We start from the raw sequence: 130,943 nt of genomic DNA, 5'->3' as shown, positions 1-130,943 counted from the left end.
ACCATTCCAGTTCTGTGAAACTCTGATTTCCCATATCTTCCAAATCGAATAAGTTTTCTTGTGGCACCTCGATGGATAGTAACTTCCTCCTTGCGTTTCATCATTTATACTCGTTCCACCTTTCTGCTCATTCCTCCACATTCAGCAGTGCAATTATTATTGCTTAGGACCCGATAAACCAACAAAACCTATTCAGTGGCGTCTTTGTACTGTTATGTAACCAAAATTATTATGTATAAGAAGGGGCTGAATGATGCTGCGCTAGTATGTCAGTTATCTACCTCACACTGGAAACGAGGCTTGTTGAGATGTCGCAGTTTCGATGTTGTTGTAGGACGTCGCAGTAAATTGCCAATATGCAAGATTCCTCTGATGTGTGTAATGAAAAATTAAGATTTTTATGAGTGTGTGTGTGTGTGTGTGTGTGTGTGTGTGTGTGAGAGAGAGAGAGAGAGAGAGAGAGAGAGGGAGAGAGAGAGAGAAAGAGAGAGAGAGAGAGAAACATTTTCTGGATACGGGAGTGTATTTCTCTGCCTCGTGATGACTGGATGTTGTGTGCTGTCCTTAGGTTAGTTAGGTTTAAGTATTTCTAAGTTCTAGGGGACTGATGACCATAGATGATAAGTCCCATAGTGCTCAGAGCCATTTGAACCATTTGAACAGGAGTGTAGTACAATTAAATTCTGCAGAGACCCAACGACCTGCGAAAATTTCTTCAAAAATATTGATGTTCCGATAATTTTTCGCTGTTTTCATACTCATTAGTGTGCTTTGACGGTGTTAGCATTTCTTTTTGCTTCAAAATACAGTGCCAAGATCGATAATAAGGGAAAAGAAAAGTTTTTGAAGATTCGTGGACGTAACATTAATGCAGAAGGTAGTGAGAGACATCGGTACAGTTGTAATCAACATCCTGCTAGATAATAGAATCTTGTGAGAAATATATTGGAGCTTAGGATTGAATGTAAGCTCTTTCTGTTGGGAAAATCCTATTTCACTAATATCTTCACAGTAATTATTACAATATATGTTTGATCATAGTAATTTTATGTAATATAATTCATATATTTAATAACATTGAGTTATTCTGTTGTTCTGAAATGAAACGTATATTTTTGTCTTCCTCCACATATCGAAGAATACTTGCCGTCGGATCTGTGAACCGCCACTGACGTAATGTAAATGACATTCGTTGTAGGTGGATAATAATAGGGTGTGGATCATTTACAAAATGCTTCTACACGCATTTTATGTCCAGGTACTCCATCAGGACTTCTCCTCCAGATGAGAAAATAAAAGGAATTTTTATACTACTAAGAATGATACAACGAAAGAATCTGACGAGTGTCAGATCTTTCCATGAATTACGAACATTTATTGTTGTTTAGTAGGGTTCAAAACTAGTATTATCAGTATTGCCTCTTATACGCATTCTTATCATACACCCAACGTAACACTAGTTTCTGATGAACATTTCCTCTTCACAATTACGTACTGGGTTCTGCATGTAAAGGAATTCTTACGACGAGCTAATGTGAAAGAAGACACTCCTGGCCTTTTTTAGTGACTTAGAAACTTTTCACTTACCTTTTGAAGACGAATAACTTCGACATATGTTCTTCAGTGACGGGGAAAGCCTTTTTTTGGGCACTAAAAGGTCTGTAGCTTGGGGAAAAGCATAGACAATTTGTGAGATAAGACAGAATAACTATCATGGGTATCTGTTTGCTTTCTGACTTCTTTTATTACTCCATAACAGAAAACTACTACAAATATTACACAATAAAAGTTTTTTCCTTCCATTTAATTAGCTTAAATATATATTATATACAATACATGACATACATTAATTGTCGGTAATAGACGCATAGAAGTACGAGCTTTTTTTGGTAGTTAAAGTAAGTATGTTTTGTCCAGTTAACACTGTTTACTTAATGCCTGCCGTATGCTACTAACCTGTTGAGAAATATGCTGTATGTTATTTAGAACTCTACTGAAAACTGTTTGCTCTGACAAATCTGTAGATGGGATAAAAAGGCTTGGTGTCTCTCACGTACACGGAAAAGAATGCACAAGAATGTATTGCCATCTGATCAACCTGATTTAGGTACAATGTACATTAAATTAAGCGCACTCCGTATGCTAACACGAATGCTTAAAGGACAATGCATTGCTCCACTGAAAAGTTCGCTAGGCAGCTGAAATATGTTGTAAGTTAATAGTGAAGTGTCTGGGCAGTGAGGAGTAGTGATGGATGAACTTACATATTGGACACAAATAAAAGAGAACAGCTAGACAAGAACATGCGTGAAGTACAGCAAGGTAGGTGCCGTCATCACAAGACAGGTGATTCTTAACAGTAATATGTTTTACAGCGTACGAAATAAAACAGCAAGTTCCAAGTCCTTCTGTCACATAAAACGAACTAAACGTTGCAAACACTGTGGCACTTATATTACAGTGGCTCCATTTACACGAACATTTAAGATATGGGACAGAAAATGGACACTCAACATTACGTTCTCACGAACACTAAGTCAACAAATATTCCTTACTCTAGGGACGAAACGCTTAATTACGTATTATAGGACTTTTAAGCATTAGAATGAAAATATTAACATCTTAGAAGTAATTTATTGTTTATATTTGTTGTTCTTCTTCCTTTGTGTTAGTCCTACGTTCAGGAGACCAGTAACCATAGGAATTTTGGGAGGAGAACTCCTCTTGCTTTCGCCACCCGGCACATGGCGAAGCATCTCTTGCACAGTCAGTAACAGTCCAAGTCTGTAGTATAAATCGTCTGTATCAGTGTAGTAACAACACAACAAGACTTGTTGTACGGAAAGCGTTTTCCGTGCAGTTTCCACATTTTTAGGTACTGGGAAACTACATAGTTTCGCTTACGTGTGTTCCCATGCCTCACTGTCTTGTCTGATCTTCTGTATTACAATCGATTTTCGCAAGTTGGGGATCGAGAGTCGATAGCAGAGCACAGGATGATTGTTGTATATGTTTCTATATATTTGATATCAGTAATGTCACTGCGAACCGATAATCTTCCATCTCACGGGACAAATCACAGAATTTCCATCTAGCCCTTCACACAAAATTGTCCACGATCGGTGTTCCATATTTTTCACATTTGTTCCACCCTAATAAAAGAGTTTCTTAGCAATATGCATCAATGGGCTTATTATACCTTCCATATCTTGCAGTAACTGAGGAATTATGTTAGTATAATAAACATATAAATGAAGGTATTACCTAATTTTGGTGACCTAAATTGTGTATGGGACAATTAGCGAGGACGTAATTGCTTTTTTGGCTACAGATGCTTAGCATGTTTCAACCTGTCATTACAGATGATGTTAAGATACGAAAGCAGTGCAAGTACAGGGTGTGCAAGAAGTTGGTGCTAAGACATTTTTAAAAGTACAACTGTGGGAGTTGAGTGAGACTGATATATGATCAACCATAGCATTTTTTTCGGAAGAAGTTGTTCAGGTGCAGTGGAGACTTCATGCTATACAATTTCACAAATAATTGTTCTTGTTGATGTACAAATGGAATATTGTTCTTACACTTAGTCTGACGAGCTGACTATTAGTGTACGTTTCCGTAAAAAGATTCTGAGTTAATGCCTTTCTCTGGCCATATTCTTATTCATTACTATGTTTTACTTGCGAATCCCGTCTCATTTAATAAATGAGATTAAATAAGCGATGAATGTATCACAAAATACAATTCAAAGAGATTTTCCTGTTCCTACTGCTTATTCCCATACTGCATTTGTCATTCTCTGCTATGTTTATAGTATAGGAATACCTATGGAGTGAGTGTAGCGTACGTACTACGTATTTGGCCTACATTAGACTCCGATGGCTGACTTTACAATAACGCTGTTTGTTTCGTTTAAATTGTCTGCTAACACACGGTCCTGAAGTATTCACGCTCTTCGATTTTCTTCATTCTTTTGCACTGATAGACTTTCTTCATTCTTCCAATATTCAGTGCTCAGCGCCTGAACATCAGTTTCCTAAAGCAGTAAGACACAGTACTCAGAAAAACTCGAAAAAATGGGTAGCTTTGATCAGATGATTATGTTTATTTTTAATTACTGGTCGCAAGAAAATAATTTAGAATTCGATATAGACGTGGGAAATACACCAATTTTAGGGGGTCTAGAAATGAAGAAGAATTTTATTTTTTACTTGACGTCCAACCATTTTTGTAACAAATTTTAATTTCTTGTGAACAGTCGCATTTTCGCGCAATTACTTATTAAAAATAAAAAGATGTAATTTTTATTAAAAACATGTGATTCAGTATTTGTTACTGAATGATTCCACTTGATGTTAAATACAGAACTTCGTCACACTAAAAAAAAAAAAAAGTTCCTACTAGCGACATTCGAAGCAGTAACTGTATGAATAAAAGACAAAACGGCCACATCTTTTTTTCAGGCACCGGTGGTTATGTAAATAAACTCGAAACGTTTGAAGCTTCACACTGCTCGAAAGTCTTTTAATCTTCAAAGGCGTTTTTTCGAGCTTTTGTGAGAACTGCGTGCACTGAAGAATGAAGAAAACCGTGGTCACCATAAAGTTTAATACGACACTTACATGCCCTGTTTTTGCATACTTATCAGTAACAGCAAAGGAGAATAATTTTTGCTGCTGCAGATACAAATGGATATTCTCCAAGGAAGGAAAAGTTTCTTTTCTTATGTAGGTACAACAAAGGTTAATTATAACTGTCATGCTAGTGAGAGCCAGCTTATGTGTTGATAAATATGGAGACGCAATGTAATAAAGAGATAATATTGTATGCCAAATTTATGTGTATTGCGTTGTAGGTATGAGACAAGTGCTAAACAAATTTTCAGTGTCGAAGTTTGCTGCCACTCGATCCATATCCACAGTTCGAGCAGTTTTCATCTACAGATAAGATTTATGCAACACACTCTTGATTATACAGATGTTCAAACCATTGCACTTATTTTCAGTGATCAGGAAAGGAACCAATTGTAGGGGAGAGTGTTGTACTCAGATGATAGTGTATCTACGAACACTTGATGTTTCCTTATCGAGTGTTTCAAGCTAGTGACTGAATTTAGAATCACGAAAAGGAAGGCGCACTAGAGACCGCCCTAATCAGTTTCCGGCGCTCTTCTGTCGTCGTAAAAGTAAAATTCTGTGTTTTTTAAAACTAGTTACGTAACTTTTTTAACAGGGTCATCTTGCTTTCAGCCACTAGAATTTTATTTTACAATTGCAGTTTCGGCATTAAACAATTTTTAATGATGATATTTTGGCTTATGGGTTTACACAGTGCTCGTGACCGGTACCTCTGACGGAAAAAGAAAACAGAACCGTAGGTTTTGAGATATGGTACGAACATAGGCAGTGTCGGGCAATCGGAGATGGCTGTGGCCAGTTCGTCTCGTAGAGTTGTGTATTTGACACAAGAACTTGACCCAGAGACATTAAAGACAATACTTTTGGGGAAAAAGTCGTCGAGTAACTTGCACTTCGTTTTCAGCTCAACAAACGAGATACGACTAAAGTATTTCGTGAATATGTTTTTGACAGTTGTGAGAACTTTGGTGGAAATCCTGAAAACAAACGAAAGTATCTCACAAATTTGCTTCCGTTGTTAGATGCGATCAAGACAATTCCAGTGTCATCTAGTGAATATCTAAGAGTGTGTTCCCAAACGGATCTGATTATCACTAACGGGAATGAAAAACAGTTCCTTCACTACAGTTTCTGAAGTTTATTAGCCCACCACTTAGCTGTTAATAGCTTCTATTTCAGAATGCTTTTAACTTGTAACTGGTTTTTTGCTAATACTCCTTCTTGATTTCATTTTACTTACTAACTGTTGGGCTGTAGTAGAGTAATTATATAACACACAGACTATTAAATAAAGTACTGAAAAGCGTTTCTCTCCTGCAACACTTTTAAGTTTGAATAGAAAGTTTGTACGTGGGAACATGACCATGGAGCAGTTTTTCTAATTTCAGGAAAGGATTAGTGTGCTCGTGAAGTTTAAAAAGGAGAATAAGAAAATAGGTTAGACTTCTGTAAAGTGTTTCAGCGTACAACACTTTCGTCTACTAGTTGTTATATCATGCAGAATGAGTACGTATGATAAATAATTTAACTCGCGAAAAATGAACGAAGTTTAAGCTTATGGCACCAGGAAGGAAAAAAGGAAAAACTTAATTCCTAAAAATATTTCATTGTGGGTTAAGAGCCCGTTTCGGAATGAAGCTGCACCATAATTTATTAAAATATGGAACTGACAATGCGACTATCTGCAGTACAAACTTAAAAATATCGGCGGCTATCACTTACTTTTCGGTATAAAAATAAATAAATATTGCGACAACTGAATTATCACAGTTGTCACGTAAACAAGCGAAACGTTCTGGCGTTTCTCCTTAAACAGTTAAACCGAGGTCATTATGGATATCGAATGAAATTCTTAAGGGGCCCATGAAAAGCGTGTATAAAATCTATGACACTTTAGAACAAGCCCTGACCTTGCTAACTATATAGCAACATAAAATCTTACGGGCATCTCCTATATCGACTATAGTCACAATAACATTTGGAGGCAATGCGCAATAGCGACAAAAATTCTATTATGTGGACTCACTCCCTAGACATTCCTAGTCTATGTTTACACATAAATGGTGTGTAACACATGGAGCCGTCTTCTCTGAACTTTGCATTTTGAAACCACATCCTTTTTTTATCGTGCGAAAAATGTTTGTAATCGTTGCAAAAATTGCATTAAGAAGAACACAAATAAAATTAAAGTTTAAAATTTCCGATGTGTCAAAAAAGTAACCTATTTACGCCACCCTTCACTCCGACTTTTCAACGCAAGCCATATAGCTGTCAGAGTGCTTGATGCGACAGTTTTGAAATTTCACGTCGACTGCGAGTTAAGGTATTTGGTACACTGCGTCCCAACGCAGCTGTCAGTTTTCACTTAATTTCGTTATAATCTGACAGGTAAATGCTTGAAGGGCATAAAATTTATCGCGCGAGACAATATATTGAATTATTTTTCTGACAGAGAGAATCGTTTCTTTTTTTTAAGTAGTTGACAATCCCGGAGGTAAAAATAACTTGAGAGGAGTGCGGTGATAGGACTCTGACGATATCGTAGTTAACAGAATAATTTATTTTACGACAGTAATATATTACGTGACTCAAATGAAATGGAATTTGATTGTGAAAGGTAATAAATTTTGCTTCTGTCACGGTACAGTTCGAAGGTTTAACTCTTATCGTCAGGTGAAAATTTAAACTTTCACTACTTTCATTGTTGGTGGTGGGCTGGTGTGTACGCTACGAGCAGAACTCCTGTATTCTGTCTCTACAAGAATTGCCATTGGTTAGGAAGAAATAAATTATAACTTTCAGCAATAAGATGTAGATTTCAGTGGCGTTGTCTCACGATCAAATATTACGGAAAATGCCTTAGTTTAAAATATTTAACGGTCATAACATTTCCAGAGAGAGGGCTGGCATATCGGGAATAACTACATATTTAGCATGGGTTCAACAGTCCCTACATCTCATGAATACAGTCGGAGCAGAATATTCGAAATAGCAGTATTTTGGTATAGTTTTCAAGATTCTGGTAAATCATTCCATACATACAAAATCTTTTCTCCTTCCTGGTTTTAAGCTAATATGAAATAGCTGCTATTTCAAATGAAGTAAGGAAGCTAAGGAATAAGTAGAAAATATCTCTGAAACTGCGAAAAGTATTAGTGGCAATAATACATAAAATAATTTCGAAACGTCCATAAATCTTATCTATGCTGTAAAGGTATGAAACGTACTCCTGGATTTAGGAGTTAGTCCTACGTGTGTGACCGAAAAAATAAAAAAAATGCGAGATTGAAATGGTGCTCATGGCCTCGTAAGGGAAATCAATCCATTTGATTTCTCAAATAATTTTTTTAGTCGTTTCCTTCCAGAGATTACATTTAACAAATTAATGTGAGATGTGTCATCTGTATGAACTTGAATGGAATGGCAGAAGCAAGCGTGGGGTATATTTGCGGACAGCTGTGTTAGAGTTTGCAAAAATTTTGAAATCGGTGCGACTATTTTCAATGATGTAAAGGCCAGGGAAATGTGACTCTAAACGTGAATCCACCCGGTTTTATTGTTAGTTCTAAAGAGAGACGCTAAACAGTAAAGGAAGACGAATTGACTCTCTTCAGTGTTCGAGTTATTCTGTACTCTTCGGTGCATGCCAATACGTTTTGCAAGTAACAGCAAGCTGAACTATCTAGTTGAGCGTTAATCCATTAAAACTGTAATCTCGGAAGATACATAGTAAAACGCACTAGATTTGTCTCTTTTCAAAACCTGCAGAAGTCTCCTTCACTGCTAAAGGTGTGAGGTGTATTTACTAAACACGAAAACATTTCACTGTAGGATTGTCTGTAACATGCGAGACAGAAAAATAGAAAAGAAGATCAGTTTGACGAAAGAATTGATTAATGTTTCGGGGAATGTGGGATGCCTGGAAGGGAACTATGGTTGATATAATACTCCGTATGGAAGAAGCTAGCAGAGGAATCTTTACCTGTAATGAAGTTTTAGTGTGGAACACATTAGTAGCTTTTGTAATACCCCACTTGCACTGCACTAGTTCTATGGCAATGTCACTGTGAAAGTAACTGTAGTGGTAAGAAGAGGCGGTCACAAAGTTGATTATTATTACTATTATTCAGGTTCCTCTCTGCTAAAACAGTGTAGGTTCACAGTTTCGCCCACAGTGGGGTGTTTGATATTTCCACACATCATAATATGAGGCTGCCCAGAGTGCCTGTGGAAAGAGGGTGCAATCCAGCATAGTGATGCGCAGTCAGAGACCGACCAGTTCCTTTCTTTGAGCTCCATTCAGTGCAACATGGAACGGGCTTCTGAAAAGCGTATCTTCGCAGGGTCACTTTGCTGTCAGAGAAAGTCCAATAGGCAGAGGAGACGTGCGTCGAACCCCAACACCACACACTGGCCGCAGCTGATACTGGACTGGGGAGGTCGGTGGCAGTTATCAACTTTTGCGAGGCCGTCGCCGTTGGAGCCCAAACAGGTGAGATCCCCAGCAGCAGAACAGTCGCCCCTGGACTCGTCCAAAGTGCCAGCTGGCACAGTCCCGACACCGGGCCCAAAAGAGCGGACCTCCGCCACCGTCGGTCACTCCTACGGACCTACCGGGGCGCAGTGGTCGAAGCACCACCTCGAAGCACGAGCTTCTGAAACGGAGTCCAACCACCAGTGGTGGCCCCTCAGGAGAAGAGCGGTGGCAGCTGCCTCAGAAGAGACGGCCTCCGCTCCCACTGCCGGCGTACTGGTGCTGGGGTAGGGTGGCGAGGTGCTGGTGGAGCTGCTGGTCGGCGTCGGCGTCGGCGTCAGCGTCGGCTTGGAGGTGGTGGAGGGGCGAGATGGCCTGCCGTCATTACGTCTGGTACTGCAGCATCGGCGCCGCCAGGTTGGGGTGGTGCGTCGAGTTCATGCGCAGTGCGGAGAGGCTCTTGTTGTACCACTCGTCCTCGGCAGTCATGCCTGTGAACAAAACGGCAGCACAGTTCGATCAGCTGCATATGTACACACTAGGGCCGGCGGTGCAAATATTTTCTCCAAAATACCGGGTGATCAAGAAGTCAGTCTAAATTTGAAAACTTAATAAACCATGTAATAATGTACATAGAGAGGTAAAAATTGACACACATGCTTGGAATGACATGGGGTTTTATTCGAACAAAAAAAAAAGCAAAGTTCACAAAATGTCCGACAGATGGCGCTGGGCAGCAAAACTGCTACCGTGACGGGTGAGAGGTACGCCGATATGTTACAGAATCGCATCATCCCCAGCCTGGCTGATAAACACCAGCTGGAACGTACGATGTTTATGCAGGATGGTGCTCCACCCCATATTGCTAGACGCGTGAAAGATCTCTTGCGCGCGTCGTTTGGTGATGATCGTATTCTCAGCCACCACTTTCCTCACGCTTGGCCAGACCTCAGTCCGTGCGATGATTGGCTTTGGGGTTACCTGAAATCTCAAGTGTATCGTGATCGACCGACATCTCTAGGGATGATGAAAGACAACATCCGATGCCAATACTCCACCATAACTCCGGACATGCTTTACAGTGCTGTTCACAACATTATTCCTCGACTACAGCTATTGTTGAGCAATGATGGTGGACATATTGAGCATTTCCTGTAAAGAACATCATCTTTGCTTTGTCTGACTTTGTTATGCTAATTATTGCTATTTTGATCAGATGAAGCGCCATCTGCCGGACATTTTTTGAACGTTTATATTTTTTTGGTTGTAATAAAACCCTATGTCATTCCAAACATGTGTGTCAATTTGTACCCCTCTATCTACATTATTCCGTGATTTATTCAGTTTTCAAATCTATACTGACTTTTTGGTCACCCGGTATATCCACGGCGGTGAGTCAAATGAAAACCTTGAAGATTTTTCTAAATATTATTTATTGGGCAGAAGTGGTACAAAAGCTGTATCACTTTTCAACATAATCTCCCACACGCTCAATACAAGTCGTCCAGCGCTTACAAAGCGCATAAATTCCTTTAGAAAAAGAATTTTTTTGGTAGTCCGCGCGACCACTCACGCACCGCGTGGCGTACCTCTTCATCAGAACGGAACTTCTTTCCTCCCATTGCGTCTTTGAGTGGTTCAAAGATATGGAAATCACTTGGGGCAAGTTGTCAACAAATTGCGTCGAACATATGTGGGACATAATCGAGAGATCGGTTCGTGCATAAAATCCTGCACCGGCAACACTTTCGACGGATGGCTGTACATCTACATCTACATTTATACTCCGAAAGCCACCCAACGGTGTGTGGCGGAGGGCATTTTACGTGCCACTGTCATTACCTCCCTTTTGTGTTCCAGTCGCGTATGGTTCGCGTTAGAACTAGAGCGCGATCCTCCAGCTCTGGCGGCAGCCAGGCGAAGCTCGTTCAAGGTCACCCGCCTTTCGTAGCTGCAGCGGCTAAGTGAAGACAGCCATGCGTGAATACCCGCCCACCTCCCCAGGGGTCGTAACCCCTGCAACCCATAGAAGATGCTTCAGTAGCTGATTAGTGTTTTAAGCTTTTTTTAAAAAAAAAATCTCACGAGATAGAACGAACTGATCTCATCTAAAGACAGTACACAGAACAAAACTAGAGAATGATAGAGATAAGAAAATAAAGAGAAAAATTTAGAGAATGGACAGATATAGTACCCAGAGAACCCCACAGTACCCAGAGAATACCAGAGTACGCAGAGAATCCCAGAGAACCCCAGAGAGCATCCCAGAGTGCCCCAGGGAACTACAACACTAAGAAGAATCGCTACTCGGCTTTTGGCAAGATCAATGTGTAGTTGTGTTGTAATCTAGATTTATAATCTCAATTTATATTAAACAATGTTGTAATCTAGATTTATAATCTCAATTTATATTAAACAATTCACATATTGTGTAAAGCAATGGTCCCATAATACTCCGCTGCGGCACGCCAGAGGTTACTTTAACGTCTGTAGACGTCCCTCCATTGAGAACAACATGCTGTGTTCTGATTGCTAAAAACTCTTCAATTCAGCCACACAGCTGGTCTGATATTCCGTAGGCTCTTACTTTGTTTATCAGGCGACAGTGCGGAACTGTATCGAACGCCTTCCGGAAGTCAAGGAAAATAGCATCTACCTGGGAGCCTGTATCTAATATTTTCTGGGGCTCATGAACAAATAAAGCGACTTGGGTCTCATACGATCGCCGTTTCCGGAATCCATGTTGATTCCTACAGATTGCTCTACATTATTGTTTGCTGGTGCAGTTTCTCTGCCGTCAGTGTGTATTAGTCTAGAAATGCTCTGGGCACTGGGCTGTGTGACGCAGGCTGGCGGATTCCAAGTAATCTCTGAGCGACGGCTTGGCCGTACCCGGGGCTATGCGATGTCACGCGATGCTACGTGATGCTACGTGATGCGATGTGATGTGATGCGGCGTGATGGCTGGAGACGGGGCGGGGTCATCTCGCCGGACCATTACTTACGGCGAGCAGCTCGCCAAACGAGGTTCCGCCGGCAATTTTCCCCGGGCTCGCTACGGAGCCACTCTACCGAAGGCAATCAGGCTAGCCCCGAGGACCATCTCACGATTTCGGGGCGTAATGTTTCCTTAAAATGGCCGCAAGCTCTGCGGAACGCGTCCGCTGCGAGCTGTGTGTGTGTGTGTGTGTGTGTGTGTGTGTTTCTCAGACCAACTGAAGTCTCCAGTCTCCTGCAATGAGTGACCAGACACGCCGTAGGATTACATCGGGATTATCATTAAGGGGACACAACATGGTGAGGGTCGATAAAACTCGAATTTTTTTATTACGAAATTAGAATGTACATACATTCAAGCATTTTCTCCAAAATATTACAAACGAGCACCAAAAAGTAACGATTCTGTGAACATTGGAAGCCGAACGTGCATGGCACTCCTCGGCGTTAGAGAACAGGTTCCGCGCTCACACTCCCTATTTATACCGATGTGAATAACTCTGAGCCGGCCGATGTGGCCGAGCGGCTCTAGGCGCATCAGTCTGGAACCGCGCGACCGCTACGGTCGCAGGTTCGAATCCCTCCTCGGGCATGGATGTGTGTGATGTCCTTAGGTTAGTTAGGTTTAAGTAGTTCTAAGTTCTAGGGGAGTGATGACCTCAGATGTTAAGTGCGATAGTGCTCAGAGCCATTTGAAACATTTGAATAAATCTGATTTGCTGGAGCGTTGTTTGGGTGGTTTTAATCAAAATTTGAACGAAAGTTTCAATAGTCTCATTTCGAGATACGCTCCAAAAATGGCATTCAGCCGAAGCGAAATTGTGAACATTGCTTCAAATTTGGCCTTATGTCTATTCAATGTAGGCGTCACCGCATTAATGCGCGTGGAAAATACCGTTCAAATCAAAATCGACGATGAAATGCACCGATTCTGTGAAGATATGCACTCAGTGACGGAAAGGGCTTTGAAGACGCAAATGAGGGCTTATCGGGTCAAAGTAGGAGAAAGCGGCCATCCACTAGCCGGGGCGACACTTATTATGGACCAGGCATCGATGATATCCCGCTAATTTCAAGCTTAATCTTTTTTTTATATTATAAATACTTGTCAAACTTTAAACGAATTTTTCCCAAAACCATGTTTTTCGGCATAGTTGTCGTCACCCAAGCTAAAATTTTCATCCGATTTTAATTATTTTTGGTCTCCCTGAAGCAAACTGAATTCTCTTGAGTTCATCGTAGCCTATTTTTTCATGTCGATATCTAATATTTTTTTCAACCAAAAAAGAGGGATCCAAAAAATGGTCGTTTTTTCCAAATATCTATAATTTCGCCAAAACATTGTTTTTACAAATCCCTACGGCAAACTCAAATTACATCTGTAAGGACCAGACTGATACGTTAATTTCATGTTTAGATAACCACAACAGGAGTTACGGCGACAACCTTTGCTCCACCTCCTTGTGGAGCTGCCTCGGAAAAATCTCAATTAAACTGTGAAGATATTAATATTTTTCAATAAAAATGACAATACAATCTTCAATGTATGCTTTATTCGTTGCAGCAAAACCTATTTGTCTATTACATTCCAGTACGGAGAAAAATAATCCTGAATTTGAGCAATTTTTTGACCCCTCATCCTGTCCTTAATGCAAGGTTGTTCGTAGGTACTTCCGGGATTTCAATAGGCGACGGTGCGAAAACTACAAGGCACACAGAAATATTTAGAGGAATGCTGGTCAGCAGGGGTCGGCGGGACGTAAAGGCCACTTGGTGTTTCTCGGGTTTGAAGTTAGAAAGCAAACGCGGTACGGGCTGGACATTGTGGTAACAGTAAAGCTGGGAATGGCACTGGAACACAGCGTACGGTAGTCTCTCGCACGCATCTGACGGGAAAGCGAATCAGCACTGTTGTGTCATCCAGTTCTGAGTTATGTTGAAAGTTTCCCTTGCTCTAGCTCAGTGGGAAACGACAGTGTGGAACAAAGTACACTCCGCCACACACCAGACAAGATACCAGCTTGATATTGCAGTCACTTCCAGTCATCAGCTATGTTTAGAGTTTCAGGTCTGTAGGTCATCCAGAAGTTAGTTTAAAGTCAACTGCAAAAATACTTAAAGAACAGACAAACCGACTGACAACAATGTACACTCCGCCCCACACCAGACAAGAAAGCGAATTAATATCGAATTTTCATCAGTTCGGAGCTACGATTAAAACCTCACGTCTCTAACTCATCAGGAGGTTGGCTTAAAGTCAACTGCCAAATCTGCAGCGAACAGACATAGAGACAAAAAGCCACCTAATAAAAAAATGTGGTAATAGCACTAGCTGAAGAACTGAAAGCTACAAAACTCCTTCGGGATGCTCAGTTTTTTATCATTGAACATCACCAGCTTTTACTCAAATAAACCTACACAAGAAGCTGTAGCAGTAATACAAAAGAACGATTTGAAACATAGGAAGCTTGCATACAACAAGTCTGTTGAATTCAAGAAACTCTTTTAGCTAACACTGAGTTACAACAATTTTACATTTAATGAAAAAATTTAGAAGCAGCGAGTTGGCCTAGCAATAGGATCATATACATTGCACCATAAAGGAAAAATACAATGACACCACAATCTCTCCAACTTCATGTCACCAGAACATTCGTAAACAAATGGGATTTATGTCAGAGCTGCACAAGGCAAGGAAAATACCTTTGAAACAACCATGCAACAGGAAATAGCCATAATGAAACATAGCGCACTTGCGAATGATTACACTGATCCCATGGTTGACTTAGAACTAGTTAAAGCAAAGGAGGGCTCATATACAAACTGCACCAAGCAAGAAAAAGATAAAAACAAATGTGTATAAAGCCCTTACTTACACAACAGACACAGAACATCAGCACCAGCGACGCACATACACAATGCTGGACACCCATTTACAAACGTAGAGCAAAATGTCAAAGTACTCCAACAACTACGTTAAGGTCATAAAATATGCCTGCTAGAGTTATATTCACATCACAAAAAATATAAAGACTAAATATTAAATCAAAAACAGGAAAGTTAACCTGTGGTGTCTTTAGATGCTCCAGAAGTGGGCCTATTGCTGGATGGGAAAAAGTTGTTACGCAGGAAGAACTACCTTTGTAAATATACATCGCCAAATAATGATCCAGATAATTACGAAACATGGCCCCTGTACGAAAGTCTATAATAACATACTCTGTGGAGGGCTGATATTGTTAGCATACGAGGGCTGTTTGGAAGATAAGGAACGATAGGTCGCGAAATGGGAACCACAGTGAAAAACAAAACTGTTTTATTTGCAAGTTTTAGCTACACCTTCCAGCTATTTCTCTACACAGTCGCCGCTCAGACTTAAGACATCTGTAGTAGCGTTGTACCAACTTTTCAATTCCCTCGTTATAGAAGACAGCCGCCAGTGCTTTTCACAATTTTCTACTCTGGATTGCAGCTCGTTGTCTGTGTCAAAACATTGTCTTCATAGCCAGCGATTCATTTGAGCCGAGATGAACCTCAGGGGTAGCTAATTACAGGCTGTATTGTGGGTGATCAAACACTTCCCATCAAAACACTGCAGGAGCATCTTCATTGCCCCTGCAGAGTGCGGCCGAGAATTGTCGAGTAGAACGCATGACAGTTATGTTATGTGGATTGAATAGCTTCAGGCGAAATCTTTCGCCAGGCCCTCATACTTAGCGGGATGCGCTAATTTCTAGCCATCTTTACGTTCTCACTGTGAGTTGAGAACTGAAAAGAGCGACACGATACGATCGACGGGTGTACTAGACACAGTGCCCAATGCATCTGTGCAAAGCTTCATCAGATTTTGACTGTATTTTCCATTTCGCGACCGTTCGTTCCTTACTTTCCGAATAACCCTCGTATGAAAATATTTTTCTTTTGTGTTTGTAGGTTTGCTGTTTTCCATGTGCTGTGTGCACAGTACATTGAGTATGCTGTTTAATATGTGAGAGTTTCTGGATAAGTGGACTACAAGAATACCATAAGAAGTAGTTTTTTCCCCTATTCTTCATTAACTCTCTATAAAGATCGATAATTAATTACGGACTGCACGTTTTTATACATTACAGTAAATGCAACATAATGATGCAGCACGTCACATGTGGAAAACATCACGAGTAAATGGCACAAAACGTACCTGGAACTGAGAATCGTTTCCAGAAGCGCACACTGTAAAAAATGAGCAAAAATAAAATCGTGGCTTGTAGTAGAAAAAGATATTTTACAAACAAAGCCGATTTATTTTTACAGCCACAGGCTATAACTAGTCATCTGATGCATAAAATCGAAAGATGCCTACCAGTGGAATGAGTTTCTCTCCTAGATTATTTAAACCACACTAGAGGTTCCGAGTATAGGCGCCATTTGTGGCACGGCAAACACCAAAACGGTTGTGCTGTTAAATGAAGTCGCCAACGATTAATGCTGGTTGTGGATGGCGCTGGAGACGTCGTCCGATTATGTCCCGTATGTGGTCGATTGGAGACAGATGTTGGATTACACCAGCGGTATGTGGGCGAGCGTAATCCTGTTAGAAAACATCATCTGGAGTACGCTTAATGAACGGCAGAACGAAAGGTTGAACAACCAGATTGAAGTACGAATTTGAGTTCAGAGTGCGTGAGAAAACCACAAGAGAGCTTCCGCTGTCACATTACATCGCACCCCAATCCGTAACTCCAGGTGTAAGTGCAGTGTGTCTAGCACCTAGGCAGGCTGGCTGCAGGCTCTCAACTAGCGCCCTTCTAACCAACACACGGCCACCACTGGCACCGAGACAGAGCCAGATTTCATCGGAGAACACAACAGGCATCTACCCTGCGATGAGCTCTCGCTTGACACCACTGAAGTCGCAAATGGCGGTGGTTTGGGGTTCAGTGGAACGTACGCTACAGAGCATCTGACTCGGAGCTGTCCTTGAAGTAACCGATTTGTAACAGTTCGCCGTGTCATGGTGGTGCCACCTGCTGCTCAGGTTCCATACACCAAACACGATGGTCACCCCTCTCGATAGTGCCACATGGCCGGCCGGAGCCCGGATTTCTTGCGACCATAAATTTCCTTGACTACCGCTTCCAGCAATCATGTACAGTGGCTACGTTCCTGTCACTTCTTTCTGCGGTGTCGTGGAAGAAACACCCAGCTTTTCGTAGAGCTGCTGCACGTTCTCGTTGAAGTATTGATAATGGCGTGTTTGTCGCCTTAAAGGCAGACTAGCTTCAACTCACCACGTACACCTCAAAAGAAACTAACGCTCACGAGCGAGCGAGGTGGCGCAGTGGTTAGCACAATGGACTCGCATTCGGGCGGACGACGGTTGAATCCCGCGTCCGGCCATCCTGATTTAGGTTTTCCGTTATTCCCCTAAATCTCTGCAGACAAATTCCGGGATGGTTCCTTTGAAAGGGTACGGCCGACTTCCTTCATCATACTTCCCTAATCCGATGAAACCTCGCTGTCTGGTCTCCTTCCCCAAACAACCCAACCCAACCCCTAACGCTCACCACCGTTACAGCGTCTATTTAAGCCAAACCTGTTTCCATCCTCATTATGGCGCTACTAGTGCCGCTCTTACGCCGCTGGCTTGGAATTAGGACATCATCTTTCGGATCTGGAAACACAATTACCGACTTTCGTTTACGTCACACGACGCCTTCTCGGCGGTGCAATTTTTTTCTATCAGTGTGTTAGCCACATGAGCATTGGGCAGACTTTCACGATGCTTTGTGATGTTTAAAGGCAATCAAAACCGTCAACGATTTCCTTGCAACTGTTGAACGGCTATGAGTGTGGATAGGCAACACATTATAAGAAGACAAGATAAAAATTCGATTCACGGAGCGAGCATTATAAAATAGCGCGCGATAACAGACTAATTAACAAACTGCAACAGAAGCGGACCTAGCACCGCAATTCAGTTGTTATCTGATAGATCGCCTTCCAGATCTTACACGAGATCCAATAGAAGTATGCAACCCTATCATCAAATCCTACCTTTCCGAAGCTACAAAACGCCCCAGTCTGCAACCGCGCTGCTGCTACGGTCGCAGGTTCGAATCCTGCCTCGGGAATGGATGTGTGTGATGTCCTTAGGTTAGTTAGGTTTAAGTAGTTCTAAGTTATGGAGGACTGATGACCTCAGATGTTACGTCCCATAGTGCTCAGAGCCATTTGAATTTGAACGCCTTGATCGAAATGCAAAACGTACACAATTCTTTTCCGGGAAAAGTCATCGTTGGTGACGAGAATTGGTGTTAGCAGTATGAACCTGTCACAAAACGAGAAAGTGCAGAACTACACTTGAAGGCCCACGGCTTCAAGACATAACCAACATCAAGGCCAGAGTGACACATCAGTTGAAGAACATACAAGAAGAGGACTTTTATGACAGTTTCACATTCTTGTATGAAGTCTCTGTGCGTCGTACTCAGGTGGAGGGAGAAGTACTGAAACCACCATCTTAAAGTTTCCCTGTTTCTTGATGAATTTGTAGAAAGATTTTGAACTGAGAGCGGACATTACATAGACCTGACGAAACTCGTGGGGTACCTTCTAATATCGTGTCGCATCTTTTTTTGTCCGCAGCAACTCGACGTGGTATCAACTGAACAAGTTGTTGGAAGTCCCCTGCAGAAACACTGAGCTATGATGCCTCTATGACCGTCCATAACTTGGAAAGTGCTGCCGGTGCTGAACTTGGTGCACGAACTGACATCTCTATTGTGGCGCGTAAATGATCGATGGGATTACAGAGGAATAAGTTTACTGGACTCACCATATAAGGTGTATGCTAAGATTATAAATACAAGACTTAAAACATAGCAGAAGCAGTACTGCATGAGGAACAAATGGGTTTTAGGAAATAGAAGGAGTTTTTATTCTACAACAAGTAATAGAAAAACGGAGAGAGTATAATAAAGAAACACGTTTTGTTTTTATTGACTTTAAAACAGCTTTTGACAATGTCAGTAGACAGAAACCTTGAGAAATAATGACAAATTGCGGATACCCAAAGCATTTAGTAAATGCGATAAAAAGTTTATATCAAAGCACAAATATCACTCTAGATCTCAATGGTAAAGCAGCTAATGAGGTACCAACTAACAACGGGGTACGATACAGCTGCTGTATCTCTCCAAGTTTGTTCGACATCTACATTAATGAAATAATACATGTATGGAAATCAGAATTTCAGGAAGGCATCTGCCTAGACAGGAACATTCTGTTAAATAATTTACTGTAAGCCTATGATACAGTCATCCTAACAGATAAGGAAGACGACCTTCAGAAAGGAATCTACTTGCTAAAACAAATAAGTGCAAAATTTAACTTGGAAATTTCAAAAGAAAAAAACTAATACAATGGCCTTCATGGAGAAAGAACGAATCAGAACCAAAATTGTGATAGATCAGAAGATTTTAGAGCAAGTAAACCCTTTCCATTACCTCGGATGTGAAAAGACATATCGCTACAGCAGAGATTGAGAGGTGGCATGAGCCTCCTCTCATATTACTATCTTACTCTGAGTAATTCGATTTTCCTCTCTAATTGCATGCGGTGAAAAGTTGCTATTCCTTCACAAGCGGACTTCCCACGCAGCGTCTCTCGTCACCCGGGTGGTCCGGTGACAGGTGAGATCTGCTGATCTTGAAAGGGTTAAGCCGACGGGTGTGAGGGAGTCGAGTGGATGCTTTCCAGACGCCGATATTGTCATAAGAGCGGGGGCGACATGCCCACAGGAGCCTGACGGAGCGGCTGGGCTAGAGATTTCGTTACTTCGCAGAAACGTAGTGAAAACACTTTCTGGCAGGCTACCAGCAAGGTGTGGGAATGGCTTGTGTTCCCAGGCAGTCTTGGTGGGCAAATTCCTGCGTTTTCTGCGAAATCATAACTGTGATTGGCTTGCTCAGGAGATAGCTCCATGACGTAGCAAAATCGGCGCAGAAATTGGCGCCACGTATCTCCAATGGTGGAATAGTAGTGCGTCGGCAATAGAGTGGAATTTTCCGCTGGTTTTCGAGTTGCGGATTGGAACGTTTAACCCGGCCACTGTCATGGGGGTGGGAATGTTCTGTGTTCGGCTTGTACGGGTGCTCTTGAGAGAGTCAGCTCTCGCCTTTTGGTCGGAGTAGGTTACAAGACTGAGGTGTCGCTGCTCTGGACAGCCTGCCTTCTGTTGGCTGTCTAATATACTTTCATTTAATTGTAACTGATGAAGTTGCTGAAGTTTCGACTTCAACGTAACTTTCCGAATACAGTTGGCAATTGAGTGTTCTGCATACAAGCAGCCTATGTTGTCCGTCTTGAGCAGTTTTAGCTAAAGTTGACTGTATTGGGGTTACTGTGTGACTTCGCTTGTTAAAATCAATCACTGTACCGTCAGTGATTGTGTGGCGAGCCTTCCTCTTCTCCCTCAGAGCGCATTTGTATTGATGGGAAGTCTTTAGTCTGGAACAACCAGACCAGGATAATTTGTTTTGGGCTATACTCGTGACATTATCATCACCACAACTGGATGTCGAAGCAACCAGCCATCGCTTCTGGTACGACAGATCGTGTCCTTGCAGTTAAGAAGGCAGCTTGGTAATGTATGTCTGCAGCACTGGCAGATTAGGGAATTTTGCTCTGTGATGATCAGAGCTCAGCAGAGCGCGCCTGTTCCCGTCTTTTCTTACGTGGTTCTGTCTTGGGTGTTCATTGTCTGAGTTCTTACTGCTTCAACAGCAATTAATGTTGGGTTGGCTGCGTGTTTCTCTTAAGATTTGAGTTGCAAGGAATTGGCTCCACATACCACTTGGTCATAAACGTCACAAGCTAGTTTACGGACAGCTTCACTTTCACAGCATTTATTTGAGTATTCAGTTTGACGTATTGTAAATGTTTCATGTCTTGTGTTTATTATTTTGAGTTTAGTCATAATAAATGAAATTGTTATTTTGGACAGAACTTTCATTCTGTAGATCGGTAGAGCAACCCTTTCATTTCTCATCACGTTAATGTAACTTATTTATCATATTAATTTCTATCAAATTAAATTATTGCACGTGCCAAACTCTTTTGTACTCCACTTGGAGGGTCGATTAGAGCCAGTTCGCGTTTCTTCAAAATCCATGTGCAACAGAAAAAGTCTGAGCTAGAAAAGGGGGGGCTTAGAGCATCATTTCCATATGAAGATTCTAGAAGAATTTAGTGTTAAATACACTGCTAGCCCCGGCACCTCGCAAAATGGTTCAAATGGCTCTGAGCACTATGGGACTTAACATCTGAGGTCATCAGTCCCCTAGAACTTAGAAGTACTTAAACCTAACTAACCTAAGGACATCACACACATCCATGCCCGTGGCAGGATTCGAACCTGCTACCGTAGCGGTCACGCGGTTCCAGACTGAAGCGCCTAGAACCGCACGCACCTCGCAAGATATTGAAATTAAGCTTAGTAAATCCAGCCAGGTATGCGGAAGAATTAACAGAAACCTAAAAAACAAAAGACACTCAAATTAAATTTTACAAAACTGTTGCAGTTCCCACACTGTTCTATGGGAGTAAGACCTGAGTGGTTACCCAGGAGCAAGGAAGCCGGATTCAGGCAAAAAAAAAAAAAAAAAAAAAAAAAAAAAATGAATGTCCTTAGAAGTATTAAAGGTTGCACAAGAGAAGACAGGCTAGGAAATCAAGATATTAGAGAAGAACTGCTAATCTTCAGCCCCAATGATAAAATTCGAGATTACAGAAGAAAATGGAACGAACATCTACAAAGAATGAAGAGTGAGAAACTTCCCCTAAACGCAAGAAATTATAAGTGCCATTGGAGAAGAGACAGAGGAAGACCCCGACAGAGATGGGTACCATAACAGGCAATTCCTGCGTAATACCTGAAGAGAATAAGAAGAGGAAGATGGTGATCGATATCGGTCGACCAGGGCGGTCAGACCGTTCGCTCGAAACATCGTTGTTTGGGTACATGAAGTCCATGAATGGTTGCAGATGATCAATCATCGGTTCAGTTGGACCAGAGGACGCAGTCCATTCCATGTAAACATAGCCGACACCAGTATGGAACCAGCTTGCACAGTGCCTTGTTGACAGTTTGTGTCCATGGCTTCGTCGGGTCTGGGCCACACTCGAATCCTACCATCAGCTCTCACCATCTGAAAGCGGGGCTGATGCTGTCAGTCCAAGGTTTCCCAGTCGTCTATGGTCCATCTGATATGGTTACCAGCCCAAGAGAGGCGCTACAGGCGATGTCGTGCCGTTAGCGAAGGCACTCGCGTCGGTCGTCTGCTGCTGCAGCCCATTAACACCAAATTCAGCAGAACTGCCCAACGGATACGTTTGTCGTTCGTCCCACTTTGAGTTCTCTGGTTATTTGACACAGCTTCGCTTGTCTGTTAGCAATGACGACGCCAGGCAAACGCCGCAGCTCTCGGTCGTTAAGTACCGCAAGTCTCTAGAACAACGGAAGGTTCCAAATGATTGGAAAAGAGCACAGGTAGTCCCAGTCTTCAAGAAGGGTCGTCGAGCAGATGCGCAAAACTATAGACCTATGTCTCTGACGTCGATTTGTTGTAGAATTTTAGAACATCTTTTTTGCTCGCGTATCATGTCGTTTCTGGAAACCCAGAATCTACTCTGTGGGAATCAACATGGATTCCGGAAACGGCGATCGTATGATACCCAACTCGCTTTATTTGTTCATGAGACCCAGAAAATATTAGCTACAGGCTCCCAGGTAAATGCCATTTTCCTTGACTTCCGGAAGGCGTTCGATACAGTTCCGCACTGTCGCCTGATACACAAAGTAAGAGCCTACGGAATATCAGACCAGCTGTGTGGTTGGATTGTAGAGTTTTTAGCAAACAGAACACTGCATGTTGTTCTCAATGGAGAGACGTCTACAGACGTTAAAGTGACTTCTGGCGGGAAACAGGGGAGTGTTATGGGACCATTGCTTTTCACAATATATATAAATGACCTAGTAGATAGTGTCGGAAGTTCCGTGCGGCTTTTCGCGGATGATGCTGTAGTATACAGAGAAGTTGCAGCATTAGAAAATTGTAGCGAAATGCAGGAGCATCTGCAGCGGATAGGCACTTGGTGCAGGGAGTGGCAAATGACCCTTAACATAGACAAATGTAATGTATTGCGAATACATAGAAAGAAGGATCCTGTATTGTATGATTATATGATAGCGGAAGAAACACTGGTAGCAGTTACTTCTGTAAAATATCTGGGAGTATGCGTGCGGAACGATTTGAAGTGGAATGATCATATAAAATAAATTGTTGGTAAGGCGGGTACCAGGTTGAGATTCATTGGGAGAGTCCTTAGAAAATGTAGTCCATCAACAAAGGAGGTGGCTTACAAAACACTCGTTCGACCTATACTTGAGTATTGCTCATCAGTGTGGGATCCGTAACAGATCGGGTTTACAGAGGAGATAGAGAAGATCCAAAGAAGAGCGCCGCGTTTCGTCACAGGACTATTTGGTAAGTGTGATAGCGTTACGGAGATGTTTAGCAAACTCAAGTGTGCAGACTCTGCAAGAGAGGCGCACTGCATCGCGGTGTAGCTTGCTGTCCAGGTTTCGAGAGTGTGCGTTTCTGGATGAGGTATCGAATATATTGCTTCCTCCTACTTATACCTCCCGAGGAGATCACGAATGTAAAATTAGAGAGATTCGAGCGCGCACGCAGGCTTTCCGGCAGTCGTTGTTCCTGCGAACCACACGCGACTGGAACAGGAAAGGGAGGCAATGACAGTGGCACGTAAAGTGCCCTCCGCCACACACCGTTGGGTGGCTTGCGGACTATTAATGTAGATGTAGATGTAGATGAAGGGCGTCGGCCCTTGCGTTGTCCGTGATGAGAGATAATCCCTCAATTCTCGGCATACTCTTGATGATGATGACTGGTTCGTGGGGCGCTCAACAACTCGGTAATCAGCGCCCGTACAAATCTCCAACCTTTGCTTAGTCCAAACGCGCCACATTCATGAATGATGATGAAATGGTGAGGACAACACAAACACCCAGTCATTTCGGGGTAGGTGAAAATCCCCCACCCCGCCGGAAATCGAACCCGGGACCCCGTGCTCGGGAAGCGAGAACGCGACAGCGACACCACAAGCTGCGGATTCACACTCGTGACACTGTGAATCGCAGAATACTGAATTCCCAAACGGTTTCCGAAATGGAATGTCCCATGCGTCTAGCTCCAACTACTATTCCGGGTTCAAAGTCTGTTAATACTCGTTGTGCCGCCGTAATCACGTCGGGAACCTTGTAACACGAATCGTCTGAGTACAAATGACAGCGTCACCAATGCACTGCCCTTTTTTACCTCGTGTAGGTGATACTATCACTCTCTATACACCGGGTGTTCAAAAAGTCTCTCCGCAGTGCCGTATGATTGTTCGCTTGCCTGGGTTACTTCCCTTCTAGTGGACTCTCCTAACATTCCACTGTTTCGTTTATCTCCGCCAGCGTCAGTAGTATCTTTGGTGAGTGTCGTTACGTGTTGAGGTGAACGTTTAAGTTTAGTCCCTTTGTTCATTTGTTTCGTTTTTGTCAGTGTTAAAATGCTAACCACTGAAGAACATGTGTTTTTAGTCGAACAAATGTTCAAAGCTGGCGGTAAATACACAGATTCAGTTCATCAAACATTTAATTCAGTTTTCACGGAGACAACACTCCCACATCGCGATACTGTGCGAGATTTGATTAACAAATTTCTAAGTACGGGTTCAGTGACAGATGTACCGAGAAGTGGTTGTCCTTGCGTTTTGTCTGAGGATAAATTACTCGATATTTCCGATAAGATGTCCATGAGTCCGAACAAGTCAGTAAGAAAACTCGCCCAGGAAATCGATGTTAGTGTCGGAACGGCCCACACAGCTGTAAGGAAAAGTTAGAACTTTTCCCATACAAAGTGACAGTCGAGCAAGAACTGAAAAATACTGATCATGGCAAGAGACTGCATTAATGTCAATGGTTCAAAAACTTCGTTCAACAAAATGGGATGTTCTTAATGAAACGTTTTTCACTGATGAGGCGTGGTTTCATTTATCCGGGTACATGAACTCGCAAAATTCTCGTATGTGGAGTACTACAAATCCATAGTGTATTCATAAAGATCGGATTCATTCTGTGAAAATAGGAGTTTGAATTGCAATTTCTAGACGTCGGATTGTGGGTCCCATATTTTTCAACGGAACAATAAACGCACAACGATACTGCAGTGATATTCTGTACCCATTCATGGGAGAGCTTGTGTTAAGTGAAATACTGAACGGTTATTTTCAACAAGATGGTGCAACCGCGCATACAGCTCGCGTTTCAATGTCATTGCTTGCTGATGTTTTCGGTGATCGCATAATTTCACACGGACTTTGGCCTCCACGATCGCCTGACTGACTTTTTCTTCTGGTGTGCAGGGAAAGCACCTGTTTATAAAAAGCGTGTAATCGAGAAACTGAAAACTGCAATATCCACTTTCATTGCTTGTGTTACAGAAGAAATGTCACAGCTTGTGTCTGGAAACATGATTAGACGAATTGAATTGCGTATTCAACAACATGAGAGACACTTTCAACATTTAATGTTTAAGTTTGTAAGTAGAAATGAATATTCAATAAATAACTCGTATTTCATTGAGTTTCATTTCGGTATATTCTCTGCGGCATACGGCACGCGCGGCTAACAATCATACGGCACTGCGGAGAGACGTTTTGAACACCCCGTATGTGCACATCGCCATCTCGTCACTTCTGTCGCCTTAGTGAATAAGCTGATTACTGTGGTAAAGTTTTTGTCTCGCCGTGCTATTTTTACTCCACCATACTTCCCAACAATAGCAACTTGACCATTCCTTGATGTCTTCCTATCAACTGACTCCTATACAGAGTGGCGCACGAAATGTGTTACCAATTGTTTCTTTCACAATTTACGACGCACATTAGATATCCCGCTGGGATCTCTACAGCAGTACCAGCACAGCTTGGAAAAACAAATGAGTTACTAAATGACGTGTAATTCACGATACTGCCGCTAGGAGACTAGTAAGCAGCAATGGCTGACAATGGAAGACTGACGACACAGCAACGATGGGCAATTGTGTTACTTTTTCATGAAACGAAAAGCCTTGTTGTGACTCAGAGGCGTTTTCAACTACAGTTCAACACACGATGGGTACCTTGCAAGAAGACCATCCACAGGTTGTACGATAAATTTGTACAGGGAGGAACAGTATTGGAAGCGAAGCGACCTCGGCCTAAGCCTGTTTGTTCGCCGGAGAATATTGAAGCGGTACGAGTTGCTGTACAGAGAAGTCCCGGGAAATCGTGTAGAAAGGCAGCAGTGCAACTAGGAATATCCAGGCACTCCGTTCAACGCATTCTTAAAAGTGACCTCCATATATATCCAGACAAGATGAGCTGTGCTCAGAAGCTCACTGAAGAACACAAGCAGCAGAGACTACTGTTTGCTCAGTGGGCGGAGGATAGGGAAGAAACTCTTAACAACGTTTGGTTTTCAGACGAGGCGCATTTTCATTTAGACGGTGTGGTTAACAAACAAAATGTACGCTATTGGGCCACTGAAAACCCACAAGTGCTTCATGAACGACAACATTATGCTCCGAGGATTACAGCGTGGGCAGCAATTTCCAGTCACGGACTTATTGGACCCTTTTTAAGAAACTGTGAACATCGAGCGTTATTTGAGCATGCTTCGCAATAGCTTCATTCCACAGCTCCTTGCTACTGCCTTGCCCTTCAACACGCAGTGGTTCATGCAAGATGGAGCAAGGCCACATACTGCAAACACTGTGTTGGAGTTTTTACACGAGCATTTCGACATGCGGATCATTTCACTCAGGTTTCCAGGTCGCTTCAATGACAGACAAAACTGGCCCCCAAATATTCCAGACCTCAATCAATGTAACTGTTTTCTTCGGGGGTACCTAAAGGAAAAAAATTTCCCGAAACGTCCACGCGATTTAATGGAGCTCAGAAGACTTATTCTTCAAGCTTGCAGTGAAATTGCGGAAGACATGTGCCTTAGGGAAATCACTAACTTCAGTGTTCGTTTGAAGGAAGTTAGGAAAGGAAATGGTGGACATATTGAGCATGTGCTGAGTTAGAACAAATCTCCATGGGCGGCTCTTCATTGTAGTATATTTTCCTTTCAGATTGTATTGACAATAAAGTTTATATTCAAAACATGTAAGTAGGCTGTTTAGGTTTTTATGTTGGTAACGCCACGTAGCGCTCCATTTGAAAATCACTGACTGTGCTGTGTGCAGTCTGTGGCTGGTTTGCATTGTTGGAATTTGCTATTGTAGTGTTGGGCAGTTGACTGTTAACAGCGCGTAGCGTTGCGCAGTTGGAGGTGAGCCGCCAGCAGTGGTGGATGTGGGGAGAGAGATGGCGGAGTTTTGAGACTGGATGATCTGGACGTGTGTCCATCATAGACAGTAAATTTGTAAGACTGAATGTCATGAACTGATATATATATAATGACTTTTGAACACTATTAAGGTAAATACATTGTTTGTGCTCTATCAAAATCTTTCACTTGCTAAGTATGCCTATCAGTAGTTAGTACCTTCGGTAGGTAGGATCTTTTATTTAGCTGCCAGTATTTGCGCTTGCTGTATTGCAGTAGTTCTAATAACGAAGATTTTTGTGAGGTAAGTGATTGATGAAAGGTATAGGTTATTGTTAGTCAGGGCCATTCTTTTGTAGGGATTATTGAAAGTTAGATTGCGTTGCGCTACAAAATATTGTGTGTGAGTTTAAGCACAGTCATTTATAATTTTTCTAAGGGGACGTTTGAAACAAAATGGTAACACATTTCGTGCCACCCTGTATTTAGTAAAGATGTCACATAATTTTTTATCTTCCGAATTCGATTCCGTACCTACTCATTAGTTGCCCCATCAGTAGTTATTTTAACAGTTTCGAAATTAAAAATGACGCTAGTGGAAAGAAAAAAAATGGTAGAGCTCGAAGACCCTTGTGACACCTCACTGGAAATGGAACAAAATCGAAAAATTTTCCGCGATAACTTCTTTCGCCCCCGCCTCAGACTTTTTTTTTCTAATTCGGGAATTTTTTAAGCGGACGCCAGCTACCCCCGCGGCTGGTGTAACGAGGCATCGAATGGATAGCGGCTGCGGCGGGGTGTGGCAGGATCGCGCGATTTAACAGGCTCGCCGCCGGGGTCCGCCGCCCCCGGGCCTGGAGGCGGCGCCGCGCAGAGGCCCTTCTTCCTTTCTTCCTGGGGGCGGCGGCGGCGGCACATTTCCTGGCAGCCCACGGCGCGCCGGAGATGAGGGTTTATTTTTTGCCACGCCACGCTACGTCGCCTTTCCCAGAAATTGAGGGCTGCGCCCGCCGCTGGCAGAAACCGCACCGCGCAGACAAGTTTCCCCGGCCGCGCCGCCACCCTGGGCCTCCCCTCGTCTCGGCCCGCCTCTTTCTTTTTCCCGTCGCTCCCCTTTCCTCCTTGTCTCGGGGCGGGCCCCTGCGCTGCCGCCGGTCCATCAACTTGGTCTCTCGCCCCGGGCGCCAGACAGACCTTGACGTGAGCGAAATCTTCCCCCGTCTACACTCGCCCCATCTCTCGACTCCCTTCGTCCACTTTTTTCACCGTCCTTTCTCCAGTGTAGGCACGGTGGCATCTCTCAGCTCACAAACTGTTTGTTGTATACAGGTCGCATCGTAATTAACAACGAAACCTGGCATTGATGAAAGTATACGATAATATCACACACGGTGTTCCAAAATTCCCGTTACACACTTCCAGAAATTGTAAAGGGGAGTGAGTAGATAATATCTTTAAGTGGAACCCATGTTCGTAAACGTACTGTTTTCATGCTACAGCCATTTGAAAACTTTTTTTTTTTTTTTTAGATTAGATTGCATTTACTTTTCATTCTAATTTCTTCACAGTGCAGAGACCCTCTGGGATGTGTCATATGCCAGAAAACAGTAATACACACTAAATATTTTAAAAATAACAACACATATGTTATTGTACCTTCAGTAGATCCCAAATCAAATTCCTCTTGTGGATATGGAATCGAAAAAAAATGTTAACCATATTACCGTTTCAAACGATATAAAACTTGACACCTAATGTTGTTGTTGTTTTTGTGGCCTTCAGTCCAGAGACTGGTTTGATGCAGTTCTCCATGCTACTCTATTCTGTACAAGCTTCTTCATCTCCCAGTACCTAATGCAACCTACATCCTTCTGAATCTGCTTAGTGTATTCATCTCTTGGTCTCCCTCTAAGATTTTTACCCTCCACGCTGCCCTCCAATACTAAATTGGTAATCCCTTGACGCCTCAGAATATGTCCTACCAACCGATCCCGTCTTCTGGTCAAGTTGTGTCACAAATTTCTCTTCTCCCCAATTCTACTCAATACCTCCTCATTAGTTATGTGATCTACCTTTTAATCTTCAGCATTTTTCTGTAGCACCACATTTCAAAAGCTTCTATTCTCTTCTTGTCCAAACTATTTACCGTCCATGTTTCACTTCCATACATGGCTACACTCCATACAAATACTTTCAAAAACGACTTCCTGACACTTAAATGTATACTCGATGTTAACAAATTTCTCTTCTTCGAAACGCTTTCCTTGCCATTGCCAGTCTACATTTCGTATCCTCTCAACGTCGACCATCATCAGTTCTTTTGCTCCCCAAATAGCAAAACTTCTTCACTACTTTAAGCGTCTCGCAGCATCACCTGATTTAATTCGACTACATTCCATTATCCTCGTTTTGCTTTTGTTGATGTTCATCTTATATCCTCCTTTCAAGACACTGTCCATTTCGTTCAGCTGCTCTTCCAGGTCCTTTCCTGTCTCTGACAGAATTACAATGTCATCGCCGAACCTCAAAGTTTTTATTTCTTCTCCATGGATTTTAGTTCCTACTCCGAATTTTTCATTTGTTTCCTTTACTGCTTGCTCAATATACAGATTGAATAGCAATGGGGAGAGGCCACAACCCTGTCTCACTCGCTTCCCAACCACTGCTTCCCTTTCATGTCCCTCGACTCTTATAACTGCCATCTGGTTTCTGTACACATTGTAAATAGCCTTTCGCTCCCTGTATTTTACCCGTGCAACCTTCAGAATTTGAAAAAGAGTATTCCAGTCAACGTTGTCAAAAGCTTTCTCTAAGTCTACAAATGTTAGAAACGTAGGTTTGCCTTTCCTTAATGTATTTTCTAAGATAAGTCTTAGGGTCAGTAGTTCCTCATGTGTTCCAACATTTCTACGGAATCCATACTGATCTTCCCCGAGGTGGGCTTCTACCAGTTTTTCCATCCGTCTGCAAAGAATTCGTGTTAGTATTTTGCAGCCGTGGCTTATTAAACTGATAGTTTGGTAATTTTCACGCCTGTCAACACCTGCTTTCTTCCGGATTGGAATTATTATATTCTTCTTGAAGTCTGAGGGTATTTCGCCTGTATCATACATCTTGCTCACCAGATGGTAGAGTTTTAGAGTTTTGTCAGGACTGGCTCTCCCAAGGCTGTCAGTAGTTCTAATGGAATGTTGTCTACTCCCGATTCCTTGTCACCCAATATTAAGTGTTTAATAGCTGCGTGTGATAATTCTTAGGCTATTGTAGCCACGTATCATCAAATAAACAATAGAATGAAAAACGTTTTACAGCACTTATTTACAATGTTCGCATTACTGCAAAAAATTTGTAAAGAAGTCAGATTGTACACAATATTCGCAATATTTGATATTATTAATAACATACACCCATCAATTGGCTCTGCTGAGAAATTCATAAGTGGAGTAGAAGGCGCTGGCCACAAATAAATCTTTTAGACTCTTCTCAAACTGAACTTTATAATTTGTTAAATTTTTTATGGCTGATGGTATTGAAAATAGGTATTGTCGAACAGTGGACACCTTTCTAAACCAAAGTAAGTGACTTTCAATCTTTGTGAAAGTTATTTCTAATATTGATTCCATGAACTCAAGTGTTAGTTTGAAAAACTATATATATTTCTAAGGACAAATTGCACTAAGGAATAAATATATTGGGAAGCAGCAGATGGTTCAAATGGCTCTGAGCACTATGGGACTTAACTTCTGAGGTGATCAGTCCCCTAGAACTTAGAACTACTTAAACCTAACTAACCTAAGGACATCACACGCATGCACGCCCGAGGCAGGATTCGAACCTGCGACCGTAGCGGTCGCGCGGTTCCAGACTCAAGCGCCCAGAACCGCTCGGCCACACCGGCCGGCAGCAGATGGTATAACAAGTTTTTTAAACAGCCCTCTCAGGTCGTTCTTGAGTTCACATTCGTATTGCAATTTTTTTGGACTTGGAAAGCTTTGTGTGGCTTGATAAGTTTGAGATGTTGGTAACAGATCAGTTTTACAAGTAACTGATTTGGTGTGACCCAGTACATCAATTGTTTTACAATTCCACTAATTAATAGCCAAATTCTTCATGTACCCGTTGATGTGTTCTCTTCAACGTGATGCAGTACTTCCTTTTCCAGTTCCGGGGTGTTGCGTCTCCTTGGAGCACCACAGTTACCCCTGCTGACGGTGAAGGTACCTTTCCTCGAAGCCGTTGCCTAAATGTAGCGAAAAGGCTATGCGATGGAGATGGAGTCGGACGTTATGGAGAACGATCGTGACAAAGGCGACGAGCAGTTCTCCGATTACCGTCAGCTTCGCCATTCAGAAGGATTCTCTCTCTCTCTCTCTCTCTCTCTCTCTCTCTCTCTCTCTCTCTCTATTCGTTTAGTCGGTTCCGACTCCTCGTAACCCCATGAACCAAATCACGCCACTTTTTCCTGACTTGAACTTTCTCCCGTAGAACTTCCAGGTTGGAACACATTGTTTCTGTGATGCCATCGATCCATCTCATCCTCTGTCCTCTTCTTCTAGTTCCTTCAATCTTCGCCAGCATTAATGTTTTTTTCCAGTGAGGCATGCCTTCGCATTGGGTGTCCAAAGTAGGTCAGCTTTTGCTTCAACATTAGACCTTCCAGGGAGAAATCTAGTTTTATTTGCTCCAATACTGATCTGTTGGTTCTCTCTGCAGTCCATGGAACTCTGAGAAGTATCATCCAACACCACAATTCGAAGGAATAAAATGGCTCTGAGCACTATGCGACTCAACTTCTGAGGTCATCAGTCCCCTAGTACTTAGAACTAATTAAACGTAACTAACCTAAGGACATCACACACATCCATGCCCGAGGCAGGACTCGAACCCGCGACCGCACCGGTCGCTCGGCTCCAGACTGTAGCGCCTAGAACCGCACGGCCACTCCGGCCCGGCTCGAAGGAATATTTCGGAGTTTTCGGCAAACGTCTTGGTCTATGGTTACGTCGGGCCATTGTTAGTAGTGTTCTGTGCACTGTGTGTTCAGAAACACTCTTACTCTGCCCAGCATTAAAGTCTAATGTTAGTTGTGCCACAGTTCGCCGCCTGTCCTCTTTTACGAGTCTGCCCAGCCTACAACGTCCGACATCTGTAATGACGGGTGCGACCCAAACCCACGACGTCTGGATGTCGTTTCACATTGGTTTCGCCACGTGCTGACGACACTCTCCACAGCGCTACTGGAACACCCAAGAAGTCGTGCAGTTTCCGAAATGGTCGTGCAAAGCCTGTGGGCCATCACGATCCGCCCGCTGTCAGACGTAGATACATCGCGCGCCTTCCCCATTCTAAACACGGAGAGCAGTCATTCCTCGCCAGGTGACGCTGCTATCTCCTGAACGAGTAATATCGACAGTGCGTCCGTGGCCATAATTTTCTGGCTGATCAGTGTACCTAACTAGCAAACATTGTTTTAAAAGGCCGTAGAACTCCGTTCTAATTTTTTTAGAAGTTTATAACAGGAATTTCCTAACACCTAACCGACAGGAAGAAGATGTTGTGATATGCAAATGATCAGCTTTTCACAGCATTCACTCAAGGCTGGCACCGGTGGCGACACCTACAACGTGCTGACATGAGGAAAGTTTCCAACCGATTTCTCATACACTAAGAGCGGTTGACCGGCGTTGCCTGGTGAAACGTTGTTGTGATGCCTCATGTAAGGAGGAGAAATGGCTACGATCACGTTTCCGACTTTGATAAAGGTCGGATTGTCGCCTATCGCGATTCCGATTTATCGTATCGCCACATTGCTGCTCTCGTTGGTCGAGATCCAGTGACTGTTAGCAGAATATGGAATCGGTGGGTTCAGGAGGGTAATACGGAACGCCGTGCTGGATCCCAACTGCCTCGTATAACTAGCAGTCGAGATGACAGGCATCATATCCGCATGGCTGTAACGGATCGTGCAGCCACGTCTTGATCCCTCAGTCAACAGATGGGGACGTTTGCAAGACGACAACCATCTGCACGAACAGTTCGACGACGTTTACAGCAGCATGGACTATCAGCTCGGAGACCATGGCTGCGGTTACCCCTGACGCTGCATCACAGACAGGTGCGCCTGCGATGGTGTACTCAACGACGAAGCTGGGTGCACGAATCGCAAAACGTCATTTTTTCTGATGAATCCAGGTTCTGTTTACAGCATCATGATGGTCGCATCCGTGTTTGGTGACATCGCGGTGAACGCACATTGAAAGCGTGTATTCATCATTGCCATACACCCGGCGTGAGGGTGTCTCGGTCACCTCTTGTTCGCATTCACGGCGCTTTGAACGGTGGACATTACGTTTCCGATGTGTTATGACCCGTGGCCCTACCCTTCATTCGATCCCTGCGAAACCTTACATTTCAGCAGGATAATGCACGACCACATGTTTCAGGTCCTGTACGGGCCTTTCTGGATACAGAAAATGTTCGACTGCTGCCCTGGTCAGCACATTCTCCAGATCTCTCACCAATTAAAAAAGTGTTGTCAATGGTGGTTGAGAAACTGGCTCGTCACCATACGCCAGTCACTAGTTTTGATGAACTGTGGTATCGTGTTTTAGCTGCATGGGCACCTGTACCTGTACACGCCATCCATGCTCTGTTTGACTCAATGCCCAGGCGTATCAAGGTCGTTATTACGGCCAAAGGTGGTTGTTATGGGTACTGATTTCTCAGTATATATGCACCCAAATTGCGCGAAAATGTAATCACATGTCAGTTCTAGTATAATATATTTGTCCAATGAATACCCGTTTATCATCTGCATTCCTTCTTGGTGTTGCAATTTCAATGGCCAGTACTGTATGTCGTTCATCGACTTATTACGTGCTCTGGGCCCATCGGAAAGAAAAGTTCCGGATTTAACACCAAGAGAAAGCACGGGGAACAACTTGCAATACTTACTGGTTAAAATCAAAATGGTAAAACGTTTGAAGAGCTTAAGATAGAACAACATGAGTCTCACAAGGAAAATAATACTTCACTGTTGCTATTTGCGTCTACATGTTGTCATTTTATCATTTGGAGATAGTGAATGGAGCTGTAGGCGCTAGAGAATGGAGTGCAAAGTGGAGAAATCGTAACATCTCCGAACTATTCTTGTGAGTTCAATAGAGGGGTGACATCAGCGCAGGAAGCCAGAAACATTTGCACCGTGTGCGGCGATTTATTTTATTTTTTTAATTGTATGGTGATTTTATACAATATGCAGTTGGTATAAGACAAGTGATTTTATACAATATACATATGATATAAGACAAGATTAAACCTTAAAGTCCGTGTTTTACAGCCAATTAATTAAGCTGGGTGTGAGGGTGAACAAGTCGTCGGGAATTCCAGGGTATGAATGAAGTAGACAGCGTTGGACTAGGTGTTCAATTGTCTGCTCTGCTTGATTGCATTCATATATTGGTGAACTGATCCAGCCCCATTTGTACCTGAAGAAGCTACAACAACCATGTCCAGTGTTTAACCTGTTTAGGTGGCACCAGAAGTTCCTCGGTAGGTCAAAACCTTTTGGCTTCTTTGTGGGATGAGGGTCATGGGCCCTCGTTCCCAATGTTTTTGTTGACCAGTCATGCTTCCAGCTTTCATTTAGACCAAAACCATCCGCGATGAGTTGTCCTGCAGTAACACTTGCTGGTCTTCTTAGTCACAATCGTTGCTGTGGCGGATGACAGAATTCCTGGTGCAGTGGTAGAGAGGGTGATGCAAAGATTTTCTTTGCCCTCCCTCAGTAGAGCTTATCTCCGTCTTAAGTGAGGTGGAGGGATGTGGCTCAATACAGGTAACCAGTGGCACGGCGTTGATTTGATGGAACCAGTAATGCAGCGCATTGTGTCGTTCAGTTTTGTGTCTACCTTATTCACATGGACACTTTCCAACCAGACAGGTGCACAGTACTCGGCAGCAGAGTACACAAGACTGACGCCAGTTAAACGCAGACAGTCAGCAGAGGTTCCCCAGGTGGTACCACTGAGCTTATGTACTATGTTGTTCCTTGCTGCAACTTAATGAGAATGCTTGGTGGTGTGCTCTCTGTAGCTCAGGGTTAAAAAAATGGCTCTGAGCGCTATGGGACTGAACTTCTGAGGTAATCAGTCCCCGCCGGCCTGTGTGGCCGTGCGGTGCTAGGCGCTACAGTCTGGAACCGCGTGACCACTACGGTCGCAGGTTCGAATCCTGCCTCAGGCATGGATGTGTGTGATGTCCTTAAGTTAGTTAGGTTTAAGTAGTTCTAAGTTCTAGGGGACTGATGACCTCAGATGTTAAGTCCCATAGTGCTCAGAGCCATTTGAACCAACCTCATCAGTCCCCTAGAACTTAGAACTACTTAAACCTAACTAACCTAAGGACATCACACACATCCATGCCCGAGGCAGGATTCGAACCTGCGACCGTAGCGGTCGCGCGGTTCCGGGCTGTAGCGCCTAGAACCTCACGGCCATTCCGGCCGGCAGCTCAGGGTTCTAGAGTGCTTGGGATCAATTTCCAGGGTTTAAAGAAAGTACGGTGTTAATGTCATTGGACAGAACATGGCAAGAAAATGGTTTTCTCGTTTTAAGCAGGATCATTTTGACGTTAGTGACTCTCCAAGCTGAGAAAGACCTTCGGTGTTTGACGAAGATCGTTTAAGAGCATTATTTCACAACGCTTTACGTCAGTGTACTACAGAACAGGCAAATGAACTGTGATAATTCCAGCATTGTGCGACACTTGACCGCAGCTCGTGGTCGTGCGGTAGCGTTCCCGCTTCCCATGCCCGGGTTCCCGGGTTCGATTCCCGGCGGGGTCAGGGAATTTCTCTGCCTCGTGATGACTGGGTGTTGTGTGATGTCCTTAGGTTAGTTAGGTTTAAGTCGTTCTAAGTTCAAGGGGACTGATGACCATAGATGTTAAGTCCCATAGTGCTCAGAGTCATTTGAACCATTTTTTTGCGACATTTGCGTGCAATGAGGAAGGGTCGAAAGGGGGATATATGGGTACCGCAGGCTCCAAGGTAAAATCACAAGAATCAGCGGGTGGTCGTATTTGCATCTTTTTATGGACACACAAAATAACACATTAAAAATGATTTAGTTTGTAATGGGAAACAAACAGTAGCTTTCTATAGACGCTGAGCGTTACATGAAGAGGTGATGGGCAGTATTTGTTTGAGCTGACTCCAACTGCACATTGCAAAAACAAAATTCTAAATATGTGCTGAAATACCAGAGATAATTCTGCTGTCGACTCTTAGGAGATACACCCTGTATATACAGGGTGGTCCATCTGAAGTTTCGTATGAGATTATCTCGAAAACGATACAGCGGGTAAAAATAGTGGGTAAGACAAGTTCGTAAGCTCAAAGGGGGACATCAAATGATACTACACGTGACCCCCAGCCCCCGCCCCCTTGGGTGGGGCGGGTGGAAACTTTTAAATCTTAAATGGAAACCACAATTTTTTATTGCGGATTCGGATTCTCCATAAAAAAGTAATCAAGTTTTGTCCAACACATTTTTTTAAACTATTGACAGAGGGCGCTGAAATCGAGAAAAATTAAAATTGGGGAAGAACTCTGATTTATTTACAATTATCCGAGAAAGACGCATCCAATCGATAAAAAATGTGCACCAATTCTTTCGTTACGCCAAATTAAGCTATTTTTGTACAAAATGTACTGTATTCTACTTTTAGCGTTACCCAGGAACATCGACATCGACGTAGTAGAATGATGTTCCCATGGGGTGCTTCATTAGTTTGAGTCCCCTTGCCTCTCACATGTTTGGGTTGTAATCGTACTTGAATTACGTAACTATTACGGCACCTCTCCTCAACCTCTCGATACCAGCAATATTCTACTGTGTTTCTGTAGAATAGTTAACATATTTCTGAGTCAACATTCAGATTTGATTTCATTAATGTAGAGGTACTTTGATACATCGATTTGTTTATATTGCAATGATATTATTCTTTCTTTTGTCACTACGATCTTTGACGTACTTGTAACTCTGTTTTTTGGGCGCGTAAGCGGTTATTAGAGAGTCAAGTCTTGGTCGTCATGTTGAAAAGACGCAAATTGTAGTCAGTTTATAAAATGTGAACTTTAACAGTGAGGAAGATATTTTCAATTTAATGTTCAAGAATGGTTTATGAAAAACATCTATAAAACTTTTGAATATCGCAGAATAACACCTAGGCCTCTTTGCATCAGAACTTGGAATCATCACCACCCAGATTTTCGACGATTGAGCCAAGAGTTCACAACGAAACCAGCGTGGGAAATACGAAAAGATGAGTGCCTAGTTAATCCATTATTTCATGAAATGACTTTATTAACTGTGCTCTAATGACACCTGCCACATAATATAACTTTGTTGTTGCCCGAAAATGCAATATTTAGCAGCGTGAGCAACACTACAATCATAATTAAATTTTACCTTTGTTGTGGTAGGGTTGTTAGAGGGTGCTTCATTACTGTGAGACCCCTTGCCTCTCACAATTTGTTTTGTTTAATTAATGAAATTAGCCACAAAGAAGTTGTTCAAAATTATCCCCATTTGCATCAATGCATAAAGTCAATCGTCTGCGGAAGTTGTCCACGGTTTTGAGCAGCACATCCCGTGGTATGGCTGCACACGCTGTTCGAATGCACTGCTCCATATCGTTTCTGGGTGTGGGCTGTCTGTCATAAACAATGTTTTTTAAATAATCCCACAAGAAAAAATCAGGAGATCTTAAGTCTGGTGAACGTGGAGGCCACTGAATTTATCCGCCGCGTCCTATCTACCGATCAGGGTGCCGTAAATTTAAAACCTTCCGCTCATTTTTAGCGCAATGGGGAGCTGCTCCGTCCTGTTACGACCATATTCGTTGCCTAGTTTCTAAATCAACATCTTCAATTAGCACCAACAAATCATTGCGAAGAAGTTTTAAATAAGATTCCCCAGTAACATTTCGGCCAAAAAAATACGCCCCTATCAAATAACCTTTTAAAATCCACACCAGACCATTAACGACCATTTGTGTTGATTGTCAAAGGGGCTGTGCCAGTGTGGATTCACGTTGTTGGTGTTGTGGTCTTCAGTCCTGAGACTGGTTTGATGCAGCTCTCCATGCTAATATATCCTGTGCAAGCTTCTTCATCTCCCAGTACTTACTGCAACCCACATCCTTCTGAACCTGCTTAGTGTATTCATCTCTTGGTCTCCCTCTACGATTTTTACGCTCCACGCTACCCTCCAATGCTAAATTTGTGATCCCTTGATGCCTCAGAACATGTTCTACCAACCGATCCCTTCTTTTTGTCAAGTAGTGCCACATACTCCTCTTCTCCCCAGTTCTATTCAATACTTCATCATTAGTTATGTGATCTACCCATCTAATCTTCAGCATTCTTCTGTAGCATCACATTTCGAAAGCTTCTACTCTCTTCTTGTCCAAACTATTTATCGTCCACGTTTCACTTCCATACATGGCTACACTCCATACAAATACTTTCAGAAAGGACTTCCTGACACTTAAATCTATACTCGATGTTAACAAATTCCTCTTCTTCAGAAATGCTTTCCTTGCCATTGCGTCTACATTTTATATCTTCTCTACTTCGACCATCATCAGTTATTTTGCTCCCCAAATAGCAAAACTCCTTTACTACTTTAAGTGTCTCATTTCCTAATCTAATTCCCTCAGCATCACCCGACTTAATTCGGCTACATTCCATTATCCTCGTTTTGCTTTTGTTGATGTTCATCTTATATCCTCCTTTCAAGACACTGTGCATTGCGTTCAACTGCTCTTCCAAGTCCTTTGCTGTCTCTGATAGAATATTTAGATTCACAGGGCACCATCGGCGTTAACGCCTGTGTCGGTGAGGTATGATACGCATGATAATTATGTGCCTTCAAAATCCTCAAAACAGTTTATTTCGGTATTCCAGTTTGTCTCTGAATCGCACGACTACTCATTTCGGAATCCAGTTGAACACAGGCGTAACGGTAAGGGTACGAGCGTCATTTTCATTGTATTCGCGATGAAGAGGTGGATGGTGCATGTATCCATTTCGAGCTCGTTGAGTTCAAATGGTTCAAATGGTTCTGAGCACTATGGGACTCAACATCTGAGGTCATCATTCCCCCAGAACTTAGAACTACTCAAACCTAACTAACATAAGGACGTCACACATATCCATGCCAGAGGCAGGATTCGAATCTGCGACCGTAGCAGTCTCACGGTTCCGGACTGAAGCGCCTAGAACCGCTCGGACACCACGGCCGGCTCGTTGAGTTCAATTTCGAATAATGTTTTCGCTTGGATGTCGTCTGTATGGGAAACGATCCGCATACAATTGCGCAACTGCAGCGTATTTGCTATGGCATTCACCTAAAATGAACATAATATCAACAATCTCTGTAGGAGGACAGTCAGCCATGTTTCGCTAAAGCATAATTTACTTTCGTCAGTTGATGTTTAAGGTTCACAATCTGATCGCATTGCACCGACCTTTATACTGAGCCATAGTGCGCAGTTTGGCCACAGTAGCGCCACAGTGGAGCGAGTAATGCAATCGTGAAGAGTTTCCTAACGAGATTATAATACCATTCCGCCTCCCTCCATGAAAAACTGTGGCGGGTAGGATACAGTGTGTAAAAGAATAGCTTAATTTGGCGTAATGAAAGAATTGGTGCACATATTGTATCCATTTGATGCGTGCTTCTCGGATCATTCTAAATAAATCGGAGTTCTTCCCCAATTTTAATTTTCAGCGCCATCTTTCAATGGTTTAAACAATGTTTCAGACAAAAGTTTTTATGGAGAATCCGAATCTGAAATAAAAAAATAGCGGTTTCCATTTAAAATTTAAAAGTTGCCCCCCGCTCCACCCAAGGGGGCGGGGGCTGGGGGTCACGTGTAGTATTATTTGATGTCCCCCTTTGAGCTTACGAACTTGTCTTACCCACTATTTTTACCCAATGTATAGTTTTCGAGATAATCTCATACGAAACTTCAGATGGACCACTCTGTATATCACCCTGGTGGTAGCCCAGAAACTAACTCTACACCTACGACCTTCGTATTGGCAAGTATGAAGTGTTGCTGTAAAGCAAGTGGGACACCCCGGTAACGTCTTGGCAGCAGCCGACGCCTCCCACACCTGAAGTGCTGCGACTCTGAGAAGAGGCGCCGAGCCGACGTCATTTCCGCGTCGAGATGGGCTGCTGATGGGACGTCTTGGCGCCGCCTTGCCCTCCACCCCCGCTCCCCGCCATCCTGCCGCCCCCACACCGTCGGCACTCCTGAGGAGTCTGCCGGAAATAACGGAGCCTGGAGGACGGGCCGCTCGCTAATGCGCTCCGCGATTGGGCCGCTGCTTGTGGCCGCGGACAGGAAAACAGCTATCGCTGCAGTTATTTCTAGCGCAGTATACGTAGCCGTGTTGCACCACCGAGACTGACCAGTAGTGTGTGTGACGGCGACATTTAGCCTACAGTTAACGAGGGAGCTTACATCTACGTCTACATTTATATTCCGCAAGCCACCCAACGGTGTGTGGCGGAGGACACTTTTCGTCCCACTGTCATTACCTCCCTTTCCTGTTCCACTCGCGTATGGTTCGCGGGAAGAACGACTGCCGGAAAGCCTCCGTGTGCGCTCGAATCTCTCTAATTTTACATTCGTGATCTCCTCGGGAGCTATAAGTAGGGGGAAGCAATATATTCGATACAAGATCCAGAAACGCACCCTCTCGAAACCTGGACAGCAAGCTACACTGCTATGCAGAGCGCCTCTCTTGCAGAGTCCCCCACTTGAATTTGCTAAACATCTCCATAACGCTATCACGCTTAACAGATAACCATGTGACGAAACGCTCCGCTCTTCTTTGGATCTTCTCTATCTCTTCTGTCAACCCGACCTGGTACGGATCCTACACTGATGAGCAATACTCAAGTATAGGTCGAACGAGTGTTTTGTAAGCCAGCTCCTTTGTTGATGGACTACATTTTCTAAGGACTCTCCCAATAAATCTCAACCTGGTACCCGCCTTACCAACAATTAATTTTATGTGATCATTCCACTTCAAATCGTTCCGCACGCATACTCCCAGATATTTTATAGAAGTAACTGCTACCAGCGTTCGTTCTGCTATCATATAATCATACAATAAAGGATCCTTCTTTCTCAATACATTACATTGGTCTATCTTAAGGGTCAGTTGCCACTCACTGCACCAAGTGCGTATCCGCTGCAGATCTTCCTGCATTTCGCTACAATTTTTTAACGCTGCAACTTCTCTGTATACTACAGCATCATCCGCGAAAACCCGCATGGGACTTCCGACACTATCTGCTAGGTCATTTATATATATTGTGAAAAGCAATGGTCCCATAACACTCCCCTGTGGCACGCCAGCGGTTACTTTAACGTCTGTAGACGTCTCTCCATTGAGAACAACATGGTGTTCTGTTTGCTAAAAACTCTTCAATCCAGCCAAACAGCTGGTCTGATATTCCGTAGGCTCTTACTTTGTTTATCAGGCGACAGTGCGAACGCATTCCGGAAGTCAGGGAAAATGGCATCTACCTGGGATCCTGTATCTAATATTTTCTGGGTCTCATGAACAAATAAAGCGAGTTGGGTCTCACACGACCGCTGTTTCCGGAATCAATGTTGATTCCTACAGAGTAGATTTGGGTTTCCAGAAATGACATGATACGCGAGCAAAAAACATGTTCTAAAATTCTACAACAGATCGATGTGTGAGATGTAGGCCTATAGTTTTGCGCATCTGCTCGACGACCCTTCTTGAAAACTGGGACTACCTGTGCTCTTTTCCAGTCATTTGGAACCTTCCGTTCCTCTAGAGACTTGCGGTACACGGCTGTCGCTAGGAAGTGTAGTCTGTCAAACCAGGCATGTGTACCTTATCCGTTCAAAAGTATCCGTACATTCCCATGCAATGCGGAACTGCACACTATATGTTGCGAGAGGCGCATGCACCATTATTACACTGAGGTGACAAAAGTTATGGGATACGTCCCAATATCGGGTCAGATTTCTTTTCCCCGGCGTAGTGCAGCAAAGTGACGTGGCATGCATTCAACAAGTTGTTGGTAGCCCCCTGCAGAGATTTTGAGCCACACTGCCTCTACAGCCGTGTTGCGGTGCAGAATTTTGCGCGTGAACTGGCCTCTCGGTTATGTTCCATAAATGTTCGATGGGATTCAAGCAAGCGATCTCGTTGGCCAAATCATTAGCTCGAATTGTTCAGAAAATTCCATTGTTGTTCGGTAACATAAAGTCCATGAATGGTTATTTATGGTCTCCATGTAGCCCATACCATTATGGGGCCCGTACCAACATGTACAATGACTTGCTGACATCTTGGGTCCATGGCTTCGTGAGGTTTGCGCCATACTCGAACCTTATCATCAACTCTTACCATCTGATATCTACATCTACATCTACATCCATACTCCGCAAGCCACCTGACGGTGTGTGGCGGAGGGTACCTTGAGTACCTCTATCGGTTCTCCCCTCTATTCCAGTCTCGTATTGTTCGTGGAAAGAAGGATTGTCGGTATGCCTCTGTGTGGGCTCTAATCTCTCTGATTTTATCCTCATGGTCTCTTCGCGAGATATACGTAGGAGGGACAATATACTGCTTGACTCCTCGGTGAAAGTATGTTCTCGAAACTTCAACAAAAGCCCGTACCGAGCTACTGAGCGTCTCTCCTGCAGAGTCTTCCTCTGAAGTTTATCTATCTCCGTAACGCTTTCGCGATTACTAAATGATCCTATAACGAAGCGCGCTGCTCTCCGTTGGATCTTCTCTATCTCTTCTATCAACCCTATCTGGTACGGATCCCACACTCGTGAGCAGTATTCAAGCAGTGGGCGAACAAGTGTACTGTAACCTACTTCCTTTATTTTCGGATTGCATTTCCTTAGGATTCGTCCAATGAATCTCAGTCTGGCATCTGCTTTACCGACGGTCGACTTTATATGATCATTCCATTTTAAATCACTCCTAATGCCTACTCCCAGATAATTTATGGAATTAACTGCTTCCAGTTGCTGACCTGCTGTATTGTAGCTAAATGATAAGGGATCTTTCTTTCTATGTATTCGCAGCACATTACACTTGTCTACATTGAGATTCAATTGCCATTCCCTGCATCATGCGTCAATTCGCTGCAGATCCTACTACATTTCAGTACAATTTTCCATTGTTACAACCTCTCGATATACCACAGCATCATCCGCAAAAAGCCTCAGTGAACTTCCGATGTTATCCACCAGGTGATTTATGCAACGGTCCTACGACACTGCCCTGCGGCACACCTGAAATCACTCTTACTCCGGAAGACTTCTCTCCATTGAGGATGACATGCTGCGTTCTGTTATCTAGGAACTCTTCAATCCAATCACACAATTGGTCTGATAGTCCATATGCTCTTACTTTGTTCATTAAACGACTGTGGGGAACTGTATCGAACGCCTTGCGGAAGTCAAGAAACACGGCATCTACCTGGGAACCCGTGTCTATGGCCCTCTGAGTCTCGTGGACAAATAGCGCGATCTCGGTTTCACACGATCGTCTTTTTCGAAACCCATGGTGATTCCTACAGAGTAGATTTCTAGTCTTCAGAGAAGTCATTATACTTGAACATAGTACATGTTCCAAAATTCTACAACTGATCGACGTTAGAGGTATAGGTCTATAGTTCTGCACATCTGTTCGATGTCCCTTCTTGAAAACGGGGATGACCTGTGCCCTTTTCCAATCTTTGGGAACGCTACGCTCTTCTAGAGACCTACGGTACACCGCTGCAAGAAGGGGGGCAAGTTCCCTCTCGTATTCTGTGTAAAATCGAACTGGTATCCCAACAGGTCCAGCGGCCTTTCCTCTTTTGAGCGATTTTAATTGTTTCTCTATCCCTCTGTCGGGTTTCATCCGACCAGGGCACGGTTTTTCAGTAGTCTAGGGTCCAACCGATATACTCATTAGCACAGGAGAGGCGCAGTGGGCGATGTCGTGCTTTTGGCAAAGACACTCGCGTCGGTCGTCTGCTGAGAAAGCCGCCTATTAACGCCAAATTTCACTACCCTGTCATAACAGATACGTTCTCCGTACATCCCACATTGATTTCTGTGGTTATTTCACGCAGTGTTGCTTGTCTGTTAGCACCGGCACTCAAACGCCGCTGCACTCGGTCGTTTAGTGGATGTCGTCAGCCGCCGCGCTGTCTGTGGTGAGAAGTAAATGCCTGAAATTTTGTGTTCTCGCGCGCACTCTTAAGAGCGTGGTATTCCCTAACGATTTCCGAAATGGAATGTCCCGTGCACCTAACTCCAACTATGATTTCGTGCTCAAAGTGTGTTAATTGTCGTCGTGAAGCCATAACCACATCGGAAACCTTTTCACATGAATCAACGAAAGCTTCGCCAATGCACTGCCCTTTTACACATTGTGTACACAATACTACCGCCATCTGTAGATTTGCACGTCACTATCCCAAGACTTTTGTGACCACAGTGTACGATGGCCAGGGCAGCACAGTAAATTGAAACGTGGACTAGTCTTTGGATCTCAAATGGGTAACGAGTCCACCATGGACGTTTAAATTCTTCTAAAGCTACGCAAGTCGGCTGTTGGTGATGTGATTGTGACGTGGAAACGCGAACGAACGACCATAGGTAAGCCAAGATCTGGCAGGCCTCATTTACTGATGGGTCGGGATCGTCGAGTGCCTCGGAGTGGGGTCGTAAAAAATCGCATGAAATCAGCGGAAGGAACCACGCGGGATTTCGAAAGTACTATCAGGACTGCACACACGAATTCTTTACAGACGAATGGAAAAACTAGTAGATGCCGACCTCGGGGAAGATCAGTTTGGATTCCGTAGAAATGTTGTTACACGTGAGGCAATACTGACCTTACGACTTATCTTAGAAGAAAGATTAAGGAAAGGCAAACCCACGTTTCTAGCATTTGTAGACTTAGAGAAAGCTTCTGACGATGTTGACTGGAATACTTTCTTTCAAATTTTGAAGGTGGCAGGGGTAAAATACAGGGAGCGAAAGGCTATTTACAATTTGTACAGAAAGCAGATGGCAATTATAAGAGTCGAGGGACATGAAAGGGAAGCAGTGGTTGGGAAGGGAGTGAGCCAGGGTTCTAGCCTCTCCCTGATGTTAGTCAATCTGTATCTTGAGCAAGCAGTAAAGGAAACAAAAGAAAAGTTCGGAGTAGGTATTAAAATCCATGGAGAAGAAATAAAAACTTTGAGGTTCGCCGATGACATTGTAATTCTGTCAGAGACAGCAAAGGAATTGGAAGAGCAGTTGAACGGAATGGACAGTGTCTTGAAAGGAGGATATAAGATGAACATCAACAAAAGCAAAACGAGCACAATGGAATGTAGTTAAATTAAGTCAGGTGATGCCGAGGGAATTAGATTAGGAAATGAGACATTTAAAGTACGAAAGGAGTTTTGCTATTTGGGGAGCAAAATAACTGATGATGGTCGAAGTAGAGAGGATATTAAATGTAGACTGTCAATGGCAAGGAAAGCGTTTCTGAAGAAGAGAAATTTTTTAACATCGAGTACAGATTTAAGTGTCAGGAAGTCGTTTCTGAAAGTATTTGTATGACGTGTAGCCATGTATGGAAGTGAAACATGGGCGATAGATAGTTTTTACAAGAAGATGATATAAGCTTTCGAAATGTGGTGCTACAGAAGAATGCAGAAGATTTGATGGGTAGATCACATAACTAATGAGGAGGTGTTGAATAGGATTGGGGAGAAGAGAAGTTTGTGGCACAACTTGACTATAAGAAGGGATCGGTTGGTAGGACATGTTCTGAGGCATCAAGGGATCACAAATTTAGCATTGGAGGGCAGCGCGGAGGGTAAAAATCGTAGAGGGAGACCAAGAGAGGAATACACTAAACAGATTCTGAAGGATGTAGGTTGCAGTAAGTACTGGGAGATGAAGAAGCTTGCACAGGGCGGAGTAGCATGGAGAGCTGCATCAAACCAGTCTCAGGACTGAAGACCACAACAACAACAACAACAACAACAACAACAACAACATCAGGAGTGCAGCTAGCCCAACCACTGTGGCTAGGGATTTAAAAAGAATGAGATACGAGCAGATGCACATAAGTGACACATTTCCTCAGACAACGCTAAATTTTACTGGAAGTGGCGTAAAGAGCGACACCTCTAAATGACTGAAAACGAGTGAGTTGCAGTGATAAACCACGCAGTATCCCGTGGCTCTCCGATGGAAGGGCTTGGGTTTGTCAGATGCCTGGATGATGTTACCTGCCATCATATGTAGTCCTCACACTAAAGTACGGAGGAGCTGGTATTAAGGTTGGGGATGTTTTTACCGGTTGGGACGTGTGGTCTCCTTATTGTGCTTAGCTAAATACGGAAGGACATTTTACAGCAATGTGTACTGTGCACAGTGGAGAAGTGTTTGGAGACCATGATCGTTTTTATGAACATGACAATGCATTCTGACTTAAAGCAGCATCTGTGAGGTAGCGGTTTGCGGATAATGACATTGCAGAAATGGACTGACCTAGCCAGAAGCTCCGTATAAGCCTAATGGAACACCTTCGAAGTGATTTCCTTCCTTGGCGAACGTCCAGTACTACATACTCTGGTTTCGGCTGTTGAGGGGGAATGGGCTGTCATTCATTCACAGGCATTAGGACACCTCACTGAATGTGTCTCCAGCGGATTTTGAGCCGTGATGATGGTGAAGGCTCGACACACGACATATTATTGTCCGCTAACAGGTGTCCGGGCACTTTTGATCAGATAGTGTACACGCTATTGTCATCCTGGAAGACAGGAGTGTCCACAGAACACTCATCAAGGAGATGTAGGATGGTTCAAATGGCTCTAAGCACTATGGGACTTAACATCTGAGGTCATCAGTCCCTAGACTTAGAACTACTTAAACCTAACGAACCTAAGGACATCACACGCATCCACGCCCGAGGCAGGATTCGAACCTGCAACCGTAGCAGCAGCGCGGTTCCGGACTGAATCGCCTAGAACGGCTCGGCCACAGCGGCCGGCGAGATGTAGGAGGAAGGGGATGATTTACTTACTGATAATGGTCAAAGAAACGTCCGGTGCTCCTTATGTTGGTACTTTTCACGTTAGGTGCACCCATAAACGGTGTTCCAAAAAGAAAAAAGAGTGACATATTCCTACAGGAGAGGCAGGTCCCTACATTTGTAAGAGCGGAGCTGACCGTGACGTCTCCAGGCACGTCTTCAGCTTGGAATCTCATTGGCTGGAGTAGAGTTGTCTTCAGTGACGAGTCCCGATTGGAACTGAGCCCCGATATGCAGCGAAAGTAATTAACGTTTCGGCTGTGCTGCAACGACATTCGTGAGAACATCCAGACGGACCTTATTGAGACTGATATTGGCTAAAGGGGAGTAAGTATTTACATACACACCCAATTCTCTTTCTTCGTTCGATTACTTCATCTCAGTGTCTGTTCAAGGATGGTTACTGTTTCTATACAGTTTCCCTGGCCACTAGCATCCTGTTAACAGCACTGTTTACTTTCATTACTTTAATTATGCAGCGCAGTCCTTTGTTTGCTTCACAAAGTATGATCAATCTTACGACAGTACAAATTTCGTAACTGCACAAGCTGGGAAGGGCGAGGGGAGAGAGCGAAAGTTGTGTGTTTCCACAGTCCTGTTCATCTTCCATCACCGCACTCCATTCCTTAGATAACAGTCTTCTGCCTTTGTTCTTTTCAGCAGTGGGTTCCCTCGAGGCAGACATGTGTTCTCACCCCTCTTTGTCCCACCCCTTTACCTGCGACTTCCTATACATCGCTTTCCCCCAACTTTCTCTCCTTTCCGTCCTGTCACGGTCGACATTTCCACGCCGCAGCCAGCCTATCTGCAACGTATCTCATTCTGCCTCCAGGCCATCTCAAATTTTCCCTTTATTCATGATTCCTTTTTCTTCCAGAAAGTACACCCATTTCATCGCAACTGGTCCTTACTGGGTAAAATGGAAATGTCGTGTGGCTAAGGCCTCCCGTCGGTAGACCGTTCGCCTGGTGCAGGTCTTTCGATTTGACGCCACTTCGGCGACCTGCGCGTCGATGGGGATGAAATGATGATGATTAGGACAACACAACTCCCAGTCCCTGAGCGGAGAAAATCTCCGACCCAGCCGGGAATCGAACCCGGGCCGTTAGGATTGACAGTCTGTCACGCTGACCACTCAGCTACCAGGGCGGACCCTCACTGGGTGATATGCAGAGAAAAGCTGGCGAAGTACAGCTTCAGTTATGTTTTCTTCAGAAAAGTTTTTTTTTAGTCTCTGAGTCAGTTTCAATAGTAAATATGTATTGAAGATTCTGCCTTGAGCAAAACATAATTTCTTTACCTATACATGTATGATCCGAATTTCGTCGCTGCAGCTTCTTCCTGTGAAATCTTCTAATCTGGGGAGCTACTGTACAGAGTTTGAAACGGTTTCCATTAATAGGCAGACTTGCTCACTAGGAAGGATTATGTACAGAATTACAGTTGTCACAGTGATGGAAAATTATTTAAATAAAAAGCTTTTTAATAAAACATATTTTTAAAGAGGAGTAAAAAGAGGAAAATAATTTATCCTAGCTCCTCATAGCTTCCTAACCCCATGCAGATAGTCCCGTAAAGTCATTTCCTTATTGTCATGTTTTGTATGTGTCCCACGGTTTCAAATGGCTCTGAGCACTATGGGACTTAACATCTGAGGTCATCAGTCCCCTAGAACTTAGAACTACTTAAACCTAAATAACCTAAGGGCATCACACACATCCGTGCCCGAGGCAGGATTCGAACCTGCGACCGTAGCATCAGCGCGGTTCAGGACTGAAGCACCTAGAACCGCTCGGCCACAGTGACCGGCTGTGCTAATCTGCTTTTGATGCCGTCCTTGCTTCGTCCATCGTGGGTTACCTTTCTTCCATGATAGCGGAATTCTTAAACTTCGTCTTCTTCGTAATAATCAATTTTGATGTTAAATTTCTCGCTCCACTCATCTCTGTTGCCTGTCTTTTTCCGGTTTACTTTCGATCCATGTTCTGTACTCATTAGACTGTTCATTCCATTCAACATATCCTGTACTTCTTCTTCATTTTGCCTGAGGACAGCAATATCATTAATGAATCTCATGACTGATACTCTTTCACCCCGAATATTAAGCATCAAGCCTAGCGTGGAAAGTTACTTTTACTTCCGTCATTGCTTGTTCGATGTGTAGACTGAACAGTAGGGACGAATGGCTGCATTCCTGCTTTCCACGCTTATTAATCAGAGCACTTCTTTCTTCTTCGCCCAGTCTTATTGCTCCTTCTTGGTTCCTGCCCTTAGTGTCTGCTACCTTTCTTTCCCTATAGGTTACTCCTATCTGTCTCAGACTTTCGAACATCTTCACCATTTTACGAGTATATTGTCTTGTATATCGACCAATGGTATGAGCGTATTTCGACTTTTCTTCAGTCTTGCTTCCATTATGAAACGTAACCTCAAAACCACCCCTTTTGTGCCTTTATCCTTCCTAAAGCCATCGTGATAGTGATATAACAGATCCTGACTCCCATATGTTAATCTTGTCAGTAACTTGCATGTATGAGCTGTTAAGATGATTGTGTGATAATACTCGCACTTCTTGGCTGTTGCACTCATGGGAATTTTGTGGATGATGTTTTTTGGGAAGTCTGATGGTATATTGGCACTCTTATACTTTTTACACACCAACAAGAATAACAGTATTTTTTTGCCCCTTCACACAGCGATTTCAGTAATTCAGAAGGTATATCAGACTAAAGCGCCAGTGAAACTGGTATAGGCATACGTATTCAAATATAGGCCGGCCGGAGTGGCCGAGCGGTTCTAGGCGCTACAGTGTGGAACCGAGCGACCGCTACGGTCGCAGGTTCGAATCCTGCCTCGGGCATGGATGTATGTGATGTCCTTAGGCTAGTTAGGTTTAATTAGTTCTAAGTTCTAGGCGACTGATGACCTCAGAAGTTCAGTCGCATAGTGTTCAGAGCCATTTTTCAAATATAGAGATATGTAAACAGGCAGAATACGGCGCTTCGTCCGGCAACGCCTATATAGGAAAAAGTTTCTCACTGCCAATTTTTTTCTATTCCATAGAAGAATTTATGTTTGGTAATCTGTAAAAGGTGGTATGTAGTTATTACTAATTTGCAGGGGACTGATGACCTCAGATGTCAAGTCCCATAGTGCTCAGAGCCATTTGAACTAATTTGATTCTGTAATGAAAAAATGGATAAGAAAAGAGACAACAGACATTTGTATTCGGTGAACATGTAGCTATATTTACGTACGACTGTGTGATGTGAATGTAAAACGACTCGTTCCACATCTTTACTATTAATCGTGCAAACGACCCATGGAATATGAGACTAACTAAACAACCAATTAGTGGTTAATTATTCTGGTACTAACAAGGGAAGCATACGCCCAGCAGCTCTTAAATTTTGCTCATCTTTCTCATGGTTTTCGTACGTACATAAATGTGCGCAGTTGTTAGGTCGGTCACTACGTGGTGTTACGGCCGGCGCACGCAGGATGGGACACAGTATCTCAGAAACAGGGATGACATGGGGCTTTACCCGTACGCACATTTCACGAGCGTAACGTGAATATCAGGAATCCGGTAGACCATTAAATCTCTGACATCGCTGAGGCCGGAGAAAGAAGAATGGGACCAACGACGACTGAAGAGAATCGTTCAGCATGACATAAGTGCTACCTTCCGCAAATTGGTGCAGGTTTCAGTGTTGAGCCATCAACAACGAACCATCATCGATGTGGGCTTTAGTAGCCGACGCCCCACGCGTGTACCCTTGATGACTGGACGACGCAAGTCTTTACGACTCGCCTTGGCCCATCAACACCGACATTGTTGATGACATCTACATCTACATACATACTCCGCAGTCCACCATACGGTGCGTGGCGGAGGGTACCTCGTACCACAACTAGCATCTTCTGTCCCTGTTCGACTCCAAAACAGAACGAGGGAAAAATGACTGCCTATATGCCTCTGTACGAGCCCTAATCTCTCTTATCTTATCTTTGTGGTCTTTCCGCGAAATATAAGTTGGCGGCAGTAAAATTGTACTGCAGTCAGCCTAAAATGCTGATACTCTAAATTTCTTCAGTAGCGATTCACGAAAGGAACTCCAACCCGAGCCCCTGAAACATTTCCGTAACACTCGCGTGATGATCAAACCTATCAGTAACAAATCTAGCAGCGCGCCTCTGAATTGCTTGTATGTTCTCCCTCAATCCGAGCTGATAGGGATCCCAAACGCTCGAGCAGTACTCAAGAACAGGTCGTGTTAGTGTTTCATACGCGGTCTCCTTTACAGATGAACCACATCTTCCCAAAATTCTACCAATGAACCGAAGACGACTATCCGCCTTCCTCACAACTGCCATTACATACTTGTCCCACCTCATATCGCTCTGCAATGTTACGCCCAAATATTTAATCGTCGTGACTGTGTCAGGCGCTACACTACTAATGGAGTATTCAAACATATCAGGATTCTTTTTCCTATTCATCTGAATTAATTTACATTTATCTACATTTAGACTTAGCCTCCATTCTTTACACCAATCACAAATCCTGTTCAAGTCATCTTGTATCCTCCTACAGTCACTCAACGACGACACCTTCCCGTACACTACAGCATCATCAGCAAACAGCCGCACATTGCTATCCACCCTATCCAAAAGATCATTTATGTAGACAGAAAACAACAGCGGACCTACCACACTTCCCTGAGGCACTCAACTGGAAACATGTTGCCTGGTCAGACCAGTCTCGTTTCAAATTGTATCGAGCCGATGAACGTGCAGAGGTATGGAGATAACCACATGAATCCATGGATCCTGCATGTCAGCAGGGGACTGTCCAAGCTGGTGGAGGCTCTGTAATTGTATGGGGCGCGCAGCTGGAGTGAGATGGGACCCCTGGTATATCTAGATACGACTCTGACAGGTGACACGTACGTAAGCATCCTGTCTGATCACCTGTATCCATTCATACCCACTGTGCATTCGGACTGACTTGGGATATTCCAGCAGGACAAAGCAGCACTCCACACGTCCAGAATTGCTACAGAGTTGCTCCAGAAATACTCTTCTGAGAATGACACTTCCGCTGGCCATCAAACTCCTGAGACATGAACAGACATATTAGGTAGGTGTACCACTTTCTTTGGCTCTTCAGTTTGTCCAACCCTTCTACCTTTGCTGCTGTTTTGCGTCTGAAAGGTGCAATATACTGCCAGTTACATCCCCTAACAAATCAAAGTCTGTGACGTCCACCCACCTCTAAAAATGAAACGAGTGATAAATGAGCAACCGAGCCGGTGAAACAAATTAACGAGATGCGACGCCGTCAAGGGCAGGGATCCATTACCAGCGTAAGCGGAGTCCTCTCCGGTGCAAACAATACGATTTTTCTTTCGGAGCTGATTGCGTTTATTAGAGATGGAATTCCCGCTGCGTCTTTTTTTCTGTACCTTCTCCTCCGCCTTCCGTCCGTTAAAAGTCAATAATCCGCGGGACGGTAACGATTATAAACTGATTACTCGGCGCAAACGGCTCAGGAGCAAGGGAAAAGGAACAGTGCTAGTGCGACAGGGCAAAGTGTTGGGGGAAAGAGGAGCGGGTACAGGGAAGGGGCAGGGTAGTGGGGGGGGGGGGGGGGGGAAGGGGCGGTATAGGTGGTACGGGAGGGGGTGGCGGTGGAGGCGCTGATTCAATTCGGCCAATGATCTCCGCGGTTCCACTTTCTTTCTTCCGTCCTGTTCGCCCGCTCGGCCCCTCTCTCCTCCTAAGTACCTCCCACTACTCAATTGTTCTCTCTTTTCCCCCCTGCTGCCCCGGCGACTGGACACCGCCACTGCTAATGTGTTAAATGCGGAAGAATAAAAGTCATAATGTAGTAATGGGAAGGAATTAAAAACTTACCGCTTTACAGTTCTACCCTCGTTTACTCAAGCTGGTAACAAGGTGAGTCCCAGGGCCTCACCCACGGATTTTATAGGATTATAGGTCGTACAAAACGGGGTTCATGAAGGAGCATATCGCTTTTTCTTCACCGCTTACGAGCTGGACATTGAATTAGGTTAATTGATCATGGGAGAGCAGATGAAACGAAGAATAATACCCTACCTGAGCAACATTAATATTCTCAGTAAATCACAGTTTTCACTTCAGACTTCTCCACTAACAAGGCCATTTGCGCTTTCATTCATCAAATTTTACAAGCATTAAATAACCAAATAGCACCGGGTGCTATTTTCTGTTACAAATCTAAGGCATTTCTCTGTAAGAATCAGAATATTCTCCTGCATAGTTAGTTAGATAGTTAATTAGTTGGATGGTTAGATCTTCCATAGGTAATTTGAACGATTCTTCTCTCGAAATGATGATAACCAAATAGCACCAGGGGCTATTTTCTGTTACAAATCTAAGGCAATTCTCTGTATGAATCAGAATATTCTCCTACATAGTTAGTTAGATAATTAATTAGCTGGATGGTTAGATGTTCCATAGATCATTTGAACGATTCTTCTATCGAAATGATGTGAGTTTACAGGATGTGTATACATGATTACTGTGGTGTCACCGCCAGACACCACACTTGCTAGGTGGTAACCTTTAAATCGGCCGCGGTCCGGTAGTATACGTCGGACCCGCGTGTCGCCACTATCAGTGATTGCAGACCGAGCGCCGCCACACGGCAGGTCTAGAGAGACTTCCTAGCACTCGCCCCAGTTGTACAGCCGACTTTGCTAGCGATGGTTCACTGACAAATTACGTTCTCATTTGCCGAGACGATAGTTTAGCATAGCCTTCAGCTACGTCATTTGCTACGACCTACCAAGGCGCCAGCACCAGTTACTATTGATATTGTGAATCATGCACTGTCAAGAGCGACGTTCATCATTAATGGATTAAAGTTAAGTATTCCACCAGCTACGTCCGTTTTTCTAAATTCTAATTTCCTTGTCCTGTTCCAGACCTCACGCCAGCCTGCGTGAGCTAAAACGCGTGCCTTTCGGCCTCCTCTAGTAACACGGTGTTGGCTCTCCTGCCAACCACAACAATTACCATTAATTAACACATTATAATATTAGTACTGCTCATGGAAATACACTTCTTTTTACAGAAGTGATGGTATTGTCAACCGATGGATAATGTCATATATCACCAAAAGAATGCAGAAAGCTGTACTTAATAATTCGGCTAGGGGAGGCACGGGCGATACTTCAGACTAGAGAGGAATCGCTTAGTCTTAGGTCCAGTATTATTTCTCACATCTCTGAACGACCTTCAATCCAGTATAAAAAAGCACAAAAAAACCATCACTTGTGTTGTAATCAGTTCAAAGATACATACAGCAACAGAAGAAATGGTGAAAATATCCTCAAAAGTTTTCTGCAAATGATCTCACTCTCAGTCTTGGAAAGACACAGCACATTCAGTTGACACATCAAGTGGTACTACACCAAATGTAAGTATAAACGGGGAGAAGAAGAAATAACTACGGTGGAAACTTCAAATGTTTAGGTATCCACACTGATGAAAATTTAACCTGTAGAAACGTTTTGAAACTCCTAAAATGGCTTACTTCATCCACAGTTACACTTCGAATCATTAAAAGACTTGTGGGGAGAAAAATCAGCACGTTGACATATTTTGAGTATTTTCATTGTGTGATATGAAATAATGTCCTGGGGTAACTCATCTTAAAAAAGTTTGCACTAATCAAAAAAGTGCTGTAAGAATAATATGTGGTGCTCAGCCACAATCATCTTGTAGGCATCCGTTCAAGGAGTTAGGCATTTTGATTACTGCTTCACAGTATATTGATTCTCTTATGTAGTTTGTTGTATGTAGCCCTCTACAGTTCAAAAGGAACAGATAACAATACCAGAAGAAAAAAATGACATTAATTATTCCACGTTAAGGTTGCCTTTAGCTCATGAAGGTTTGCATAATGCTTCCACCAAAAAATTTTATTGCTTACCCAACGATATAAAATGTCTGGTAGACAACAAAGCTAAATTTGGAAGCAAAATAAAAAAGTTTCTCCTTGACAATTTTTTCTATTCCATAGAATAATTTACGTTTGGTAATCTGTAAAAGGTGGTGTGTAGTTATTACTAATTGCCTCTGTAATGAAAAAATGGCTAAGAAAAGAGACAACAGACATTTGTATTCGGTCAACATGTAGCTATATACACTCCTGGAAATTGAAATAAGAACACCGTGAATTCATTGTCCCAGGAAGGGGAAACTTTATTGACACATTCCTGGGGTCAGATACATCACATGATCACACTGACAGAACCACAGGCACATAGACACAGGCAACAGAGCATGCACAATGTCGGCACTAGTACAGTGTATATCCACCTTTCGCAGCAATGCAGGCTGCTATTCTCCCATGGAGACGATCGTAGAGATGCTGGATGTAGTCCTGTGGAACGGCTTGCCACGCCATTTCCACCTGGCGCCTCAGTTGGACCAGCGTTCGTGCTGGACGTGCAGACCGCGTGAGACGACGCTTCATCCAGTCCCAAACATGCTCAATGGGGGACAGATCCGGAGATCTTGCTGGCCAGGGTAGTTGACTTACACCTTCTAGAGCACGTTGCGTGGCACGGGATACATGCGGACGTGCATTGTCCTGTTGGAACAGCAGGTTCCCTTGCCGGTCTAGGAATGGTAGAACGATGGGTTCGATGACGGTTTGGATGTACCGTGCACTATTCAGTGTCCCCTCGACGATCACCAGTGGTGTACGGCCAGTGTAGGAGATCGCCCCCCACACCATGATGCCGGGTGTTGGCCCTGTGTGCCTCGGTCGTATGCAGTCCTGATTGTGGCGCTCACCTGCACGGCGCCAAACACGCATACGACCATCATTGGCACCAAGGCAGAAGCGACTCTCATCGCTGAAGACGACACGTCTCCATTCGTCCCTCCATTCACGCCTGTCGCGACACCACTGGAGGCGGGCTGCACGATGTTGGGGCGTGAGCGGAAGACGGCCTAACGGTGTGCGGGACCGTAGCCCAGCTTCATGGAGACGGTTGCGAATGGTCCTCGCCGATACCCCAGGAGCAACAGTGTCCCTAATTTGCTGGGAAGTGGCGGTGCGGTCCCCTACGGCACTGCGTAGGATCCTACGGTCTTGGCGTGCATCCGTGCGTCGCTGCGGTCCGGTCCCAGGTCGACGGGCACGTGCACCTTCCGCCGACCACTGGCGACAACATCGATGTACTGTGGAGACCTCACGCCCCACGTGTTGAGCAATTCGGCGGTACGTCCAGCCGGCCTCCCGCATGCCCACTATACGCCCTCGCTCAAAGTCCGTCAACTGCACATACGGTTCACGTCCACGCTGTCGCGGCATGCTACCAGTGTTAAAGACTGCGATGGAGCTCCGTATGCCACGGCAAACTGGCTGACACTGACGGCGGCGGTGCACAAATGCTGCGCAGCTAGCGCCATTCGACGGCCAACATCGCGGTTCCTGGTGTGTCCGCTGTGCCGTGCGTGTGATCATTGCTTGTACAGCCCTCTCGCAGTGTCCGAAGCAAGTATGGTGCGTCTGACACACCGGTGTCAATGTGTTCTTTTTTCCATTTCCAGGAGTGTATACGTATGACTGTGTAATGTGAATGTAAAACGACTCATTCCATATCTTTACTATTAATCGTGCAAATGACCCATAGAATATGAGACTAACTGGCCAAGCAATTCGTGATTAATTATTCTGGTGCTAACAAGGGAAACATACACCCAGCAGCTCTGAAATTTTGCTCATCTTTCCCATGATTGTCGTACATACATAGCTGTAACGAATGATGCTCTCTTACGATGTACTTCTCGAACTTTTTCGAAAACCGAGATTCAAAGTATGAAGAAAGTGTTGAGCATCAACAACCGGCTGCAAGTCTGCCCACCCTCACTGCTTTCAGGCAACATCTTTTTTTCCTAATCTTCTGCCAAACGCTTGGAGCACTGCGGCGAAGCATCTTTCTTCCGAAACGAACAATAATAATAATGACGATAGCAGTACAATGGTGACGATATATAATTCCGAGATGTAAGCGTCGGTATCTGCGCGGTCATTGCGGCAGATTGGTCATCGAAAGGACCTGTGTTCGATTCCCGGCCGGTTCGGAGATATTTCTTCGCTCGGCGACTACGTGTTGTGTTGCTCTTAAGTTAGTACCGTCGTAACTGACTTACATAAAATCGCTAAACGAGTCTAAGGCTTCCATTCAGCCTCTTGTTGACCAGTCTCGTGTAACAATTGGAGGTAGCAAAACGAAAGGTGAAGTTTTAAATTTCACGTTTAAGAAATAGTTCACATATGAGAATCGTACAAACATGCAGTCATTTGACCATCGAGCAGATTCCCGTACTGATCACATGATAATAAGCATACCTGGCGTAGAGAAACAATTGAAAGATTTGAAAGCAAATAAATTACCGGGTCCGGATGGAATCCCAGTTCGATTTTAGAAAGACTACTCTACCCCATTGGCGCATTACCAAGCCGTACACGGCAGCACAAGAAGTCGTATTAGTATCATATCTGGAGTCAGTGGAGAAAAGACTCTTTCGTCTGATGATGAAAGATCTCAGATAAGTAGCCTATCAACTAGCGGAAGTAAATGACTTCCCACACAGATTTAAGAAACAAACTTGTCTAGCTGGGCGCGACAGGGTTACAGGATGTATGTTGGAATGAGATTTTCACTCTGCAGCGGAGTGTGCGCTGATATGAAACTTCCTGGCAGATTAAAACTGTGTGCCCGACCGAGACTCGAACTCGGGACCTTTGCCTTTCGCGGGCAAGTGCTCTACCATCTGAGCTACCGAAGCACGACTCACGCCCGGCCTCACAGCTTTACTTCTGCCAGTATCTCGTCTCCTACCTTCCAAACTTTACAGAAGCTCTCCTGCGAACCTTGCAGAACTAGCACTCCTGAAAGAAAGGATATTGCGGAGACATGGCTTAGCCACAGCCTGGGGGATGTTTCCAGAATGAGATTTTCACTCTGCAGCGGAGTGTGCGCTGATATGAAACTTCCTGGCAGATTAAAACTGTGTGCCCGACCGAGACTCAAACTCGGGACCTTTGCCTTTCGCGGGCAAGTGCTCTACCAACTTTTTTTTGTTTTTTTTTGGTCTATTTTTTTTGGTTTTTTTGTTTTTTTTTTGTTATTGCTGGTGGGTAGAATGTTAACAGAATTATCTTCGATGTTCAGTCAGACTCATAACTTTAGACCGACTGTGGTAAAAAAAAAAGATAAGAAATACAGTTGGACGCGAACAGGCGACTATAAGTTTAGAACGCACGACGCTTGCCACTTTTTTTTTTTATAGACGCTACCCTTTTTTTTTAGACGCTACCCCCTTTTTTTCTTTTAGTACCGCTTTTTTTATACAAATTAATACAAGTTAAATGAAGGTGATAATAAAAAAATAAAAATTCGTATTCCAAGCGGATTTTTTTTATCTTGTTTTTGGGAGCAGGAAGGCAGGGTAAACAAACAATCTTTATTCGTACAATTGTACTATCTTAGGGATAAGAAAAGGATCGAGACAGCAAAAACAAAGCAAAAACAATTTGGAAACCAGAAAATCAACGTAAAGGCCGCCCCTTTTTTTTGTGTAACATGAATAAAGTAAATGACAATCCTAGTCGCGGGCGGGAGTGAAAATGAAGTTATCATCTGCATCACAATCCCTGCAGCACACGGTGTCGCATCATAAATCTGGCAGACAGCCATATAATCTTGACCATTTCTGCCTTTGTGGGCGGCATGTATTTATGTATTTCTCCTGCGTCGACCATGTAGGGGCCAGTTTTCGTCTCAGTGTGCTGTATGCCAATAAAACTGAACCGCACAGTATTGTCTCTAGTCGTTCTGCTGCAGGAGTCTTCTCAGTTCTGGGACACCCCAGCTGTCGGGCGGATTGTGAAAAACACTTCCTAAAAAATTGGAAAAGTAAGTCCTGTATTTCGTATGACTCCGTATGAGCTCGTGTTGTTCTTGTAAATACATCCAATAATCCATCACGGACATAATATCGTACGAATACAAATATTTCGTCGCATGTCCAGCGATCCAATTGACCGCATACGTCTTTTGTTTGGGAAAAAAGGTCTTGTCCGGTAGAAAAAGTACATCCGATGTGATTTCTGTGTAGTTAGTGCGCCGAAGGAAGGCCAATATTCGACGCGTCAGCATCCAGACGTCCCTCCCTGCGCCACACACTAAACCATGTTCTTCCGTTGCTAACAGGCCACAGTTTGTGCAAAGAGGAGAATCGACCATATGAATTGTATGTAATCGACTCCTGGTCACAAGTTTACGGTTTATAAGAATGTACCACATCGCTCTCGCTGCTGTTGACAGTAATGGAGTACGCACTGCACACCAAATGTGGTTCCACGTTCTCGACGGGTATTTGAATTCCATTACGTTGCGGGCGTGGTGATCCATCAAGCACCTATAGATCTCCCGAGTCGTGGGTATTCTCGTCGAAGGTACTTTCAGACGAACATAACTGTAATCAACAAGAAATGAGGCAGTGTGTGCAAGAGAAGGCGAAATATTGCCCACCGCAATAGGGGGTTCGTACGAAGGCGGAACAAGTACTTCTATCAGAGCTGACGTTATGGTATGCTTTCTTTGTTGCCAATTTCGTATCGTCGCTCGCATGTAAAGCGCCAGAGCTTTGTTTCGCACGTTTGTGAGGTTGAGGCCACCGTTCCGGAATTGTAGCGTTAACGTGTCATATGTGATCTTAAATAACAGCCCAGTACTAACATAGTAACCAAAGGCAGCCATGAGGCGGTCTGCAATACCCTTCGGTATTGGTAGGATCTGCGCTAAATGGGGCAGTCGTGACGCTATGTGAACGTTAGTGTATGCCACACGCTGGATCATGTCAAAGGCTCTCAGTGAGTTGTTCCGTATCGCCAGACGAACATTTTGCAGAAGCCGCCGAGAACTCGCCGCCGCTGACCGCCGTAGTGAACGGGTAAATGTGATCCCCAGATATCTCAGCGATTCCACCGTCTGAAACGGTCCCGGTACGTCTTCCAGACCCCGTCCAATGTGCATAATTTTGGATTTCGTCATGTTAATGACACTGCCTGCTGCCGTCCCGTAAGAGTCTAGATATTCAACAGCGTGATGCACTTCATGACCTGATCTGACAAGAAGGATCAGGTCGTCCGCATATGCGCGACAAACGAAAGAGGTCTCATTAAGCGCTATCCCAGTAAGTGAGCGCCTCATAACACACACCAGCGACTCAAGCGCTATCGCAAACAGCATCGTGGAGAGTGGGCACCCTTGTCGGACGGAGCTGTTAATAGGAATCGAGCCCGCTTCCCGACCGTTTACAATCACCTTCGATGTAGCCCCTCTTATTAGCCTCATAATGATGGAGATGAAAACAGGTGGAATCTCCATTCGGCTCATGACTGACGCCAAGAAGTCATGGTTTATCCTGTTGAACGCACGATCGAAGTCCACAGATATCATCGCTGCTCGCATTTTACAAGTTTCCGCAAGGGCGATAACGTCACGGTATTCACTTAACGCCGAGGAGATGTTGCTTCGCACCCCTAGGCAAGCCTGATCAGGGGATATTGTCCTGGATATCGCCAGCTTGAGACGAGACGCTAGTAGCCGTGCAAAAATTTTATAATCGGTGTTTAGCATAGTGAGAGGCCGATATTGATTAACACTGCGACTCCCCGCCATCTTCGGGATGGGAAGAAGAAAGCCCGTCACAAAATCCGACGGTAGGCGCATGTTCGGACTCATCGCCTCATTGTACATCGACACCAACTGTGGCATCATCATGTGCACGAATTCTCGATAAAACTCTAGCGTAATCCCATCTGGCCCCGGTGATTTATGGGCCGCTCCTTTTGTGAGTGCCAGCTTTATATCGTCTTCTGTGAGTGGCTCCATAAGCGCTGCCTTATCCGTCTCTGTCAGTGTCGTTTGCAGATGTTGCAGTATCTTTTCCCCTACCTGACGGTCCGTCGGTGTACCGGCATAGAGATGGCGGAAATGCTCTAAAAATTGATTTGCAATGTCCTGTTGTGTTGTCAGTTGACGGCCATCTAAACCGTGGAGCACTGTTACCAATGCCCGGCGGTAACGCTTATGTTCCCGCGACACATGGTGCATCGAGGTACGTTCCCCAGTGATGGTGTCGAGACATCTTGCCCTTATTGGGATGCCACCCAGTCGTCGTCGCGTGATCGATAGGATTTGTGCCTTGACACGATGAACTTCCGCATGATGTTCTGCAGACGGCACCTGGAAGGACAGCTCACGAAGCATGGTGTAATAATAATCAAGAGTGTCTCTCTGCCATCTCGTCTTATCCCGACCATACTGTATTAGAGCTGTTCTTATTGCCGGCTTAGTGCACTCGAGCCACCATTGAAGCACGGAGGTATACGTTGGTAGACGGCGTTGACATGTGGCCCATACCTCCTCGTCTCTCTGACGACATTCGGGGTCCGCCAAAAGGGACGAATTGAGCTTCCATGTCCCGCGGCTTCTCCACACAATTTGCCTAGGGAGTGACATGGTACAAATGTAAGCCAGATGATCAGTAAATGCCGCAGGCCATCGTTCCGCGTCGACCACCTTATCCTGTAGGCCAACCGAAACATATATTCGATCGAGTCTGCTCGCCGAGTGACTGGTAAAAAAAGTATATCCCTCACGGTTCCTATGAATCATGTCCCAGGTGTCGCTTAACTCCAGATCCCGGCATAGCACATGCAATTCACGACAGGTATTGTAATGTGGTGTCTGGTCTTTTTGGGCTAAAACACAATTGAAGTCACCACCTATAATGAAATGATCGAATCTGCCGGTAAATAAGGGCACAATCTCTTCCGAATAATGTCTCGCACGCGCCCGTCTGTTGTCTGTGCCGGAAGGGGCATAAACATTGAGAATGCGAATTCCATCAACAGTTATCGCCAGTCCTCGTGCCGAAGGTAGATAAGCCAGGTCTCGGACCGGAATCCCGTCCCGGACCAATATCGCCGTTCCACTGTCGTTGTTCGAGTGCGGCGAGGTGTAGGAGATGTATCCATGTACTTCCTGGAACTCAGGAATGTAAATTTCCTGCACCATCAGTATATCCACATCCGACGCGTATTTCATGTCCCTAAACAACTGCTGTTTCACGGGCGATCTAATGGTATTTACATTCACCGTCCCTATTCTGTATGCCTGGGGTCGAGTAGCTGTCATCTCCACATGATGTTAAAATGACAAAGTTTCACCGTGTCGATAGTCCCTTTACACATCCTCCGAGGGTCGCCCGAGGAACGTGTCCCTGCGGCATTAGGTTTCTTGAGATGCGGATGCAAGGCCCCGCCAATAGAATGGTCTGCATCGGTGATGTCGTCGTCCTGCTCATACCAGCTGATACTATTGGTGTGCTCCAAATTTTCCTGTGCGGCGTTGATGTGTGACATCTTTTGTTCTTTCGCAGCTGTAGACTCCACCGCCGAAGGGGTAGCAGGCCCCTGAGCGGATGCGTCGTCTGAACGATATGACATCATTTCACTGTCCGAATTCATATGATCTGCGACATCCGAAGCTTGTGGTTCCATGTCAGACAGGTCCATAGTGTTAGACTCGTCTGGGCTCCCTAGAAGAGAAGGGAGCTTCTCCGCAGAGTTTAGTCGGCGCTTCTTGCGGCGCTTTGGCGAGCGTTGTTTGCGGGCCCTAACCTCGGCCTCTGGTGTTGGCGCATCTTGCATCTCCTGCGTTCCCGCCGCCGCCACAATGCCCTGGGGCCGTTCCACTTCAGCTTCCATGCCTATTGTGATGCTCTCATCCTCTTTCTGCGCCACGTGTAGTATCTGAGATTGGAGGTTGGTCGGAGCCATTCCTTCTTCAGTGGCGTTCGAAGGCGCCTCAATCAACTGCGGCGTCGGTTCGATGGTGTGCTCCGACCTCGGCGTCACCTCCCCGCGAAGTGCCGTCACGTAAGTCATCGGCAGTGACGTTGGTGTAGTCGGATTCTGGAAGTCTCCGCTGGGGAGTTGCACGAGTCTCCTCTGCATACACGCTGATCGAAGATGTCCTTCACCACCACACCCGGAGCATGTCCGGGGCTGTCCATCATAGATGACAATAGCTCTACAGCCGCCGATGTTTATGTACGATGGCACATGTTTCGTAAGGGCAATTCGCACCTGTCGGACACCATTGAGCACTGGATACGTGCTAAAACTTGCCCAGCGTTCGGCCGTATGACTAATAACTCTGCCATATGGCTGGAGTGATTCAGTGACCAATGATTCGGGTACCTCGAAAGGCAGCTCGAAGATTCGAATCGTACGCACGCCCAGGCCCGAATGAGCGACTAAAACTTCGCCAATATGACCATCGGAGTGTCGGAACTGGAATCCTCGTTTGGCGGCTTCAATGATCCTATCACATGCTGCGTCGTCAATCATCTTTACGTAAAGAGTGCTGCTCACGATTGATAAATGAATTCCAATAATCTCCGTGAAATTAAGATGCACTTCGTCCCTCAAGAAACGTTCGATTTCGAAAGCCTTCGGTCTTGCATACTCGTTACAGAACGTGAACTGTATCGTGGTTTTTCGGAAAGTGTGTGCCATTGCGTTCGATTCAAACAGTAACACACGCGAGTGACGACGGTGTAAACACCGCTTCTTCCGCGACCGTTCGCAGCCGAGACGTAAACAAGTCCGAGCTGCTCCGCGGCGAAAGGCGGACTGAGCTACCGAAGCACGACTCACGCCCGGTACTCACAGCTTTACTTCTGCCAGTACCTCGTCTCCTACCTTCCAAACATTACAGAAGCTCTCCTGCGAATCTGCCAGGAAGTTTCATATCAGCGCACACTCCGCTGCAGAGTGAAAATCTCATTCTGGAAACATCCCCCAGGCTGTGGCTAAGCCATGTCTTCGCAATATCCTTTCTTTCAGGAGTGCTAGTTCTGCAAGGTTCGCAGGAGAGCTTCTGTAAAGTTTGGAAGGTAGGAGACGAGGTAGTGGCAGAAGTAAAGCTGTGAGTACCAGGCGTGAGTCGTGCTTTGGTAGCTCAGTTGGTAGAGCACTTGCCCGCGAAAGGCAAAGGTCCCGAGTTCGAGTCTCGGTCGGGCACACAGTTTTAATCTGCCAGGAAGTTTCAGGATGTATGTTGTCCATTCATGATCTACAAAATTCATCTGGAGCACGAGCGATGGCAGTCAATAAAGTAAAAGTAACATGGTATAAGCATTAACAACGTTTGTACTTTTTAAAATTATATTAAAATATTTTCTTATAGAATATGCCATATTCCTTAGTATAAACTGTTTATTAAACAACTTTCTGTCTTAATTTGAAGATGATATTTTTAATAATTTCAATGTTTATGTAAGAATATCAACAAAAAGCTGCGTTATCTCATACTGTTCCCAGGTGGGGCAGAACGGGAAATATGCGAACATTTCTTTGAAGAAATTTATATTCGGAGACCCCTGTATTGATTGATAGTTCTGCCATTTACATGGTATGCGGTGCGTTTCTGTGTTTGCACAGTATAGGGCCGATTCTGTCCATCACTCTGGGAATCTATGCCAGAAAGGCCGTACTCGACCTTTCTTTTTCCGATGTGTCACTTCGCCGAATGTTTGATTCCGTGACACTTCTAATGTAACTGGTGGAGTTCCCATCGTTCCTCAGAACGCTTTGTAGGTGTTTCATGTCGCTTCTGCGGCGCTGCGGCTCACAAATTGGCCTCGCTCGCTATACGAGCGCATTAATCATGCCTCCGAGCGAAGTGGCGCTGTGGTTAGCACACTGGACTTGCATTCGGGAGGACGGCGGTTCAAACCTACGTCCGGCCATCCTGATTTAGGTTTTCCGTTATTTCGATAAATCGCTCCTGGTAAATTCCCGGATGATTCCCATGGAAGGGCACGGCCGACTTCCTTCCCCATCAGCCCTTCCCTAATCCGATGGGACCTCGCTGTTTGCTCCCCTCCCACAAATATACCAACCGACCATTCCTTGTTTCTTTTTCGGGTTGTGATTTAACAATTAGTGCAGGTACCGGTCTGTGTGTGTCGGTTTTCGATACACTCTGTGTCCCAGGGTTTAACCGTTCTTCGTGACCAGCACATCTAGGAAGGGTATCTGTTTATCTTTTCTATCTCCATGGTAAATTTTATGTTGGCATAGGGAAGTCACCGAGCTGTTTCTCACTATGGCTCCACATCCTGGAAGTCTAAGCTGCAGTGAATGACGGTTGCAGGTAGCAAGGAGAGAGCCCCAGCGGTAATAACCACAGGAAAGCCCTGGGGCGATGGCGCGCCAGGAATATATGGTACGAGGGTTATGCAAAAAGTATGTTCTGATCGGTCGCGAAATGGAAACCACTGCTAAAATTCGGTAAAGCTTTGCACAGGTGTGTTGGGCAGTGTCTCTAACATGCTTGTCTACCGTGTCGCGTCGCTCTTTTCAGTTTTGAGTGAACAGTGAGCACTTAAAGATGTGTGGGGAACAGCGTCTGCCGCCAAGTATGAGGGCCTGGTTAGAGATTTCGCCTGTGTCATGCAGCCCACATAACACAACTGTCGAGCAGTTCCTTCTTCATGCCAATTCTCGACCGCACACTGCAGGGGCAATGAAGATGCTCCTGCAGCGTTTCCGATGAGAAGTGATCTATCACCCACAATACAGTCTCATATCTGCTCACAAGAACCATGAAGACAAAATTTTTCCACAAACAACTAGCTGTAGACCAGTGCAGATAACTGGCCGAAAGCACAGGCGGCTGCTTTCTATGACGAGGATATTGGAAAGTTGATACAACACTACGACAAAACTCGAAGCTGGAGCGGCGACTATGTAGAGAAGTAGGTGGAAGGTGTACCTAACTGTTGCAAATAAAACGTTTCTGGTTTTCACTGTGGCTTCCATTTCGCGACCGATCGGAACTTACCATCTGGACAACCCTCGTATAATCTGCGGCCGCGAGCTCGACTCCAGTCCGCCAGAAGGAGGTTTGAAAATGACAACCACTCGTGCTGGCGGAAAGTCAGAAAAATCACCAAACGAACGTCGGCCGAAGAATCCGAGACAGAAACCAAGGAGTGGCTATGAGAGCCTCAACAATCTTTAAAACTGCGAGACTGAGTTGCAGGAACTACTAGCTATTCCACTCGCACAATAAAGAGAATAGCGAAGTGGAAAACATATTAGAATTTCCCAATGCGTCACTTCTTCAGCAAGACGCGAAGAGGGAGAGTACAATTTTATTTTTATGTAATTGGGATACTCCACGTGGCATAGAGGCTCCACGCTGTACTGCAGTGTCATTTGGGTTGTCTACGCAGCGGGCGTTAAGCGGCGAGACAGCCGTGATTCTGGACTGGCCTACAGAGGACGACACCTTTGCTGCGCTATTTTACATCGTCCGTCACGTGGGCGGAAACAGAGCGTAGCTCAGTATCATTCCGTTCGCCGGATATTTATGTGGGCTGCACGGCCCAGCAAGCAGAGTCGAGTAGAGATTCAATTGGCAGGTCTACTCCCAGAGCCTACACACAGCATTCTAGTTACGACGAGTCCCGGCGGGCAACAGACTGCAGAAACTACTGAACCTTACGTCTGGTCTCTTCCATATACGAGCTAAGTATTGGTTCCGTAATAAACAAAATGAACTTTGACTCTGAACGGTCACTTAGTAGTGCTGTTAATCGCAGCCACATTGATAGAACAGATATAATCACTTTTACGTGTGTTATGTCTTGTCGTACACCGAGGCCTTGGAGATCTCGTTTATGGAGTATACCCTACAACAGAATACAGCAATAAAGTTCCTGAACAGGTTATGAAACGGTAGCTATAAACTTGGAGGGGCTTTAGAAGATGTCATGAGGAACCAACTAAGTTATAGGCGCCAGCACTTGTCACTGGGACACCCAGTCAGCAGAAAATGTGACTGTGTACGCTGACGGACGGTAGGCGGAACGCCTCGAAATGTTGTTCGTTATTCGGTAATCGGCAGTGGAGAAGATGCAGCTAACTGCTGTGTAGATAGGCCTTGTCTCCGATGGATGTGATGCTTTGTATCTTCGGTGGATGACCGTTTCTGAGACAGGTTTCCATCCACAGTTTATTTTTCTCCTATATAAGAAAAAACACTGGAGATTTCAAACGATATCCTCGGTATAGTTCTGTAATGCTCTATGTGTTATTTATATCGCAAGGTCAGTACTATAGTTAATGGAATTGTCTGATACATTGCATTTGTACCTCGTTTTTGTTTCATGAGATTTCAATTTGATAGCATGTGGCCAGATTTGTTTCGCTTCGGTTAGTTGTTTATGCAACTATTTTTTGTGCTCTTTCGAGTAACTGTTAACTTTGAATCCTATATTTGCCACTTTATTGGTCATAATGACACAACCTGTTAATATGACGCTCTGGAGACTTGCTAGCTATAGCTTACAGGCGATGTATGGTACGTGTTTCCGCATAGGCTTCAGCTGTTGAACTACACCTCCCGTACCATGCAGTGATCTTTCAAGACAGAGCCCCCAGCCCCTCTTCCCCACCACTACAGTCACTTATAACGGTACTTTGCGGGCAGGCGTGTCAATTAGCATCATATTAATTAAAATCGGGGATAAATAGACTTTATTTTGGAAGAATTAAAAAGGGGAAAGTAATGCGATACTTTAATAACTGCACAGTATTACTAAGAAGCAATATAATGAAAAGTAATAAAAAGCAAAGTAGCAAAGATCAAGCCGGACAGAAAGATATAGGGGCGCGTTTGTTTTTAACACATATAAAAGAACACGTAACACGTTATTGAGCTCTCTACCTTCAGTTATCGCGATCGGGCTAGTCGATGAAAAAGTGGTACGCGACTGCGAAATTCGTTGAGATTATTTAAAGACTCTTCAAGCGCGTTTAAAATACATTACGTATTACGAAGTGATCAGAGGCGTTTATAGTCGGGTGAAGTGAAAACGATTCCGACAACATAATTCGAACTTTGTGTTAGCTGGTAAAAATACTCTTGGGAAACTATTATGGTTGTGGAACCCACGAAAGTTGTACGCAACGGAAAGCTATAGTTTACGTAATTCTGCATTTTTTAAAATTGTGAAATGCGTGTGGGCGCAACTTTAAGAGAATCTTATCCTTGGACGGTTGCGGGGGTAACTGATACAAACAATGCGCCAGCATAAAAATAGTTCGCTTATTAACTACCAGATATTAATTAACTGGGACCTAAAATACTAAAAACAGCGCATACACCGTTAAATTGAACCCTGCGTGTGAAAGACAATCACATCGAACATTCCAAGAGCGAAGAATAGACATTTAAGTGCCGAATTTATAGCCTGGGTGATGTCGATATTTGGACATTATATGACACGCGTTATTCAGAACACGATATCGACCATTTTAATACTGGAAAGAAGGATAGGATCATCACCCCCAATCCCGATCGATATTTCATATTTAGTTAGTGAAAAGAAAAGTGATAATAAACAAACAACATTTCAGTTTTATCCACGATTTTGGCTTCATTACGTAGTCTTGACTACATGATAAACAATATCTGTGGGAGTTGTATGCAACGTATCGTCATAATATTTAGCCAACCAATATTGTGGGACACCAAAAATGTAAATGCATGAAATTGTTCTTACAGCGGATGTATAATGTGTGAGTACGACGAACTATATTGAGAAACTGATTATCCATTACGTACTTGCATGTTTATCTGCGAAAATGGTCCTGGTCGGTACATCAGCATAGAGTTCGAATAGAATCGCTGGAACAATGCAAACCATTCAGATTAATCTAACATCTAAATACGCATAATGCTAGTAACACCGGGATGTGTTCTTTCTCAGCCCCGTGGCAGTAATTGAATTAAGAGTCAGCCGGGAATAACATTTAAATCAGTTGACGACCATTGAGCTAGCGTCACGAATTTTCAAACGTCCACTGCGATGTATGAAGGCGAGTGACACCACGAGTGCTAACGTCGATCGAGAGGTGTCGTCGTGATCGTATTGAATGACACTGAGCGGTCACACACTACCGTTGTGACCTTCCCTACCACGCCATCTGCGCAGGTAGGGGCTCAATTAGTGTGCACTCTAAGGCTGTACTACTTGAACGCTGCTACTGTTCCTACTTGTAAAGCCATAGTAGGCCCACGATCTGTAATGTAACGTTTTAAGGAAAGCGAAAAGAATGGAAGTGAACTCACCCATGGCATCCTGCCGCATCCCGGAGACAGCAGCCGCGGTCATGTTTGTGGCTCCGTGCGTCATACTGAAGGGCTGCGTCATGCCCGGGTACGAGCTGGCCGTCATCTGCGGACACAAGTACTGCGGGCTACTCATGGCTCGTCCACACTGGCTGCCGGTCGCCGGGGTCCAAACAAGGCAATCAAGGCAACTGGGTGTGAAAGGTGCACCTGCGAGCTGCTCATAACGCACCCACACAATCACTCACACACCAAGATGCAAACAACAAAACAGGCTAGTTGCAGTCAGGCTGGGTGTCTGTGAAGGTGTCCACATGATGTCAAAACTACTGTGCAGTCGTATGCACTGTGGGCTATTTGTGACTATATCTCACAGTCTGCCACACTCCAGTCACAAGCAACAAAATGGGCCATCTAGGTGTGATGATCCAGGAAGGTGGTCGCCACACACTTTTCGAAGAATTCAAGGTTCATCTACACAGTCAGCGACACACCAAGATGGGGATCACAAATTAAGTGACAGTGCAGGTAGTTTATGAAAATGTTCTTATGCTGACAACTTTTATGGATTAGTTGAGGTTCATCTTCACAGCTGGCCACACTCTATAGTTCAAATGACAAAACGGGGTAACTGGGTGTGGGGTTAAAAGGAAGCGATAAGATGGTGTCATAAGTGCTGCACGCTACTCGTGGCTCAACTAAAAAACCACCAGCTGTGGATATCTACTGTAGAGTGAGTCAGAAGAATGGAGAATGAAGGGAGAGAAGCCCATTGTGTCTTAGATAGCTGGTGATAAATACTATGAGATTCTCATAGGCCATCCACAAATTCTGCTGCAACATTTTACTGGAACAGGAAACCAATTGACATTCTGAAGGAAGATTCTTGGTTGAAGAGACTCCAAAAAGTCAATCTCTGTTGGTCCATTATGGACAGAGGACTTTGGTTGGTTAAATAACTGTCAGTGTCAATGAAATTCATCAACAGCCATGTAACTTAAGACGTTATATTATTTTACTTTATGGCATGGTGAAATGATGAAACTGGTAGCCTTCAAAATAAAATAAAATAACATCTTGAGTTACATGGCTGTTGGTGAATTTCATTGCCATTGACAATTTCTAAAAAGTCCGGTGGGAAAATAAGTCCAAACCACTGCCACAGTCCACTATTGAGGAGAGTGTTGGATGTTGCCTGCAGTATCTTTCGGTAAACAGTGAACGATTGAATAAACACATGTACAGTACTAGTTTGAAATACTGAAACATATGGAGGAAATACTGTCTGGTGTGCTAAGAACTGCAGAACATAAAACCATATTGGGGAGTGTAGGAAATAAAGTGACATCCACAGGTGATTAAATTAATGCCTCGGTCAGCGTCAGTGCTTCGCATGAAAAAAATCAAGAAATTTGTCAGTGATCACTCGAGAACTATTACGCAATGCAAGGATAATGGTTTGGTGAGCTGTGTTCCGAAAAATTCTGAGGACATTGGTACACAGAAGTGAATGTGGTCGTCCAACAGGTCCCTGTACGTCTTTGAACTAACACAGTACGATGACAGTAGTAATAGCTGCAATGTAGTGATGGCACAAGGCACACTGAGGTTCACCTGTGGTACGTATTTTTGATGTTGATGTCGTTGGTGTTTGGGTAGGTCTGGCAGGTGAGTGACAGTGTGGGGGTATGTATTGTATCTCATGGGTGAACAATGTCATGACTCAAAGTATAATGGCTTTAGAGAACGACTGTGATGTGGTTATGAAACAGTGCATACTGTGGTTCACTTAGTACCTGTTAACAGTGTTGATCGTTGATCGTGGATGATCCATTCACGAAACAGGGTATAATGCCGATATGCAAGTACGGCTGTGTGGTTATGGTCACTAGATGCTAGGGTTCCCGTGGGGATTCCTGTTCATGGTTTGATGGTGTTAGGATGTGGAAAGGGCTGGCAGTTGTGTGATGGGTGGGTGCAGATTTTGGCAGTGTTGGGGTGCAGCTGGGGCTAGTAGGTATCTGACATAAGTGGGTAGATAATGTGCATCAAGGATGGACCATGTTGAGACTTAGAATATAACGGTGGTACCGTTATAAGGTAAGGATCACTACATGGTAACGGCACAGTGCATGCTCATGTTTACTAGGGGATACGTTTTAATCCAGTTTCTTTTGCAGAAACTGGAATTGGCCTGAAACAGATGAAAGGTGGGAAGGCGGCAGGAGTAGATGAAGTGATATCAGATATGAATGGGCAGCTGTAATCCAAGGAATACCGTGGTTACATCGGTTGCTGGAGGTGACATAGAAAGAGAACGAAGTGCCAGATAATTGGAAAAAGGGAATTATAATACAGTTGTTTAAGAAAGGAAGTAAAACGAAGTGCACTGAATACCAAGGAACCACACTGCTATCACATTGCCCTAAGATAACGGAAAACAGCATATAAAAGATACTGAGGAAAATCCTAGAACATCAGTTTTAGGAAGAACAGTGTGGATTCAGAAGCAACAGGGTAAATGCAGTCCTCATTTTTCCAGTCGTCAGTTATGGAAAAAGGAAAGAACCTGATAGTAGTATTTCTTGATTTGGAAAAAGCGTAAGTGCGACAGAATACCAAAGCGTAAAATATGACAGTGCTTGAGAAAAATAATGTTCCTGACTCATTAACTAAAAAAGTCAGATATTATTGAAGGTTGTGAAAGAGTATACGAGTAGGAAATGGTAGGTCAAAAAGGTTTCTTACAAAGGGAGGTGTTCAGCAAAGGAGTTCGCTTTCCCCATTACTCGTCATTAAATTTGTAGACACAATCACGAAGGAAATCAAGGAATCAGAAAATGAAGATCTCAGTGTTTCTGCTTATTGCTGATGGCATCGCCACTTGGGGAGAGACAGAAATGGAGGTCCAGAGGAGACTGGATTAATGGTATAAAATTTTAAAGAATTTAAGCTGACTGTCACTAAGAGCAAGACAGTGGGAATGAAGATGAGTAAGACACCCACACCTTGTAACATCATACCAGAAGGGGAGAAGGACGAATGTGTAAAAAGGTTCAGTTATCTGGGTAGTGTTGTATCAAGTGATGGAAGTGCCAAGCCAGAACTTTTAAACAGAGTAGCAAAAGTGCGAAACCTAATCTCGGGAGTTCCTCTAAGAGGTGAACAGACCAGTATGAAACCAATCTCCTCCCAGTCATGACTTATAGTCTGGAGTCCTGTGTAATAAATAAGAGAGAAGGGAGTCACATACAAGTATGTGAAATGAAGTCCCTTTGGTCAGCTCTGCAAAAACCAGGAGTGACATAGTAGAATATGTAAGGAGAGACCTGCAGGTGATTTCGACGATGGAGGAACGAATGAGTGCTTCGAGATCGAAGTGGTTGGGTCATGTGGAGCGAATGCACCCGATCCGAACTCCATGTCAGTACTTGGATATGGAGGTACCAGAAGTAGAGCGACTGGGTGGCCAAGGGAGGGATGGTGAGACCACATTAATGAGGATTTCAAGGGGAGTAACGTGGGATGCTGTGGAGGGAGAAAAGCTATACCAGGACGGAAACCAATGGAGGGATATCGTTCACAAAGTTCTTACCCAGATCTCTGGAAGGGAAATCGTAATGAAGATGATGATGAAGATACCTCTTCATGATCTGATGATGGTGGGGCGCAGGTAGGGATGGTAGACGTATGACAGCAGTGTAGAGTAGATGTTGTGCATCATCGGTGAACCATGCCATGACAGAGTATAATATTGGTAAACATTTTTTGGAATACAGTCATCAATAGATTATTATATTTTAACTAAAGTTCAGTCTTGATCACAACACTTATGTCTCAATAACGTAGGTGACCGGTTTCGGTTATATTTATATAACCATCTTCACACCTGTGAATTAATTTTAGAAAATACTAGAAACCAATCTTAAAATAACATGAAAAGTGTCTAATGACGACCAATTTTAACAACATAAAATAAAACTTATTATATCCATGGCTTCCTTGGAGGATGGTGGGCGGAGCTCTCCTCAGCTGCTACGAAGTCAACTGATGGTTATGAGTGCTGAGCATGAACTTAAATATGCAGAGGCTCCGCCTACTTCCTCTTACACTACTCCACAACTGCCAATCAGCGTTCATAATATGACGCTATCGTCAAAGTATAAAAATACGAAATACACTAATAACATGAAATTGATTCATTTAAAATGTCTGATTAAGAGATAGTTAGTATGTGTAGAACTTATTTGTATTTTAGATAAAAACGGTAAACTATGGTGTGTAATAGCTGTGCTCTCTGTGGGCAACCTTAATACTATTACAGTGTCAGTTAAATCAAAGATGTAAAAGTCCTTGGAATTGTGGTATATATCGATTATACCGTGTCGCCTACATCACAATTGCATCTTTGATGGATGTTGCAGAATCGTCTTACTTTAACTGTAGTTTGCATAGCAACATTCTTTATAATAGTAGGGTAGCAGCCAGGAGTATGTTCCGCATTATGTTTCTCTGAATAACTGATGAGACAGCTGATTAAATATTTAGAACTCATCGATCTAAGAGTTTTTATAATAATCAATTTCAATTTAATAAATATTTTATATGTTATATAGCATATTTTTCATACGTAGCTTTTGTCATGGGTATAAGTAATCTTATATTTTAGAACAAAAGAGTAGGTGCACCTTAATTATAAAATTTCGTCAAAAAGGTCGTAAAAATATTTTTCTCGAAAATCTAATTGTTCATTGATCAGCATTGATGATTTGGTTTTCAGATGAGCATATATCTCGATTTCATCTAAGATATTCATAAGTAAATCTTTATTTGCATAATGAAGAACTTGTAGATTCTGTTGTACTGTCCCTTCAGCATGATTATTGAATGTTATGTGATGGCCGAAAACAGATATTGTTCGTGAGGTACCCGACGTATGTTCTTTGTACCTTACTGCAAAATTTCGACCTGTTTGGCCGATATATATTTTCTCACAGTCTCAGATCCAATGTAGAGACCTGTTAAAATTTGTCGTCATTAGACACTTCATGTTATTTTAAGATTGGTTTCTAGTATTTTCTAAAATTAATTCACGGGTCTGAAGATGGTTATACAGCGTGTTACAAAAAGGTACGGCCAAACTTTCAGGAAACATTCCTCACAACAAAGAAAGAAAATATGTTATGTCGACATGTGTCCTGAAACGCTTACTTTCCATGTTAGAGCTTATTTTATTACTTCTCTTCAAATCACATTAATCATGGAATGGAAATACACAGCAACAGGACGCACCAGCGTGACTTCAAACACTTTGTTACAGGAAATGTTCAAAATGTCCTCCGTTAGCGGGGATACATGCATCCACCCTTCGTCGCATGGAATCCCTGATGCGCTGATGCAGTCCTGGAGAATGGCGTATTGTATCATAGCCGTCCACAATACGAGCACGAAGAGTCTCTACATTTGGTACCGGGGTTGCGTAGACAAGAGCTTTCAAATGCCCCCATAAATGAAAGTCAAGAGGGTTGAGGTCGGGAGAGCGTGGCCACGGAATTGGTCCGCCTCTACCAATCCATCGGTCACCGAATCTGTTGTTGAGAACCGTACGAACACTTCGACTGAAATGTGCAGGAGCTCCATCGTGCATGAACCGCATGTTGTGTCGTACTTGTAAAGGCACATGTTCTAGCAGCACAGGTAGAGTATCCCGTATGAAATCATGATAACGTGCTCCAATGAGCCTAGGTGGAAGAACATGGGGCCCAATCAAGACATCACCAACAATGCCTGCCCAAACGTTCGCAGAAAATCTGTGTTGATGACGTGATTGCACAATTGCGTGCGGATTGGGCCAACTGGCGGTGAATCGAGGAAGTACAGTACATACTGACGAAACTAAAATGAGCTCTAACATGGAAATTAAACGTTTCCGGACACATGTCCACATAACATCTTTTCTTTATTTGTGTGTGAGGAACGTTTCCTGAAAGTTTGGTCGTACCTTTTTGTAACACCCTGTATAAATACACTCCTGGAAATGGAAAAAAGAACAAATTGACACCGGTGTGTCAGACCCACCATACTTGCTCCGGACACTGCGAGAGGGCTGTACAAGCAATGATCACACGCACGGCACAGCGGACACATCAGGAACCACGGTGTTGGCCGTCGAATGGCGCTAGCTGCGCAGCATTTGTGCACCGCCGCCGTCAGCCAGTTTGCCGTGGCATACGGAGCTCCATCGCAGTCTTTAACACTGGTAGCATGCCGCGACAGCGTGGACGTGAACCGTATGTGCAGTTGACGGACTTTGAGCGAGGGCGTATAGTGGGCATGCGGGAGGCCGGGTGGACGTACCGCCGAATTGCTCAACACGTGGGGCGTGAGGTCTCCACAGTACATCGATGTTGTCGCCAGTGGTCGGCGGAAGGTGCACGTGCCCGTCGACCTGGGACCGGACCGCAGCGACGCACGGATGCACGCCAAGACCGTAGGATCCTACGCAGTGCCGTAGGGGACCGCACCGCCACTTCCCAGCAAATTAGGGACACTGTTGCTCCTGGGGTATCGGCGAGGACCATTCGCAACCGTCTCCATGAAGCTGGGCTACGGTCCCGCACACCGTTAGGCCGTCTTCCGCTCACGCCCCAACATCGTGCAGCCCGCCTCCAGTGGTGTCGCGACAGGCGTGAATGGAGGGACGAATGGAGACGTGTCGTCTTCAGCGATGAGAGTCGCTTCTGCCTTGGTGCCAATGATGGTCGTATGCGTGTTTGGCGCCGTGCAGATGAGCGCCACAATCAGGACTGCATACGACCGAGGCACACAGGGCCAACACCCGGCATCATGGTGTGGGGAGCGATCTCCTACACTGGCCGTACACCACTGGTGATCGTCGAGGGGACACTGAATAGTGCACGGTACATCCAAACCGTCATCGAACCCATCGTTCTACCATTCCTAGACCGGCAAGGGAACTTGCTGTTCCAACAGGACAATGCACGTCCGAATGTATCCCGTGCCACCCAACGTGCTCTAGAAGGTGTAAGTCAACTACCCTGGCCAGCAAGATCTCCGGATCTGTCCCCCATTGAGCATGTTTGGGACTGGATGAAGCGTCGTCTCACGCGGTCTGCACGTCCAGCACGAACGCTGGTCCAACTGAGGCGCCAGGTGGAAATGGCATGGCAAGCCGTTCCACAGGACTACATCCAGCATCTCTACGATCGTCTCCATGGGAGAATAGCAGCCTGCATTGCTGCGAAAGGTGGATATACACTGTACTAGTGCCGACATTGTGCATGCTCTGTTGCCTGTGTCTATGTGCCTGTGGTTCTGTCAGTGTGATCATGTGATGTATCTGACCCCAGGAATGTGTCAATAAAGTTTCCCCTTCCTGGGACAATGAATTCACGGTGTTCTTATTTCAATTTCCAGGAGTGTATAAGCGAAACCGGTTCAGCTATGTTTTTGAGACATAAGTGTTGTGATCAAGACTGAACTATAGTTAAAGTATAACAGAGTATAATGCTTGTTCGCAAGGGCTATGATGTGCTTATGACACAGGGCATGCTGTGTTTCTTTCGTTCGTAGTTTAGATAGCGTTTGTGTGCAGGCAGGACTGGCACGTGTGTCACATAAAGGGGGGGGGGGGGGTAGATGATACCCATCACGGATGGACCTTGTGGTGATTCAAAGTGTAAAGCTGGTAGCTAGGGAATGCATCGTTGCGGTGACGCAGTGCTGCTGAGGCTCACCTGGGGGTACCTGTTCATGGTGTTGATGGTGTTCGGGTGTGGGTAGGGCTGGTAGCCGCGCGACGCCGTGGGGTAGATGTTGCGCATCATGGCGCCGTTGCAGGCCGGCAGCACCGACGGCGCCAACGCCTTCTGCAGCTGCTTCTCCTGCTTGCGGTACTTGGCGCGCCGGTTCTGGAACCACACCTGCCGACACACGACAACAACGCGTGCGCTCAGCAGCCGTCCAGGAGCCGCACTCAGCAACGCGTGCAGCCCTGACAGGTTAAGTAATAGTCCGGTTGTGTGTGCGTGGACCATGAAATACCTTTGTGTGACGATAGAAATATTTTAAATACTGATAATCCTCTAAAAAAACTTTTGGGCGGCCGTTTTAGCCATTAGTAGTTCTTTATTAAGTGATCGTACACAACTGGTTTCGTGGTGATTTAATCGAATCTCTAACAGTATGTCTATAACTAATTTAATATTGGTTAGAACGTTTCAGATAGATTATACAGGGTGTCCCAGCTATCTTGTCCACGAAAAATATCTCTGGAACAATAACAGCTACTGGAAAACGACTTTCACCGGTATCAATGTAGGGCTGGGGCTCATGAATGTACATATTTGGAAACATTCTAAAACGAAAGCATATGTGTTTTTTAACACAAACTTATGTTTTTTTAATGGACCACCTATACTGTTTCTTCAGCAATCCATAGCATGATAAAGCACATACACAATGGCGTTGATTGCATCGCAATATTCCCATTACATCCCGAGATATTAAGACGCGAAGTTGACGCTTGAAACACCCGACATGCGCTGCTAGCGCACGTCCTGAGGCTCAGGCGTGAACCCCATGCTGCCCGTAATCGCTGCAGGATGGCAGCAGACGGTATTATTCGTTTCGGACCTCTTGATAAGTGTGGAAGTGTGATTACGCATGTCAATCACATCGCTATTACGGGCAGCATGGGGTTCACGCCTGAGCCTCAGGACGTGCGCTAGCAGCGCATGTCGGGTGTTTCAAGCGTCAACTTCGCGTCTTAATATCTCGGGATGTCATGGGAATATTGCGATGCAATCAACGCCATTGTGTATGTGCTTTGTCATGCTATGGATTGCTGAAGAAAAAATATAGGAGGTCCATTTAAAAAAATATAAGTTTGTGTTAAAAAACACATATACTTTCGTTTTAGAATGTTTCCAAATATGTACATTCATGGGCCCCAGCCCTACATTGGTACAGGTGAAAGTCGTTTTCCAATAGCTGTTATTGTTCCAGAGATATTTTGGGTGGACAAGATAGCTGGGACACCCTGTATAATGGTAAGACAGAGATTTAGGAACCAAATTTTAATTGGTCAGACATTTCCAGCGGCAGATGTGGCCTCTTACCACAATCTATTGGTTATGAACTGTAGATTAAAACAGAAGAAACTGCAAAAAGGTGGGAATTTAAGGAGATGGGACCTGGATAAACTGAAAGAACCAGAGGTTGTACAGAGTTTCAGGGAGAGCATAAGGGAACAATTGACAGGAATGGGGGAAAGAAATACAGTAGAAGAAGAATGGGTAGCTTTGAGGAATGAAATAGTGAAGGCAGCAGAGGATCAAGTGGGTAAAAAGACTAGGGCAAGTAGAAATCCTTGGGTAACAGAAGACATACTGAATTTAATTGATGAAAGGAGAAAATACAAAAATGCGGTAAGTGAAACAGGCAAAAAGGAATACAAGCGTCTCAAAAATGAGATCGACAGGAAGTGCAAAATGGCTAAGCAGGGATGGCTAGAGGACAAATGTAAGGATGTAGAGGCCTATCTCACTAGGGGTAAGATAGATACTGCCTACAGGAAAATTAAAGAGACCTTTGGAGAAAAGAGAACCACTTGGATGAATATCAAGAGCTCAGATGGGAACCCAGTTCTAAGCAGAGAAGGGAAAGCAGAAAGGTGGAAGGAGTACATAGTGGGTCTATACAGGGGTGATGTTCTTGAGCACAATATTATGGAAATGGAAGAGGAGGTAGATGAAGAGTATGACAGAGCACAGAAAGACCTAAGTCGAAACAAGGTCCCGCGAGTAGACAACATTCCATTAGAACTACTGACAACCTTGGGAGAGCCAGTCCTGTCAAAACTCTACCATTTGCTGAGCAAGATGTATGAGACAGGCGATATTCCCTCAGACTTCAAGAAGAATATAATAATTCCAATCCCAAAGAAAGCTGGTGTTGACAGATGTGAAAATTACCGAACTATCAGTTTAATAATGCACAGCTGCAAAATACTAACGCGAATTCTTTACAGATGAATGGAAAAACTGATAGAAGCCGACCTCGGGGAAGATCAGTTTGGACTCCGTAGAAATGTTGGAATACGTCAGGCAATACTGACCCTACGATTTATCTTAGAAGAAAGATTAAGGAAAGGCAAACCTACGTTTCTAGCATTTCTAGACTTAGAGAAAGCTTTTGACAATGTTGATTGGAATACTCTACTTCAAATTCTTAAGGTGGTAGGGGTAAAATACAGAGATCAAAAGGCTATTTACAGTTTGTACAGAAAGCAGATGGCAGTTATAAGAGTCGAGGGGTATGAAAGGGAAGCAGTGGTTGGGAAGGGAGTGAGACAGGGTTGTAGCCTATCCCCGATGTTATTCAATCTGTATATTGAGCAAGCAATAAAGGAAACAAAAGAAAAGTTCGGAGTAGGTATTAAAATCCATGGAGAAGAAATAAAAACTTTGAGGTTCGGCGATGACATTGTAATTCTGTCAGAGACAGCAAAGGACTTGGAAGAGCAGCTGAAGGGAATGGACAGTGTCTTGAAAGGAGGGGTTAAGATGAACATCAACAAAAGCAAAACGAGGATAATGGAATGTAGTCAAATTAAGTCGGGTGATGCTAAGGGAATTAGATTAGGAAATGAGACACTTAAAGTAGTAAAGGAGTTTTGCTAGTTGGAGAAGAAAATAACTGATGATGGTCGAAGTAGAGAGGATATAAAATGTAGACTGGCAATGGCAAGGAAAGCGTTTCTTAAGAAGAAAAATCTGTTAACATCGAGTATTGATTTAAGAGTCAGGAAGTCGTTTCTGAAAGTATTTGTATGGAGTGTAGCCATGTATGGAAGTGAAACATGGACGATAAATAGTTTCGACAAGAAGAGAATAGAAGCTTTCGAAATGTGGTGCTACAGAAGAATTCTGAAGATTAGATGGGCAGATCACATAACTAATGAGGAGGTATTGAATAGAATTGGGGAGAAGAGGAGTTTGTGGCACAACTTGACCAGAAGAAGGGATCGGTTGGTAGGATATGTTCTGAGGCATCAAGGGATCACCAATTCAATACTGGAGGTCAGCGTGGAGGGTAAAAATCGTAGAGGGAGACCAAGAGATGAATACACTAAGCAGATTCAGAAGGATGTAGGCTGCGGTAGGTACTGTGAGATGAAGAAGCTTGCACAGGATAGAGTAGCATGGAGAGCTGCATCAAACCAGTCTCAGGACTGAAGACCACAACAACAACAACTTTAAAAATGCACGCTTTTCCAACGTTCGGATGGCGTTCTAATTGCCAGTACCGCCTAAATTGGATGGATACATCAAAACACTCCAATGGATAGCAGGCACAGGCAGCATACAAGACCACTGCGAGCCATGGCTATGGGCCAGTGACGAAAAGTCAACAGTTATATGAACGTGTGGGGTTTGATCTTTCGGACATGACACCACGCATATTCCGCAGCTGAGATATAATATATGTCAACTGAAGACAGTGGAATGAGGCGGGGGGGGGGGGGGATAGAAAGGAAAGAGATTACTGATGTCAGCTGCACTGGGACATTAAGCGGACCCAGCAGCGGCGAGTGAAAATGTGGAACGGACAGGGATGCGAAGCCAGGATCTCCTGCTTACTAGACAGATGCACTGAAAGCTGGCTAAAGCCGGATATAAGCTCAGCCAAAATTTTTGCGAAGAACCTAACGGTGTTCCGAAAAGTTAGGCTAAACACGGTTTGCGGTGGCGTGTTTGTTACTGTTAGAAATAGTTTAACTTATCGCGAAATTGGAGTAGACGCTTCCTGTGAGTTAGTATGGGCAGAGCTTATTGGCAACCGGAATAAAATAATAATTGGATCCTTTTACCGACCTCCCAGTTCAGATGATACAGTTGCTGAAAGGTTCAAAGAAAACTTGAGTTTGATTTCAAACCCGTACCCGACTCATACGATAATAGTTGGTGGTGACTTTAATTTACCCTAGATATGCTGGCGAAAATACGTGTTTAATTCCGAAGGTACGCATAAAATATCATCCGAAATGTGCTAAACGCATTCTCTGAAAATTATTTTGAGCAGTTAGTTCATGAGCTCATGTGAATACTAAATGGTTGTGAAAACACGCTTGACATCTTAGCAACAAATAATCCTGAGTTAATAACGAGTATCAAAACCATTACAGGGCTTGTCGTAGCGAGATTGAATATTATAATCCCCAAATCCTAGAAAAATTAGCGAAAAATATACCTATTCAAAAAAGCAGATAAAAATTCACTTGACGCCTTCCTGAGAGAAAATCTCCATTCATTCCAAATTAATAATATAAGAGTAGACCAGATGTGGCTTAAATTCAAAGAAATAGTATCGGCAGCAACTGAGAGATTTATACCAAATAAATTAACAAACGACGGAGCTGATCCTCCTTGGTACACAAAACGGGTTAGAACACTGTTGCAGAAACAACGAAACGAACATGCCAAATGTAAACAGATACAAAATTCCCATGATTTGCGATCCTTTACAGAAGCTCGAAATTTAGCGCGGAGTTCAATGCGAGACGCCTATAACAGTTTCGACAGCGAAACTTTGTCTCGAAACCTGGCAGAAAATCCAAAGAGATTCTGGTCGTATGTGAAGTATGTTAGCGGCAAGAAACAATCAATGCCTTCTCTACGCGATAGCAATGGAGATACTATCGAATACAGTGCTGCCAAAGCAGAGTTACTAAACACAGCCTTCCGAAATGCCTTCACAAAAGAAGACGAAGTAAATATTCCAGATTTCGAATCGAGAACAGCTGCTAACATGAATAACGTAGAAGTAAATATCCTCGGAGTAGTGAAGCAACTCAAATCCCTCAATCAAAGCAAGTCTTCTGGTCCAGACTGTATACCAGTTAGGTTCCTTTCCGAGTATGTTGATGCATTAGCTCCATACTTAACAATCATTTACAACCGTTTACTCGACGAAAGATCCGTACCCGTGAAAACGCTCTCCATGCTCCTCACGAACATCTCCCATATTGCCCAGGAAATAATCAAGGTGACTGTTTAAAAATTGAAATTTCAGGCTCTTAAACATCCTAAAGTTTTAAATTTCGTTAACATTGTAGCTATAATAGAAACATATTCTGCGTCTTTTTCATGTCCTAAGAACTTTGTAATACCCGTGCTTCTTTCTCATTTATTGCCATTGTGGATTCAAAGTTAACATCAAGCATCAATTTTCTAATGTCAGGTCCGACAAAGACGCCTTCTTTTAGTTTAGCTTCTGAAAGGTGTGGAATCTGTTGGCAGAGATACTTAAAGCGTGATCCATCTTTAGGCAAAACCTTTACAAACTGTTTCATTAGGCCTAGCTTTATATGTAAAGGTGGTAGGAGTATGTTTTTTGGATCTAAAAGGTTTTTACATAGAATGTTCATCTCACCACGTTTTAAAGGCTCCCTCACAGGGCAGTTCTTTCTGCATCAGTGTTGATCCCTAGCCCTACTGTCCCATCCACACAAGAAACTTGGAAATTTGGTAAAGCCACCTTGCTGACCAAGGAGCATACATATTACTTTTAGATAGCCACATATCATCCAATCATGAGCAGAAGAGCCTATTTTATTTAGCACTATTACTAGGTTTTCATAGCTTTCTTTCATATGAACAGAATGTCCATCAGGTATAGATGCATACATGTTACCATTGCGTAATAAAACAGCCTTAAACTAGTTTTGGATGAATCAATAAACTGCCTCCAGTATTCAATATCAAACTCATTCATCAGACTGGGAATGTCTGAGCAGTACACTGAATCACCTTCTTGTTGAAGAAACTTTGCAAAATTGCTGCTCTATCTTTCTATACATGTATATGCTGGTTCCAACTGCCAATAAGTTTTTTCTTTTAATCTAGAGCCAAGCAATTCAGCTTTTTCTTTCGTTAAGCCCAGATTCCTAACCAAATCGTTAAGCTCGGTCTGAGTACAAAAATTCACCATCATCATATGATGCATCTAAATCAGATTGTACATCAGAAAATACATCTGCTGGAATAGAATTTAAATCATCTGGTGGTTCAGGAAGCGGCAAATCGACACCATGCCCTACTGGTCGGATGGCGGACGGAAGGTTAGGGTAGCTTATTACCTTCTTGTTTTTCGAATTATGACCAGTAATACCAACACTGCAAAAGTAGCAATCGTCGGAAACATTTCTTGGCTCCCTTCATATCATAGGAACAGCAAATCTAAAGCCTTTTTTCTCCTTTTCGGACCATTTTCTCAGATCTTACACACACACATAACATACCTTATGCAGCGCCCAAGTTTAAATCCAAAGTATGATAGATAAACCTTTTTCACAAAGTCTGTAATGTTTCTTTGGTGTTTTTTAATCACAAATTTACCACAAATAGAACAAAAACTGTCAGCAGAGTTTTTATAACCACGATTAGACATTGTATTGAGCTCATGTACAGCAAAGGGGAAAGTGAGGTTAGGTTGGCAGTAAACAAAACACCATCTGTTAACACAAAAATAGAATCGACCTTTTCTTTTGCCAGCAAATGTTTTTCAGCAGTGCTACCAACGTCATCTGCCTTCATTACACCTCCTTTTTAAATTATTTTAACTATATAAATGCTGTTAAATTCTTTAAAAAACAGCTTAATTTAATAAATTTAACTGTAAAATGTAAAGAAGTGGTCGGTGATACAGATTTTTAGGTATCATATTTGGATTTCCCACCCTAAAAAGAATAAGGTATTTTCAGGAAAAAAGTTTTTCCATCGTTGGCCTGTGTTATTGGTCAGTAAATGAAGTAAATACTAAGATAAGGTTGTCTAGTACACTATCCTCATGCACCAATAAAGATATCTGTACTTACATTGCTAACAACCTGTATATGTGTAACTGTGTACAAGACAGAGAGAGAGAGAGAAAGAGAAAGAGAGATGATAGGGCTGATCGAACAGATAGAAGCAGACGGAATGGCGAATAACGGTGGAGGAGGAGACATTTTGAGCGATTAGTTTGCAGCAGTGGCTCACAGCAGTGTCCCCCGCCTCTTTCCTGCCCTCCCACCTCCCCCCCAGCTGTTAATTATTCTGGGCGCGTGCCCCTCGCGGAGAGCGGACTGTCTTCGCTGATGTAAAATTCAGACCGGCGTTTTCTCGCCCAGAAACGGCGACGGGCGCAGAGAGCCGAGCACGGCCCGGGGTGGGGGTAAATGTCTACCTCCCCCCTCCCTTACCTCTACCCTCCCCCTCCCCCTCCCCCCCCCCCCACTTTCCAGCTGCCGGCAGTCGTTTTCTGCATTTCAACAGCCAACGCGGACGCCATGCCCCGTCGGCGCCGAAAGAAGCTGTACGTACGTGGCCTCGAGCCGAGGGATCCACACCGAGGCCGAACTACAACAACTCTTAGCAGCGGAAAAATGAGGCGTATTCCACTACTGATCGAGTACGCTTTTGGCGAAATATCGCTGCAAAGTCACAACCGAAAATTAGGGCTCAAAGAACAGAGGAAACGTATTCACGCCGCAAGATACCTGTTCAAAAAATGTTCAGTGTGTGTGAATTCCTTATTGATAAAAAACTGAGGTCATCTGTCCCTACACTTACACACTACTTAAACCAACTTATACTACGAACAACACACACAGCCATGCCCAAGGGAGGACTCGAACCTCAGGCGGGAGGTGCCGCGCAGTCCGTGACATGGCGTCTAAAACCGTGCGGTGCAAGGTACCTGCTTCAGGTTTCTCACTACCCCCACCCTGCAGAGGAATATTTAGTTTTCAGAAGGCTGGTCGAAAGAGCCTAAAGCATTAATGACGAAGTCAATTTAAAACAAGAGCTACAGAAATGGACAAGAATTCGGAAGCAGCAAAAACACATTGTCATGCCTAATACACTGCAGGTAAACCGTCAACACTTAAAAAGGCTTCCAAGCGTCGCGTAATGGAACAATACAGATGATGATGATGATAATGATGATGATGATGACTGATGATGATGTTCGGTTTGTGGGGCGCTCAACTGCGTGGTTACCAGCGGCCGTAGAAATTCCCGACCTTTGCTCAGTCCAATCTCGCCACTTTCATGAATGATAATGAAATGATGAGGACAAAACAAACACCCAGTCATCTCGAGGCAGGTGAAAGTCCCTGACCCCGCCGGGAATCGAACTCGGGACCCAATGGTCGGGAAACGAGATGAATATAGGTCCAGTATGGTTTTCAAGGGAATCTCATACCATTCATTCTGCAAAATAATGGCAAGTTTGGGTAGAGATGAGGGACAAAGGCAGCTCTCCAAAGTAGACCTCAAAGGCTCAATAATACTGAGATGTAGTGACTGGTGGCCAGGGGAGATGCAACAATTCACCCTCTTGCTGACAGTCCTGGACAATGTTCGCTGTGTGAACATTGGCTCTGTCGTTTGGAACCCAGCATCTCCATTGGGGAGCAACCATTGTACCATGGGATGGACCTGATCAACCTAAATAGTTGTTGGCAGTAATGCGACATTGCAGAGTAACCATGGCGCCCATGGAATACCACGATATGGCTGCCAAAATCATCACCGAACCCCGATCTTGTTTCAGTCTTGGGACGTAAACTCGGCCAGAAGTTGATGAGTGATTTTGGATTCCAGCTCGCCATGTATATCCATGCTGACTGCGCCCTCTTCGTGTTGTGTTGGAGCTGACAGGGTTCCCGAGAGCAACTTTCAGTTCTGCAGTGATCTCACAGCTTTCGTCCTCTTATTTTTCGTCGCAATCCTCTTCAAGTGCCGTCTGTCGCGATCACTCAACGTATGCGTTGTCGCTCAGCGGTGCCTCTTGAAATACCAAAAACTTCGGCAACCTTAACGAAATTTTCACTCTGCTGCGGAATGTGCGCTAATATGAAATTTCCTGGCAGATTAAAACTGTGTGCCGGAACGAGACTCGAAGTCGGGACCTTTGACTTCGCGGGCAAGTGCTCTACCAAGCTTTTTTTTTTTTTTTGCATTTTTCTTCGTTGTTGATAGTTGGGTTTGGTCGTTGCGGACGTCATATGACATCCGTTACAGTTGATTTTGTTGATCCTTCTACTCAGTTTTTTATTACAGAGGCCAACCACCTCTTTGACCAAACACGCTGAGCTACCGTGCCGGCAAAACCGTGTGTCGGACCGAGACTCGAACTCGGGAATTCTGCCAGGAAGTTTCGGCAACCTTGGTACGGAAGCACTCATCATATAAGCACCAACAATTCGGCCGCATTCAAACGCACTTACCTGCAACATAATGCACTAACAGCCACACAGAACACTGTTCTGACCGCAGCCGACATTGCAAACATATTGAGGACACTGCACAGTCGACATCCATGGTCAAATACAACAGCACAAGCTGTTAGGCAAGCACCTGCATCTGCATCTACGTTCAAGCATGCATTCCTCTGGTGTTTCCGTATTTTAGTCCAAACCCTGTATGTTGTATGCTGTGTCCTCCTCAACATATGGGACACAGCCTACATAGAAGAGCGCGGAGCTGGCTGCAACTCAGGAGCAACCAATTTAAGGACAAACTCCAGAGGGGGTGCATACGACAAGGACTACGAGGTGTGGCTAGAAAAAAACCGGACTAGTACTGGTGAAACAATAAAACGAATGCAATAAGGCTGAAAGTCGCGTGGCCTGTCACGTGACTCTCGCTCCGCCTACTGCTCGAGTTTCATCTGCCTCCTGCACTCAGTCTGCCCGTGGCGTCTGTTTTAAGTAGTTGACGTTTTGTCTGTGCGTCGGAAAATGTTGAGTGTACAGAAAGAACAGCGTGTTAACATCAAATTTTGTTTCAAACTAGGAAAATCTGCAAGTGAAACGTTTGTAATGTTACAACAAGTGTACGGCGATGATTGTTTATCGCGAACACAAGTGTTTGAGTGGTTTAAACGATTTAAAGATGGCCGCGAAGACACCAGTGATGACACTCGCACTGGCAGACCATTGTCAGCAAAAACTGATGCAAACATTGAAAAAATCGGTAAACTTGTTCGACAAGATCGCCGTTTAACAATCAGAGCAGTGTCTGAGTTAACAGGAGTTGACAAGGAAAGTGTTAGGCAGATTCTTCATGAAAGTTTCAACATGAACAAAGTGTGTTCAAAAATGGTTCCGAAGTGTCTCACAATTGAACAGAAGAAACGCCGAAGAATGATTTGTTCTGACATCCTGGAAAACATTGAAAGTGATCCAACCTTCTTACAAAATGTTATTACTTGCGATGAATCGTGGTTTTTTACTTACGATCCCGAAACTAAACGCCAATCGATGCATTGGAAAACTCCTGGTTCTTCACGACAAAAAAAAAGCACGAATGTCAAAATCGAAATTCAAGGCAATGATGATTGTTTTTTTTTTACATCAAAGGGATTGTGCACATTGATTGGGTACCAGAGGGACAAACAGTGAATCAGCATTACTACATTAGCGTCCTGGCTACCCTACGTGAGCGAGTACGGAGAAAACGGAACGATTTGTGGAGAAAAAAAGTCATGGATCCTTCACCAAGACAATGCCCCAGCTCACAGTGCGTTGTCAGTGAAGACGTTTTTGGCAAAACACAACACTCCCATCTTAGATCATCCACCCTACTCACCTGATTTGGCCCCCTGTGACTTTTTTCTTTTGCCTAAAGTCAAGTCAGCTTTGAAAGGAACTAGATTTGAGACTGTTGAAGCAGTAAAAGAAAAAGCGACGGAAGTAATGTATGGACTTACCGAAAATGATCTGCAGCATTGCTATGAACAGTGGAAAATTCGTATGGAGCGGTGTAGAGACCAAGGAGGAGAGTACATTGAAGGAGATAACATGAAATTGTAAATAAATGTTTTTTCCAGCATCAGTCCGGTTTTTTTCTAGCCGCACCTCGTATATTATGGATGCGCCTTACATCACACAACTATTCCCAAGTGGACATCCAGCCGCCAAACATGGACATAAACACCCAGCAGTAAACAGTACCACAGGATAGCACCTCAATAAAAGCCCATATCTCATTGAGTGTGTCAGGGCATTTATAGACTCCGTCAGGCGGAGTCAAACTGTACGTTAGACAAGTGATGTTAGTCATCTCACTGCATCCGGGACTGAGTCAAACTGCACAATGCACAAGTGATGTTAGTCATCTCACTGCATCCGGGACTGAGTTAAACTGCACAATGCACAAGTGATGTTAGTCATCTCACTCGATCTGGGACTGAGCCAAACTGCACATTATAGAAGTGATGTTGGTCATCGCACTGGATCTGGAACTGAGTCAAACAGGACATTCCACAAGTGTTGTTCGTCATTTCACTGGATTCGGGACTGAATCAAACTTTACATTACAAGTGATATTAGTCATCTCACTGGCTCTGGGACTGAGTCAAACTGAATGTTACACAAGTGACGTTAGTCAGCACAGTGGATCTGAGTCAAACTGTACGTTACATAAACGATGTTAGTCACCTCATTGGATCATGGAGTGAGTCAAACTGTAGGTTACGCAAGTGATGTTAATAATCGCAATGGATCTGAGACCACATCAGTGCTTGAAGAGAGTCGGTGTAAGTGAACACTTACCTACTTAATGTCATCAAACGTATCCGGACACTTGGTTGAAAATGACTTATAAGTTCGTGGCGCCCTCCATCGGTAATGCTGGAATTCAATATGATGTTGGCCCACCCTTAGCCTCGATGACAGCTTCCACTCTCGCAGGCATACGTTCAATCAGGTGCTGGAAGGTTTCTGGGGGAATGGCAGCGCATTCTTCACGGGGTGCTGGACTGAGGAGAGGTATCGATGTCGGTCGGTGAGGCCTGGCACGAAGTCGGCGTTCCAAAACATCACAAAGGTGTTCAGTAGGATTCAGGTCAGGACTCTGTGCAGGCCAGTCCATTACAGGGATGTTATTGTCGTGTAACTACTCCGCCACAGTCCGTGCATTATGAACAGGTGCTCAATCGTGTTGAAAGATGCAATCGCCATCCCCAAATTGCTCTTAAACAGTGGGAAGCAAGAAGGTGCTTAAAACATCAATGTAGGCCTGTGCCGAGATAGTGCCACGCAAAACAATAGGAGGTGCAAGCTCCCTCCATGAAAAACACGACCACACCGTAGCACCATCGCCTCCGAATTTTACGCTCGGCGCTGCACTCGCTGGCAGATGACGTACACCGGGCATCTGCCATACCCACATGCTGCCATCGGATCGCCACATTGTGTACCGTGATTCGTCGCTCCAAACAACGTTTTTCGACTGTTCAATCGTCCAATGTTTACGCTCTTTATACCAAGCGAGGCGTCGTTTGGTATTTACCGGCATGATGTGTCGCTTATGAGCAGCCGCTCGACCATGAATTCAAAGTTTCCTCTCCTCCCGCCTAAGTATCACAGTAGTTGCAGTGGACCCAGATGCAGTTTGGAATTCCGGTGTGATGGTCTGGGTAGACGTCTGCCTGTTACACGTTATGACCCTCTTCAACTGTTGGCGGTCTCTGTCAGTCAACAGACGCGGTTGGCCTATACAATTTTGTGTTGCATGTGTCCTGTCACGTTTCCACTCCACTATCACATCGGAAACAATGGACCTGGGGATGTTTAGGGGTGTGGAAATCTCGCGTACAAACGTATGACACAAGTGACACCCAATCGCCTGTCCATGTTCGAAGTCCGTGAAGTCCGCGGAGTGCCCCCTTCTGCTCTCTCACAGATGTTTCTGCCACATGTAAAGAGCGCGGCCAATCGCATCGGAAAGATACATAAGTGTAAAGGCTGGAACCCAATTCATTGAAGCAGGCATAAGATAAAAGATGTGCGAAGATCGAAGAAAGGCCGATTAGAATCGCCACGGAATCGGAATACACGAATTCAGGTACAAGTGTAATAAAGTTTACTTATGAATGGCAGATCGTGCAGATAAACCTTTCGTTGTTGACGGGATGTGTTGTATTAAATAATACACTCTATGGAACAAAAAGACGAGTACGAAGGAACTGTCCGTATGAGACGGAAATCAGCAGATGTGATGTACGGATGAACAAATGGTTACAATTTTAGAAAAATTGGATGATTTATTCGAGAAAACGCAATTGAATAACGCTTTGGTCCACCTCTGGCCCTCATGGAAGCAGTTATTCTTGTTGGCACCGATTTACAGAGTTTTTCGATGTCCTGATGGATATGGTGCCAAATTCTGTGCAATTAGCGTGTTAGAATCCCGATCTGCTTGTAGGACCCTGCCCGCAATACTCGAAAAGTTCTCAGTTGTGGAGAGATCTGGCGACTTTGCTGGCCAAGGTAGGGTTTAGGAAACACGAAGACAAGCGGTAGAAACCCACAGCGTGTTTGGAACGGCATTATCTTGCTGGACTGCACGTCCAGGTTACCTTCCCATGAAGGGCAGCAGAACGGGTTGTAGAGTATCGTCGACCTACTACTGTACCGTAAGACGCCGCGGTTGACAGCAAAGGGGTCCTGCTACGAGAAGAAACGGCACCGCAGACAAGCACTCCTGAGTGTCAGGCCGTAGGGTGCGTGTCAGGTATGTATCGCACCGCTGTCTGGGGCGTCTCCAGACACGCGTTCGCGAGGCTCAGTTAGAAGCAGGACTCATCACTCAATGGGACTTCAGGCCGAATGTGACCGACACCACTGCAAACGGGCTTGTTGGTGGACAGAGGCCAATGGTAGTTGGCGGAAAGGGCACGGTGAGCTCAGTTTCCTATCTGCGAGCCGCCTATTTATGGTTCTTGTGGTCACTGAAGCCGGCCGGAGTGGTCGAGCGGTTCTAGGCGTTACAGTCTGGAGCCGAGCGACCGCTACGGTCGCAGGTTCGAATCCTGCCTCGGGCATGGATGTGTGTGATGTCCTTATGTTAGTTAGGTTTAAGTAGTTCTAAGTTCTAGGGGACTGATGACCTCAGAAGTTAAGTCCCACAGTGCTCAGAGCCATGTGAACCATTTGGTCACTGAAGTACAAGTTGCACGTCGGATCGATGACTGTGACGGGCCTGGGTCTCTGAGTGTCTCTCCGACGATTACTCAGTCCTTACGTTCTGTCATCTGTCTACATTCATTCTTATAAATTAAGGATAATGCTGATATACGATGAAGGAACACTCTAGTTGGCGATTTGCGGGTTTCAATCACCTCGCAGTATGACCATGCCATGCATTTGACCTAAGGTCGTCCCCACGGTGGCGCTGGCAGCAGTCCACACACGCAGAAGTGTGTTGGTGCATGTCAGAGTACGATGCAGCGAGTAAGTATGCAGACGTTTTCAGACGTGCTAATGGTGACTGTGTGTTGAAAATGGCTCAAAGAACACATATGGATGACGTAATGAGGGGTAGAATACTAGGGCGACTGGAGGCTGATGAAACACAGCAGGTCGTAGCACGGGCTCAAGATTGTGGCAATGATTCCAGCAGACAGGAAACGTGTCCAGGCGCTACAGTACGGGACGTCCACAGTGTACAACATCAGAAGAAGACCGATATCTCACCGTCAGTGCCCGCAGACGGCCACGGAGTACTGCAGGCAGCCTTTCTCGGGACCCTACCGCAGCCACTGGAACACTTGTCTCCAGACAGTCTACAGGCAACTGAACAGACATGGTTTATTCGCCCAGAGGCCTGAAAGGTGCATTCCACTGACTCCTGGGCACAGGAGAGACCGTAAAGCTCACAAGAACAATACAAGGTCACTGGAACAGTGGTCCCAGGTTATGTTCATAAACGCGTCCAGGTACAGTCTGAACAGTGATTCTCACCGGGTTTTCATCTGGCGTAAACCAGGAACCAAATACCAACCCCTTAATGTCTTTGAAAGGGACCTGTATGGAGGTCGTGGTTTGATGGTGTGGGGTGGTGTGGGATTATGATTGGTGCACGTACATCCCTGCATGTCTTTGACAGAGGAACTGTAACAGGTCAGGTGTACCGGGACGTCATATTGCACCAGTATGTCCACCTTTTCAGGGGTGCAGTCGGTCCCACCTTCCTCCTGATGGATGATAACGCACGGCCCCACCGAGATGCCATCGTGGAGGAGTATCTTGAAACAGAAGATATCAGGCGAATGGAGTGGCCTGCCTGTTCTCCAGACCTAAACTCCCTCGAGCACGTCTGGGATGCTCTCGGTCGACGTGTCGCTGCACGTCTTCAAACCCCTACGACATTTCAGGAGCTCCGACAGGCACTGGTGCAAGAATGGGAGGCTATACCCCAGCAGCTGCTCGACCACCTGATCCAGAGTACGCCAACCCGTTGTGCGGCCTGTGTACGTGTGCGTGATGATCATATCCCATACTGATGTCGGGGTACATGCGCGGGAAACAGTGGCGTTTTGTAGCACATGTGTTTCGGGACGGTTTTCTCAACTTATCACCAATACCGTGGACTGAGAGATCTGTGTCGTGTGTGTTCCCTCTGTGCCTATGCTATTAGCGCCAGTTTTGTGTAGTGCCACGTTGTGTGGCACTACATTCTGCAATTAGTATGAGTGGAGGTGAACCACTTCCTTCTCGAGGTGTTCGTTGAATAGTTTCATCGCTCCTATTCAAATGTCGAGCGATTCGCCGATTATTCCAACCGGCTTTTTTGAGTGCAACTACACGTCCTCTATCCAATACTGACATCTGGGTATATTCTTCATGTGCATGTCTGCGAGACATACTTACTATCCAACTGAATATATGGAATGAAATTTGCGAAGACTTTGTGTCCCGGTATCGACAACTCTGCTGTTGACTATCCTTCCCAGAAGTGCAGTGAAATCTCACTGTAGCGTCACAAATTCGTCCATCGGCCGATAAAGCTTCTAGTTTACCAGTTCCCGTCGATACCTGTATGAATATGAATTAGTGACCAATGTGCACAACTCCTTCGTGATGTGCCGTTTTTTTTATTTTTTTCCTCTTACAGTGTACGTGTCTCCTGTGTACGTGTCCCTTGCTACCACCTCGCAAAAGCTTTTCAGAACTTGGAGAAAAATATTACAGAACGCTGAGTGCTATCAGATGTGTCGTAATGCGCATGTAACTGGCACAGGGCGCCTGTTTCACGAAAATCAGATCAAATCACCACTTTATAAAGGGACTGAGTATGTTTCCTTATACATTACAGACATTGTTTCGAAACATTACTACATTCCTCTCGTATTTTGCTAGTTTGCACATAATTTGTATTTAGTGGGGAGTATATACTCGGTGAACTTCATAAAATATAGCAAATATTATAAATTATAGAGTGCAGCAATCAGTCGTCCTTTCTTAGATTTTATTACATTTCTCTGAATGTGACTGACGCTCCAACAACAGGGACTGTAAGTCCTTTCCGATGCGATTGGCCGCGCTCTTTACATGTGGCAGAAACATCTGTGAAAGAGCAGAAGGGGGCACTCCGCGGAACTCACGGACTTCGAACATGGTCAGGCGATTGGGTGTCGCTTGTGTCATACGTTTGTACGCGAGATTTCCACACCCCTAAACATCCCCAGGTCCATTGTTTCCGATGTGATAGTGGAGTGGAAACGTGAAAGGACACATGCAGCACAAAATTGTATAGGCTAACCTCGTCTGTTGACTGACAGAGACCGCCAACAGTTGAAGAGGGGCGTAACGTGTAACAGAATGGAGAATAGAAAACAGTGGATTGAGAATGGCTAGCCACTATCCGAAATGCGTAATAAAATCTAAAAAAGGACGACGGATTGCTGCACTCTATAATTTATAAGCCACGTAACAATCACTGAGTGCAGCCACTTTCCGAGTGGAAGATAACCTTATATGAAATATTGTTATGTGCTAGGTCAAAGCCATCTTAAGTTTCATGCTGAAGAATGTTGTGTTTTTTTACTATCACAAGAATAAATGTGTTTTGGTTCTGAGTTGTTATATTTTTTCGACGTTTGTCATCCTGATAGAATCAGTCCAGAAGGTAAAATTTTACTTTGAAAATGCTTGGTTCACCTGGAAAGATGAACCTAGTTACGTTTGTGGAAAATATGTGTTCCAGTTCACCAATTTTAATAACTGAGCAACTTAAAATCTTTTTAGCGATGACAAGAGAGGCATTCAAGTTCTAAGGCCTCCGATTTTTTTTCTAATTAACGACTCACCCGAAATCGATGAAACTAGCGTTACTTCTCGACGTAATCTCCCTGCAGACGTACACATTTTTCACAACGCTGACGCCATGATTCCATGGCAGCGGCGAAGACTTCTTTAGGAGTCTGTTTTGACCACTGGAAAATCGCTGAGACAATAGCAGCACGGCTGGTGAATGTGGGGCCACGGAGTGTGTCTTTCATTGTTGGAAGAAGTCAAAAGTCACTAGGAGCCAAGTCAGGTGAGTAGGGAGCATGAGGAATCACTTCAAAGTTGCTATCACGAAGAAACTGTTGCGTAACGTTAGCTCGATGTGCGGGTGCGTTGTCTTGGTGAAACAGCACACGCGCAGCCCTTCCCGGACGTTTTTGTTGCAGTGCAGGAAGGAATTTGTTCTTCAAAACATTTTCGTAGGATGTACCTGTTACCGTAGTGCCCTTTGGAACGCAATCGGTAAGGATTACGCCCTCGCAGTCCCAGAACATGGACATCATCATTTTTTCAGCACTGGCGGTTACCCGAAATTTTTTTGGTGGCGGTGAATCTGTGTGCTTCCATTGAGCTGACTGGCGCTTTGTTTCTGGATTGAAAAATGGCATCCACGTCTCATCCATTGTCATAACCGACGAAAAGAAAGTCCCATTCATGCTGTCGTTGCGCGTCAACATTGCTCGGCAACATGCCACACGGACAGCCGTGTGGTCGTCCGTCAGCATTCGTGGCACCCACCTGGATGACACTTTTCGCATTTTCAGGTCGTCATGCAGGATTGTGTGCACAGAACCCACAGAAATGCCAACTCTGGAGGCGATCTCTTCAACAGTCATTCGGCGATCCCCCAAAACAATTCTCTCCACTTTCTCGATCATGTCGTCAGACCGGCTCGTGCGAGCCCGAGGTTGTTTCGGTTTGTTGTCACACGATGTTCTGCCTTCACTAAACTGTCGCACCCACGAACGCACTTTTGACACATCCGTAACTCCATCACCACATGTCTCCTTCAACTGTCGATGAATTTCAATTGGTTTCACACCACGCAAATTCAGAAAACGAATGATTGCACGCTGTTCAAGTAAGGAAAACGTCGCCATTTGAAGTGTTTAAAATAGTTATCATTCTAGCCGCTGGCGGTAAAATTCCATTGGCCGTACGGTACTGCCATCTCTGGGACGTATTGACAATGAACGCGGCCTCATTTTAAAACAATGCGCATGTTTCTATCTCTTTCCAGTCCGGAGAAAAAAATCGGAGGCCTTACAACTTGAATGCACCTCGTACTGTGTTACAGATCATAAGGGAAGGCAGGTTTTGAACTTTTATTTTATATATATATATATATATGTGAAATTAATTGTAACCAAGAAAGGTGAAAGCCTGGGAATGATTTTGTTCTGATTACACGAGTATGTTGCTATACTGGCGTGATGTGTACCCGCAGACGTTGTACGATACTGATGCCTTCACAAGGGGCCTAGTTCGCCGACACACACCGCCATCGACGCAGCAGAAAGGCAGCCGAACCCCACGCGGCGAGCGCCCGAGAGGACTCTGCAAAGCACACGAGCGTAGCCGGCGGACGTCTTCGCCAATGTTAAGAAGGGACACGTTGCGAAGAGCCTGGCTCACAATGACAAGCGTGCCGAGAACTGACGGACGCCTGCAGCCATTAGGATGGAACGTCAAGAGTGTACGCGTCAAAATCAGTAAGAATGTTCCTTGTAAATCACGGACGCTAGCAGACTCTGAGACGGAGGCCAAACATGAGGCTCTCCCAGGCCTCACGTAGAGAGAGAGAGCGGTTATAAAGAAGTGTTGTGTAGCCGCTCTCCCAACAGCCTCGGAATGCAGGAAAACATCGTACGAATGTGAAATCATGAGGAAGAGGCCGATTCACGAGGGACACGCCAGCCTCCGCCAGATAGGAAATTTCCACCCTGCTCGGAGGGGCGTGGCCACGAAACGGCGAACTGTCATTGGGCTGCATTGAAAGTTTGGTCCACCAGTGAGAAAGGCGAAAGAACGAAAATTTCGAGGAACCGTTGAGATGAGAGATGGATGAGGAGCGAAGAGGTAGTCGATGAGACCATGCGGAAGCGAGAGGACGTGAGGTCTCTTCCGTCCACCTCCAATATCCGCCTTCCGACACGATGATAGCACATCTTCGGCCGTTCAAAAATAAATAAATAAATAAATAAATAAAAAGAAGCTTCGAGGCGACGCGCCGAATCGACGAAGCGCCTGCCGCCGACAGCACTGCACGACGAAGCGTAACGAATGGTGGTGAGACGATTCGCCCCCCCCCCCCCCCCCCCTCCTTCCTCATAGTAACTGGGTCGTGTCCACGCACAGTCAAAGCGGCCCTGAGATTTGTAACATTGTTCTGTCAACAGCACTGAAATAAATACATTTCTTTGGTGTTTTAATCATCTAAACAATCCTTTTACCTTCATACATCAACCCCTTAATTTCTTGCCTTTTGTGTTTGATTTAATTTTATTATTGATATGCATTAATTGTTGGCTCCCAGTTCGGGGCGATCTCACTAATAAGTTTTATGTTACATCTCAAACAAAATTTCTCTAAAAAATATTGGTGCCCAATATGGAGCGATCTAACTGGTAATTTTCGTGTTTTGTGATGTCACAATCGATTTCTCTAGTTCACTACTAAAATACGCATTACTAATGCAATCTGACTGCTATTGTTGAGCCGTGCTGTGGTGCTGCTTTTAGATTTCCTGTTGGAGGCCAGACGGTATCGTTTAGTTGGCACGGTTGCGGTTGTTTGTCTTCTTCTCGTGTTGACTGACGCCACTCGGTTTCGCAAGCATTGCCTGTCTGCTAGTGGCAGCAGCGGTGTTTATCGATATGTAGTAACTGTTACCCTACCTTTGGGGCGACACCATTGTTTTTCCGTGTCGTGTGAGTGTGCCATTTCGGTTGGGGACTCAGGAGGAGCCAGGTCCTCGCAGTGTGAGAACACGCCGGGACCGCTGACGGCGCGCATGGACTGCCGGATGGAAGGCCTGTGGTCACGAGGGTGCACGACCTCGTCGTAAACCGGATCCAGCAAGCTTTAAGATGAGTGCATTTCAATCCAAGTAGAGAAACCTCCACCATTGTGATATCCCGCGATTCTCCAGTGACTCGGGTTCGTGTTTCTGCCGCTCGTAGTGTCGCCGAGGCGAAGAGCAGCGAGTGGAGTGCTTGGAGAAGGCGGATCTGATTAGCCTTCCTCGACTTCTTATTACTATTTACTGCATTCAGCTTGTTACAATTTGTTAAGTTCAACCAGCGGTATTTTTCCTGCCTGGTGGCCGTTAACGCCCCAGTTACCTATCCTGGGGGTTAGTGTATGTAATGGCAGTGTACGTTTCCTCGCCTTGCCGCTGCTGTCCGGTAAGGCTTGTAGTTTTGACAGCTTTCTTGATTGTAGGCCGGTGGTGATTCTTCTACTCTGGTGGTAGCAATTCCTTTCTCGTTCCAGGCGCTCTAAGCACTGTATTCTGTGGGCATAGCGGAGTCTGCCGGTTCCGGCTTTGGCGTGTTGTTCCATTCTTGCACTTGTTTTATTGGACGTCAAGTACCTTCAGCAAGATTATCATTAGTCATTAGTTGGACTGCCACTAATCTGAGTTACCATCTTGTGAAGGGCTGAAAAATTGGGTTTTCTAGCGAGAGCAGTCGGGAATAATATGGCGTATTAGAATTCTGCATAAAACCAACCTGCTTTCAGAAATAAATGTTTTGCATTACTTATTGAACTCCCCTCGCAGAATGCCCAACCTTCTTACTTAAATCCTTGATGTCCGTAGAGCGGACAGTCAACGAATAACAGGTTGTGCGAGGGAAAACAACTGCATATAAACATCAAACTATGGTAAACAGCATGGTGGAGAATATAGCATGTTGTTTACCATGGGTTAATGATTGCACGCAGATTTTTCATCGCCTAACTTACTACTCATTGACTGTCCGCCCTGTTGACCTAAATATTTTAACTAGGAAGGCTTGGCCACCTGTATTCTTCGCCTTGTTAGGGTTGTTTAGGAGAGGAGACCAGACAGCGAGGTCATCGGTCTCATCGGATTAGGGAAGGACGGGGAAGGAAGTCGGCCGTGCCCTTTCAAAGGAACCATCCCGGCATTTGCCTGGAGGGATTTAGGGAAATCACGGGAAACCTAAATCAGGAGGGCCAGACGCGGGATTGAACCGTCGCCCTCCCGAATGCGAGTCCAGTGTGCTAACCACTGCGCCACATCGCTCGGTCACGTTTGAGTGTTTATATGCAACTGATGGCGAGACAAGCCCCGAAACCTGTAAAATTTGTTCAAAATAAAGCTGTTGGTGGAGTTATTGGCGTAAAATGTACAACAGAATCTGTGGATGTCCCGACCACAGAGTCGTTTGTGATATTTGCAAAACGGATGTATGATTTATAGTTGCAGTGCATAACGATGTCAGGCACGGTTTATTCTGTCTACGGTCTAAATTTATGAATGAATGTGAGGTTCAGGCCCAATGGTTTCTCTGACCGTACCCGAAGGCTCAGAAGTTCCGCTGCTGTTGCTAGAGCTGGCGGGGTGACTCAGGCCGCCACGCAAGGCAGTGACGTCAGCGGCTCCTGATTGGCCCATTAGCGCTGTAATGGTGCCGGTGCGTGTGCCGCGAGCGTGGTGGTGGGGTAAGCCGGAGCGAGCTAAAAGCAGTGCGTCTCCAGCCGCGGAGTGCGTGGAAAAAAGTGCGTCCACGCAACGTATCCGGCGAGCGCCGCGCCCTCCTACGCTCGAGCGAGGGGGCTAAAGCAGCGGTCAGGGCGCGTTAGCGCAGCGCAGGCGCACAAACACTCGGCGCAGCGTCGGATTTGCGGTCGCGACGTGATTTTCCACTGGCGTCGATTACTTATAAAGGCTAGTCGGGAAAACTCGCAGAGCAATCTGCACAGGCGAAATAACGATGGCTCGCAACACAACACTTTTCACTGCAGTTTCAAAGAAAATAGCGCTCACTGTTCCACGACGCGATACGGCACACCAACAAACCAATTTTCTGATAGTGCAAGGTGTTTTCATGACAGACGTGTGGGCGGTCGATAAAATTCTTGTGTTTTGTGCCTTCACGTACCGACTGAAGCGAAACCACGCGTCATCAGTGAAGCAAACATGGCCTAGTTCTCGCGATGCCATCGGTGTCAACAAACGATCGAAACCGTTTACAGTACACCAAACGCTTTCCTTTATCTAGTGCCTTTAGTTCCTGCACACTACGAACAAGGTATGCACGAAAGTTTAACTTCTGCGTCGCTCTCTGTGCAGTACCATACCAAATCTGTTTTGAAGGAGAAACGCTGCATCCCACATGTGCTAAGCAGGGAACTAATTACATGTGGTGACCCTCCAATGTTCCATCTTACTTTTTCTTGTGTATATCGATGACCTTTCATCCCTAATATTATCAGGTATAAAGTTTGCTTTGCAAATGATACAAACATTGAAATAAGTAGCAACTCTATTAGGTCCGTTCATGAAATTTTCACGGACGTTAATAAACAGTTACTAGCCATTTCTTTGTCACTAAACTATGAACTAGCACCTTTGCCTGGCACTTAAATGTGATTTTCAGAGTATCCATGTAGCTGTACATGTAGAATCTCCACTTCCATTCGAATGAAATTACGAAACGAATCTCGATCTCGAAATCTATGTGATAAAGTACGTTATTTCAGAGTGTTGGGAGTCAATGGAACGTCGAGAATACGGAAATTATGCATGTGTTCAAAATGTTCAAATGGCTCTGAGCACTATGGGACTTAACAGCTGAGGTCATCAGTCCCCTAGAACTCAGAACTACTTAAACCTAACTAACTTAAGGACATCACACACATCCATGCCCGAGGCAGGATTCGAACCTGCGACAGTAGCGGTTGCGCGGTTCCAGACTGAAGCGCCTAGAACCGCTCGGCCACTCCGTCCGGCTATGCATGTGGAAACTGATATTAGACAGTACACTTTAACAACACTGATGAGCCGAAACAATATGGCCACCTGCTTAATACCTCGTTCGTCCGTCTATGGGACGAAATACGTCGCTGATTCTGCGTATCACGGATCCGACAGTTTTTTGCTAGGATTGTGGAGGTATGTAGCATTAGATCCTTACGCACCTGTCATGTAATTCGGGTAAATAAAGGGCCGCTGATTTGCATACGCGGTGATGCCACCCTATACCGATCCAGATGAGTTCCTTAGGATTTAAATCAGGCGACTTTGGTGGCCGAGACAATATGTGAGTTTACCATTGTACTCTTCAAAACACTGTAATACGGTTCTGGCCCCGAGACATGGACAATAATACAGCTCAAAAGTAACATTGCCATATGGCAAGGCATCAAGCATGAAGGGATGTAAGTGGGTCGCAGGTGTCGGCGTGTGTTCGATTACCAGAGGTCCCATGCAAGCGCAGGAGAATGTCTCCCATAGCACAATACTGCTTCCATCAACCTGTGACCGTGGTTCGCTGCACGTTTCCAGCCGCAGTTCACCTCGATGACGGCGTATGTGCAGACGACCCTCGATCTTGTGTAGCAAAATTGTAATTCACCCAAAGAGCCTACACGTTTCCCCAATAATTCAAGAACAGTCTTAATCGCATTTATTATTATTATTATAATACCGCCAACCGGTTTCAACCCGACGTGGGTGTCATCTTCTGGGCGTTTACACCATTCGTCGACTGTTCGTGGTGTCACTCCTGTCTACATAACGGCAGGAAACCAGCAGTCGACCAATGGTGTAAACGCCCAGAAGATGGCCCCTACGTCCGGTTGAAACCGGTTGGCGGTATTATAACAATAATAAATGCGATTAAGACTGTTAGCCGGCCGGAGTGGCCGTGCGGTTCTAGGCGCTACAGTCTGGAGCCGAACGACCGCTACGGCGCAGGTTCGAATCCTGCCTCGGGCATGGATGTGTGTGATGTCCTTAGGTTAGTTAGGTTTAACTAGTTCTAAGTTCTAGGCGACTGATGGCCTCAGAAGTTAAGTCGCATAGTGCTCAGAGCCATTTGAACCATTAAGACTGATCTTGAATTATTGATTAATCATACTAATGGCTGCTTCTCTCCACAACCATGTTGTCCAAAAATCTACAGGTTTCCGCTGATCGATGGTCGAATCCAGATGGTACCGTGTCCCCTGCAGCCGTAACTGACGACATCGCTGAGTCAACACGTGAAACTTTAGGGGTGGTCTGCTGTGGAGCTCCATGTTCAACAATATACGATCAACAGTGCGCTCGAAAACCCATGTGCGAGCACCAGCACTGTGCTCTTTCGGCAGAAATGCCACAGATCACCATCTGTCCTACTTTACAGAGCAGACAAGCCTCCGAACCCCACGTGAAGTGTCAAAAAATGGTTCAAATGGCTCTGAGCACTATGGGACTCAACTGCTGTGGTCATCAGTCCCCTAGAACTTAGAACTACTTAAACCGAACTAACCTAAGGACATCACACACATCCATGCCCGAGGCAGGATTCGAACCTGCGACCGCAGCAGTCGCACGGTTCCGGACTGCGCGCCTAGAACCGCGAAACCACCGCGGCCGGCGTGAAGTGTCGTAGACATCCAATCATTTAACGCCTGGTGGTAGTTTCACTGTCCTACCTTTTTCCATTGATGTTCACGACGGTAGCACGTGAACATTCGACCAGTCTCGTCATTTTCAAGATACTCGTTCACAGTCTCTCCGTAGTAATAATCCGCCCTTTGTCAAAGTCGCCAATCTCAGTGGATTTCCCCATTTGCATACCACGTCTTCTCCTGGGTGATCCCCCACCCGCGTCTGCTCCACTTACGGACTTTTGTTACACACCAGACGGCATCCAACGCCGCGGTGGGCATACTGTTTTGGCTGATCAGTGCACATTAAATTTAAAACTGAAAAAACTGAATTCAATTTAGTTGAGAATAACTTCTACTAGTATGTACCTCAGATGGGTTTACAGCGTTACGTAGTGTTCAAATGGTTCTGAGCACTATGAGGTTTAACATCTGAGGTCATCAGACCCCTAGACTTAGAACTACGTATACCTAACAAACCGAAGGACATCACACACATCCATGCCCGAGGCAGGATTCGAACCTGCGACCAGAGCGGTCGCGCGGTACCGGACTGGAGCGCCTAGGACCGCTCTTCAACCACGGCCGGCTACACCCTATCCATCCGAATAAGTGCGCGCATCCGGGCCAGAGGGGGTGCAACGTCATACTGACAAATGGGTACGTAGTACAAAGTTGTTTGTCAAATTGACTCGATGTTAACGTATTTCACGGACTGTAAGACGCACCTTAATTTTTAAGCAATTAAAGAAATATATATATTTACCATTTTTATTTTTAGACTACCAAGGCAGACTAAAAAAATTATTAGTTTATAAAACTGACTTTCAAAGTTCCAGAAAATATCATCTAGCTTTAGCCATTTTGCATTCAGTCCACTATTTGCACGTTTACTCTACCTCATTTTTTCAGTTCTTCTTTACTAGCCCGCCAATCGCGAACGGTTTTTTTTCTATTAGTGGAGGGCCGAAATGTCTCTCAGTCGCTCCGTTTCCATGTTTTTCTGCGTATGCTATTACTTTCCATTTACAGCCCGCATCATGCGAATACCAAGCCGATTCCAAAACGCGTTCCCAACTGTTCGTGGTTCCTATACCGCTGCATCGAACCACCCCTGTTTCCACTTCGAGTTCTGTTCACAGATGAATGTAAGCTCACTGAATTCTCGAAACAGCCATGTCTGGGCAGACGAAAAGCATTACGTCAAACATGTTCATGGATTTCAAAAATGCCTGAGGCAGGATTCGAATCTGTTAGCGTAGCGGTCGCACGGTTCCAGACTGAAGCGGCTAAAACCGCTCGGCTACACCGGCCGGCTGTGTGTACCGGAACAAGCTTCATAGGTACGATGTGTGGGGAAATGTTGGTGGTCGCCACACCGATCCACTGTTGTAATGCATTAGTACTATTCTGTACGTACAGTAGGATGGTTTCTTTTTGTTTTGGATTAATGTAAACACATAATGTCTTAGTTTTAATACGAAAAATCGTGCTTAAGTGATAAATGGATGTTTGGTAACATTTCCTTTCTTAATGTTGCCCAGTAATTGTTCTGAGTCACGCCTAATTCAACTCCTCAAGCAGAAGTGGATTAGTGAAACATCTGAACTGAAACCGCCGTAGAACGCAAACGGTACGTTTCCACATTGGTTCCTGACCAAAATATTATGTAATCAGTCCGCTCGACAAGTACTAGAAGTCTATAACGGGAATTTCCAAACACCCTATATCTCGCATAGGAATCATGAGAATATGATAAAGTCGTTTTTCTTTCGCTTAATGCGAAAATGAAAAGTACGAGAAACGGATGACATTGGTACGAAGCACCGTCCACTATGCATAGTACAGTGGCTTAATGACCATACATGTATAATGTGGACCCCTGGTTGCCTGAGGATGGTATTAAGGAATACAGAAATCGATTAGACGAGAGTTTGCTAATTTGCAAAGGACACTAGTGGTAGTGCCGTAGTATTGTGCACACAGGACGTACAGCTTCTGAGCTGTACACGCCGGAGAGCCTCGCCTGCCGGCGTCGTCGCCATGCTGTGACGTCACGGCGCCGTTATCGACTGCGGCGCCGCGGCGCCCCAGGCCTGCTGGAAAAGGGATGGAGGATGGAAGGGCACGAGAGGGGTTGGGGGGGGGGGAGGGGTGGTTCGGCGGAGCCAGAGCCGGAGCGGAGCGCCTCTGCCGCAAGATGGAGGCCGTAGCGCCGGCCCCAGAACGAAGCCCTGTGGGACGCGGCTTTCCCCCGCCCCCTCCTTGTTTTTCCGGCGCTCCGTCCCTGCGGAGGCAGCCCGCCGCGGCCGCCGGGGACGTCTCTCCCCACGCCGGAGAAAAAGGCGGCGAAATAAGAACAAAGAGCCAAGGAAGGGCTGGCGGACGGATACAGCACTTTGGCGGCCTCTGCCTTCTGACGTGGGGCCGCCCGCAGTTCCCGGGTAGGCGCTTTGCTGGCACTTCCCCCAGTGTGGCTTGCGCTTCGCTCCCCTACACCGGACGCGCATCTTTCAACTTGGCAGAGAACCCCATGCACACAGATGAAATACTACAAACGCAGTATAAGACAATAATGGAAGACGGATGGAACATCCGCCTTGGACCATATACAGAGTTTTTCAGTAAGAGTGTGCAAAAATTTAACAGGACGTAGAAGATGCTCCACTGAACAATTTGAGGAACTGAAACTGGGGCTGGAGGAGCCATCTTAGGGAGATAAAATCAAATCACTGTGTACTTTTTTATTTACATTAGTTACAGTTACAGACTTCAAAAAGAATATAATAATTCCAATCCCAAAGAAAGCAGATGTTGACAGATGTGAAAATTACCGAACTATCAGTTTAATAAGTCACAGCTGCAAAATACTAACGCGAATTCTTTACAGACGAATGGAAAAACTGATAGAAGCCGACCTTGGGGAAGATCAGTTTGGATTCCGTAGAAATGTTGGAACACGTCAGGCAATACTGACCCTACGATTTATCTTGGAAGAAAGATTAAGGAAAGGCAAACCTACGTTTCTAGAATTTGTAGACTTAGAGAAAGCTTTTGACAATGTTGATTGGAATACTCTCTTTCAAATTCTGAGGGTGTCACGGGTACACCACCATTACTGTACCACGCAAACATAGGGGAGCGAAAGGCTATTTACAATTTGTACAGAAAGCAGATGGCAGTTATAAGAGTTGAGGGACATGAAAGGGAAGCAGTGGTTGGGAAGGGAGTGAGACAGGGAAGTAGCCTATCCCCAATGTTATTCAAACTGTATATTGAGCAAGCAATAAAGGAAACAAAAGAAAAGTTCGGAGTAGGTATTAAAATCCATGGAGCATAAATAAAAACTTTGAGGTTCGCCGATGACATTGTAATTCTGTCATAGACAGCAAAGAACCTGGAAGAGCAGTTGAACGGAATGGACAGTGCCTTGAAAGGAGGGTATAAGATGAACATCAACAAAAGAAAAACGAGGATAATGGAATGTAGTAGAATTAAGTCGGGTGATGCTGAGGGAATTAGTTTAGGAAATGAGACACTTAAAGTGGTAAAGGAGTTTTGCTATTTGGGGAGCAAAATAACTGATGATGTTCGAAGTGGAGAGGATATAAAATGTAGACTGGAATGGCAAGGAAAGCGTTTCGGAAGAAGAGAAATTTGTTAACATCGAGTATAGATTTAAGTGTCAGGAAGTCGTTTCTGAAAGTATTTGTATGGAGTGTAGCCATGTATGGAAGTGAAACGTGGACGATAAATAGTTTAGAGAAGAAGAGAATAGAAGCTTTCGAAATGTGGTGCTACAGAAGAATGCTGAAGATTAGGTGGGTAGGTCACATAACTAATGAGGAGGTATTGAATAGAATTAGGGAGAAGAGGAGCTTGTGGCACAACTTGACTAGAAGAAGGGATCGGTTGGTAGGTACTGTGAGATGAAGAAGCTTGCACAGGATAGAGTAGCATGGAGAGCTGCATCAAACCAGTCTCAGGACTAAAGATCACAACAGCAACAACAGTTACAGTTAACTGCAAATACCATCGTTGACACAATGAACGTACCATTTGTTCTGTATCTTACAAAATGTGCTGAAACTGACGGCCATCAACCCCCAATGCAAGCATGACATCGGCGAACAAGATTCTGACGCACCCTGACAAATATCCGTGGTATGTTTCGATCACATCGCAGGCAGCTACAATTCTGGCAACTAATTCCATCTATGTATCCACTGTGGTCTCTTACACAGGTGACTAGGAAATAACCAATAGATACAGGTCAGGTGACGTCGATGGCCATGGAATATGACCTCCCCTTAAAGTCCAGCGACCAGGACATGCAGCACTGAGATGGTTGCGGACATTCATAATGAAATGAGGTGGTGCACTGCCGTGTGGTATCTGCATCCTCTCACGGTCACCCATGGGGACGTTCTTCAACAAGTAAGGTAGAACACTTTTCACGAAACTCAAGTACAGGTGGCCATTCATACGGTTGTAACATTATTGTTCGTATTTTTTTTTAATTTTTTGTAAATATTTTATTGAAACTGTTAAAGTAGAAGTAGAGACATCTTGTTTGAAGCGAAATCGGTACTGAAACTCTTGGATAAGATTAAAGTAAATGTACATATTAAGAAAAAAGGTGCAATATTTACTATTAAATATTGTAAAGATATCTATTTGTTATAATTATTAAATGTAAAAAGGTGCTATAATGTAATTATGTATGTAATGGTTACTGGCACTCACTTAGGGCTATATGAGATATGTGTAGCATAAAAGATGGAGTAGTTCCGTCAGGAACGGAAAGTTGTGTAAGCGTAGGAAGACGGTGGGAGCGGAAATGTTTGGCGCGCATTGGCGGGCGCGAACAAAGTCAGTCGGTGGCCAGTGATCTTAGAGGCAGCACGTACAGCGCCAGCATAGTGTGGAGTGCGCCGTATTGTTGCATCTTGCCTCGGTTGGAAACTGCAGTTTATCACGGCCTGGTATGGGGGGGGGGGGGAAACGGGCTGTTGATTATAAGATGGATCATCGCTATGAAGAGGAAATAAATCCGACATGGATAACCGCTATTGCCCGTTCTGATATTAATGCAGTTGTTGCCACCAACGCCACCGTCGCTGATCACAGCTTACAGGGTACGATATTTTAGCAATGTATTACAGTGTGTGCCAGGAAGTTGAAATGTGCTTTAAGAATAATAACCATCATCCAAATTAACAATTGTGTCCACCTGGTAATTTATCCCGCTCATAAACCAAGGCCGGCCGGAGTGGCCGTGCGGTTCTAGGCGCTGCAATCTGGAACCGAGCGACCGCTACGGCCGCACGTTCGAATCCTGCCTCGGGCATGGATGTGTATGATGTCCTTAGGTTAGTAAGGTTTAATTAGTCCTAAGTTCTAGGGGACTGATGACCTTAGAAGTTAAGTCGCATAGTGCTCAGAGTTATTTGAACCATAAACCAAGCCGGATCCTAACCTGGTAAATGAGAATTCCGAGTGACCTGTATTCAACCAAGACCGTGAAATCTTTAATATATTGTTGGCAAATCAGTGATTAACCAGTGAAATAATTGATGGGAAGAATAACTGAGAATTTCATAATTAACATTGCTATTATTTTCTGTGTTAAAATGATTACGTAAGGTTACGCCAGATTCAGAGATCACATTAGATAAATTGTTTGCTGCTTTCACATTACGTATTAATGAAAGGAAATACTAAGTTGACGATTAATGGTGATAAATAGTAACGTTAAACAGTTTATAGTGAATCAATGAAATGTTGAGTACCGCCACTATTTAATTTTACTTTTGTTTTCATGAAATCAGTCTGTTTGATTAAGCAATTGGGTGCTGTAGTTTTGTTTCTATCGGCTAAACTTTTCTTGTATTGCTGAACCATCTTTTATCTAAATCTAAAATGAAGTCTGTTTGGTTAGTAGGGAGTTGCAATCTTTTCTGCTGTCCTGCTCAACTTTATTACGTGTGTCTGGCGAATAATAGTGTACCACCAACCACATATATTGTTATCGATGCATTTATAGTAGTCTAACTACTGTTATTTGCCATACCTTTGAACTAATGGCTTATTTGAAGAAACGAGTTAAAGTCTGATGCTTATTCCTTAGGTTAACACACAGGGTTATTACACTTGTTTTTGTGGTTTTGCTGTCCGGATAGGTAACTTTATTTCTGTTTGTTACATTGCTTATTATTAACAGTATAGTATAAGAATATACAGTTGGCTTTGCATGACAGTATGTTTTGTAAACCAATTCAGAGAATACAAAATACACGCAGGTATTACATCTGGTTTTACATATCAGGATCGTAAATAACATATACAAGTCAAAAGGAGGAATATTATACGGTCAGGTAGAAGATATGACCCAATGACACTATCGCCTACAACGTCGGTGCAGATATTCACGGCAAAACGTACATGATGGTGTGAGTCTACTATAGCATACGGTTTTCCTCTCCCACACATGACTAATCCTGCTGTTCAAAATACCTTCACGATTAAATGAGGCTTCGTCAGTAAAAAGCACGATTTGGAGGAAATCTGGTCGATCGATGCATTGCTAGAGCAACCTCTGACACAATCGACCCTTGGTCCAAAGTGAGTCACAAACATTGCATGGAATCGTTGAGGGTGATGTGAGTGTCATTGTTGTTCGTGTATTGGAATACTGAATGAAACTAATCTGACTTATTGCCCGACCGGTTAGCCGTGGGGTCTAACTCGAGGCTTTCTGGATTGGGAAGGAGTGCCTGGTCCCCTGCACAAATCCACCCAGCGGATGTGTGTCGAGGTCCGTTGAGCCGGCCAGTCTGTGGATGGTTTTTAGGCGGTTTTCCATCTGCCTCGGCGAATGCGGGATGGTTCCCCTTATTCAGCCTCAGCTACACTATGTCGGCTATTACTATGTAAACAAGTTCTCCACGTACTACACCACCATTACCGTACCACACAAACGTAGGGGTTACAGTCGTCTAGTGTGAGACGTTCACTGAGGTGGGAGGGGGGAGGGAGGGGTACACCGGGGGCCGAACAGCACAATAACCCTGAAAGAGTGGTTCGGTGAGGGGCGGCGGAGGGTTGAAGTGGACTGCGGTAGTCGTCGTGGGGTTGTGGACCACTGCGGCTGCGGCAGGGACGAAGCCTCTTCGTCGTTTCTGGGCTCCGGTTAACATACAATACAATACAATCATACATTGTAAAAGGTGACTGTACTATTACACTGCCTTGGGGTAGCCCACAAATGTACTCCACTGATCGTACTTGATAGTGTACGCATATATTATTGTGTAAGATATAAAGGTCTGAAGTCAACATTCTTGCCAGTATCAATGCTGTTCCTAATCGTGAATTTACAATTTTTGTGTGTGACAAGAGAGTGTTGCGTCGCAAATGCGATAATTTTTTATTAAAATCATGCTGATGCACTTCAACGAAATATCTTTCGCTTTCACAGAAATTTACGTAGTCAGTCCTACACGTTACAGGAAGAGAGCTTCCCTTCTTTAACTTTTTGTAAACAAAATATAAACGAGTGATGTTAACAGTGTAGCCAGGGGCGACCTTTTCTCTTTTTAATCGCAAAGCCCCGTAATTGGTCTGCAACGGCAGCTTAAACTGAGACTCGGCGCATTAGCCGAGCGATACCGCCAGGAATTAAAACGCTTAGCTCAGCGCACGGCACGTTTTGCTGCGTCGCGTTGGCACGCCTGCCTTTAATACTTTATCAGGTGCGCAGAGAGCCTCTCCGCCGACGCTCGGGGCACAAGTTGGCGGCGCTAATTTCGCTCTAATTAAAATTTCACTCCGTCTCGGCTGCGCTGAATCTCTGCCGCCGCTCGCGGAGTTCTCTCAGTAAACAGCCGGCTCTAAAAAAAGAAGGGAGTGGCAGGAGAAAGCGGAGGGAGCGAGGAGGCTTAGAGGTTAAAGGGTTTAAGGCCCGCCAGAAAGGGTCGCGCAGGTGGGCCAACTTCTGCGGCGGAAAAGTCCCCGCCTCATGCCGCCATCGGAGCTAATAAATAATTAAAGGAGGATCGCTCTACACATACTCCGACCCAAGTGAGTATCTTCCACTACACACAGTTCAAAAACCCTTTACGACTGACATGTCAGAGGAAGCACTTGGAGGTGTGGAGAGGGTGTAACATTCTACACAAAGCAGTTCATTCAACTCACTCAAAATGCGTAAACTGATCAGTGTGCAGATATGGGACGGGCATCAGTGTGTTGTGGATGAGCAGCACTATGTTTTCATTTTAGTTTTGGTTATGGCAACAAATTATTCAGTCCATATAGGGTGGGGCAAATAAAAGTGGTCTGGACAAGTGGATATGAGTGGACTTCAATGTATGCACATAGACACACCCGCAACAGAACGGTGCAACTGCCCATACAGCCGGCCAAAACCTCGAGCACATTTACACAGTTTTCAAGGATGACAGAATTCAGGTCTGGTCGCAGCTCTAGCTGGCCACACAGGTCACCTGATCTGTCAGTGTGCGATTACTTTGTGTGGGGAGCCATCAAGTCTGAGGTGTATCGCAACAGCCGTCACATTCTTCAACAACTGCAGCAGAACATTTCGGGTGAGGCTGCAGCAATTCGCACAGCCCACGTTTGATCCACGTTCACCAGATTGCTGACTAAGGCCCCAAGAGCTGAATGGTGCTAGCAGACGGCATGAAAGCGTGAAATCAGCCGAAAAATCAACCTATTCTTAACGAACTGTTTCTCGGTCTAAAAAGCAAATCAAAATGAAAATCACAGACCACTGATGATGCTTTACCCCAATAAAACGAAACGCGTCTGGTGAAAAAAATCACGCGTTTTTGTAGCTGCAACGACAGATCAAAAATACCCTCATGAAGAAATTTCTTTTATATGATAAAGTCTGAGTTCCTGAGCTGAAATTGATTCGACTCAGTTGCCTTCTTAATAATAGCGAAAATTTTGGAAAACAGGATTTTTCTGTGTAAGTTCTTAAATCGCACACTGCAATCATTCACATGAATTCGCTTGGTGTATCCTCCTTTGTGGAGCCAATGGAAAAACTCTACAGACACTACTTTTGTCGGTGCCACAGACGCTTGAAGTGACACTGTCGTTGCCAGTATTTAATTATGCATGATCACTTCTGCTAATGAGTTTTCTGCTATTGCTTCAATAAGTCACGCATTTTCCGTGTTACGCTATGACTGAAGACTTTTCTCGGAGGTGACTTACCTAGCAGCTCCGTTGGTGAGTGTTTCTTCCGCAGTCAGAAATTAATTTAAATTATCGTTCGCCACATAACTTTTAACTTTGGCTCATGCCAGTTCTATTGGGTAAAATGGCAGCAATGAAGTAACAGTCAAACGTTTGTGTTTTTATTTCTTTCTAATGTGGCGTATGTTTCTCCTCAGGGTTCAACGTATCTCCGTTTAATCGTAAACTATTCAGCGGTTTTGTCTTGAAAACGAAACAGAATTACTTTTGGGTGAATTATTTAATAGTATTGAAATGTGGATTAAACTCATTCAGGATTTCATAAGCATTGTATTTACTATTTTAATTTGTATTGTGTAGAACATGTCAATCAACAGAAGCATTTTCACAAATAAGGTAAAGTTCAAAAGTCAAAGAGTAAATACCTTTTTGAAAGAGTACGTGTATCTTTCTCTAATTCGAGTAAAATTCTTGAAATCAATAAATATCTTGTACTGTACACTCTATAAATTAGCCTGTGCTCTTCCTCAGTGTTCAAACTGTCTTCATATCGAATCTTATCAAAATCGGTTAAGCGGTCTACTCGGGAAAAGGAAACAGACGAACACATTTTCGCATTTATAAAACTTAAAATTATGTCATCTTTTTTACAGTGATCCAATTTTGTTAATATAAAGCACATATTTTTCACGGTAAATGATGACAGCCAAAACAGTTGCAGGATAAAGATTTATTAAAATTCTTGACCACGGTTTCGGTATATCGAAATATACCTTCATCAAAAGTAAAATACCTAAAACTACACCCGGAAATGGAGATTAATAAAACAACTGTGCGTCGTCAGTAGTTAAAACATCATCTACGTTTATACAACATGATTATGGACAGAGGGTCGATATCATGTTGTATCAACGTAGATGATGTTTTAACTACTGACGACGCCTTTGGCACAATTGTTTTATTAATCTCCATTGCCAGATGTAATTTTACGTATTTTACTTTTGATGAAGGTATATTTAGATATACCGAAACCATGGTCAAGAATTTTAATAAATCTTTATCCCGCAACTGTTTTGGCTGTCATCGTTTACTGTGAAGAATTTCAACGGTTGCTGTTTCAGCCATGTTTAAAATGTTGTAAAGCACATATGTTGTCCGAAGGTATGCTCAAGCCACATGTGAAAACCCCATGAAAATTCTTGTAGCTGGTTTGGAACTTAGCGTGTTCAGACAAACAGACAGATGCGATGGTTTTGCAGTTTATTATTACAAGGTGCATTCAAGTTCTAAGGCCTCCGATTTTTTTTCTAATTAACTACTCACCCGAAATCGATGAAACTGGCGTTACTTCTCGACGTAATCGCCCTGCAGACGCACACATTTTTCACAACGCTGACGCCATGATTCCATGACAGTGGCGAAGGCTTCTTTAGGAGTCTGTTTTGACCACTGGAAAATCGCTGAGGCAATAGCAGCACAGCTGGTGAATGTGCGGCCCCGGAGAGTGTCTTTCATTGTTGGAAAAAGCCAATAGTCACTAGGAGCCAGATCAGGTGAGTTGGGAGCATGAGGAATCACTTCAAAGTTGTTATCACGAAGAAACTGTTGTGTAATGTTAGCTCGATTTGCGGGTGCGTTGTCTTGGTGAAACAGCACACGCGCAGCCCTTCCCGGACGTTTTTGTTGCAGTGCAGGAAGGAATTTGTTCTCCAAAACATTTTTGTAGGATGCACCTGTTACCGTAGTGCCCTTTGGAACGCAATGGGTAGGGATTACGCCCTCGCTGTCCCTGAACATGGACACCATCATTTTTTCAGCACTGGCGGTTACCCGAAATTTTTTTGGTGGCGGTGAATCTGTGTGCTTCCATTGAGCTGACTGGCGCTTTGTTTCTGGATTGAAAAATGGCATCCACGTCTCATCCATTGTCACAACCGACGAAAAGAAAGTCCCTTTCATGCTGTCGTTGCGCATCAACATTGCTTGGCAACATGCCACACGGCAGCCATGTGGTCATCCGTCAGCATTCATGGCACCCACCTGGATGACACTTTTCGCATTTTCAGGCCATCATGCTGGATTCTGTGCACAGAACCCACAGAAATGCCAACTCTGGAGGCGATCTGTTCAACAGTCATTCGGCGATCCCCCAAAACAATTCTCTCCACTTTCTCGATCATGTCGTCAGACTGGCTTGTGCGTGCCCAAGGCTGTTTCGGTTTGTTGTCACATGATGTTCTGCCTTCATTAAACTGTCGCACCCACGAACGCACTTTCGACACATCCATAACTCCATCACCACATGTCTCCAACTGTTGATGAATTTCAATTGGTTTCACACCACGCAAATTCAGAAAACGAATGATTGCACGCTGTTCAAGTAAGGAAAACGTCGCCATTTTAAGTATTTAAAACAGTTCTCATTCTCGCCGCTGGCGGTAAAATTCCATTGGCCATACGGTGCTGCCATCTCTGGTACGTATTGACAATGAATGCGGCGTTATTTTAAAACAATGGGCATCTTTCTATCTGTTTCCAGTCCGGAGAAAAAAAATCGGTGGCCTTAGAACTTGAATGCACCTCGTAGTATAGACACAGAAATTCGCGCCGCAGAGCTGCCCAGACCTCAGTTCATAAGGCACAGCTATTTATCCCGTCTGACCAAAAAGTTTCGAGCCAGGATTAAGAAAAAATGGTGAAAAGGTAAGATGGTGCTTTTAATGTTTCACGTGTTCTACATAGCCTCTCCCCAATTGAGCACAATGCACAGAAAGTTGGTACAACAATATGAACTCGCGCGTCACGTTAGCTCAAATGTTAGTTGTTCCATTAAATCGTTGACCCTTCACGTGAATTCCTGTACTCTGCCATTGAATGAAATATGAAATGCAGAAATTATTTTCTGGAAAAAACACAACACTTAGTGTTGTCAACGGAACGTATTGATAACACTAAGTATTGTGTTTTTTCCAGAAAATAATTTCCGCATTTCATATTTCATTCAAGTCGCTGCAAAGGTCAATGCGTCTTCGTTTTTATTCCAGAGTCAGGGTGTGCAGGACAGTCTTTGCACACACTTTTCTTCAAAACATTTGAGAGAATATCTATAGTACTCTATTTAGCAATGTTGCCGCATTCCAATTTGTATCACAACAATGTTCATGCACTATGGCCGTAAGTCCACTACTTAACACTGCCTCCTCGTAAGTGAGTGGTCGAATGCACATACGCACATCAGTTGTTTACAGTTGTTAGTTCAAGCTGCCACTGCACTTACTGCACTGACGTCGCTTTTAAGCCACGAATAAAATCGGTCTGGGAACTTTTGGATGGACAGTGTAAGTACTAGAGTATATTTTCACCACGTACTTATATACAATCAGAAAATCGTATTCAAAGCGAAAGGACTAATTACAATTATAAGAGAACAGATTAAGTTTTGTATTTTTTAAAGAAATTACTGAACTATCCACGTATAGTCCGCAAGATGAATGATTCACACCCAGATAGTTAGGAGTTTGCCATACTTATTTATGTTGAAAAGTTCCCAATGGTGCAGAAGGACATATTAAGAAGAATCAACTTTAACTCAGAATTTTGGAACACTCTGTCAGACATTTTATTTCCTGGGGGTATTGTTTATTCCACTCCATTCTGCGCCAAAGTTAGATTCGCTAGAGGGCAGTGCAGATTACTTTGTCCATTGTACTCAGGAAAACTGATACACTTTATTCTATTCATAACAAATTTTGCCAGAGAATAAATTTACTGAGAACCTGTGTCAAACATTCTCAAGTGCTTAACAAATCTCTGCCAGAGGTGTGTGAAAATATCGCATAATTTCCATTGCTTGAGGAATTATCCCAGGGTATTACCCCGCAGGGCACCAGTGAATAAAAGCACACAAAATATGTTAACCAACTAATTCCTGTATTCCCAAAGTGAATAATTATTCTTAAGAGAAAAGGAGCTGATTCCTGAAGTTTCAGCTGGTCTACTATGCGTCTTTTCCAGTTTAAGCTTCTATCTATGCACATCCAAGAAATTAACATTTTTTACCCTATTTATTTTTATTAAACTATATTAGCAGCAAGTGGCCTTTGACACTATAAAACTGGATAAGCTCTTTTTCTCAACGCTTAAAGCTGGTCGATTTATGCAAAATAAATGCAAAACTTTAACAAAAATGGTTGATACTTCTATGTTCAACTCGACAATAATGCTTGTGTTATCAATAAAAAGCGCTAATTCCCCCTCCTGATTCAAATAAAGGGGTACGTCATTAACATGGACCAAGAGAAATAATGGCCCCAAGATCAAACCATGTGGAACACCCATTGCAATTTCTCCCCATACAGATGACGTGACATCCCTGTTTGTATTACTCCAATATGCTCATTTCTTAAACGGAATTCAAACCAGGCTTTTTCTGAACCATGGGTCCAATAAAAAACTTAACATTTCAAACAGAATACTTTGTTTGTGCCAGTCAGATGTCTAAGCATTTAGGAAGATATGGCTTTTAATGTCTGACTGTCATGTGTAGCGTCGGCAGTATCTTAAATGCAGGAAGTGGCGGTAAACTTCATTGGCAGCAGTTGGCTGGACTGGGAACGGGGCAGGCGCCCCTAATCCGCTTTGCATCCGCAACCGGCCTGCTTGCAGCTGACATACATTTTATGCAAATGGCCAGCATGCCGGTCTGGCAAGGTTGGCGGCGCTGGTCACGATGTTGCGGGTCAGCTGTCTTCCAGGCGAGGGGAATCCCCGCCTCAACTACCAGCCTTCATCTGCGTTAGCGTTGCCAGAAGTCGCTAACTGCACACAGTGGTGCCTTACAAAAGTAAACCGAGAGATGATACTGAATAACATATTCCATGCTTCACATAACCTTCGATATCAACGAAAGTGCGATCACAGGGTTTATGAAACTAAACCTCTCACTGTAATGAGGATTTTTTGGTAGGGAGGTCGCAGCACGTTATTTTCTATGCAGTCATCGACAGAAGTAGAAATAACTTCATGGGAAGTGTGTTATGACCCTTAGTGTTGACGTTATGTATCTAATCTACTCAGCAAGGCGACTGAAGATGTGTGGATGGGGGAGGGATAAAGGGGTACTACTTGAACGACTTACTGTTTTCCCATGTCCTGTCCTACTGCCGGCCGTGTGGCCGAGCGGTTCTAGGCGCTACAGTCTGGAACCGCGCGACTGCTACGGTCGCAGGTTCGAATCCTGTCTCGGGCATGGATGTGTGTGATGTCCTTAGGTTAGTTAGGTTTAAGTAATTCTAAGTTCTAGGGGACTGATGACCTCAGATGTTAAGTCCCATAGTGCTCAGAGCCATTTGAACCATTTTGAACCTGTCCTACTCGCGAATGAGACGGAAGAGCGATTCTGGGTTAACCTCCATATTAGCTCTAATTTCCTGAGTGTTCTCGTTATGGTCATTTTGAGAGACTTGTGTGGGAGGATGTATTCTCTCAGAATTTCAGGGGTTTCCCTCTTCGCCATGCACAGAGCTGGTCTTGTAGCTTCTGCCACTGTTTATTTAGCATCTACAAAATGCTTTCGGGACGACAAAACGACCCCGTGACGAAACGCGCCACTCTTTGTTGGATATCGTCTATTTCTTCGATTGAGCCATTGTGGAAAGGCTCGCAGACTAATCAGCAGTACTGAAGAATCTGTCGAACAATAATAAGCCTGCATTTTTGTGGTTGAATTTCATTTCCTTCAGGTTCTTCCAAAGAATCTCAGCGCGACGTCGCATTTTCCTGGTCATTCCACTTCGCTCCACATGGCTACTCCTAGATATTTAACTGTAGATATTATTTCCAGTAATTTGTCATCAATAGCGTAAACATACAGTAACTGGTTTGTTCTCCTACGCATACGCAGTATGTTACGTTTATTTACGTTTAGGGTCAACTGCTAGAGCGCGCAATCTTCCGCAGATCTTGCTGCAGTTCGCTACAAGCCCTGGACGTTACTTGTTTTTTCTAGACAACTACATCATCTGCAAACAGCGCTATGGAGTTTCCGTCGTTTTCTAGTAGGTCATTTATGCATATTGTAAACAGTAACGTTCCTAACAAGCTACCCTGAGATACTCCTGAAGTGCTCCTGAAATTACCTTTACATCTATCGATTTTGTTCCGACGTGTTGAGTTCTGTCTGCAAGGAAGTCTTGAATTTAGTTGAAAATGTGGTCCGAGACTCGATAAAATCGTATTTCTTTTCCGATAAACGTCAGTGCAGGATGGCGTGAAATGCCTTCCTAAAGTGGAGAAACACGGTGTCATCCTCAGTACCGTTGTATAAAGCGCTGTGTATCTCATGGAGCAACAGAGGGATGTGAGTTTCGCAAGACTTCGGAATTCATGAAGATTAGTTTGGAAGAGATTACGTTCTCTAAAAACGTAGTAATATCCGAGGATAAAACACGTTTCATGTTTACGTGACAGTTTGACGCCAGCGATATAGGTCTATAATTAAGCGTATCTGTCGTACAAACTTTCATGAAAACAGAAGTGACCTGTGCTTTTTCTTCCAGAAGGGGAGAAAGTTCTTTTCCATAATCTCTGTAGTGGTTCCCGAGTATCTGATGCTCTCCAGATTCATTTCCACTATTGAGCGATTGTATTTTAATGAAGTAGTAGATAAGATTAAATGGAGCCTTAGACATTTCCCAGATGATCCAGTTATCTATAAAGAAGCACTGTCTCAGATAAACCGCGCAATGTTTCAATCAGATATTGACAAAATTACAAAATTGTGAAAAGACTGGAAACTTGTTGTAAATGTTCAACAATGTAAAAATGTGCGCGAAAAAAGGAAAAAAGGAATCATAGTATTCAGCGATAGCAAGGTCAGTGCATCAGAGTTGCAATCAGTCAAGTCGAACAAATACCTGGATGTAACAGTTTATGGAGTATACAGGGTGAGTCACCTAACGTTACCGCTGGATATATTTCGTAAACCACATCAAATACTGACGAACCGATCCACAGACCGAACGTGAGGAGAGGGGCTAGTGTAATTGGTTAATACAAAACATAAAAAAATGCACGGAAGTATGTTTTTCAACACAAACCTACGTTTTTTAAAATGGAACCCCGTTAGTTTTGTTAGCACATCTGAACATATAAACAAATACGTAATCAGTGCCGTTTGTTGCATTGTAAAATGTTAATTACAACCGGAGATATTGTAACCTAAAGTTGACGCTTGAGTACCACTCCTCCGCTGTTCTATCGTGTGTATCGGAGAGCACCTAATTACGTAGGGATCCAAAGGAAACGGTGATGGACCTTAGGTACAGAAGAGACTGGAGCAGCACATTACGTCCACATGCTAACACCTTTTTATTGGTCTTTTTCATTGACGCACATGTACATTACCATGAGGGGTGAGGTACACGTACACACGTGGTTTCCGTTTTCAATTACGGAGTGGAATAGAGTGTGTCCCGACATGTCAGACCAATAGATGTTTAATGTGGGGGCCATCATGTACCGTGTGTACCGTGATGTGCCTACAACCCCGGAGGATATGAAACAACGTATTGTGGCAGCCTGCGGCGACATTACATCAGATGTACTGCGGCGTGTACGACATTCATTACGCCAGAGATTGCAATTGTGTGCAGCAAATGATGGCCACCACATTGAACATCTATTCGCCTGACATGTCGGGACACACTCTATTCCACTCCGTAATTGAAAACGGAAACCACGGGTGTACGTGTACCTCACCCCTCATGGTAATGTACATGTGCGTCAATGAAAAACACCAATAAAAAGGTGTTAGCATGTGGACGTAATGTGCTGCTCCAGTCTCTTCTGTACCTAAGGTCCATCACCGTTCCCTTTGGATCCCTACGTAATTCGGTGCTCTCCGATACACACGATCGAACAGCGGAGGAGTGGTACTCAAGCGTCAACTTTATGTTACAATATCTCCGGATGTAATTAACATTTTACAATGCAACAAACGGCACTGATTACGAATTTGTTTATATGTTCAGATGTGCTAACAAAAATAACGGGGTTCCATTTAAAAAAATGTTGGTTTGTGTTAAAAAACATACTTCCGCGCATTTTTTATGGTTTGTATTAAACAATTACACTGGCCCCTCTCCTCACGTTCAGTCTGTGGAATCGATTCGTCAGTATTTGATGTGGTTTACGAAATATATCCAGCGGTAATGTTAGGTGACTCACCCTGTATAAAAGGCATCATCACACAAACTCAATCGTTATGTACGAATGCATGCTTTCGCGGTGATATCCGTTAGCAAAACATTCTCGGGTTTCAAGCCGCGTCAAGGGGTTTACTGCCCACGAGCTTTCGGCAGAGATCTCCTCTGCCACTGTAAAGTGGATGACTGTCGTGTGGTTGTCATTGCCGTGCTTATATAGTCTCGCCGTCACTCGTGACGTCACTGGTGCTCGGTCCCGCACCATATATGGTAATGTTTTGGCCGCGCGACCGCCGGGCCCGCTTGAACTCCCCCAACACCGGTTCAAAAATGGTTCAAATGGCTCTGAACACTATGGGACTTAATATCTATGGTCACCAGTCCCCTAGAACTTAGAACTACGTAAACCTAACTAACCTAAGGACATCACACAACACCCAGTCATCACGAGGCAGAGAAAATCCCTGACCCCCCCCCGGGAATCGAACCCGGGAACCCGGGCGCGGGAAGCGAGAACGCTACCGCACGACCACGAGCTGCGGACTACACAACATTACCATGTCCTATAAACACTATTCTTGATCAGGAGTCCGAGTTTGGAAAAATCTCCCTCAAAATGTTAGAAAAATTAAAATCCTTTCAGCTAATAGTCCACCTTCTGTCACAAATGTTATTTCATCCTGCAGCTCACTTTCATCAACCGTCCCTCCCCCACCAGTATTCCCTCCCTTTACTTACAGAGTTCTCTGTTGAAATTTTCGTCTCACCTAACAGCCATTGACACTTTCATTTCCATCCTCTCCCCTTCCATTTCCTTTCCATTTCTTCTAATAACAAACAATACTTCAAAAGTCCCAAACTAATCAGTACTACTCTATTGGTATTAGTACTATTATTATTGTCAAATATTACTTTTATTAATATTACAAATTATTATAATTGGCTTTGTAATGTAATAATTAATCAATATAATTTCCAGTTCCTCAGTTGCTGTACCATCGTCATTAGTGTTACAATAATAATAATTATTATTATTATTATCATTATTATTATTATTACCAATTACTGTTTAATAATAACGCAAATTATTATTATTGTGATTGTTAAATAGTATTTTTGTACGTGATGTTCCTGTTCAGATGTAAGAGAGTGCTTTAAGGGCTAATTTGGTCAGACTAAGTAAGCAATAAATAAATTAACAAATAAATAATAAACAATGTAAACGAAACACAACCAGGTGTCATTTAATTTCGCAGTTAGCAGTAATCAATGTTTTGGCTTATTCGTTTGACTTATTGATATTTCATGACGCACTTTTAACTTGCAGCGGTGGAGACGGCGGGAGAATTTAGTCGTAAACGCAACGTTCTCGTCCCACAGAAGTAATAAATGGCGAAAACGGTTAATAGTTTAGTGTGCAATTTTTAACTAGGGTAGAAAAAAATCTGAGGCGCTTCCTGTGTCTATCCCGGCCTGCGTTAAGCCAGCTGGCGCAGTAATGCCATTACGCGGAAACAGCGCAAAGGGGTGAAAACCACCCCTTTCTTCTCCGCTCTTACACAACACCCTTTACGAGGTAGCTGGAAGGTTAAAAGGGTTTTTGTAAAGCATACATTTTAGAGTAGAGAGATTATCCTTCTGTAACGCTTGTTGTCTATTTAGTACCACACGCCTCTTTGTTTCGTAATGTTAAATATTTATCTAGCCCTTCTAACGTCACTCAAAGACAGCACTTACAATTTTAAGGTAGCTACCACTGAAAACGTCTCACGTATTTACTTACAGGGTGGTCCGCACTTGTGGAACAAATCTACTGAGACAAGGTAGCCACCGCTGAAAACGTCTCACGTATTTACTTGCAGGGTGGTCCGCACTTGTGGAACAAATCTACTGAGACAAAAACTGGTGAATAAAGAAAAAAATTAAGTAGTGTGAGACGAAAAAGTGTGAAACTTTGTTGCTAACGTATCGGCAATTTTGGAAGCCGCTGTTTCACACGATCCAGTCACACTGCCTATGTTCGACTTGCAATAACTACTGGCAGATGGCACGTGGCAGCACTAGCAGTGGAGGGTATAAGAAGCATGTCGCGGATGGGAGTGGCGGAGCGGGGTGAGGGAGGGGATGGACGATGACAACAGTGCAGTCCTTGTAATGTGGAACGAAGCGATTTATCTCGCGTCAGAATGTCATGAAAGATAAAGAGGGAAGCAAATCCGCCGGCCGTGGTGCCCGGTCGGTTCTATGGGCTGCAGTCTGGAACCGCGCAACTGCTACGGTCGCAGGTTCGAAACCTGCCTCGGGCATGGATGTGTGTCATGTCCTTAGGTTAGTTAGGTCTAAGTAGTTCTAAGTTCTAGGGGACTGATGACCTCAGATGTTAAGTGCCATAGTGCTCAGAGCCATTTGAACCATTTTTGAAGCAGATCCGAAACGGCTGAGTTTGTGCTGTCGTGGTTAATTTGTAAGGTATCCAAAAGCTCAACGGATGCATCTGTGGTGCACCACGGGTCTTAGATGACAGAAGTGAAAGACGGCTGCGGAGATTTGTGCGGGCAAACAGACGTTCAAATGTTGAGGAACTGATCGTCCAAATGAACCAACGACTGTTCCGTGGATGCTGCTGCATACGAGTCTCCACTGGAGGTGCCTGGTGGAGGCATCCATCCTGGCTTATGTTGATCGGCGACGAAGGCTGGAATTGTCATGCCAGTACCGTAACTGTACGTCCATTGAGTGGCGACAGGTAACCTTTTCAAATGAATCACGTTTTATACTCCGTCGAACAGAGATGGCCGTTGGCGTGTAAGGCGTGAATCGTCTGAAAGAAGACACCAAAGAACAGTTATGGTCTGGGGAATGTATTCCTGGCATTCCATGGCTGGTATTGTTGTTCTGGAAGGCACTATGGATCAAGACAAGTAGGCATCTATCCTCGAGGATCATGTCCCCAAGACCCGTACAAGCAGTTTTCTTTTTCTTCAGCAAGATGGTATCTACCAGCAGGATAACGCAAAGTGTCACACGCATTGCGGTGTTCGGGTGTAGTTTGAATGGAAACGAGATGAGTTTACCATACTCTCCTGGCCACCAAACTCCCCGGATTCAGACCCAATCGCTGGCCGCTGTGGCCGAGCGGTTCTAGGCGCTTCAGTCCAGAACCGCGCTGCTGCTACTGTCGCAGGTTCGAATCCTGCCTCGGGTATGGATGCGTGTGTTCTCCTTAGGTTAGTTACGTTTAAGTAGTTCTAAGTCTAGGGGACTGATGACCTCAGATATTAAATCCCACAGTGCCTAGAGCCATTTGAACCAATGAAACCCAATCGAGAATCTGTGGGACCACCATGATCGGGTTGTTTTCGCCATGGATCCTCAACCGAGAAACATAGCGAAACTGACGTCGGCACTGAAGACGGCATAGATCCTCATCCCTGTCAGTACCTTCCAGAAAATCACTAACTCTCTTTCCGAACATCTCGCAGTGGACAGCGCTGCAAGAGATGGTTATTCAGGCATTTGAGATGTGGTCACATTAATGTGACTGGAAACTGTAATGCCTGACGAAGTAGCTATCAGCGCCTTAGAGGAAGGTGTAGCTTGCGTAACTGTGAGCTGAGGTCTACTAAGTCACCTTTGACAGAGTGAGAGTAAGAGAGTTTAATAAGATACTTAGCACTTTTGTACATGATGTTCGTGTTCAGATGTAAGAGAGTGCTTTAAGGCTTAATCTGTTCAGACTAAATAAGCAATAAATAAATTAACAAATAAATAATAAACAAAGTAACCGCAATGCCACCAGGTGACATTTAATTTCGCAGTTAGCAGTGATCATAATGTTTTGGCTTATTCGTTTTATTTATTAATTTCATGACGCATTTTTATGTGTCAATAGTGAAAACGGCGGGAGAATTTTGGAACGATGAAGAGAAGTTGCTACCTTCTTAGCAAGTGAATAAGGGTGAGAACAGTTGCAGATTTAATTTAAGAAGAATTTATTTCCCCCAACGGTTCATCATTATCTGGAGACAAGCCTGCAATGGCAGTATAGCTTTACAAACGAATACACTCTACTCTAGGTTTTTTCAGCAGCTCCCACTTTCTGAGTTCTACGTTGCTCTATCAGAGGCATGAGTTCGGGATGCGAGTCTTTCGACGATACACAACCAAATACACTATGTGATCAACATTATCCGGACACCTGCCTGAAAATGACTTACAAGTTCGTGGCGACCTCCATCGGTAATGCTGGAATTCAACACGGTGTTGGCCCACCCTTACCCTTGATGACAGCTTCCACTCTCGCAGGCGTACGTTCAGTCAGGTGCTGGAAGATTTCTTAGGGAATGGCAGTCCATTCTTCACGGAGTGCTGCACTGAGGAGAGGTCCTGATGTCTGTTGGTGAGACCTGGTACGAAGTCGGCGTTCCAAAACATCCCAAAGGTGTTTTTCACGATTCAGGTCAGGACTCTGTACAGGCCAGTCCATTATAGGGATGTTACTGTCGTGTAACCACTCAGCCACAGGCCGTGCATTATGAACATGTCCTCGATCGTGTTGAAAGATGCAGTCTCCATCCCCGAAGTGCTCTTCAACAGTGGGAAAAAAGAAGGTGTTTAAAACATCAATGTTGGCTTGTGCTGTGATAGTGCCACGCAGAGCAACAAGGGGTGCAAGCTCCGTCCATGAAGAACACGACCGCACCGTAACACCACCGCCTCGGTATTTTACGGTTGATACTACACATTCTGGCAGATGAAGTTCACCGGGCATTTGCCATACCTACACCGTGCCATCGGATCGCCACATTGTGTACCGTGATTCGTCACTCCACACGTTTTCCCACTGTTCAATCGCCCAATGTTTACGCTCCTTACACCAAGCGAGGTGTCGTTTGGCATTTACCGGCGTGATGTGTGGCTTATGACCAGCCGCTCGACCATTTAATCCAAGTTTTCTCACTTGCTCCCTAACTGTCATAGTACATGCAGTGGATTCTGATGCAGTTTGGAATTCCGGCGTGATGGTCTGCATACACGTCTGCCTATTAGACATTACGAGCCTTTTCAACTGTCAGCGGTCTTTGTCAGTCAACAGACGAGGTCGCCCTGTACGCTTTTGTGCTGTACGTGTCCCTTCACGTTTCCACTTCACTATGACATCGGAAACAGTGGACCTAGGGATGTTTAGGAGTGTCGAAATCTCGCATACAGACGTATGTCACAAGTGACACCCAATCACCTGACCACATTCGAAGTCCGTGAGTTCCGCGGAGAGCCCCATTCTGCTGTCTCATGATGTCTAATCACAACTGATGTCTCTACACCGTGCCATCGGATCGCCACATTGTGTACCGTGATTCGTCACTCCACACGTTTTCCCACTGTTCAATCGCCCAATGTTTACGCTCCTTACACCAAGCGAGGTGTCGTTTGGCATTTACCGGCGTGATGTGTGGCTTATGACCAGCCGCTCGACCATTTAATCCAAGTTTTCTCACCTGCTCCCTAACTGTCAGAGTACATGCAGTGGATTCTGATGCAGTTTGGAATTCCGGCGTGATGGTCTGCATACACGTCTGCCTATTAGACATTACGAGCCTTTTCAACTGTCGGCGGTTTCTGTCAGTCAACAGAGGAGGTCGGCCTGTACCATTTTGTGCTGTACGTGTCCATTCACGTTTCCACTTCACTATCACATCGAAAACAGTGCACCTAGGGATGTTTAGGCGTGTGGAAATCTCGCGTAGAGACGTATAAGTGACACCCAATCACCTGGCCACGTTCGAAGTCCGTGAGTACCGCGGAGCGCCCCATTCTGCTGTCTCACGATGTCTAATCACTACTGAGGTCTCTGATTTGGAGCACCTGGCAGTAGGTGGCAGCACATGCACTTAATATGAAAAACGGAATATTTTCGGGTCTGTCCGGATACTTTTAATCGTGTTGTGTATGTCAACAGCTATTCGTTTCCAGGCATATCGTTTTAGCAACTTTTCTTTTACTGTTGTAAAATAGGAATTTATTACATTTTCTATGCATAGGCCATCGACGCTGGACACAATCATCAGCTGTATCGTACCAATGCGGTGGTGCATATTGGTGCTTTGACGAGGCTACCGTGTATCTGTGGTGTGACGGTTTGCTGAGCTCTGTGTTCAATAATTAGTGAACTGTGTGTGTGTGTGTGTTTGGGTACGGGAACGGGCGCGGGTTGTCAATGGTGGTGGGAGGTGGGGGAGGGTTGGAATGGAGGGAGGGAGAGAGAGGTCGTGGCTGTCAGAGGGAATGCTTAATCGCAGCTCAGGACGGAACGGCTGCGTTGGATCCGCAGAGCGACGCGTGGCCAGGCCTAACCGAGTTAGACTCGAAAAGTTGAGCCGGTGGTTCTGAAGAGTACGGGGGAGTGAATACTGCAGTGGGACGGCGCCGTAGAGTACACAGCGGTGCTGCAGTATTACGGAAGGTAGTCATTAAGTTTTAATTATCATCCCAAAAAAAAAAATCAAGCCAGCGCATGAAACTCCTCTGCATGTTCACCTTTCAATGCGACACATGTTTCGCAGTGAAAGATAACTTGGCACAGAGCTTCCTTGTAGGAGACTGCTTTTTGACTGTTCAGGAAACATTCAAACTCGAAAATCACCTCCTGTCATTCTGTAAATAGCTGCCACTTCATGTTTTCTTCATCCCGAGAAAGAGGAAGAAATCGGTAGTGCCGAGTTATCTGAATACAGGAGCTAGATCGATCACACAGATGACATTGAATAACGGTCTTCTGCCATGATCTGTTCTCCCCCCCCCCTCCCCCAATTCAGCATTTATACATTGTGATTCAGTTGCTTCAGTCCATGGGTGTCATGCAGCCCACCACGCCTTCAAATACCACGCAAAAGAGTTTCATATTCTGTCACTCGTTCCACGCAAACTACACTGAAGTGTCAAAGAAACTGAAATAGGCATGCGTATTCAGATACAGAGATGCGTAAACAGGAAGAATACGACGCTGCGGTCGGAAACATCTATATAAGACGTCAAGTGCTTGGCGCAGTTATTAGATCAGTTACTGCTGCTACAATGGCAGGTTATCAAGATTTAAGTGAGTTTTAACATGGCGCATAACTGATGGGACATTGCATCTTCGAGTTAGCGATGAAGTGGGTATCTTCCCGTACGACCATTTCACGAGTGTACCGTGAATATCAGGAAACTGGTAAAAAATCAAGTCTCCAGGAAGCCGACAGAGCACAATGCAGGCCTATCTGCAAACATCCGGCCTCCCCCTCTGTGAATCCGGCACCAGGGCGGAGGTTTCGGCGGTTCTTCAGCTGGACTGCCCACGCTGCTCTTCTTCGGATGGCATAGGCTGCAGAAATCGGCTTAGCTTACACCCAGTACATGCAATGCTGTGTCTACAAGTATCTAGATGGAAGGATAAGAAACAAATCACCTACGTAGTCACTGTTGTTGAATCGCAATCTCTATATACGCTGAAGCGGCAACGAAAGAGCTATAAGCATCGGTGTTTAAATACAGAGATATGTAAACAGGTAGAATACGGGCGCTGAGGTCGGCAACTTCTATGGAAGACAGCAAGTGCCTGGGGCAGTTGTCAGATCGGTTACTGCTGCTAAAATGGTAGGTTATCAAGATTTAAGTCAGTCTGAACGTCGGCGCACGAGCAATGGGACACAGCATCTCCGAGTTACCGATGAAGTGGGGATTTCCCGGTAAGACCATTTCACGAGTGTACTGTGAATATCAGGAATATGGTGAAACATCAAACCTCCGACATCGCTACGGCCGGAATAAAGTACTGCAAGGAAGGGACCAACGACGACTGAAGAGAATCGTTGAACGTCACAGTAGTGAAACCTTTCCTCAAATTGCTGCAGATTTCAATGCTGGCCATCAACAAGTGCCAGCATGCGAACAATTCAACGAAACACCATCAATAAGGGCCTTCGGAGCCGAAGGCCCACTCGTGTACCCTTGATGACTGCACGACACAAAGCTTTACGCTTCGCCTGGGCCTGAACACCGACATTGGACTGTTGATGACTGGAAACATGTTAACTAGCGAAACGAGTCTCATTTCAAACGATATTGAGTGGATGGAAGCGTACGAGTATGAAGACAACGCCATGAATCCAAGAAACCTGCATGTCAGCAGGGGACTGTTCAAGCTGTTCGAGACTCTGTAATGTTGCGGGGCATGTGCAGTTGGAGTGATATGGGATTACTGATACGTCTAGATAGACAGGTGAGACGTACGTAAGCATTCTGTCTGATCATCTGCATCCATTCATGTGACTGTGCATTCCGACAGACTTGGTCAATTCCAGCAGGACAGTGCGACACCCCACACGTCCAGAATTGCTACGGAGTGGCTCCATGAACACTCTTCTGAGTTTAAACACTTCCGCTACCCACCAGACTCCCCAGACATGAACATTATTGGCATGCTGTTCAGACGAGATCTCCACCCCTTTGTACTCTTACGGATTTATAGACAGCCCTGCAGCATTAATGGTGTCCGTTTCTTCCAGCACTACTTCAGAAATTAGTCGGTTCCATGCACGTCGTGTTGCGGCACTTCTGCGTGCTCGCGGGGGCCCTCCATGATATTAGCTATGTGTTCCAGTTTCTTTGTCTCTTCAGTGTATAAGTGATACAGAAAAAATGGACAGTACCTTTTTGCGGGAAATTCAACAAGAAAGACGTTTTCCCTTTTACCGTAGGACTAATACTTTGTGTGTAGTGAGCGACAGAATATGAAAGTCTCGCACGTCGTTTCTGAATGTGGTGCAGGTTACACAGAACGTATCGGTAGGGGCAGCTGAATCAATGTGCACAGTCTATGTTCCCGAAACTACCTTACGGAGGTTTGGATATGACGACCATTGGCCTCAGGCACCATGTTGTAAATTTACGGACGTCACTGCAATCTTGACAAATGATCTAAATATTACTGGGAAGTACTTCTGCCATTAGAGATTGCAACCCAGTTCCACAAAGACGGTCGTCTCCTCATTCCATCTCAACAACAAGTTAACCAAGAGAGAACTTAGTATTTACGTTGAGAATGGTCTACAACCCCACAGTCGACAGCCAAATATCTAGCTATCAACCTGGATAGAACACTCTTCGACAATAATCTGTCGAATACAACTGCCGAACTTAGGACTCGCAAAGATATCCGGCAGAAACTGTATGATACTTCATGGGAATCTTCAGGCACCATGCTATTTAGGTCTAGTTTTTCCAGTAGGGGAAAGTTGTGCACCAGTGTGGCTCAACAGTATTCAAACAGGTCGCATCGATGTCGAGCTAAATCAAACTAAACATCTTATATACGTGCTACCATATTGATTACCTGCACTAAGCTTTGTAGCTCCTCTCCGTCTCCGACGAGAGAGATCACTCATTACAGAACTGAAAAGCATCGAGAAAAACGCTGTTCTAGAAATCCATCAAAATATCCCAGACAGTGAGAGAACTGGACTGCACTCTAGACATCAACCCCTAAGGACTGCAACAGCTTTAGATGAAAATGGATTCAGGCTAAATGATCGCTGGCGAGGGTAGCGCACCAAGCAGCCCCCCCCCCCCCCCCGCCCCCCTCTGGTTATTTTGGTGTGTGTTGCCTCACCGCCACGACACCTGCGTTAGACGAGCCTCCCAATATTTGATGTAGCCTAATCATAATTCGAACAAACTGTGTTAGAAGTGCTGACTAGCTGCACAGAAGGGATAAAATAACTTCTCCCACATGCAATTGAGGAGCTGCTGGGCAAACATACAGTTGAAGATTTCCGATTTACAGTCCTCACTGGTGACCGCTCCGAAGTGTTGCGTGCTACCGTTAAGGTGGTAGAATATATCAGCCATTTCGACAACTGGCTATAGTTGTCCTTCCGTATATTTTGTGGGTTTATCTGTGGGAGTATCAGTCTAATTTCTCGTGCAGGTAAAGTATTGTTGAGAGTGCTGAATAGAAAGTTGTATGGAAAGTTGGATAGACTGATTGCGGAGAATCATTTCGGGTCTAGAAGAGAAAAACGTACAAGAAATGCTCTTGGCCTGTTAACAATCAGAGGCGAAAGAAATATTGAGAAAGATAGAAAACCGTACGCTGTTTTTATTGATTTGTTCTCATACAAAATGTGTAGAATAATGGCAATTGCGTTGTCCTGTATAAATTTAAGTACGCATTACACTGGCTATTGACTTGTGAGATCTACACGTATTCTATTTAAAATTTTTTGTAATTCAAACAGTTGATTTCTTCTATTGTTAACATTCTTTCTTGTTTCGTATCCACGTTGTGGCTACTTCGGCCTGTGGGTATCTTAGTCTGATGCCACATCTAGTGACTGTTGCCTCTTGCAGCCCTTACCGGCATATAGTTTGCTGCGCCGTGTAGCTATAATTCAGCTGACATTATGTCATTCCAATGTCTATAATTGCATGTAATTTAAGTATTATATTCTTATGAAGTATTTTATATGACGAGAGCAATTTGCTCTTTGTTAGTCTGTTATTACCTGTGAATATACTCTCCTCATAAATCTTTTCGGAATAATGACCATCTATTCTTGGTTTTTCTCTATGTTAACGTTTTTGTAATCTTTTTCGGTAATTGTCTGGATTTTCGGATGAAGACACCCACAGTCGGTGTCGAAACCAGGTTAAGGCAAAAATCTTGTTGCAACCAGTTGGCTGTATTATACATATCATATTTTTA

At 44.4% G+C, this 130,943-nt stretch overlaps 1 protein-coding gene across 1 annotated transcript; it reads right to left on the bottom strand.

The window, feature by feature from the left end:
• Positions 1 to 9,495: 9,495 nt before the first annotated feature.
• Positions 9,496 to 105,277, bottom strand: LOC126424591 (homeobox protein unc-42-like). Its single transcript, XM_050087332.1, has 4 exons — positions 105,161 to 105,277; positions 77,755 to 77,940; positions 69,998 to 70,103; positions 9,496 to 9,602 (listed from the first exon to the last, which is right to left on the bottom strand). Exons 1-4 carry the CDS (start codon positions 105,275 to 105,277, stop codon positions 9,496 to 9,498), a joined length of 516 nt encoding a protein of 171 aa, XP_049943289.1.
• Positions 105,278 to 130,943: the final 25,666 nt, after the last annotated feature.

The sequence above is a fragment of the Schistocerca serialis genome, chromosome 10, assembly GCF_023864345.2.
Source record: "Schistocerca serialis cubense isolate TAMUIC-IGC-003099 chromosome 10, iqSchSeri2.2, whole genome shotgun sequence".
Taxonomy (NCBI): Eukaryota; Metazoa; Arthropoda; class Insecta; order Orthoptera; family Acrididae; genus Schistocerca; species Schistocerca serialis.
Note: the sequence above shows the minus strand (reverse complement) of the source record. Positions and strands in the feature narration are given on the sequence as shown.

Excerpts from the sequence above, each read along its gene's own strand:
- LOC126424591 (XM_050087332.1), bottom strand. The coding sequence starts at position 105,277 with ATGCGCGTCCGGTGTAGGGGAGCGAAGCGCAAGCCACACTGGGGGAAG. Across the intron at positions 70,104-77,754 it reads CCATGAACAGGTACCCCCAG|ATGACGGCCAGCTCGTACCC; the intron begins GTGAGCCTCAGC and ends TTGTGTCCGCAG. Across the intron at positions 9,603-69,997 it reads GATGCGGCAGGATGCCATGG|GCATGACTGCCGAGGACGAG; the intron begins GTGAGTTCACTT and ends TTTTGTTCACAG.